This window comes from Carcharhinus amblyrhynchos, chromosome 11, assembly GCF_965287045.1.
Source record: "Carcharhinus amblyrhynchos chromosome 11, sCarAmb.v2.hapA, whole genome shotgun sequence".
In the NCBI taxonomy this organism is placed as follows: domain Eukaryota; kingdom Metazoa; phylum Chordata; class Chondrichthyes; order Carcharhiniformes; family Carcharhinidae; genus Carcharhinus; species Carcharhinus amblyrhynchos.
The window spans coordinates 15,994,731-16,112,051 of NC_137334.1; the positions used below are offsets into that span (position 1 = coordinate 15,994,731).

The 117,321-nt window shown below is 45.1% G+C and overlaps 3 protein-coding genes across 3 annotated transcripts in view; 2 read left to right on the plus strand and 1 right to left on the minus strand.

The window, feature by feature from the left end:
* The first annotated feature begins 420 nt into the window (after nucleotides 1-420).
* Nucleotides 421-43,683, plus strand: LOC145349797 (uncharacterized). Its single transcript, XM_080198342.1, has 10 exons — nucleotides 421-646; nucleotides 2,560-2,655; nucleotides 6,678-6,818; nucleotides 11,778-11,927; nucleotides 13,997-14,011; nucleotides 21,842-22,060; nucleotides 35,266-35,457; nucleotides 36,583-36,813; nucleotides 41,837-41,944; nucleotides 43,654-43,683. Exons 1-10 carry the CDS (start codon nucleotides 596-598, stop codon nucleotides 43,681-43,683), a joined length of 1,233 nt encoding a protein of 410 aa, XP_080054468.1. The 5' UTR covers nucleotides 421-595.
* An 86-nt stretch (nucleotides 43,684-43,769) lies between these two features.
* On the plus strand, nucleotides 43,770-85,501 carry LOC145349798 (uncharacterized). Its single transcript, XM_080198343.1, has 8 exons — nucleotides 43,770-43,950; nucleotides 56,843-56,923; nucleotides 63,858-63,980; nucleotides 66,408-66,488; nucleotides 68,672-68,794; nucleotides 80,481-80,630; nucleotides 84,556-84,796; nucleotides 85,398-85,501. Exons 1-8 carry the CDS (start codon nucleotides 43,783-43,785, stop codon nucleotides 85,499-85,501), a joined length of 1,071 nt encoding a protein of 356 aa, XP_080054469.1. The 5' UTR covers nucleotides 43,770-43,782.
* A 23,483-nt stretch (nucleotides 85,502-108,984) lies between these two features.
* Nucleotides 108,985-117,321, minus strand: part of LOC145349663 (uncharacterized) — a 50,763-nt gene continuing 42,426 nt past the window's right edge. Inside the window, exons 13-15 of the mRNA XM_080198187.1 lie at nucleotides 114,643-114,732; nucleotides 111,719-111,828; nucleotides 108,985-109,256 (exon numbers count right to left, since the gene is read on the minus strand). Coding sequence (XP_080054313.1) covers nucleotides 109,049-109,256; nucleotides 111,719-111,828; nucleotides 114,643-114,732 — 408 coding nt within the window. The 3' untranslated portion in view covers nucleotides 108,985-109,048. The remainder of the gene's footprint in view (nucleotides 109,257-111,718; nucleotides 111,829-114,642; nucleotides 114,733-117,321) is intronic.

Below are 117,321 nucleotides of genomic sequence, written 5' to 3' on the forward strand. Positions count from 1 at the left end.
CCCAGGCTCTCTCCCCCACTTTATCCCTGTAATCCCATACATTTACTATCCAGCAAGCCTATGCATCTTTGGATGTGAAGGGACAATTTACCATGGCCGATCCACTTAATCTACACATCTTTGGGCACTAAGAGGCAATTTAGTACGGCCAACCCACCGAACCTGCACACCTTTGGACACTAAGGGGCAATTTAGCATGGCTAATCCATCTAATCTACGCATTTTTCGGACTGCAGGAGAAAACCCATGCAGACACGGGGAGAATGTGCAAACTCCATACAGTCACCCAGTTCTCCACAGATCTCCAGCCATTCATGCTCCACCACTGCTACCAGCGAGGATGGAGAATTTGGTGTTCAGCCAAAATTCCATTCACTTTAGCGGAATGGGAGTATCTCAGCCACGGGCGAAGTAGGAGAATCCGGCCCCAGATTTTGCAAGAGCAAGATTCCAAGTTACTGCTAGAGTGTCAGGGTGTTTTTAAAGGTTTATCTGTGTTTCTAATTCTTCATTTCATTTTTCCTGTTGTTATTATTCTGATCTTTCCCACGTTGGCAAGCTTCAAGTGCCTTCAACATTTCAAGCCACCTCAAGAATGGATACTGACATAGAGAGCCATCCTCCAGATCTCGGACTGCAGACAAAAGTGAGTGTCACCCCGTAACGTGATCAATGTCAACTCTAAGTGTGGAGCCAACTCTTAAATGGAAAATCATTTTCCTGCGTACAAATAGGCTGCAGCATTTCCTCCATTATGGCAGTGGCTACATTTCACAAATATTTCTCAAGCTGGGAAGGACTTTGGGATATCCGGAGGTTCAGAGAGATGTGTAAAGTTACTGGGATAGGGCAAAGGGAAGGGCCAGAATGATTGCTCCTCCAGACAATCTCGATGGCCTCTTTCTGCTCTTTCTGTGGTTCAAAGTGAAAATTATTCATGTTTGCCTTGGATTGTTGAGGACTCTGTGGAATATCCTGAATTATTCATTCTCTAAAGTGAAAGAGAATTCCAGAAACAAAAACTTTAGAACAGCCCTTCACAAAGTTTTAACTGAATTAAACTAGGAATTCTCCTGTTCCATTATTACCGCTCTGTAGTTCAGTGTAAAACTCTTTCAGAATTAAAAAGAGATTGAAAGTCCTACAATGAACAGAGTTCTGTTATCCAGTATTCTGCAGTACAGTATGTGTGTTGTAGTGTTATACTGAGAGTGGAATATGCAGAATGTATTTAAAATCTCCAAGGACAAACTGGATTTTACCAGCCCCCTACAGATAGGTGAGGGTGAAACAGAGGAGACATGGCGAGGGAAGATGAGGGGAAGTGGCAGAGCTCCAGTTGCCTTTCCCATCCTCATTGTATTTTATCAGCTGCACATGTGCCCTGTACTGTGTCAGAGACCAGTTGGTGAATCCTGGCAACTTCCCTGGAGTATCAGTGGAGTGAGGAACCTTCTAATCCGACATTCTATAGATCGGGGAGGGGGGGCTCCCCCGCCCTAGTGGTAATGGCAGCCCATGTAGTTCCTGCCCTCACCAATACTTCCACAAGCTGTGGCCTGCCTGACCAATGCTGGCAACCCCAGATCCCACTCCTCTCATTGAAGGGGCAGTGTCCCCTCAATGAGAGCAAACAGCTTGTGGGGGTATTGGTGAGGGCAGGGACTACATAGTCCCTACTGTAGGGGACTGGTAAAATCCAGTTTGTCCTTGGAGACTTTAAATACATTCTGCATATTCCACCCTCACTATAACACCTGACATACTGTACTGGAGAACACTGGATAATAGAACTCTGTTCATCGTAGGACTTTCAATCTCTTTTTAATTCTGAAAGAGTTTTACACTGAACTACAGAGCGGTAATAATGGAACAGGAGAATTCCTAGTTTAATTCAGTTAAAACTTTGTGAAGGGTTGTTCTGAAGTTTTTGTTTCTGGAATTCTCTTTCACTTTAGAGATGTCAGCTGAGTGCAGTCCCAGCAGTGGCCACCACCCCTGAGGTGCTGCTGAGCTGGAAAGCTGTGAGGCCTTCAGCTCCTGGAGGCAACTCTAGTCTTTATAGGGACTAGATGACAAATAGCTTAATGCCAAATGGGCCACATATTTGGCTGGGTGTCCCATCAATGACTGAGGCAAGGTTGCTCCTGATCACCACTGGGACACTTGCCACCTGGACCGTATTCCAGCCTAAGAGTGAATTGGGACACCTTTCAGTGACACTACTGAACAGAATCTATGACGTAAAGTGAGCTGAAAGGTTCATAAAGTGCAGAATCTGTCCAACTAACACAATGCTAGCTGTTTCTGGCCCCTGTAAATGGGATGGCAATGAACAGTCTGTATAAGGATGGGGTCTCACCAAATTAAGCTTATTGGCACCACAGAAAGACTCAGAGAAAGGGTGTTATGGTAACGGTGGATATGCCAGCATGCTAGATTTTGTGAGTGAGAACTCCCTCTATTTGATTTCTACCAAGAAGGTGAAATGTCAGAAGATGACACCAAGTGAGCGTTCTAGGGAAGATTCTTATCCACATTTGACGCTTCCTATTGCAGCTTTCTTCTCCAGAGACGACAAAGCCGCTGGATGAAGAACATGGAAAGGCTGAAGAATTGGATGCAAAAGTGATCTCCAAAAGCATTCGAAGTGTGGTAAGTATGTAAGTATTGTAGACTGAACAATTGTTGTGATAGTGAAGAAATTTAGTTTCAAATTGTTGAATTCCTATAGAAATGATGAATGTGAATATTCGCATGTACAACACCTCACTGGGGAAAATTCACAATGTAACAGAGAGATACATCTGTTTCACATGATATTAACAAGCAGATCCATCCATTTAATTGAACTCTTGCTGTGCTGCTGATAAGCACATGGTTAAATTTGCAAAAAGTATCCTGAACACAATAGTGGAGAATTTCAACTCCTTCAATTAACTGGAATAGAATGAGTGTGAAAGCCACAGAGGGAGCAAAACTCTTCAAATTCATTCAGGAAAACCTTTTTACAGTCAGTATGTGACAAGTCCAAAAAGTGAGTGGGTGTTTCTTAATTTAATAGATGGGAGTGAAGCTGGGCAGATGGAAGGTGTATTGATTGGGGAGCACTTTGATACATCACAATTAGGTGTAGGGTAGTTCTGGTGACGCAGAAAGCTATTTGATTTGATTTATTATTGTCCCATGCATTGGGATACAGTGAAAAGTATTGTTTCTTGCGTACTAAACAGACAAAGCATACTGTTCATAAAGTACATAGGAGAGAAGGAAAGAAGGTGCAAAATGTATTGTTGCAGTCACAGCTAGGGTGCAGAGAAAGATCAACATAATGCGAGATAGGTCCATTCAAAAGTCTGATGGCAGCAAGGAAGAAGTTGTTCTTGAGTCGTTTGGTACATGACCTCAGACTTTTGTACCTTTTTCCCGATGGAAAAAGGTGGAAGAGAGAACGTCCAGGATGTGTGGGGTCCTTGATTATGCTGGCTGCTTTTCTGAGGCAATGGGAAGTATAGACGAAGTCAGTGGATGGGAGGCTGATTTGCGTGATGGATCATGCTACGTTCACCAACCTTTGTAGTTTCTTGCGGTCTTGGTCAGAGCAAGAGCCATACCAAGCTGTGATACATCTGGAAAGAATGCTTTCTATGGTGCATTTGTAAAAATTGGTCTGAGTCAAAGTGGATATGTCATATTTCCTTAGCCTCCGGGACCAGAAATTGATGTTCTCAATTATGGGCAGCATGGTACCACGATGGTTAGCACTGCTACCTCACAGCTCCAGAGACCTGGGTTTGATTCCTGGCTTGCATCACTGTGTGCAGTTTGCACGTTCTCTCACGTTCTTGCGTGAGTTTCCTCCGGGTGTTCTGGTTTCCTCCCACAGCCCAAAAATGTGCAGGTGAGGTCAATTGGCCATGCTAAAATGCCTCTTAGTGTCCCAGAATGCATAGGTTAGAGAGATTAGCGGGGTAAATGTGTGGGGTTACGGGGATAAGGCCAAGGTGGGATTGCTGTCGGTGGAGACTTGTTGGACCAAATGGCCGCCTCCTGCACTGGAGGAATTCTATTATTGCATTTTATAAGGGAAAAGATAATTTTACAAAACTGGAATGTGATTTAACTGAAGTGGACTGAATCAGCTACTTGTGAGAAATTCTAATGCCAGATCGGCGGGCGGCAGTCGAGGAATAAATAGTGAGGGTTCAGAACCAACATATTCCCTTAAAGAAAATGCATGTAACGGACAAATCCAAAGCCCCTGTGTGCCAGGGAATTTCAAGGAGAGAATAAAGGAAGTGGGTGAAGCTTATGATGAATACTGAGGTCTCAATGCAGAAAATGCTCAATGTAGAACAGCCAGAGGAGAATGAGAAGAGTAGGGGTGAAATTAAAAATAAAGAAGTTAGGAAAGCAAAGGGAGAGTACGGAAAAAGTATTGGCAACTAAAATGAAGGAAATGTTTGATAGGTAAAGAGCATGAGGTTAACTGAAGAAAGAATGAGGGAGGGCAGGAGGGCAACCTGAGTGTGGCGATAGAGGGTGTTGATATGGATCTGAATAAATATTTTGTTTATTAATACAAAAGAGAAGAAGGATATAGACTTTGGGTGGAATTTTCTGGTCGCACTCACCCCTAGACTGGAAAATCCCACCTGACATGAATGGAACTTTGCATGGTCCACCCCCCGCCCGCTACGATTTCTGTGTGGTGGCGGTGGCGGTGGCGGCAGCGGCCGTCATCGTCGTCGGCCAGGAAAACTCCTCCCATTGTATCAGAGGAATATGAAATATCAGGTTAAAATAGCACAGTGAGAGAGGAATTTTAACATCTTTGAAAGTAGGTACGACTCCAGATCCAGGTGACATGCATCCTCAGCTGTTGAGAGGAAACAATAGTGGAGGCACAGATCATCATTTACCAACCTCTGATCACAGAATCATAGAATCTACAATGCAGAAGGAGGCCATTTGGGCCATTGAGCCTACACTGACAACAATCCCACCCAGGTCCTATCCCCATAATACCACATATTTACCCTCCTAGTCCCCTGACACTAAGGGGCAATACATCATGGACAATCAACCTAACCTGCACATCTTTGGAGTGTGGTAGCAAACTGGAGCACCCAAAGGAAACCCACACAGACATGGGGAGAATATACAAACTCTACACAGCCAGTGACCCGAGACTGGAATCGAACGCGGGTCACTGGTGCTGTGAAGCAGCAATGCTACCGTGCCACCTAGGTATGGTGCCTCTAGACTAGAGTACAGTTAATGTGGTACCATTCTTGGGCAGTATGGTGGCACAGTGACTAGTATTGCTGCCCCTCAGCACCACGATCCTGGGTTCCTGCCTTGGATCACTGTGTGGGTTTCCTCCAGGTGTTCTGGTTTCTTCCCACATTCCAAAGATGTGCGGGTTAGGTTGATTGGCCATGCTAAATTGCCCCTTAGTGTCAGGAGGTTAGCAGAGTAAATAAGTGGTGTTAAGTGCCTGAATGGGATTGTGGTTAGTGCAGACTTGATGGGCCAAATGGCTTCCTTCTGCACTGTAGTGAATCCATGGTTCTTCAAAAAGGGAGAAAGTGATGGAGCAAATAGTTACAGGCCAATAGACTTTAGAATAAATGTTCACTAAATCTTAACTCCAAGTTAAATCAGGAATATGGCTGCATAGTGGTTAGCACTGCTGTCTCACAGCGTCAGGGACCTGGGTTCAATTCTGCCCTTGAGTGACTGGCTGTGTGGAGTCTGCACATTCTCTCCATGTCTGCATGGTGGTATATAAACACAGATCATGTAAGGGGTTGTAGTGAGGATGGAATGTACAGAATGTGTTGCAAACCAGCTTCCCATCCATTGACTCTGTCTACATTCCCAGCTGCCTCAGAAAAGCAGTCAACATAATCAAGGACCCCATGCACCCTGGACATAGTCTCCTCTGTCAGAAAAAACATACAAAAGTCTGTGAACATGTACCAACCAACTCAAGGACAGCTTCTTCCCTGTTGCCATCAGACTTTTGAATAGACCTATCTCGCATTAAGTTAATCTTTCTCTACACGCTAGCTATGACTAAAAACACTATATTCTGCATTCTCGCCTTTCTTTCTCTTTGAATGGTATACTTTGTCTGTATAGCTCACAAGAAATAATACTTTTTACTGTATGTTAATACATGTGACAATAATAAATCAAATTAAATCAAAACCCTCTAAGGAAAAGCTCCAAGTGTAAATTGAGGCACTTCCCAGGGACTCTGACTAGTAGAATCCATTGAGTGCAATGAGCTGGCAGGTCTGCAAAGTACAGAGTTTGACAGTTCTTCCTGGCAGTCAGTGTTGTCTCCAGTACACAGTCAGCTGTTCCTGGTCCCTATCAGGTGGGATAACAGTGAACAATCTGAGATAATTGTAGAAGGATAAAGTCTCACTAAACAAACCCTGGGATCACTAAAAGACTGGGAGGAAAGATATCAGGATAACATCTGGTACAGATTTCCCATCTGATGGTTGACCTGGCAACCTGGGTTTAACAAGAGGGAGTTACCCCTGTGTTGGTGTCCTGCCAGTAGGATGGCACTTATGGGGGAGCCCTGGATACATGGGAGATAGGTCTGCGTACAGATTTACCCAAATTTGAGACTTATCATTTGATTCTTTGTATTGCAGCATTCTGAGCCGACACTTGACCAATCTGAAACAACTCCAGACGCGCCCTGGTTCCCGAGGGTGGATGATGCCAGGCTTCACCAGAGCAGTGAAATTCCGGAATTGAGTAACAGCTTTCTAACAAGGAGTCAACCAGTCCCTGTAAGTCTGTATTATACTGTTAAATTATAAAGAGAAACACTGTAGTTAAATAATTTTATACAGAAAGGAAGTGTTAGAGTCCTGAGTTATTTACACATCTGGTGTTCTTTCTCAGTGATGAAAACAAACTTTGGTACCTTTTATAGAGTCATAGATGTTTACAGCATGGAAACAGGCCCTTCGGCCCAGCTTGTCCATGCCGCCTTTTTTTTAAAACCCCTAAACTAATCCCAATTGTCTACATTTGGCCCATAGCCCTCTATCTTACCCATGTAACTGTCTAAATGCTTTCTAAAAGATAAAATTGTACCCACCTCTACAACTACTTCTGACAGCTTATTCCAGGCACTTACCATCCTCTGTGTGAAAAAATGCCCTTCTGGACACTTTTGTATCTCTCCTCTCTCACCTTAAACGTATGCCCTCTAGTTTTAGACTCCTCTACTTTTGGGAAAAGATACTGGCTATCTAGCTGATCTGTGCCCCTCGTTATTTTATAGACCTCTATAAGGTAATCCCTCAGCCTTCTACGCTCCAGAGGAAAAAGGTCCCAGTCTATCCAGCTTCTCCTTATAACTCAAACCATAAAGTCCCAGTAGCATCCTACTAAATCTTTTCTGCACTCTTCCTACTTTAATAATATCCTTTCTATAATAGGGTGACAGAACGGCACACAGTATTCCAAGCGTGGCCTCACCAATGTCTTGTACAACTTCAATAAGATGTCCCAACCCCAGTATTCAATGTTCTGACCAATGAAACCAAGCATGCTTAATGCCCTCTTCACTACTCTGTCCACCTGTGACTCCACTTTCAAGGAGCTATGAACATGTACCCCTAAATCTCTTTGTTCTATAACTCTTCCCAACACCCTACCATTAACTGAGTAACTCCTGCCCTGGTTCAATCTACCAAAATGCATCACCTCGCATTTATCTAAAGTAAACTCCACCTGCCATTTGTCAGCTCACTGCCCCAACTGATCAAGATCCCATTGCAATTGGAGAAAACTTTTTTCACTATCCACTACACCACCAATCTTGGTGTCAACTGCAAACTTACCAACCATGCCTCCTACATTCTCATCTAAATCGTTAATATAAATGTCAAATAACAGTGGACCCAGCACTGATCCCTGAGGCACACTGCTGGTCACAGGCCTCTAGTTTGAAAAACAACCCTCTACAACCACCTTTTGTCAAGAAGCCAATTTTGTATCCATTTAGATAGCTCACCCTGGATCCCGTGAGATTTAATCTTATGCAACAAACTACCATGCGGTACCTTATTAAAGGCCTTGCTAAAGTCCATGTAGACAACATCAACTGCACTGCCCTCATCTACCTTCGCCTATTTAAAACAGAGATGGGGGTAAACTTTTTCTCTGAGTCCAGAATTTTAGAATTCTCTTCAAAAGGTGGTGGAAGCAAAATCTTTGAATATTTTTAAGGCAGAGGTGGATAGATTCTTGATAATCAAAGAAGTGATAGGTTATCAGGAATGCAAATTTGAGGTTATTACTGGATCAGCCATGATCTGGGGAGACGGTGGTACTTTCATTGGATTAGTAATTTAGCAGACCCAGGATAGTGCTCTGGGAACTTGGGTTCGATCCCACCCTTGGCAGATGGTGAAAAATGAATTCAATTTTTAAAAGCCTGGAATTAAAAGTCCGATGATGACCACAAAACCATTGCTGATGTAAAAACCCATCAGGTTCACTAATGTCCTTTAGGGAAGGAAATCTGCTGACCTTATCTAGTCTGGCCTGCATGAGATCCAGACCCACAGCAATGTGGTTCACTCTTGGATGCCCTCGGAAGTGGCCTAGCAAGCCATTCAGTTCAAGGGCAATTAAGGTTGGGCAATAATTATTAGCCCAGCCAGCAATGCCCACATCAAAGAGGGCATAGTTTTAGGAGTTTCAGAGGGGATTTGAGAAAAACAATTTCACTCAGTAGGTGGTGGGAATCTGAAATGCACTGCCTTGGAAGGTCAGAAATTTTACAGCCTTTAAAAAGTATTTGAATGAGCACTTGAAATATCGTAAATTCAAAAATATGGGACAAGTGCTGGAAAATGGGATTAGCGCGCCTTTAGTGATAGTTGCTGTTGGTGCAGCCTTGATGGGCCAAAGGGCCTTTGCTGTGCTATATGACTCTGACTGTTGATGTGTGCTCCAGTACTACAGTGGGTTTATACAAGAATGGCACAGTGGTTAGCACTGCTGCCTCACAGTGTCAGGGACCCAGGTTCAACCCCGGCCCCGGGTGACCTCCTGTGTGGAGTTTCCATGTTCTCCCTGTGTCTGCGTGGATTTGCTCTGGGTTTCTCCCACAGTGCAAAGATGTGTAGGCCAGGCAGATTGGCCATGCCAAATTACTCCTTAGTGTCAGGAGGATTAGCAGGGCAAATGTGCGGAGCATGGGAATAGGGCCTGGGTGGGATTGTTGTCAGTATGGGTTCGATGAGCCAAATGGCCTCCTTCTGCACTGAAGGATCTCTATGATTCTATGATACACAGCAAGATCCCACAAATAGCAATGAGGTAAAAGACTTCATTGACCTGTTGTAACCACTACTTACAATTGGCTGCCTGAATGTCACTATTTCATTTCTGGAATATTTTGTGCTGCCTCATTATGTCAACACTTTTTTTTTGACAAACGATTGAGGGAACAAAACATCATTATGGGATGACTCAGAGGCTTTTTGGAAAAAGAAATGAAAGATGAAATAATGTTGAGGCATCATACATTGCAATAAATGTAGCAGATTCAGGATTTTACCTAGAATATCAGACAGAACAGGGCAAGAGAAGGCCAATTAGCCTATTTGGCCCACGTCCCACAGCCTACCCACTCATTTAATATCCTTGCACAACCCAGGTACATTCTAGCCTTTCATGGACTCTATCCATCCATTTGATCTTCTCCCACATGAAGGAATCCAATAAATTAAATTGTTATTTTCTAATAAAATATTATTTATTATTTTTTATTTAAATTTTGTTTTATTTGTTCATAGGATATGGCCGTTGATGGCTGGACCAGCATTTATTGCCCATTTCTAATTGCCCTTGAGCTGGGTGGTTTGCTTGGCTGTTTCAGAGTGTAATTAAGAGTCAACCACATTGCAGTGGCTCTGCAGTCACATGTAGGCCAGACCAGGTTTGGGTGGCAGATTTACTTCTCTAAAGGACATTAGTGAACCATGACAACGGTCTCGTGGTCATCACTAGACTTTCAATTCCAGATTTGTATTGAATTCAAATTTCACCTTTGGATTTGAACCCGAGTCCACAGAGCATTGCCCTGGGTCTCAGGATTACTTGTCCAGTGACAATACCACTACGCCGCTGCCTCCCCTATAACTGACTGTACTTGTAAAAAAATTGCATTATTACGCTAAATGTTATAGTACGCTATGAAAAACAGCTGAGAGGTGATATGTTGGGAATGGTATTCTCGGCCTTCATTGATGAAGGTGTTAGAAGATAAACTCGAGTGGAAATCTAGCAGAGGATGCAAGTAAACCTGCTTCTCTGTGAGAAATATAAGATGAACGCCTTTGCAGAATTCCACACATCTATATAGAGGGCAGAGAAAACAATGGTGCCTTGAGTCCTAGACAAGACACCAGGGTGCTAAGGACACTGCATTTTGCTTGCTTTGACCAGATACTGGTATTGAAGTATTTATGATCTGATTGCAGTACGTGTGTTGGGAAACCAGAGATCTGTAGAGTTTGCCCTAGATCGACAAGCAAATAAGTAAATTACATCTATCTGAATGGGACCATTAGAACTGTGACAAGGTAGAATGATTGACTTGCGTCAGCCTCCTTGGCTGTAAAAGGAAAGTACAAGAAGAGACTCCCTGAGTACTGAGATTGCAGGTCTTTGATGTGTCACATTCTAGCTCTTGGGGTTAAAGGGATCAAGGGATATGGGCGGGGTGGGGGATTGGGCTCAGGGTATTGAATTTGATGACCAGCCATGGTCATAATGAATGGCGTAGCAAGCTCGAAGGGCCGAATGGCCTATTCCTGATTCTGTTTTCTATGACTGGGGCTCCTTCAGCGAGCAATAAAGTGGACGATGCATTTCCACCTAGGCCATAAGGTCTGGCAGCATCTGTGGAGAGAGAAACAGAGTTAATATTTCAAGTCCATCTTCAAAACTAAAGTGAGAGGTAGAAATGTGATGAACTATTTAGTAGGAGGAGGTGGGACAGAATGGAAGATCAGGAAGGAAAACATTGAAACTAGAAGCAGGAGGAGATCATATAGCTGTTCGAGGGGGCAGATGGTCCTGTGAGGAGGGATGGAGTTGTGTTGGGGCCTGGCGAGGGAGCCACAAAACAAAAAGTGGGGGAGGGGGCAAGATGTCACGATGGAGAGAAAAGTTCACAGTCTAAAGCTGTGAATGCTCTTTTACTTTGATAGTCCTGCTCAAGGGTGACAAGGCGGCACAGTCGTGAGCACTGCGACCTTGCCAGGGCAATTGGGTGTGATTCCCGGCTTGGTCACTGTCTGTGTGGGGACTGCACGTTCTCCCCATATCTGCGTGGGTTTACTCCAGGTGCTCTGGTTTCCTTCTATAGTTTGAAAGAGGTGCTGGTTAGTCACATTGACCATGTTAAATTCTCCCTCAGTGTATCCAAATAGGTGCCAGAGTGTGGTGACTTGGGGATTTCCATAGTAACTTCATTGCAGTGTTAGTGTAAGCCTTATTTGTGACACTAACAAATAAAGTTAAAACTGTTTCAGCAATGTGCACCAAGGCTCTGATAAGCACCAAGTTTTTTGATGTGATAGTTTCCTTTGTGTTTCAGTTGCAAAGGTAAAATAATACTATGTGAACAAGAGCCCCAGAGACATTTGGAGTGATGTAAGTTTGTGACTGTGTGTATGCGAAACTTCATCTCCAGTTAATTTCTGACATCCATTATGTTGCAGCTTCAATCTCTCAACTTTGAGGCATCTGATATGAACTTAAAGTTTCCTAAGATCGGGATACAGCAATCTGCAGAACAGGATGAAGCCAGAGGACATGGAAACTTGGTAGAGCTTGAAGAAAGCTCCATCTACCGCAGTGCCTCATATATAGTAAGTCTGAAGCCTACTGCGAAACTGGTAAACTTAAGCAATGGGCAAAATAGAAAGGGATGGAAATAACTGATGCATCAGCTAACTCTAAAGAGGATCAAACCCTTATTGTGAATTAATTGTTTTGTACACTGGTTTGTACACTGATAAATGGGGATGGCATGGTGACACAGTGGTTAATACTGCTGCCTTACAATGCCAGGGACACTAAGGAAATTTGACACGTCAGACATGACTCTCACCAACTTTTACAGATGCACCATTGAAAGCATTCTTTTTGGTTGTATCGCAGCTTGGTATGCCTCCTGCTGTGACCAAGACTGTGCAAGAAACTGTGTATTCATTAAGACAGAAACACAATTGGTGTTGTGGGAAAATTTGAAGGAGGCCAATTGTATCTTAACTTAGACAATTTAAAACTTGCAAGGCAAATATCTCTGTGCAAATTTTAACAAATCTCTAACAAATTTATTTTACGTAAAAACAAACCTAAAGCCGACCAGAGACTTCCAAAGGATTAAACAGCTCTGGGAGTAGAGTTACAGAACCACTCCCAGTGGAATGTCTGCAGAGGGATCTAGATAGGCTGAGCGAGTGGGCGAGGACCTGGCAGATGGAATACAATGTTGGCAAGTGTGATGTTATCCACTTTGGTGGGAATAATGGTAGGAAGGACTACTACTTACATGGCGAAAAGCTGCAGCATGCTACGGTGCAGAGGGACCTGGGGGTCCTTGTGCATGAGTTGCAAAAACCCAGCCTGCAGGTGCAGCAGGTGGTCAGGAAGGCAAATGGGATGCTGGCCTTCATAGCGAGGGGGATTGAATATAAAAGTAGGGAGGTCTTGCTGCAACTGTACAGGGCACTGGTGAGGCTGCAGCTGGAGTACTGTGTGCAGTTTTGGCCGCCGCACTTGCGCAAGGATATTTTGGCCTTGGAGGGAGTGCAGAGGAGGTTCACTAGGCTGATACCGGAATTGAGGGGGTTGAGCTTTGAGGAGAGGCTGAATAAACTGGGCTTGTACTCGTTAGAGTTTAGAAGGATGAGGGGAGATCTCATTGAGATGTATAAGATGATGAAAGGGATGGATAGGGTAGAGGTGGAGAGGTTCTTCCCACTCAGAAAGGACAGCAGGACTAGAGGGCACAGCCTCAATATAAGGGGGGGGGTGCAGTTTAGAACGGAGTTGAGGAGGAACTTCTTCACTCAAAGGGTGGTGAATCTCTGGAATTCTCTGCCCGTTGAAGTGGTTGAGGCTGCCTCGCTAAATATTTTTAAGACGCGGGTTGATGGGTTTTTGGTAGGCAAGGGGATTAAGGGTTATGGGGAGAAAGCGGGAAAGTGGAACTGAGCCACTTCAGATCAGCCATGATCTTATTGAATGGCGGGGCAGGCTCGAAGGGCCAGATTGCCTACTCCTGCTCCTATTTCTTATGTTCTTACTCTGAAAGATCTGCCATACGTAATCAAATACAGATCAATTATAATTTTTTTCTGATCAATAATTCTGTCTTTCATTAGCTTAAAATCAATTTCATTTAACAGTCATACATCAATACAAATTTCTGTCAAGTACCTCAGCCAACCATATGATACTTAATAGCATGGGGATATTTTATGAATCCAACAGACGTGGTCTCTTCTTGGTCTTAACTATATCCCTGTTGCCTGGTAATGGCAGACACTACCATAAGGTCAAAGTGAACATCCCACCACTCACTGCCAAGATGAATAGACATGTGTTCCTGCATCCAGGGACATAACTATCCTTGTGTCTGGGCAGTGAATGTACCTATTCATTAATGTTGCAAAATACATTCCTGATATGATTGCTGCTGACCAGCTGGTTCCTAGACCTCTGGATTTAAACTATTGACATTTACTACTACATTTACTATGGTAATTCTGCTTGGCTGAAGTAAACAATAAATTTAAAATATCGACATGTATGTTTTAAAAACATATCTACTTGTCCTGATTCACTTACTGCATTCATTTATGTGTAAACTGTTTGTGTTAGCTTGCCTAATGATCACTTAACTCTTTACTGATCCTTTGTTCTCTTAAAGACATTGGTAGTGGAGGTGAGTGGAGCGTAATCCCGGCTAAGAGACCAGTATTAGCACGCCAGTTCTCTAGTAGGGAGATTAACACGTGCATATTGATTTTCCAATTACCAGCCTCCCAATGGCTTCCCCAACCAATCGCCAGCCCTGACCTCCCCAGTGACCAGCCCAATGTCCCCATGGCTAGCCCTGATTACTCCCTACCACAACCAATCAGCCACCCCCAGAAGACCCCACCTCTTTGGCACTGTCCTGTGCCCAATGGGCAGTGCCAGAATGCCTGGTGGGCAGTGCCAGAGTACCAGGTTGACACTGCCCTCAGCGGCGAGGCCTTCACACCTAGTCCTGTTGCTTTAATCCCTGCTGTTGGAAACCTCCCACAGTGGCCTTGGAAACATTAGCGAGTCCAGATGATACTGTCCCGGGGTTGCTGACGAGATGCAAGTCACTCTTTGCATATTGTAATCAGCATTGTGCTGTTTCCTGGCATGAGGCTGATTATATCATAAAAAATAACCCTGTCAGCCCTCCCGCTGGTATTTCCCAGCCCACTGCGCTACTCAAGCAACTCTTTTCCTTCAGGTCCTTATCCAATTCCCCTTTTTAAAGCTGTGATTGACCCTTTCCCCACCACATTCTCAGATTGTGCATTCCGGATTGTAAATATTAGCACAAGTTTTTTTTTACATGTTTTTGGATCTTTTGCCAGTTACCTTAAATTAATGTGTCCCAGATCCCTCATGATTTTGAACATCTCTATCAAATATCCTCTTGACCTTCTCTTTTCCAGAGAGAACAATCTTGGCTTCTCCAGTGAAGTTCCTCACCCTTGGAAACTATTCCCATGCATCCTTCCTGCACTTAAAGCCTCCTCATGCTTCCTAGCAGGTGATGCCCAGAATCGGGCACAGTGCCCCAATTGAGATTGAACTGGTTTTATTAATGCTCATAATAATTTCCTCACTTTTGGAGTCTCTGTATGGCAAACAATGAGAGCTATGCTGCTGCTAAGACTATTATAGAATGCTTGAACAGCTTCCTAAGCAATGTTTCCATTGCTCGGAACCTTCTGGAGGATATTTGAAGTATTTGATTTATCGTATTTTAATTTGTGGTAATATGCTGCCTACTGCTAATAGTTGGCCATTACGAGGAGTAGGAAGGCAAGACACGGGCGGCACAGTGGTTAGTGCTGTTGCCTTTCTAAGTGCCAGAGTTCAGCAGATTGGAAAACCGCAAATATGACACCACTGTTTAGAAAAGGAGGTAGACAAAAGACGGATAACTAAAGGCCAGTTAGTTTAACTTCTGTAGTAGGGAAAATGCTTGAACTTATCAAGGAAGAAACAGCGAGACATCTGGATAGAAATTGTCCCATTGGGGAGACACAGCATGAAAGGCGGGTCATGTTTATCTAATTTAGTGGAGTTCTTTGAGAACATTACGAGCGCAGTGGATAATGGGGGATCAGTGGATAATGGTGAACCGGTGGATATGGTGTATCTGGATTTCCAGTAACTAACAGAAAGGAAAGAGTGGGGGTAAATGGGTGTTTTTCTGGTTGGCAATCAGTGATTAATGGTGTACCTCAGGGATCAGTGTTGGGACTGCAACTGTGTACAATTTACATAGATGATTTAGAGATGGGGACTGATTGTAATGTATCGAAGTTTGCAGATGACACTAAGATGAGTGGCACAGCAAAGTGTGCAGAGGATGCTGAAAGTCTGCAGAGAAATATAGGTAGTTCAAATGAGTGGGCAAAGGTCTGGCAGATGGAGTACAACGTTGGTAAATGTGAGGTCATCCATTTGGTAGGAATAACAGACTATTATTTGGTAGGAATAACAGGACTATTATTCAAAGGGTGAAAAATTGCAGAGGGATCTGGATGTTTTTGTGCATGAATCATAAAAAGTTGGTTTGCAGGTGCTGCAGGTAGTTAAGAAGGCAAATGGAATTTTGTCCTTCATTGCTAGAAGGATAGAGTTTAAAAACAGGAAGGTTATGTTGCAGCTGTATAAGGTGTTGGTGAGGCCACATCTGGAGTACTGTGTACAGTTTTGATCTCCTTAATTGAGAAAGGATGTACTGGCACTGGAGAGGGTGCAGAGGAGATTCACTAGGTTGATTCCGGAGTTGAGAGAGTTGGTTTATGAGGAGAGACTGATTAGACTGGGATTATACTCATTGGAATTTAGAAGAATGAAGGGGGAGCATATAGAAACAAATAAAACAATGAAGGAAATAGATAATATAGAAGCAGGGAGGTTGTTTCCACTGGCGGATGAAACTAGAACTCGGGGGCATGGCCTGAACATAAGGGGGAGCAGATTTAGGACCGAGGTGAGAAAGAACTTCTTCACCCAAATGGTTGTGAATCTGTGGAATTCCCTGCCCAATGAAGCGATTGAGGCTACCTCATTGAATGTTTTTAAGGCAAGGAGAGATAGATTTTTTAAACAGTAAAGGAATTGGGAGTTATGTTGAGCAGATGGGTAAGTAGAACTGAGTCTGAGTCTATGAAAAGATCAGCCATGATCTTATTGAATGGCAAAGCAGGCTCGAGGGGCCAAATGACCTACTCCTGTTCCAAGTTCTTGTGTTCAATTCAGGCCTCAGGTGACTATCTATGTGGGGTTTGCCCATTCTCCCCATGTCTGCGTGGGTTTCCTCTGGGTGCTTCGATTTCCCCCCACAGTCCAAAGATGTGCAGATTACATGGATTGACCGTGCTAAATTGATCTAGTGTCAGGGGGATTAGCAGGATTATGGAGACAGGACCTGGGTGGGATTGTTGTTGGTACAGGCTTGATGGGCCAAATGGCCTTGTCTGCTCTAGGGAATTATATGAAATAGAGAAAGAGGAAGTGTAACAAGGAATAGAGGATCAAGAAAAGGAAGTGTTACTAGAACAAACTTTATGTGATGTTATAATTAATGAGTAATACCAAAAATCTCAGCCACCCTTCTCCATTCATCAGTATTCCCATATCCCTTTCCTTTCTTCAGTTACTGACCATCACGTTATTTTCATTCTGGCAGAACAATCAACCATCTGAAAATACACATTCTAATCCACAATTACAAATGCAAACATGATTTATTGTGCTAAGTGCCTAGAAATAGGAGTAGGCCATCTGGCCCTTCGAGCCTGCCCCGCCATTCAATAAGATCATGGCTGATCTGTCGTGGCTCAGCTCCACATTCCCGCCCTCTCCCCATAACCCTTAATCCCCTCTCTTATCAAAAACCCATCAACCCTCTTCTTAAAAATATTTAGCGAGGCAGCCTCCACCACTTCAACAGGCAGAGAATTCCAGAGATTCACCACCCTTTGAGTGAAGAAGTTCTTCCTCAACTCCATCCTAAACCACCCCCCCTTTATCTTGAGGCTGTGCCCCCTAGTCCTACTGTCCTTTCTGAGCGGGAAGAGCCTCTCCACCTCTATCCTATCCATCCCATTCATCATCTTATATGTCTCAATGAGATCTCCCCTCATTCTTCATACAAAGTGCCCTCTGCATCTCTCATGGCCTCCCTGCACTGATATCTCAGTCACTGTTCATTCCTTTTCTCCACTTGAACTCTTCCCCTAGCCTGAATTCTTTGACTTCCCCCATTGTGTAAAAAAGAAACTTCTACCTCACTTCACAAAATCTGAGAATTCATAAAATTGTTACAGTGCAGGAGGAGACCGTTGGGCTCATCAGCTTTCTGAATAAGCAATTTAGTTAGCACCATTCCCCTGCACAATCTTCCTTTTTGGACTAATGCTCCGATTCCCTTTTGATTGGAGCAACTGTACCTTGCTTCCACCACATCCTCAGACAGTGCTTTCCAGACCCTAACCACTTGCTGCATGGAAACATTTTATCTCACCTCATTTTTGCTGTTTTCTCCAATTATTTTAAGTCTGTGCCCTCTCATTCTCGATCCTTTTACGAGTGAGAACAGTTTCTCTCAGTCAATTCCATGTACAGGATGCGGAGATTGGATATACCCAGGATACTGAAAATGAAATCAAACACATTTGTTCAACTGCTGTGGACCTGAGGAGGAGACCATTCAGTCCCTCCAACCTGAGCCCCCAGTCATTTCATAGCTGATCTATACTTGAACTCCACTTGAGTGACCAATCTCAGTTTAAATTTGTGAAGCAGTTTGCACAAGAGAACACTTGTCTTGGGGCAATGAAAAGTATGATTGCAATAATTTTCCAAAGTCCAAAGATGTACAAGTTAGGTAGATTGGCCATGCTAAATTGCCGATTAGTGTCCCAAAATGTGTAGGTTAGAGGGATTAATGGGGTAAATATGTGGGGTTATGGGAATCGGGTCTGGATAAGATGCTCTTTTGGAGAGTCAGTGCAGACTTGATGGGCCAAATGGCCTGGTCCTGCATTGTAAGGATTCTGTGATTCAAATCTACGCTGTCCAAACCCTTCATGATGTGGAATACCACTGTCAAATCACTTCTCGTAACAACAGTTCCAACTTATCCCATCTGTCTTATGTTCCTACCTCCAGAACCATTCTTGGGCAAATTTGTGCACCGACACAAATGGCTTCACATCCTTCCTAAAGTGCGGTACCCAGAACTGGGTACAGTTCTCTAGCTGAGACACAACTATTGTCTTTTACATGTTTTGTATTTGATTTGATTTATTTTTGTCACATATATTGGCATACAGTGAAAAGTGATGTTTCTTGTGCACTACACAGACAAAGCATACTGTTCATAGTAGGTTCATTCAAAAGTCTGATGGCAGCAGGGAAGAAGCTGTTCTTGAATCAGTTGGTACGTGACCTCAGACTTTAGTATCTTTTTCTCCATGGAAGAAGGTGGAAGAAAGTATGTCTGGGGTGCATGGGGTCTGTGATTATGCTGGCTGCTTTTCCAAGGCAGCAGGAAGTGTAGACAGAGTCAGTAGGTGGCAGGCTGGTTTGCATGGTGAACTGGGCTTCATTCATGACCCTTCATAGTTTCTTGTAGTCTGGGCAGAGTCATACCAAGTGAGACAACCAAAAAGGATGTGTTCTACAGTGCATCTGTAAAAGTTGGTGAGAGTTGTTGCAGACATGCCAAATTTCCTTATTGTGCGCAACATTATGTTCAACATAACCTCTTTTATCTTGTACTCTGTGCCCCTCTCAGAAGGCAAAGATGGGACAACCAATAGCCAGAGCTCTCTAGATAACATGAGCGATAAAGACGAAGAAAAAAAAGTATGCTAATGGTAGTTGTCAGGTGGTTCATACAATGGAGATGTGGGCTCAGTATAGGATGTTCAGAGAGGATGTGAAAAGGGTCAATAAGAGATGAATCCTTGCCATGAGATTTGTCAAGCTCCTTCCTCTTTGATGCTTAAACAAGGAGCTGAAATGCACCTAACTGCCAACGGGAATCACGCTAACTTTCCTGCCATCCACCATGCTTACAAAGGAATCAAATTGATTCCCACAGTGGGTTCCCATGTAGCGGAATGGATGAGCCATGTAAATTACCACTGACTTAGGCAGGACTGGAAGATCCCACCAGCGGCCAATGGCAAGCTGCCTCCCTCACGGGAATGCTGTCTTGGCGGGGGGAGGGAGAGAGGCTGGAAAACTCTGACCTCAGAACCCGAATGGAAAATTCCACCCATTACCATTGTCTTCAATGTCTTGCCATCCTTTCATCTAGTCTGGCATCATGTACTCACTCCTCGACAGGTTACCATAAGAAACAGGTGCAGGAGTTGGCCATTCGGCCCTTTGAGCTTGTCCTACTATTCAACAACAGCATGGCTAACCTATCTCAGTTCCACGTTCCGACACAAGCCACATATCATTTAATTCCCTAAACACCCAAAAATCTATCCACTCCTATCTTGACTATACACAACATTTGACTATCCATAACATTCCCAAGGAGAGAATTCCAAAGATTTACAATCCTTTGAGTGAAGAAATTTCTCCTCATCTCAGTGTGAAATGGTCTGTAATTCATTCTGAAGCTATAACCCCCATGTTGGTAATCTTTCAACCAAGGGAAAATTTTCTCACCATGACAACTATCATCAATCTTTGTAAAGACCAACCTGATGCACAAATGTCCTTTAGGGAAGGAAATCTGTCGTCCTTACTCGGTCTGGCCTATCCCTGACTCCAGAGCCACAACAATGTGGTTGATTGTTAACTGCCCTCTGATAATGGCCAGCTCAAACAAATGGGAAACAAATGTTGACCGTTCCCATGATCTCTATATCCATGGAATTTTTTTAAAAGACTGTGCCCTTGTCCTCTAACATAGCACTTAAGGCCAAAGTCCACTGAAGACAAGAACATCCTTTCCACATTTCTGAACATGATGTAGAAAATAACCCAATGATTGCTTGCCCTGTTTCAGTCCCCAGTCTTTCTTTCTCTCTCTCTCTCCATCCTATGTCTGTCCACTGTTGACACTGAGATTCACCTTCCTCTGAATTATCAGATTTATTTTCTTCTATATTGTAAATAAGCTTTCCCCTTACTGGTTCACCCTGTTAAAATCAGAACCCTCATTCCCACCCTACACCAGCCTAGTTACACAAAGTGCTTCCCTTAGTGCTTCCTTGCAACAATATTCACGTTTTAAAAGCCAAACTGAGTAACATTTAATTGTGCGTCACTCCCAGATTATTTCCACTCTTTCCATAGTTGATGACCAGACAGTAGCCATTTAGTCTCGATTAAAAAAAAATAGAAAATGTTGTTATTTACCACTGAAAACTGACTAAGCTCCAATATCATGCACAATTCAACAGAGGCAAGGTCTGAGCAAAGGAAGTAATTTATGAAATTATGCATTTATCTAGTTAGTATTCCCTGTACTGAAAATGGTGACTCCATCTCGCTATCTGGAGAATCAGATATTTCAATAAATGTCAGCCATGAATCAACTGCCACGGAGTCAAAAGTCTGTGGAGTCAGGTTCCAGGGGCTTGAGGCCTATCCAGGCTGACACTCCTGTGCAGTACTACTGGAATGCTGCATGGTCAGGGATGATATTAATGTGATGTTAATCTAAGAATCTCTTTACCCTCTTGGGTGAACATATAAGAACCCATGGTATCATTTGGAAGAAGAGCAGGGAGTTCTCTGGCTAACTTGGACAATATTCACCAAAATCAGTAAGCAGACTGTATGGTGATTATCACAATGCTGCTTGTGGGAGCTTGCTGTACACAAATTGGCTGCTGTGCCTCCTCCATTGTAGCAGTGACGACTACACACAAATTACTTGGGTGGCTAAGATGCATTTTGAGAAATCCTGAGGCTAAGAAAAGGCATGGTGGCACCGTGGTTAGCACTGCTGCCTCACGGCGCCCAGGACCCAGATTTGATTCCCAGCTTGGGTCGCTGTTTGTGAGGAGTCTGCACGTTCTCCCTGTGTCTGCAGGAGTTTCCTCCGGGTGCTCCGGTTTCCTCCCACAATCCGAAAAAGACGTGCTGGTTAGGTGCAATGGCCATGCTAAATACGTGCTCAGTGTACCCAAAAAGGTACTGGAGATTGGCGGCTAGGGGATTTTCACAGTAACTTCATTGCAGTGTTAATATAAGCCTACTTGTGACAAAAATAAATAAATTTATAACTGCAAACCTTTCTTGCTGTCATTTGCTGCCCCACCATCTTTTTCATATTTTTGTGTCGAAGATAGAAAGTTTTAATCCCTGACACACGATGTGTACTAGATTGCACTAGTCTGCTTTACTCAATGTGGAATATGGTGCAGGAATTGGAATTCCTGTATCTATCAAAGTAGAAATTCCAGCAATTTTCCTGAATTATCATCATTGAATCCTTTCACTCTCTCTTTAACTATAGGAAAATCATGAAGGAGCTCTGCATGATTTGGAAGATAGTTTTCCTCAAGCACATTTTACTGATCAAGAGAGTGATTCAGTATCAAAACCATCCACAATATATTCCAGATACCAGCCTTCAAGAGAAGACACAAAGGGGTCTCACGTTGATGAAAGAGAGTTCAGGGACGGTTGGGGTGAGAGAGTAGACTCCCAGTACAAACGTGCAGACGCCCACAAGGTAAGGGCTTCATTTTATATTATTGCATGTTGCTGTGGTGCCTGACAGCCGAGAAGTATAGATCAAAAAGAGGAATAAAACTTGAAGGTCACAGAATCCCCTCCAAAGCAATGATGGCCCAAATAGAGTCATTTTTAGCACAGGAGGAGGCCATTCGGCCCATCATGTCCATGGGCTCCCCGTGGAGTTATCCAATTGGTTCCAGTGTTCACAGGCAGAATACAACCATTGGCAGAAGCCTTTACTATAGAAAGCTGCGGTATCTCTGTGTTTATTGGCTTTTCTGGTGGTCACCTCCATCAATCCATGCTGCCATCTTGTCTAACTTGGTGCCATCCACTTAGCCCAGGGAAAGCCATTTAAAGCCAGAATCCATGGATAAATATGCAGCCAATTGAATTACAGTATATATTGATAACAGGTTGATATGTTCCATGAGGGAACATGAGGGGTGGGTTTTGGAGGGGTGGGTGCTTCACACACAGTCATGAACATGCGAGAAGTCAAGTGGTTCCTGCCAGGTTCCAGACACCCTGGTATTTTTAAATGTTTTAGCTTCCTGCATGCAGCAACACCTCTCTCCTCTGGCCAGTGAAAACTCTTCCCATTATCTCCAATGCGATCAGCAAGAGTTAGATGTGAAGGCAGGAGAAGCACATCACTTCTCAACATAACTTGATAAACAGTGTCAGCGCTGGCAAGCCTCCACTGACTGTATTCACAAGAAAGTTAATCCAATGACAGGATTCTGAGAAAATTTAGATGACTGTCTCTTCCATTGAGATGGATTTTGGCATTTCACATCAGACAGCTGAGTTCATAGCACAGAGGGATGGGATGGAAGTCTCCATCGTGTGTGGACTGTAAAGGTTTTATGTCCATTGTTCAACTCTATCTAGTGCCTAGTGGGTACAACACCAACTGTGCATTCTTGGTGACCCCCTTGAGAGAGACCACAGCAAGGCTGGTATGGGAAATGTAGGTGGTCTGAGGTTCATTATTAAATCAGTGTGGAGTGAATTCTACTGTGTCATACTGTGGACTCTGACCTGGGAGTTCCAGATTCTCGCATTAAACTTCCTCATGTTTGTGCACTTTCAGATAAAATCAATCTTTAACTACCTTTAATATCCCTTGCTCGATCAATAGTAAATCACACAATCAAGTTCTAATCCCCAACACACACTTTGTACCTGATTACACTTGACTGCTTCACTCAGTGTGGGGAAATGGTGCCAGGTTTGGATTTCCTGTATCTGATAGAATAGAAATTCCAATAATTATTATTCCTCCACTGAATCCATTCCTTCCCTCTGTAAATATGCAAAGATTGAGCAAGAACTCTGCTCACAATCGACTAAGGAGATAATATGTGTGGTGGCGTGGCACTTTTAAGGACTGGGTGTTTGTGGGTCACATAACCCTCCCTCCAAGGAGGAAGCACGTAAACCATCGCTTATTGGGCATAAGGGCATGGACCCTGGTAGGGGAGAACCTTCATTGTGAGCGTGAGAGTCAGTGAGACTAGACCTACATCTGTACTGAGCTTGTTTGTATATAGTTTTAACTTTTCTTTAGTTAATCACCATTGTGGTCCAAGGCTTCCTCATGGTGAAATCTCATGGTGGAATAATAGGATTCCCCAGACATCTATTTCTGGTCCAGGCAGAGAAATAGGCCAGGAGCCCCCGCCCCCGCCCGCGCCCAGGAGCCCCTGCCCGCGCCCAGGAGCCCCCGCCCGCGCCCAGGAGCCCCCGCCCGCGCCCAGGAGCCCCCGCCCGCGCCCAGGAGCCTCCGCCCTCGCCCTCGCCCGCGCCCAGGAGTCTCCGTCCTCGCCCTCGCCCGCGCCCCGGAGCCTCCGTCCTCGCCCGCGCCCAGGAGTCTCCGTCCTCGCCCTCGCCCAATATCCTAGCTACCATGGTAGCAGTACAATTTTTAGTAGGGAATGCTTCTACCCACCTGGTGAACTTGTCTATAATAGCCAGACAATAGGTTTTGCCATGGGATTGTGGTAGTGGCCCTGTAACATTCATTTGCATATGTTCCCAGGGTCCCTTTAGTCGGGGCTGGTGTCCCATCTTAATTTTTATAGGTCAACCAGGCTTGTGTTGTGCGCCCACCACGCATCAATGACAATGCTGGGCTATGCCCCTTCCCATTTCTTTCCATCACCGTTCCTTTCCTATACTAGTTGACATGGCCTCTCTTTCCGAATGTGAGAATCAACGGTGTAGTTCCAAGAGGTGTTTTGTATGCATTCTGGTACCATTAACTTATCAAATCGTCTCCAAACGTTATCAGTCCCTTTGCTCACTCCCTGCGCTTCCCATTTCCCCTTTTCCTCTTTCGAGCTATCCTCATGTAAGTCCCGAATATCTATTTCATCTCCTGACTGTCCTGTTACTGCTGTTGGCAGCTCGCCAACTGCCTCCTGCTCTAAGGCTAATTGTGTTGTTCTGTCTGCAGCTTGCTTGCCTTTGAAATTTAACCAGTCTAGGTTATCTCTTCCTGGTGTGCTTTAATTTTTATTACTGTGGCTTCTTGGGGTTTCTCGCTAGCTTTTAGCAGTGCCTCGATCCTTTGTTGGTGTTTAATAGGACTTCCTCCCATGGTTACGAACCCCCTTCTACCCCATGCTGTCATATAGCTGTGTATTACCCCAAATGCATACCGGCTATCTATATATGTTTGCCATTTTGCCTTCAGATAATTCTCGTGCCTTTGTGAGTGCTACTAGTTCTGCTAATTGCACGGAGAGACCTCCCTCAATGCTTTCTGACCTTACTGTTTCTAATTTGTCATTTACTACTGCCCACCCTGTCCATGGTGATCCTTCACATATTTGCATGAACCATCTACAAAAAGGGTCTCCTCAGCTGTCGTTAAAGGTATATCCTTTATCCTACCTTCTACGCTCATATCTATATTCCCACAATTGTGTGGCTCTCCTGTGTCTAAAATTCCTTCTGCTGGGTTATCCCCTGAGTCCCTTATTTTATACCTGATTTTCTTGGAGGTAGGAGGACAGCTTCCCATTTAGCCCTTCTCTTGTTTGAGACGGACCTTAACTTTCCTGTGTTCAGCATTTCCACCAAGGTGTGTTTGGTGTGGAATATTACCTTTCCTGTCACTGTTATTGGCTCGCTAACCTAACCAGGCGGCACAATCCAAGGCGGCTATGCACCTTGGCAGTCTGGTGACTACCGGCCCTGTTGCTGTTGAATAGTAACCTATGGATCTCCTTTTATTGTCATAATCCTGTGTTAACACTGCGGAATAGAACCCTCCTTCATTACTACAATGTATGTGAAAGTCTTTATTGGAATCTGGTAATCCTAGTCCAGGGGTTGATATCAGTTCTGTTTTTAATTTGTTATAAGCCTCTTCCTGCTCGGGTCTCCATTCTACAGGGTTTAAAGCTAGTTTTTTTCCCTTTGACTGGTCTTTGTATAGGTTCTGCCAATTTTGCAAATCCCAGGATAAAACTTCGGCTATAGTTAAACAGTCCCTCTTATGATGGTGGGTTGCGGCATTTGTTGTACCGCCTTCTTTGGGTCTGTTGGCATTATTTTAAGCCCTTGGGATATTACATGTCCTAGGTACAGGACTTGTGTTTTCCTGACTTGTGCCTTTTTGGGGCTCATCTTTAACCCTGCAGTTTTCAGTTTGTTTAATACTAGATATAGTGTTTTCTGATGTCCTGACTTAGATATCTTAATAGCTTCAGAATCTACATATTGTAGGATCGTGCTACCCTCTGGCAGTTCTACCCTGCGCAGGACGTCACTCATTACTCGATGGAAGATAGCGGGTCTACGGAGCTATTGTGGAATCCGTGCGGTAGGCAGGGAATCCAAATGTACTGTTTGTCTCCCACTGTAAAGGTGAATTTGTCTTGGGATTCGGGATCCAAGGCTAGGGACCAGAATCCATTGGCTATATCCAATACCGTAAATATTTTATGCTCTGGTCTTAGTCCATTCAGGATTGTCGAGGGGCTTGCTACAATGGGGTGCAACTTGGACCTGACTTTATTGAGTCCAGTGTAATCCATGGTGAGCCTATAGCTTCCTTCGGGTTTGCTCACCGGCCAAGTTGGGGAGTTAGTGGTACTCGTGGTTTCCCTCAGAATTCCTTTTTCCACTAACCCTTTAACTATCTCCATTACAGCTGCCTCTATTTCTGGTTTAATTGGGTATTGTCGGTGAGGCTTATGCTCCAGTCCAGGTACCTTTTCATTGGGTCCGTTTTAGTTAAGCCAGTACCTAATTTTGTCTCAGCCCATACTCGGGGAACGGAGGCACGGATGGCTCCGAACCCCCCCGTCTCTAATTCCCAATCTCTGGTGGTGGCTGTGGCCACCTTAATAGTTTCAAGGTGACTTGTGAGTTTCCCTATTCTAGTTTTCCAACTGTCCGTCTTGACCAGATTAATTCTCCCTTTCCACAGTCTATCAAAATCTCATATTCTTTCATTAAATCATTTTCCATTATTGTACCCTCGTTATTTTTGCACCCATAGAACCTCATCGGTATATATAAATTATTTATTTCTACTAACGTGGTCTCGCTCAGGTAGGCAGGTGTTTTGTTCCCTCCTATACCTGTTAGCTAAATCATCCTACTTGTAGTGGGTAAGGGTCGATTGGTGACAGATATGGATGCTTCTGTGTCCACCAGCATCTCACATTGCCTGCCCCGTACTAGTGCAGACACACAAATCCTTCCCTCCTTCTTACCCTTATGGGGGCTGCAGACCGTAAATCTTGCTGACCTCGGAGGTTCCTTGGTTCTTCCAAATCTGCTGTGGTCATGAATCAGGTCAGGGGTCTCCCATGTTTATCCCAACACACTGCTTCTGTGTCTTCATGTTTATTACAGTGATTACAATATTTCCCACTGCTTCCAAATTTGTTTGCTTTCCTTGGGACCCCGCAATCCCTTGCAAAGTGCCCTTGTCGGCCACAATTGTGACAAGTCAGTTTGGACTTAATCCCATTCCCGTTACTGTAAGCGGCTACTCTTTCTTGTCTTACTCTTGTCTGAGATTTCTCCTCTCCGCCTCCCAGTACACCACAAGCCCATTCCACTAGTTCATCATAATCTTGGGACATAATCACTCCCATTTTTAGGATGGTTTGGTGAGCAGTAGAGAGCCCATCGTTGAAAACCTGGATGAATGCTTAATCCCCATGGCCTGGGTTCCCTTGCCCTGAGCATTCCTGGTATACTTGGAACAGTTGTTCCCCGTATTCAGAAGCTCCTCCCCTCCTTTAATTGCTTGGTCATTGTAATTCTCCTCCAGTTAGTAGGAGCATTTCCTAAAACTCTCTGGACTTCTGTCTTAAACTGGGCGAGGGTGCCTATTGGGCATCTATCCCTGCTGTTAGGGTGACTACATGTGTCCAACGTCCCCCATTATAATCTTGTGCTGGAGGAGTGGTGGGTCCACCTGCTACCTGCCTTCACTTATTTGCTGGACATGCTGTCCTGACCAGTTGGTGTATGTCCCCCAGGTGTAGTTGGTGTCCTAACCAAACTGTATCTAATTCTTCCCAGAATTTAGTGTCTGCGCTTCTAGTTTGTAGTTTAGCCAGGGAAGCCATTATCTGCTGTCTTTTGCCTGGGGTGAATTGTTTATAATTTGCTGTTGGCTGCGCATCTGTTCCCCCTCAGGTTACTGGCGCCAAATTGTGTTCTAGTGCTTCCCATTTCTCTGGAGGCGCAGTTGATCCCTGCCATGTAGACTCATAAGGGGATAGAGGAACAGTTTCCCTTCCCCACTGATTCTCCTTTAACACTTGGTTTCATTTCTCCAGTTCCTTACTCTGGATTCCAACTCTCGAATCTTTTAATCTTCACTCTACTTTTTGGTGGAAGCGACTACTTTTTCAATTAGTCCCGCTAATTGATGTACTAATAATACTCCTGCCTTCTTCGTCTTGTCTCTCTTTTCCCAATCTATCCACTTTCTCTGCTGTTCTAAGGTCTGAGAAGCATCCCAGCCATCCCTTTGCATCCTCTTTATTAACGCGTGTCTGTCTGTCATGTACATTTCAATAAGAGATCCTGCAGGTCCTCTCTTAACTTCTTTATCTGCCATCTCGCAGACTTCACTACCCCCTGTCACTATTGCCTTCTTGGCAATGTGTTTCATACACCGTATGGCCACGATTACTTCCTAGCAATGTGTTTCTCCACCGTCAGGGACTTCACTACCCCACGCCCCCCTCCTCCCCACCCCCCCCACTACAATTACTACCCTAGCATCCTGTTTCTCTACCGTTTCAGGGTTTTTATTTATACTCACAGCCACTATTACACCTCGGCAATGTGTTTCTCCACTGGAGTCGAGCTCTAGGTCAGAGTTGATCAGCTCCTTTTCCGCACTGCTTAACAATATTGACAGTCCAGTACCCAACTATACAAACTTTCATGCAAACAGGTGGCAAACTCTGTGTTTGTTCGCCACTAATGTTACCTGACTTTTGCCACTTGTGCTTCACGATCCTAAGTGCCCTTGGTGCCTCTACGCCCACTTCAGGGTCTTGACCTTCACGTGGGTGATTTCCCCACTTAACAACCAGCCTAAGTTTGCACGTTTGAGACAGGCACTTCCTTGTCCTCTAGTCGGTCAGCACAAGTAATAGTCAATCAATACTTATCACTATACCATCAACAATCAGTACTTATCTCTATAATACCCCTTAATTTTACCCCTTTTAAACTGTATTGTTGATCCCATCTGACTCCCACAGATTCGATGATCTCTACCCCATTTGCCGATCCTGGCCAATCGATCGAACTTAACACCAGTAGTGAGATCTGTCCAACTACGCCAATTTGTTGTGGGAAATTCACCACTTCAGAGTCATACTTGGAGGTTTAACAAAACAGTTTTATTCAGACAAAGCTTTGGGAGAAGCGTTGGCACTCTGCAGTACTGGCAGCCACCTTCTCAACTACACAATGGCAGTTCAGCACCTCTTAAATGTTTTAGATAATAGACAGTACGAACATTAGCCGTTAGCACATCCTTACAAGTTGGGTAGACAGATACGGACATCGACAGTTAACACATTGTTATAAGCAGACAGATATGAACATTGACAGTTATCACATCATTGTACATAGAGTAGATACATTTATGTCCCCATCAGTGGCTGATCTCGTTATCAAACTCATTGTTCTGGGTCTGCTCTTATCTCAAGTTTTAAGGTACCTCAAGTTCTGACCAGTTTCCTGCAGCAATTTAAACACTACAGGTTTTAGCTCTTTGTGTAAATGTCTGTGCCCAAAGTCAGTGCCTCTTAATGTCCCTTCCCAGAGTCCATTTTATGTGCCAGATAACCATTTTGCGTCCATCACTTCGATTTCACCCTAACACCGGGATGTTTATCTCCCTTTGGCCATCACTCACCAACATTATTGGGACACATATCCACTTACTCATTGAGATTATCTCTCAGCCTCAGGATCCTTAGTCAAAGAATTATAGAATCATATAGTGCAGAAGAAGCTCTTCGGCCCATTGAGTCCGCACTGACACGCGAGAAACACATGACCTCCTACCCAATCCCATTTACCAGCACTTGGCTCATAGCCCTCAGTGTTATGATGTGTCAAGTGCTCATCCAGGGACTGTTTCAAGGATGTGAGGCAACCCGCCTCCACCACCTTCCCATTCCAGACCGTCATCACCCTCTAAGTAAAAACATTTTTCCTCACAACCCACTGATACCACAGTGCCATGATCATAAGAACATAACACAAGAACATAAGAAATAGGAGCAGGAGTAGGCCATCTAGCCCTTCGAGCCTGTCCCGCCATTCAGTAAGATCATGGCTGATCTGTCGTGGCTCAGTTCCACATTCCCGCCCTCTCCCCATAACCCTTAATCCCCTCTCTTATCAAAAACCCATCAACCCGCGTCTTAAAAATATTTAGCGAGGTAGCCTCCACCACTTCAACGGGCAGAGAATTCCAGAGATTCACCACCCTTTGAGTGAAGAACTTCTTCCTCAACTCCGTTCTAAACCGTCCCCCCTTTATCTTGAGGCTGTGCCCCCTAGTCCTACTATCCTTTCTGAGTGGGAAGAGTCTCTCCACCTCTATCCTATCCATCTCATTCATCATCTTATACGTCTCAATGAGATCTCCCCTCATTCTTCTAAACTCTAACGAGTACAAGCCTAATTTATTCAGCCTCTCCTCATAGCTCAACCCCATCAACTCCGGCATCAGCCTAGTAAACCTCCTCTGCACTCCCTCCAAGGCCAAAATATCCTTGCGTAAGTACGGCGCCCAAAACTGCACACAGTACTCCAGCTGCGGCCTCACCAATGCCCTAAACAGCCGCAGCAAGACCTCCCTACTTTTATATTCAATCCCCCTCGCTATGAAGGCCAGCATCCCATTCGCCTTCCTGACCACCTGCTGCACCTGCAAGCTGGGTTTTTGCGACTCATGCACAAGGACCCCGAGGTCCATCTGCACCGTCGCCTGCTGCAGTTTTTCGCCAATTAAGTAATAGTCCTTCCTACCATTATTCCTACCAAAGTGGACCACCTCACACTTGCCAACATTAAATTCCATTTGCCATTTCCTGGCCCATTCGCCCAGCCTATTTAGATCCTTCTGCAGACTCTCCACACCCTCTGCACAATTTGCCGTTCCACCAATCTTGGTGTCATCAGCAAATTTCGACACCCTACACTCGGTTCCCTCCTCCAGATCATCTATATAAATGGTAAGTAGCTGAGGCCCCAGCACCGACCCCTGGGGCACTCCACTAGTCACCATCCGCCAATCCGAATAGCACCCATTGACCCCCACTCTCTGCCTCCTATTTGACAACCAATCCTCTATCCATGCTAACACCCTACCCCCAACTCCATGTCCCCTGACCTTCTGCAATAACCTCTTGTGAGGTACCTTGTCAAACGCCTTCTGAAAATCCAGAAAGACCACATCCACCGGCTCTCCTCTATCCACCGCCCTAGACACATCCTCATAGAACTCCAGTAAATTTGTCAGACACGACTTCCCTTTAACGAAACCGTGCTGCGTCTGCTCTATCAAGCACTTTCTCTCAAGATGCCTCGCTATTTCCTCCTTGATGACGGATTCTAACATTTTACCCGCAACCGACGTTAAACTAACCGGCCTATAATTCCCTGCCTTTTGCCTGGCACCCTTCTTAAACAACGGCGTAACATTAGCCGTTTTCCAATCTTCCAGCACTTCCCCGGAATCCAGCGACGTCTGGAAAATAACCACCAAGGCATCCACTATCACCTCCGCCATTTCTTTCAGAACCCTCGGATGCATTCCATCTGGTCCTGGCGACTTGTCCACAATCAGCCCCTCCAGTCTGTCGAGCACTGCCTCTCTCGTAACAGTAATGTCATTAAGACCCTCCAGTCCTACCACCCTTCCATCTCTAACACCTGGCAAATTATTCACGTCCTCCTCTGTGAAGACAGAAACAGAAAAGTTATTCAAGACCTCAGCCATTTCCCCATCCCCTACCACTAAGCCCCCCTTCTCATCCTCTAAGGGACCAACGTTCACCCTAGCCAGCCTCTTCCTTTTTATATATTTATAAAAACTCCTGCTATCCTTTTTTATATTAAGCGCTAGCCCAGCTTCATAGTTTCTCCTGCCCTTCTTTATCAACTTCTTTGTTGACATTTAAACCTCTCCCAATCCTCTTCTCGCCCACTACTCTTAGCTACTCTAAACGCCTCCGCTTTTAATTTAACACTTTCCTTCACCTCCTTCGTTATCCACGGCTTATTACCTCTCCTCCTATGGTCCTTTTTGACCATCGGAATAAATTTCTGCTAAGCACCAAGAAAGATCTCCTTAAAGATCCTCCACTGCTCCTCAGCAGACCTACCTTCCAACACGCTCCCCCAGTCCACATTCGCCAATTCTTCTCTCATCCTACCGTACTCCCCTCTGTTCAAACAAAGGACGCGCGTCCGGGAACCCACTTTCTCCTCCTCCATCTGCACCAGAAACTCCTCCATACAATGATCGCTCTCCCCAAGAGGATCCTTCACCGCAAGGTCCCTAATTCTACCCGCCTCATTACATAGCACCAGATCCAAGATAGCTCGCTCCCTCATCGGCTCCAACACACACTGTTCAAGGAAACTATCCTGGCAGCATTCCAAGAACAACTCCTCGAGCCCACCACGTCCAACATGGGTCGACCAAACTATATGTAGATTGAAATCCCCCATAACTACGGCCGTCCTATTCCTGCACGCCGCACTTATTTGCGCGTTAACAGCCCGCCCCACCTCCAGATCATTATTCGGGGGCCTATAGACGACACCCACCAGCGTCTTCCTCCCTTTGCTGTTCCTAATCTCCACCCACAACAATTCCACTTTCTGCTCCTAGGCTCCAATATCATCCCTTGCTACCACCCTGATGCTATCCTTAATCAGCAGAGCTACACCCCCCCCTTTTCCCTCCTGTCTATCCTTCCTAAACACTTGATAGCCCTGTACATTCATCTCCCAGTCCCTGTCACCTTGCAGCCTCGTCTCTGTAATGGCCACCAGATCGTATCCATTTGTGTCGATCTGCGCCACCAGCTCATCCACTTTATTCCGAATGCTTCGTGCATTCAGATAAAGTGCCTTCATCCCAGCCTTCACCTGGACCCTATTTGCCGGAATGCCACCAACCATACTCACGCCCCCTACTCCTTCTATTATTGGGACATCCTCGGCCTCATCCCTTACCTGTACCCCCTCCTTAACTTTCGACCCCGTAATGTCACCTACCCTCGCACCCTCCCTCCCCCCCCCTAATTAGTTTAAAGCCCTGTCTACAGTCCTCTTTACACGATTTGCCAGGACTCTGGTCCCAGCACGATTCAGACCCAACCCATCCCGCCCGAACAGGTCCCACCTACCCCAATACTGATGCCAATGCCCCATAAATGCAAACCCATTCCTCCCACACCAATCCCTGAGCCACCCATTCACTTCCTTAATCCTATCAACCCTACACCCGTCTGCACTCGGTTCAGGCAGTAACCCAGAGATAACCACCTTGTCGGTTCTACTCTTTAATTCCGTTCCCAGCTTTTCATACTCCCTCCCCAGATCCTCAGTTCGCACTTTGCCTACGTCGTTGGCACCCACATGTACCACAACGACCGGATTCTCACCCTCCCACTCCAGGTTCCTCTGCAGCCCAGCTGCAACATCCCGGACCCGAGCACCAGGCAGACAACACACCCTTCTGTGCACTTTGTCATTGTGACAAAGGACAGTGTCAATACCCTTCACCCCACTATCCCCAATCACTACTACGTTCCTCTTCACCTTCTCCTTGCCCATGTCCTGCTGCATCACTGTACCGTGTGCAGTTTGCTCACCGACCTCACCTCCCTCGTCCTCGTCCACACTGGAAGCAAGAACCTCAAACCTGTTACGCAGATTGAGAGGCTGAGGCCTCCACTCCCCACCCCCCTTCCTCCTCTCCCCACCCCCCCCTTCCTCCTCTCCCCGCCCCCCCTTCCTCCTCTCCCCGCCCCCCCTTCCTCCTCTCCCCGCCCCCCCTTCCTCCTCTCCCCGCCCCCCCCTTCCTCCTCTCCCCGCCCCCCCCTTCCTCCTCTCCCCGCCCCCCCCTTCCTCCTCTCCCCGCCCCCCCCTTCCTCCTCTCCCCGCCCCCCCCTTCCTCCTCTCCCCGCCCCCCCCTTCCTCCTCTCCCCGCCCCCCCTTCCTCCTCTCCCCGCCCCCCCTTCCTCCTCTCCCCGCCCCCCCTTCCTCCTCTCCCCGCCCCCCCTTCCTCCTCTCCCCGCCCCCCCTTCCTCCTCTCCCCGCCCCCCCTTCCTCCTCTCCCCGCCCCCCCTTCCTCCTCTCCCCGCCCCCCCTTCCTCCTCTCCCCGCCCCCCCTTCCTCCTCTCCCCGCCCCCCCTTCCTCCTCTCCCCGCCCCCCCTTCCTCCTCTCCCCGCCCCCCCTTCCTCCTCTCCCCGCCCCCCCTTCCTCCTCTCCCCGCCCCCCCTTCCTCCTCTCCCCGCCCCCCCTTCCTCCTCTCCCCGCCCCCCCTTCCTCCTCTCCCCGCCCCCCCTTCCTCCTCTCCCCGCCCCCCCTTCCTCCTCTCCCCGCCCCCCCTTCCTCCTCTCCCCGCCCCCCCCTTCCTCCTCTCCCCGCCCCCCCTTCCTCCTCTCCCCGCCCCCCCTTCCTCCTCTCCCCGCCCCCCCTTCCTCCTCTCCCCGCCCCCCCTTCCTCCTCTCCCCGCCCCCCCCTTCCTCCTCTCCCCGCCCCCCTTCCTCCTCTCCCCGCCCCCCCCTTCCTCCTCTCCCCGCCCCCCCCTTCCTCCTCTCCCCGCCCCCCCTTCCTCCTCTCCCCGCCCCCCCTTCCTCCTCTCCCCGCCCCCCCTTCCTCCTCTCCCCGCCCCCCCTTCCTCCTCTCCCCGCCCCCCCTTCCTCCTCTCCCCGCCCCCCCTTCCTCCTCTCCCCGCCCCCCCTTCCTCCTCTCCCCGCCCCCCCTTCCTCCTCCCCCCGCCCCCCCCCCCCTTCCTCCTCTCAGCAGCCCCCTCTTGTTCCTGACCCTTAGAGTTAGCCAGTCTAGGGGGGGTGGATGTCTCTTGCACCCCATTGACGATGGCACCCTCTCTCCCCCTGATGAGCCTCAGTGTCTGTAGCTCAGAGGCCAGCTCATCTACCTTGAGCTGGAGCTCCTCCAGCAACCTGCACTTACTGCAGACATGATCACTGGGAAGAACCCTGGGGTCCACCAGTTCCCACATCATACAAAAACAACACATCACATGCCCCTCCATTATTCCCTGTAGTAGTATTGAAAATTTCCACACGAACTTACCTGGCCCTTTTTCTCCCCAGCCCTTTTGATATTAAGCCCTAGTAGCTCATTCTGCTTCCCGCTCCGACGCTGCCCGCTGTCTACACCAGGCCTACTTTAGGTCATCAATGATCTGGGACAGATTCCAAAGCCTGAAGTGTCTTAAGATATTCTTTCTATTCTCACTGTAGAATAGCAGTGGTGTGTGACCATGGCATTCTGCCTAGATTCTGTGTTTCTGAGGAATGAACTGATTGATATGTCGCTTCATCTCTTGCAATTTTATTGGCCCTGGAGTACTTGCATCTCAGCTGGTGGAAATTTCAGAAAAGTTAGAGCACAAATCAGCTACCTCTCTCTGTTTTTAAACACAGGTATATTTTGCAGGACCTAGTTACGCAGCGGATTTAGATAGCTTTTCCCAAACATCCGTGACAGATGTGAGTCGCCAAGTATCTACGATCCCTGTTTATGTGGTAGATTCAGACAAACCTGAGACCTGGGTCAAACCGCTCCAAGTGAAATCTTCAATGACGTATAATGTGACGGAGAGAGAATTGGAACAGGTGCAAAGCTATTTTCTTTTTTCAGCAATCTTTATACTGCCTCAGTTGATACATTTTCACCTCAGAGTCAGAAGGCTGTGGCTTCAAGTCCCACTCCGAGACTTAACACAAAACTCCAGTTTAGTACTCCAGTGCAGTGACGATTTGATTTGATTTATTGTTGTATCATGTATTGGGATACAGTGAAAAGTATTGTTTCCTGTGCACTATATAAACAAAACATGGAGAATATTGAGTACATAGGGGAGAAGGAAAAGAGAGAGTGCAGAATGTACTGTTACAGTCATAGCTAGGGTGTAGAGAAAGATCAACTTGATGAAAGGGAGGTCCATTCTGATAGCAGCAGGGAAGAAGCTGTTCTTGTGTCGGTTGGTACGTGACCTCAGACTTTTGTATCTCTTTTCTCGATGGAAGAAGATGGAAGAGAGAATGTCCAGGGTGCATGGGATCCTTAATTATGCTGGCTGCTTTCCCAAGGCAGCAGGAAGTGTGGATGGAGTCAATGGATGGGAGGTTGGTTTGCGTGATGGACTGGGCATCCTGCACTGTCAGGGATGAAAAGTTAAACTTGGATGCTGTTCACTTTCCCTTGGCAAGGTACAATAGATCCCAAGGCATCAGTTCCAGGAGGAGCAAGGGAGTTATCCCTGCCAATGCTTACCTCAATCCCCAAAACAAATACAAAACTGGAAAATTCTGGATAAGCTCAACGGTTCTCGTCACATCTGTGGAGAGAGAAACAGAGCTAAAGTTTCAGGTTTCATCAGAATCTTTAAGTGTAGTCACTGTTGGAATGTAGGAAATGCAGCAATTTGTGCACAGAAGGCTCCCAATGAATTGCATAAATACTCAACAAGGAAAAGAAAATGCAGGCTTATGGAGGAGGAGTAAGCAATTTAGACAAATTGGATAGCTCTGTCTGAACGTTAATATGGGTGTGATGGGCCAAATTGTTTCCCTTCGGTAATGTGTGAATATAATCCCAAAATGGGCTGTGGACCTCAATTATTTGTTCAGTTCAGTGTATACCACCACGTAAGGTTTAATCTGCATCTTGGGGAATGGAAATTTCAGAACAATATTACCACAGCTAAACTCTTTCTTCCTCTCTGTTCTTCAATGTAGGTGGGTTCTGAAAAAATTGAGAAAATGCTGGATTTAGAGAAAACTGCCCCCACACCTACTACAAGCTGGGACGGTGACAGAACATCAAAGACAACACCGAGAAAACCAGCGTACTTAATAGACACCAACTTTCCCGAGACATGGACCAAACCCCTACAAGTACAACCGGGGGAGGATCTCGAGGACATAAAAATGTTTCTACGTAACCGGCAAATGGCAGGTTTGGAAAAGGTGCAAAAAATGAATTACTTTCTTTTCCCCTCCTTTAGTTGCTATCCCATGCCTTCCCTGATGGCCTTAATGTTTGTGGGGAACTGGAACAGTGGTAACTGTTCATGTGAGCTTTTAGACAGTCAATAGGTCACTCAGTCACATGGACACCAGACCTGGGCCAATTTCTTCCCTGCCAGTGCCTACGTGCATGGCATCACATGATGGTGACCAGGAGGGTCAGCCATGCTGATATGTTCCTTTCTGTAAGCCACACCATCCAATATGATGCTGGAACCATCCCACACGGGACTGGCTGGGTCAGGAGGCTCCAAGCAAGATTCTTCAAGTTAAAATATGCTGGGACCAAACTCAAAACCTTCTTGGTTTGCGAGCTCAGTTCAATAAATCAATCCCATTAGTAGGTTTTCCAGCACAATACCGACATTTTTGCTGCACTTCATGTCATCAATATTATTAGAGGAATCAGGATATTTCAACCACTCTATTTAAGGAGGAAGCGAGAATAGTGGAAGAAAACAATAGTCCAGCTATTTAATTTCAGTCATGGGAAAATACTGGATAATATCATCAGGGACAGAGTGACAGAGCTCTTGGACAACATAGAAACATAGGGGAGGCAGTGGTATAGTGATATTGTCACTGAACTAGTAATCCAGACATCCAGGTCAAGATCTAGGGACCTGGGTTCAAATCCTATCATGGCAGATTAAAGAAATCTGTAATTGGGAATCTACTGGTGACCATGAAACCATTGTCGATTGTTGGAAAAACCCATCTGGTTCATTAATGTCCTTTAGGAAAGGAAATCTGTTATCCTTGCCCTGTCTGGTCTTCAGGTAGAAAGAATCCTGGCTAGATCCTGACCCTAGGTAGAAGGAGTAACAAGTCCTGCAATGGCGATTTAGGGAATTAGAAGATTGAAAAGCAAGCCCTCTAGGGTAGTAACTTCAGGATTACTCCCAGTGCCACATCCTATTAGGCTCCGGACAGGGAGATAGTGGAGCTGAACACGTGGCTAAAGAACTGGTGCAGGAGGGAAGGTTTCAGTTTTTTTGGATCACAGGGAAGGCGGGTCCTGTACAAGAAGGATGGATTACACCTAAACTGGAGAGACAGCAATATCCTGGCTGGGAAGTTTGCTAGTATGGTTCGGGTGGGTTTAAACTAATGTGGCAGAGGGGTGGGAATCAAAACAGAAGGTCAGCAAGTGTGGAGACTTGGGATGAGCATGGAACCAAAGTAGGCTAGCTAAGAGAAAGACCAAACTGGGGGAAGTCTGGAGTGCATCTGCTTCAATGCAAGGAGTATAACAGGTAAGAACTCAGAGCCTTGCTTCTGTGTGGAACTTGAATGTGGTTGCGATAACGGAGACTTGGATAAAGGAGGATTAGGACTGGCAGCTAAATATCCTGGGATATAAATTTTTAGGTAAGACAGGGGGAGGTAAAAAAGGTGGGGGAGTTGCAATACTGGTTAGGGAACATTTTACAGCTGTACAGAGGGAGGACACCTTGGAAGAGTCATGTAATGAGACACTGAGTAGAACTCAAAAACAGGAAGGGGGCAATCACTATGATGGGGGTGTACTACAGGCCTCCCAACAGCTATGGGAAGTTGAGGAAGGGATATATAAGCAGATTCTGGGCAGATGTAGAAATAATAGGGTTGTTATAGTGGGAGAATTTAATTTTCCTCATATTGACTGGAAAACCCTTAGGGCTGATGGTCCGGCTGGTGAGGAATTTGTGGAAGGCTTTTTGGAACTATGTGGATAGTCTGACTAGAGAGGGGGCTATACTGGACCTAGTACTAGGGAATGAGCCTGGCCAGGTCATCAAAGCTGCAATGGGGGAACATGTGGCAAACAGTAACCACAATTCCGTAAGCTTTTGGACTCTCGTGGAAAAGGACGAGTTGTCTTAGAGTTAAGGTGCTAAATTGGGGGAAGGCTAACTACAACCAGATTAGGCAGGATTTGGAGGCTGTTGTTTAGGAGAGGCTGTTTGAGGGTAAATCCACATCTGGCATGTGGCAATCTTTTAAGGAACAGTTGATAGGAGTGCAGGACAGGCATGTGCCTATGAAAAGGAAGGACAGGAAAGGCAGGATTCAGGAACCATGGATGACCAGAGTAATCGTTAGTCTGGTCTTAATAAAATTGATGCATTATTGAGATCTAGGCAATTAAAAACAGATGAAGCGTTTAAATACAGAAAAAGTAGAAAAACCTCAAGCAGGGAGTTAGGAGGACAAGAAAGGAAAACAAAATGTCCTTGGCAGACAGGATTAAGGAGAATCCCAAGGCATTTTATACATATATTAGGAACAAGAGGGTAGCCAGAGAAAGAATTGGCCCACTCAAGGACAAAGGAGGGAAATTATGTGTGAAACCAAAGTGGGTGAGATCCTTAATGAGTACTTTGCATTGGTATTCACAAAGGAGAGTGACACATTAATTTTTGGTGTCTTGGAGGGGTATGTAAACCCTTTAGAACGGGTCATCATTACGAGGGAGGACGTGTTAGGTGAATTAAAAAGCCTCAAGGTAGACAAATCTCCAGGGCCAGGTGGCTTCTATCCCAGATTACTGAGGGAGACATGAGATGAAATTGCTGGGCCTCTAACAGAAATCTTTGTTTCTTCTTTGACCGCTGGTGAGGTCCCAGAGGATTGGAGGCTAGCCAATGTTGTCCTATTATTTATGAAGGGTAGCAAGGATAACCCGGGTAACTATAGGCCAGTGATGGTGAAACTGTTGGAGAAGATTCTTAGGAATAGGATCTACACACATTTGGAACTGAATGATCTTGTTAGTGATGGACAAACATGGTGTTGTACGTGGGAGGCCATGTCTCAGTAATTTAATTGAGTTTTTTGAGGAGGTGACAAAAATGATTGACGAGGGAAGGGCTGTAGATGTTGTCTACATGGACTTTAAGACATTTGACAAGGTCCTCATGGCAGGCTGGTGCAAAAGATTAAATCTCATGGGATCGGGGTGAACTAGCTAGATGGATTCAGAACTGGCTTGGCCATAGAAGACAGAGGTTAGCAGTGGAAGGGTGTTTTTCCAAATGGAGGTCTGTAACTAGTGATGTTCCATAGGGATCAGTGCTGGAACCTCTGCTGTTTGTAATATATATAAACAACTTGGAAGAAAACGTAGTTGGTCTGATTTAGCAAGTTTGTGGATGAGACTAAGGCTGCTGGAGTTGAGGATAGTGATGAAGATTGTCAGAGAATACAGCAGATCTAGATAGGCTGGAAAATTGGACGGAGACATGGCAGATGGAATTTAATCTGGGCAAATGCAAGGTGATGCATTTTGGTAGATCCAATTCAGGTGGGAGCTATAAAACAAATGGTAGAAAAATCAGGAGCGTAGACTCTCAAATATCTGGGAGTACATGTCCACAGATCCTTAAAAATGGCATGCACAGGTGGGAAAGGTGGCGAAGAAAGCATATGGCACACTTGCCTTCATTCGACGGGGCATTGAGTACAAAAATTGGCAAATTATGTTACAGTTGTATAAAATGTTGGTTAGGCCACATTTGGAATATTGTGCCCAGTTCTGGTCACCACAATATCAGAAGAATGTGGAGGCTTTGGAGAGAGTGCAGAAAAGGTTTGCCAGGATGTTGCCTAGTGTGGAAGGTATTAGCTACGAAGAGAGATTGTATAAACTGGGGTTGTTCTCCCTGGAAAGATGGAGGCTGAGGAGTGATTTGATAGAAGTTTATAAAATTATGAGAGGCATAGATAGGGTGAACAGTTGGAAGCTTTTCCCAAGATAGAAGTGACAATTACAAGGGGGGCACAAGTTCAAGGTAAAGGGGGAAAAGCTCAGTGGAGATGAACGGGGGAAGTTTTTTTACACAGGCTGGTGATGGGGGCCTGGAATGCACTGCCAAGTGAGATGGTTGAGGCAGGTATGTTAGCACATATTTAGCTTGAAAGGCGTATAAACGAACGGGGAATGGAGAGATGTAAGCAGTTCGTTTAGATAGGACAGTGTGATCAGCACAGGCTTGGAGGGCTGAAGGACCTGTTCCTGTGCTGCATTGTTCTTTGTTCTTTATTCTCAGATAGATAAATTTCTGAAGAGTAAGGGAATTAAGGGTTATGGTGAGACAGTGGGTAAGTGAAGCTGAGTCCATGAAAAGATCAGTCATCGTTGTACTGAATGGCAGAGCAGGCTTGAGGGATTGGATGGCCTACGCTCCTGTGTTCGTATATTCATGTGACTCCAGAGTCACAGACTCTTGACTCTTAACTCTTAAACCCTGATTTAAAAGAAAGTAACTTTTACTGTTTCTTAATAAAATATGAAGAAACAGAATCACAGAATTGCTAATTAGTTTTAAGAGGAAGAAGAAATATTTATTAAACTTGGAAAATTTGGGTTATAATCTAATACCCTCCTTTACTCCCCCTATAATTTAACAAATATGCATAGATTTTAAGCCTGACAAGGATTATAAAGTCCATTTTAATGGTCTCATTAACACTACACTACCCCTTTTGAGCACACGGGATGACTTATCAAATACACAGGCTGCAATTTTATGACCTCACCCTGCTTGTCTTTCAGCAAGGCATGGTGCTAAGATTGCAGGCAAAGCGATATTTCAGAAACATGCCTGTTTTCAAGCCAGTTCCCATTTTACCAGCTGCTTCTTCCAGGCATGAACAGCATCGTGCTCACAATGTGCGAGATGTCAACTTGCCTGCATTTCAATATCATTAGCGTGGATGTACTGGAACAACTTGGTTTGAAGTGTGGTTAGTTCTGGAGCACAAATCCTCAACACTACATCAGGCCCATAGCCTCAGCGGTGTTCAGCCCATTCTGCCCTATCTGCCTATCATGTGGAGTGAATGGAATTGGCTCCACTGTTCATGTATCAGCCCAGATTTCGTGCTTCACTCACTACAGTATGGGAGAGGCTGGAGGTGAACAGAAATAATGCCTCCAGCTTTGGTACAAATGCTCATGCCTTTCTATTTTTTAACGCAGAGATTCTCAGACAGTCCAAAAATACCACCATCACCTACAGGGTCAACAGTGGACAAGCACGAGGAGGAGCTGTTTGCAGGACCCTCTACATCACTCTTTACTCCTCAGGTAATTACAGATATACACAAAACTAAAGTAATGCCTGACAAACTCAAATGTGTGAAGATATTGACTGGCAATAGTGGTATTCTCATTGGACTAGTGATCCAGAAACCAGGACCTGGTTTCAAATCCCACTGCAACCGATGGTGAAACTTGAATTCAACAAAAATCTGGAATTAAAAGCCGAATGGGTTCATAGACTGGAATCCCTATAGTGCAGAAGGAGACCATTTGGCCCATTGAGTCTGCAACACTCCCACCCAGCCCTTATCCCCTTAGTCCCATACATATTTGCCCTACTAGTCCCCCCGATACTAAAGGACAACTTAGCATGACCAATCAACCTAACCCACACATCCTTGGATTGTGGGGTGGGAGTACCTGGAGCAAACCCATGCAGACACAGGGAGATTGTGCAAACTCCACATAATTACCCAAGGCCAGAATGGAACCTGTGTCCCTAGTGCTGTGAGGCAGCAGTGTTAACCACTGTGCTACCCTCAATGATGACCACAAAACCATTGTTGATTGTCGTAAAAACCCATCTCGTTCACTAATGCCCATCAGGGAAGGAAATCTGCCATCCTTACCTATACTGGCCTACATTTGACTCCAGATCCACAGCAATGTGGTTGATGTGCGGGAATAAATGCCCTCTGAAGTGGAGGACAGTTAGAATCATGGAATCTATGCAGTGCAGAAGGAAGTCATTTAAGTCTGCACTAACAACAATCCCACCCAGTCCCTATCCCCATAAACCAAAGTATTTACCCTGCTGGACCACCTGACACTAAGGGACAATTTAGCACAGCCAATCCACCTAACCTGTACATCTCTGGACCGTGGGAGGAAACCCATGCATAGATGGGGGGAATGTGCAAACTCCACATCAATAGTACCCAAGGCCGGAATCGAACCTGTGTCCCTGGTGCTGTGAAGTAGCACTGCTGACCACCATGCCACCCTTAGGCACGGGCAATAAATGTTGACCCAGCCAGCTATGCCCACATCCTATGAACAAATCAAAAAAAAGGTCAGTCATGTGTATTAAAGGTTGCAGAGTTGGGACAGCTGGTGTAGTGATTTTTTACATACACCATACAATGCAGTTTACTTGTACCCTGGGAGTGATTTTGTATTCCTTCCTCTTTTGGTGAAGGTTGATTTATTAATGATGTGGCAAACTTCCAATCTTCGGGTAAGCTTTCTCCAAGACGGACTTCAAGACCTACAACAATGCAGGATTGCTGAGCAGAAGCTGATAGCCAAGTTCTGCAGTAGAAGGATGGTCTCAACTGGAATCTTGGGTTCATGTCACACTACATGCAACCTCAACCATTTGGTCTGGGTTTGCATAATCCTACTAACTGTCCAGGCTTGAGGCAATTCACACCTCTTTAACCTATGATTATCCCTCTCTCCACCTGCACTGCCTGTACCTGTAAAAACTTGATTATCTGTAAAGACTCGCATTCCAATCCGTAATTACCTTGCAGTTATGTTTCTTGTCTATATATGCTGTGTTTGTGAGCCTACCTCTCCACTCACCTGATAAAGGAGCAGTGCTCCAAAAGCTGGTAATTCCAAATAAATGCACTTTAATCTGGTGTTGTGAGACTTCTTTCTTGATTTGTTATGAATGTTTTGATCCTTGGGTCATCGAGTATTGTTAAAAGATCACCGGCCTAAAATGTTAATTCTCTTTCTCTCCACAGCATCCATATTACTTTACCCTTGGTCTGTAATTATCTTGGCTCCATATGCCATGATGCATGAATATGCCTGGGATCTCATTCTTCTGCCTTTTTCAGTAAAGGAGGCAGAACAAGGTAATAGATAAGTATATGCAGCATTGCAAAAAAGAATTGATCATATCCTTGTGTTTTTTAATACAGAAACATGCGGGCAGGGATCAGAAATCAGTTTACGTAAAGACTATATCTTCAGCCATGTCATCGCATAGTTCAGAGAGTGGCTCAGAGGATGATATGACACTGTTCTCAGGTTATCAGGTAATTATAGAACATTGCTATAAACCCCCAGATATTGAGAAGGAGATTGAAGGGAAAATCTCTTGGCAAATTTCAGAGAAATCTTTAAATAGTAGGGGACTTCAATTACTCCAATATAGACTGGGGAAAATGTAAAGGGCAATGTGGGTGAAGAAACCCTAAAACAAAACAGGAGAACTATTTTAGCCTAACAAGGAGCAATGGAGCATAGTTGGATTTAGGTCTAAGGATTGAATTAGGGTAACTATGGACTGGATTACACTGAGAGAGCATCTTTGTAATAGCGATCATGATATAATTAAACTTAAGTTATGGAAAAGGGGACGAAAGGTAGAATTGTTCTGGATGATGAGGTTTCCCATCATGCCATGAAAAGATTTGATGGGTGTTACAAAGCAGAGGTGGATCCCCTCTCTGAGAACTAACACCAAACCACTCAGAAGAGTACTTCGCCCTAAAGTCTGAAACAGTGAGTGTGAAGTGGTGCGATCTGCTCTTCAGCAACTTTTAATGGTTAAATCAAAATAACTCCCTGACACTCTAAAATCAACAAGTCACAATTTATTTATCTAACTAACAGTGAACAAGTTAACTATGCTATTAACAAACCAAATAAAAATTATTCTAATAGAATGGTGTTCAGATAAATATAATTTCCACTTATTACAAAGAAACAGAATTTTAGCCATTCTCTAAATTACAAGCAGGTTTTGTGTCTTCTGAAATATTCTGGGCCTTCTCTGTTGATTCTTCTTTCTTCTTTGGTAGCTTCACTATTGAGATGATGCTTTCTCTTAAGACGTAAATGGAGTTAAGAGTTGAACTAAAAGCTGTTACTCTGACAGTTGCTCTCTACTTTTTTCCCACTGCCACTTTTTTATACTTGTGATGACATATCAATAGCTGCACAATAGGATTGGTTTGCCTAAGCTGCCAAAATCATTAGATATAAATTTAATATGTTCTTGGTATCTAAGTGTCTAATTCAAATTGATTGGCTGAATTCAAAAAAATTCATCAGCCTGAAAGCCTGTTGCCTTGGTAACATTGCTGCTTGGCCTTTCGATATAAAAGTTTCATTTTGGATGTTTCATTTAGGTTATGCTATATATACTAGCACTTTTTTAAACTTGCAAACACAGAAAAAGCACCACCTTTTTAAAGGGACCACGCATGGCTTTTTCCCTCGTATTTTACAATATTACTAACATCAATCTACAATTACTCTACTCAATTTCACAACAATGTGGAATACATTCCCACCAATACTTGGCTGCATCACAGCCAATTACTCTCAGCAGGGCATTCATTGGTTAAAGGTGAGATTTCTACCTCCATCTGGGGAGGAAATCCCACCTTAAAAAAGCTGTTGCTGTTTGGATCGGCAAGGTTTGAGCAATCACCCCAGCTGGAACTGCAGGTAGTCCCTGAAGAAGAGCTAATGAGGACCTGCACTTCAAGTGTGCCTGCGATATCGGTAGGGCCTGGCTGGCAAACTCCATTGAGGGGGTTTGAGAGGCCAGGAGAATTGGGGTAAAGGGCTAAATGAGGAGGTGACATTTTTGGGGTGGGGGGTCCCTTCGATGAGCGCAGGGGACCCTAGAATAGAGGATCCTGTCTACACCTGACTCCTGCTCACCACCAGTGCCGGCTTCACCCTGCCAGGGTGAAATAGTGATTGGGGGTGGGATGTAGTACTTTAATGGTCGATTTCGAAGGCTGAATGGGCCTAAGGGTAGGCAGGCCACCTAATGCCTCAATCAGCTCTCATTAAAATGGGAGACTGGTCGGGGCAGGCAGGTAGACAACGGGCAAACGAGGTACTCCATTTGTCTTCAAACTCAACAGCAGCGCCTGTAAAATTCCACCAGAGGAAAATCAAAGCTGGGAACTCTGAAGTGGAGGAGAGACAACCTCATTGATTTGATAAAGTACTTTTTTATTATTCATTTGGGGGACATGGGTTTCACTGGCTGACCAGCATTTACTGCCCATCCCTAGTTGCCCTTTGAGAGTCAACCACAGTGCTGTGGCTCTACAGTCACCTGTAGGTCAGACCAGGTAAGCACAGCAGATTTCCTTTCCTAAAGAATGTTAGTGACTCAGATGGGTTTTTCTGACAATCGACAATGGTTTCACGGCCAACACTAAATTCTTAATTCCAGATGTTTTTTATTGAATTCAAGTTCCACCATCTGCCGTGGTGGGATTTGAACTCGGGTCCCTAGAACATTAGCTGAGTTTCTGGATTAATTGTCTGGCGACAATACCACAAGGCCATCACCTCCCCACTTTCGACTGTGAATAGTCAGGAGTACAGTAAAGGACTAATGACAAGTCTCAAGACAGATAGTTCAAGTGGAAAAAAAGCTCAATCCCAAAAGGGGAAAAGTTGGGTCATCAAACCTAGTGCTCCCAGAATGAAAAAGAAATAGAGGTTAATACAAAGAACAAAATCAGCCCGGGAAACAGGCCCTTCGGCCCAATGAGCCCGCACCGCCATCTCAACACCACCAGTCCCCCTCTCCACCCACGACCCCTGTCTAATGTTTTATGGCCATCCAGATTGAGGGAAACTGATTTAGGGACAATTTATTCCTGCCAATCAGCCTAACAGCACATCTTTGGGGTGTGGGAGGAAACCGGAGCACCCGGAGAAAACCCACGCAAGCACCGGGAGAATGCGCAAACTCCCACAGACACCGGCCCAAATCCGTGTGTCTGCACAGCAATCAGCGATAGTCACTGAGCTGTCGTCTTGCCCAGTATCTTGTCCAGTTTAGGCACACACTAACGACATGAAGCACTAGGCCAATCTCGAACAACCAAGAGCAGCCCCAGTACGACCCATCGCGTGTATGCCCCTCGTTGGACACGAGGTGGACCAACTTAAAACCTGTGAATGAAAAGAGAAAAAACATTATTATCATACCATACCCATTTACATTACCAGGGACGCCCCAATGCTAATGACCCTTATTTAAAACAATCTCCTATATCCACCCATCTCCATCCCAGTCATGTGCCTGTCTAAGTTACTCTTAAAGGACTCTAGCGTGTTTGCCTCCACCACCTTACTTGGCAGAGCATTCCATACCCCCACTACCCTCTGTGTGAAAAACCTCACTCTAATATCTGTGTTGTACCTCTCCCCCCCCTCACCTTAAGTCCATGGCCCCTTGTCCTACGTGTCTCTATCATAGGAAATAGCTTACCTCTGTTTACTCTATCTATACCCTTCATAATCTTATATACCTCTATTAGATCCCCCCCTCAGTCGGCGTGTTTCAAGGGAAAAGAGCCCCAATTTCTTCAATCTTTCCTCATACCCCAGTCCTTCCATACCAGGCAACATCCTGGTAAACCTCCTCTGCACTCTCTCCAGAGTCTCCACGTCCTTCCGGTAGTAAGGCGACCAGAACTGGATGCAGTACTCCAAATGCGGCCTAACCAACGTTCTGTACAACTGCAACATTAGACTCCAGCTCTTATATTCTATACCCCTTCCTATAAAGGCTAACATACCGTAGGCTTTCTTCACCACACTCTCCACTTGCACTGCCACCTTCAAAGACTTATGCACTTGCACCCCCAGGTCTCGCTGCGATTCTATACTCCTTACGGGCTTACCCTTTACCATATGACTTCCCCCTACATTATTCTGGCCAAAATGCATCACCTCACATTTATCCGGATTAAACTCCATTTGCCATGTATCTGCCCAATCAACCAGCCTATCAATATCCCGCTGTATTGCCAGACACTGCTCCTCACTGCCCGCCAATCCAGCCATCTTGGTGTCATCAGCAAATTTGCTGATCACACCACCTACTCCCTCTTCCAAATCATTTATATACACTACAAAGAGAAGAGGTCCCAGTACTGAGCCCTGCGGTACACCACTAGTGACAGACCTCCAGCTAGAAAAAGACCCCTCCACTACTGCTCTCTGACTCCTCTTTGCAAACACAGTAAAAAGTCTGACAACACCAGGTTTTAGTCCAAGCCAGTTCTCTACCCATCTAGATACCTGACCACATATCCCATGAGCTTTAATCTTCTGTACCAACCTACCACGAGGGACTTTGTCAAACGCCTTACTGAAATCCATACAGACGACATCAACGGCTTGTCCTTCGTCGACCGTTTTTGTCACGTCCTCAAAGAATTCTACTAGATTTGTAAGGCAAGACTTCCCCTTGACAAAGCCATGCTGCGTATCCTTAATCAGATCGCAACGTTCTAAGTGCGCATACATCCTATCCCTAAGAATCCTCTCCATCAACTTACCTACCACTGACGTTAAGCTCACCGGCCTATAGTTACCCGGGCTATCCCTCCTACCCTTTTTAAACAACGGTACCACATTCGCTATCCTCCAGTCCTCTGGGACCTCACCTGTGTCCAAAGGAGAGACAAAGATTCGCGTCAGAGGCCCAGCAATCTCATCCCTCGCCTCTCTAAGCAGCCTAGGATAAATGCAATTGGGCCCCGGAGATTTATCGGTTTTAATGCCATCTAAAAGCCCTAACACTTCTTCCCTCGTAATCGATAGATCTTTCAATTGGTCTACCGCTCCCTCAATGACCGTACCAGACATCAAGCCCCTCTCCTTCGTGAATACCGACGCAAAGTATTCATTCAGGATCTCCCCCATTCCCTCTGCCTCTAAGCACAATTCCCCACGTCTGTCCCTGAGAGGACCGATTTTACCCCTAGCCACCCTTTTGTTCTTAAGATAGGAGTAAAAAACGCCTTTGGATTCTCCTTAACCCTACCTGCCAAAGCCATCTCATGCCCCCTCTTTGCTCTCCTAACTCCCCGTTTGAGATCCCTCCTACTCTCTCTCTATTCCTCCAACGCTCTCTCCGTTCCCAGCTGCTTAGACCTGACATACGCCTCTCGTTTCTTCCTGGCCAGGTCTTCTATACCTCTAGTAATCCACGGTTCCCTAATCCTACCTTTCCCACCCTTTCTCCCAACCGGCACATGCCTTTCCTGCACCCTTTGCAGTTTTCCCTTGAAAGACTCCCACATGCCTAACATGGTCTTGCCCTCCAACAGCCTATCCCAGTCTGTATCCCTAAGCTCCTGCCTAATCCGGCTGTATCTAGCCTTCCCCCAATTTAGCACCCTCCTCTAATGTAACAGGAAAAAGGAGGGTCACTGCAAATGATGGCTATAGACTACAACTAAAAACTGGGTAGAGTGGAGGGAACACAATGGACAATTGATAAAACACAAAGTGCTAGAGAAAAGATTAATTGGTAATAAAATTCTTTAATCAACACCTAAAAAAAAGTAGAAAGTAAAGCCTTGAGGCTTTTGCAGGGAGCACAGTGGTTAGCACTGCTGTGTCACAGTGCCAGGGACCTGGATTCGATTCTGGCCTTGGATGATTGTTTGTGAGGAGTTTGCATGTTCTCCCTGTGTTTGCGTGGGTTTCCTCCAGGTGCTTCAGTTTCCCACACTGCAAAGATGTGAAGGTTAGGTGGATTGGCAATGCTAAATTGCCCCTTAAAGTTCCAAGATGTTTATGTTAGATGGATTAACCACAGTATATGGGAATCGGATGAGGAGAGAGCCTGGATAAGAAGCTCTGTCAGAGAGTTGGTGCAGATTTGATGGGCCGAATTGCCACCTCCTGCACTGTAGGGATTCTATGAGTGTTTAAAGGCTGCTGCAGTCAATGAAGGATAAGAAAGAAAATCTTCCTGTGGGGACACAGGGCATGACTGAGATGCTCAAATGGATATTCTGCAATTTTCTTCACACAAGTAGAAATAATTCAAATTAATGCAAAAGGAATTTTCACTTGGGTTAATAACTGACAGTCAACACCGATTTCTATCCATTAGACAAACCTCCCCTCACCATTCTCAAAATTAAATGGAAGGATTTATTGCTTGAAAAACATTGCTTGAAAAAAAGAGACAATGTGTAGAAGCTTTTTGTTTTACACTCATCAGGATAGATTGACAGGAATACCAAATCTCAATGGGCACAATAATTTATACTGTATGAGATGATGATGTTGATCGGTTGGCAAGTGAACTGTGGTTGGTAGAAGCGTTGCCATAGGGAATGCACCAGAGGACAGTTAACTACCAAGGCTATTCTTTTGAATCTGTCCTGATGAGTGCAAAACAAAAAGCTTCAACAGCTTGCCTACCTTTACAACAATAGTCACATTCTATACCACCAAGTGGCAATTTGTAAATAGTTCATACGTTTACATAGGCATTGCCATGGAAAGTGCACTGCGAATCAGTCAACAGTTTTGACAATTAAATTGTTCAGTATTTACCTTTGCTTCCTAATTTGCGAAGCAAAATTATGCTCCAGATCTGAGTGATCCATTTTGTTCACTGTTGGACCTGTTACAGAGCAACTGAAAAATGTAGGCACATTATTGAAAAAAAATATTTTTTTAAACACAGAGAAGCGTAGAAAAAAAGGTCAAAGGGAGGCACCCAAGAGGCTTCAATAGCCTCAACACTTTTCTCAGAGAGTGATTCAGAAGCAGATAAAGCTGACAACATCTCAACACTATCCTCACATCATCTGGTAATAACAGAACAGTATTTCTGATTGAACCTGAGTAATGAGTAGATGATAGATGATTGCAAATTTCAGAGAAATGGAATGATAAAGGAGCAGTAGCATTTGGTGACTTCAATTAGCCAAATATAGGCTGAGAAAAGGACAGGGGAAAGAGCAAGAGTAGAGTCCCTCAAACGTGGATAGAATATTCTTCAACCCTGAAGAATGGCATTGTGCTGGATCGAGTTTGGAGGAATATTTAAAGTAGCCGGCAAGGGTTTCAGTGAGGGAGCCTGTAATATTCATGCTGGCCAATCATCATTAATAGCAAAATAGCATTTCCCGTGCTCCTCATTGGTTGCACATTTGTGGTAGAGACTGACTTTGAGCAGCCTTCAAAGGGGACGTTCATTTTGACTGCATGGACAGTTAGGAAGGATAGATATACCTCACATAAGTTCCTGGAAGGTACCAGGATGTTTTGATTTTGCTATTGGAGCTGTTGATAGTAGGAGAGAAATGATTCACCCATTCAGAGACAGCTGCAAGCACTTGAAGAATTAACATCCCAGTCAATGGAAAGAGAATCATAGGATGCTGGCAGTGCAGAAGGAGGCCATTTGGCCCATCGAGTCTGCCCCAACAACAATCCCACCCAGGCCCCTGTCCCCGTAACCCCACATATTGACACTGCTAGTCTCCCTGACACTAAGGGGCAATTTATCATGGCCAATCAATCTGACCTGCACATTTGAGACACTCGGGCAATTTAACATGGCCAATCAACCTAACCTGCACATCTTGGAATACTAAAGGACAATTTAGCCTGGCCAATCCACATAACCTGCACACCTTTGGACTGTAGAAGGAAATCGGAGCACCTGGGGGAAATCTATGCAGACACAGGGAGAATGTGGAAAGTCCACATAGTGACCTGAGGTTGGAATCGAACCCAAGTCCTTGGCACTATGAGGCACCAGTGCTAACCACTGTGCCACCAAAGCAGTGTAGAGGATTCATCTAATAGGATCATTGAGATATGGAAAGGAATGGACAAGACAAGCATTGAGGGCCAACAGAAAGAGCATAAGATTTCAGAGCAGAATTAGGCCATTCAGCCCATCAAGTCTGCTCCACCATTCAATCATGGCTGATATGATTCTTATCCCCATTCTCCTGCCTTCTACCCATAACCAGAAAGCAGACTCCCCATCATCAATTAAAAGGGATAAAGCCAGGATTAGGCATCAACTCTGGCAGTATCTGTGGAAACAGAATTAAATATTTCAGGCCAATGAAACTTCATCAGAACTGAAGGATGTTGAAGATGAACAAGTATAGATGTGAGGAAAGTGAGTGTCAGAAAAGCAACAAAGGAAAAGCTCAGAGAAAGGGTGGAGGGAGACAATGAATAAATGCTGGAAGGGATGATGGTGCAAGGCAAAATGAGAGCATCAGACAAGTAAATAAACAGAAAGTGGATAAATTGTTACAGTAAAACAACAGAGAGGGAGGGAAAATGACAGTGCAGAGAGTTGCTGTAAGTTGGCAGTGTGATGGAAGCAAAGCAGAAAGACCTCAGGGCTGTGAGCCAGTGGCCTCACTGGGATTCCCTCTGTTCTTTTTGGATAACCTCAAACAATAGCAGTTAGCATCTTGTAGAACTTGAATTAAACTGGTTTGAATGTGTACTTTGTCCTGCATATTGAATAGTACTAGCCATTACCCTGCCTCAAGCTGGGTCTCAGCAACATGCATCACTTCAATCCTCTCACTTTCTCCTCTCTCAATACTTGTTTTCTGATCTGTTCATCAATGAAAACAACAGCTAGGTGATCTCAAAGCTGATCAGTTCTGGTCACAGGCCTCTGGTACTCCTGTACAACATATGGAATCTTTGTTACTCTGCATAACATAGCACCTGAGAGAAGCAGCTTTGTTGGCTTACGTTAACACTGCAATGAAATTACTGTGAAAATCCCCTAGTCACCACACTCCGGCGCCTGTTGGAGTACATTGAGGATCATCCTTTGCCAATTCCGTCATGATGCTACCACTCAACACATCCCCCCACTCCCCCTGTCAGCATCCTGCAGGGACACCTGGTCCTCTCCTCCATCACACCCAACACCTCACCCCCTGCCCATGCAATCGTAGCAGGTGCAACAATTGCTCCTTTATCTCCTCCCTGCTTGCCATCCCAGGGTCTAAACAGCCCTTTCAGGTGAAGCAGCACTTCACGTGCACCTCCTCCAATCTAGTCTATTGCATTCACTGCTCCCAGTACAGTCTACATTGGAGACACCAAACACAGGTTGGGTGGTTGCTGTGCTGAACACTTGCGGTCTGTCCGCAAACAGGACCCAGACCTTCCTGTTACTTGCCACTTCAACACACCACCCTGCTCTGCTGTCCATCTGTCCATCCTTGGCCTTTTGCAATGTTCCAGTGAAGCCCAGTGCAAACTGGAGGAACCGATTGGGCTCTTTACAGCCTTCCGAGCTGAAGATTGAGTTCAACAATCTCCCTTCCACCTTCACCCCATTTCCATTTGTTTCATTTCATTTCTTCGTTTCATTTCATTCTTCCGTTTTTATCACCCTTCATCCTCAGTTCCATCTTTCCATTTCTTCATTCTCGCAATCCACCTTGCCCCCAAACCACCCCCTTCAGGGCAATTGCCACATTCCCCAGCCAGTCCCTTATCAATCTGTACTGCTGTTCTACCATTCACAGATTCTGATCACTTAATGGACACTTTTAGCACTTTCCCCAGCCACCTTCATCATTATTTACATTCCCTTTGTCCAATTACAGTGCCCAGCCACCACCACCCCCCACCCCCCCCACCCCCACCCCACCCTTATAGGATAAATCCTGTCTGATTTTCTTTGCTCTTAGCTCTGATGAAGGGTCACTCCACACCCGAAGCGTTGGCTCTATTCTCTCTTCACAGATGCTGACAGACCTGCTGAGATTTTCCAGTATTTTCTCTTTTTGCCCTGTAAAGCAAAACTGGTTTTCCCATTGGAACAGTGGTTTAAGTGGGGCATTGACTCCCGAGCCAAGGTGCGATACGTTGCTTTCATAGAATAGTGAAAACACAACACTGTGTAAGGCAGTCCCTGGAAGCATGCAAAGTGGTCAAACCAACAAGCGTGGACCTCCTTGTGCGACAGTCCAGCAGTCACTTGCTCCAGGGGCTGGAATCCTGGGTCCCGCTCTATTGGGAAACCCCATGACTAATTTCAAGTCTGCAGTGACTGGCCAGAAATGTGCATCTTCCTTACACCTGCCTTCCCCTGAAGTGAGTCCAGATGGTGGCTACATGGGGCAGCACTCGCAGAACCTCGGTGGTCATTATGCTGATTCATATTACGAGAAAAAGAGGATATTTTGACTTTTTTGCTGTTATTTTTGCTGCGTTTTTTTGCCAAATGCTGGATAGTTCTTTTAAATGTGAAACTGCCTCTATCAATACATTAATGTTTAGAAAAACTGATTTTTAAAAAATATAAGTTTTAATGGTCTCCTTAAATTTGTATTTTGAAATAGTTTTGCCTTAGTGAATTGTATTTTTAATGCTATAGTAGTGTCTGCACTTTCAAAAACATGTCTGTACCATATCTGAGAAATGATTTGCCCTTCCTGAGGTTGGAATGTGGAACATTCAGGAGCATAACAATTGATAAAGACCAACAGTTTGCTGGCACAACATCGTAAAGTCTAAACCGGCGTTAAGTTGAAAAAGGGAGTCAATTTCTAACCGTTATCAGTGACATTCATTGTAATGGGAATGTTGTAAAGTTGAGGAGTGCCTGTAGAGGTTTGTGTAGCACAGGAAAAGGAAGTTTATCGACTGAATATCAGGCTGAAAACAGAGGGAAAATTGAAACATGATATGCAAAGGGCAAAGAGAGAGTATGAGAAGAAAGTAGTGGGTAACAGAAAAGAAAACCCCAAATTTTTACGGACAAATAAAAAGCAAAAGTAGAATTAAAAGGTCGGTGGGTCTACAGTTGATGGAGTTTAGAAGGATGAGAGGGGATCTTACTGAAACTTATGGAATACCGAAAGGCCTGGATAGAGGGGACATGAAGAAGATGTTCCCATTAGTAGGAGAAACTAGGATCCAAGGGCTGAGCCCACAGAGAAAAGGGATGACCCTTTAGAACTGAGATGAGGAGGAATCTCTTCAGTCAGAGGGTGATGAATCTGTGGAATTCATTGCCACAGAGGGCTGTGGAGACCAGGTCATTTTATTTAAGACAGAGATAGATAGGTTCTTGATTGGTAAGCGGGTCAAAGGTTATGGGGAAAAGGTGGGAGAATGGGGTTGAGAAACTTTTCAGCCATAAATGAATGGCAGAGCAGACTCGATGGGATGAATGGTCTAATTCTGCTCCTATATCTTATTGTGTTTTTATGACACAACAGAATGAGTATTTTGCAGCTGTCCTGTCAGAAATAGATTTTCAATTGAGTAGAGGAGAGAAATGGCCTCCTTCTGCACTGTAAGGTTTCTATGATGTCTATTCAAAGTTGAAGGGTCAGGACAGTTGTGTATTGTGATTTTCTACGTTCACGGTCAAATGGAGTTTATTGATATCCTGGGTAAGATTCCAGAGTTTTTCCCCTTTTGGTGAAGTTTGCTTGATTCAAGATGTCTCAACCTGCTGCCTCAAGTTATTAGGCAATATTAGTGTCACCAAAGACAACAAGACTGAGAAGTCTGAACGTCTGATTCCAGCCAGAACTGGGCAGCAGGGAGTGAGGCGCACACAGTGAGTGCATGCCTCTTGCAGTGGACTCAGGCAGCATGAATTTTACAATTGAAGTGTCTAAAGTTCAGGGTAGAAACTCCACACTGCTTTATGAAACCTGCCTGGGTCATCAGTTTTTCACTTTGAATTTGGCTAGGTTAAGCATGATATGGAAAATCTCTTTCCTCACTGCAAAAACTAATGCTCACGTGATACTGGGACTGAGTCCTGTGGTTGGAGAATTGAAATCCTTCCTTCCCAACCTTGTAACTGCTAGCAGCCCTCTGGATACCCAGAACTATTTGAAGTCAGAACAGCTTCCCAGAACACCAGGGAAAGATTCTGGTCAAGCCACCGACAAGAGATTCTCTGCTCCAGGGAGGCAAAAAGCCTTGCTTTCAGCTAACCAGCAGAATTTCCAAAGCCCAGGAAAAGAGAGAGAGAGAAAAACACTTCTTTTCAGCTTGATGTCCCTTCGAAAACTAACCAGCTGCCAAATAAAACAGAAAATGAAACCTTGAATTCATTAGAAAGAAAAAAAACTGTCCAGGACCCATGACCTGCCAACTAGCCCTCCCCCGAACAATGCCAGGTCAATAAACATTCCCAGAGTAAGAGTAAACAAATCCCATTTAAGCCACTGAAGGAGCAATAAAAGGACTGTTCCAAATAGCCCAGCAACAATGAGAACAAAAAAAACTGAAAAGGTCTGCTAACAACTGAGAAAACATGATTTAAGGAAGAAATCCGTTAAAAATACATTAACATCACAAGTGTGTAGCCCACATTATCCGAGCTGTTGATTGGCTTCAGGGCTTGAGGAGGATGTGATTTTGGGCAGCAATGGTGCCACGTAAAAATAGCCAGCACCACTTGAGGGGAGACTTAAACAATGTGAGAGTAGGAATAGATTAGCCATCAGTTGGTGGCTCTTTTCCCAGAGAACGGCCAGTCTCATAAACACATTACCGGCTGGAGGGCTAAATGCTCACTCTCTCTATACCTGCAAGAAGATGCTGAACCAATTCTAAATGTGGACAGGGATCACAGGGGATGGATGCTATGAACCAATGAGCTTCAATCTGAACCTCCTGCGAATGTGTTTTTTCTCTCCTGGTGATTACTGGCATGAATAGCCAGGTCATTTCAAAGCTGAGCACATTACAGCTGGTGAACCTCAGTATTTGTGAATGACAGAATCCAAATCACTTATAATAGTGTAACATGTTCCTGACCCGAGTCAATTAATCCTTTCAATACCTGAGATAAAACTCCAAGAGTGTCCAGTGTCAATTATGAGGGGATTCTATCCATTAAACAAAATGCCTCTCACTCATCATTGAATGGATGGAGGTACAAAAGGCTGAAATATTCACAGTTAACAATTCTTACCTGGTTAAAAGCAAATCTGCTTTCTTAATTGTAGAACTCAAAGCCTCAGAGTCGTCATCTTTTCTTCCTAATTGAATAAATGTGGTCTGAGTCTGACTGTTCTGCTGTTTTCAGTGACAGAGATGGTGCAAACTATTAGACAGGTCTCTGAAACATTACTAAAAAGAATCCAATTCTTCTGTATTTCAACACAGAAACCAAGAGAAAATGTTAAATCTATGGTCTGGCCAAGTCTTTCGTTGAAGTCATCGAATTGGGAAGCAGACCAAGTGAAAGTAAGTTCCCCTTCAAAATTCTCAGCTTATTAGATAATGATAGAATTGTCCAAAGCTGGGGCCATTCCTCATGAAGATAGCCACGGGGAGAGTGACCACTTGGAAGTAGTCAGTGATCCATGGGGATTAAATGTTGAGGGGTCCGGATAGTTGTGCGGTGAAACATTGTTTGAATAAGTCACAATTGTCTTTGTGAGACTGTTGTCGCTGCTTTGCAGGCAGTTTCCTGACACGTGAACATTGTTCACAGAAGTTGCTCCAGACTCTGAAAGTGATAGCAAACTTGGGCTCTGCCAACAGTGGGCAGGACCTAATTTGCCCAAAAGCCAGCTGATAGCAACAGAGGGTGCAATAATGCGTGTACAGCATCTCCAACAGCTCTCTGCCTTTCTCGCGTTGTTACGATACCAGTTGGTGTTACTTCTGGACAGAGAGGATCACGTACACAAAGGATCACAAATTTTATATTTTTCAGAAAATATGGAGGAACAGGCTCAAAAGAGAGCTAATTAATATTTTAACAACAAGAAAACGGTTTATTAAACATGAAAAGTTTGATTTTCACACAATACTGCTTTATGCCCCCTTAGCTTCATATGTTTCAAAGGTAACGCCTAACTCTGAAACCAAATGTCCAATGCCACTCAACCCATCTTCTGTGGATGTATGCTCACAATTCCCCCAGATGATTCTCACATGAGTGTTTCTAAACTCCACTCCCAAAAATACGCAGTTTAAATCTTCTTTCAAACAATGCTTTCTCTCAGCTGTTTTCATTAAGAATCCAGTTCCAGATTTTCCAGCTCTCATTCAGGCTTCCTTTGTCTTAAATGTCTTTCTTATAATGTGGCGACCAGAACTGTACGCAATACTCCAAGTGTGACCGCACCAGAGTTTTGCACAGTTGCAACATGATCTCACAGCTCTGTAATTCAATCCCTCTACCAATAAAAGCTAACACACCGTACGCCTCCTTAACAACCTTATTAACCTGGGTGCCAACTTTCAGGGATCTATGCACAAGTACACCGAGATCTCTCTGCTCGTTGACACTACCAAGAGCGAAGAACCTATCTTTCTCTGTCTTCAAGACACTCAGTGACGTGGCCTGCACAGCCTTCTGTGGCAAAGACTTCCACAGATTCACCACTCTCTGGCTGAAGAAATAATTCTTCTTCTCTGTTTTAAAGGATTGTCCCTTTAGACTGAGATTGAGATTTTCGTTTTTCCTACTAGGAGAAACATCCTCTCCACATCCACTTTCTCCAGGGTTCGCAGATCCTGTAAGTTTCAATAAGATCCCCCTCCCTCATCCTTGTAAACTCCAACGAGTACAAACCCAGAGTCCTACTGTTCCCCATACGACAAGCGCTTCATTCCAGAGATCATTCTTCTGAACCTCCTCTGAACCCTTTCCACGGCCAGTACATTCTTCCTTAGATACGGAGCCCAAAACTGCTCACAATACTCCAATTGGGATCTGACTAGGGACTTACACAGCCCTGCTCTTGTATACTAGCCCTTTTGACATGAATGCTAACATTTCATTTGCCTTGCTAACTGCTGACTGAAGCTGCACATTATGAGATATGGAGAACCTGGTTTTGTAATTAGGGATGTGCATTATCAGATTGCCACTTTGTGCAAACTTTTCCACATCCCACCACTGAATCATATTTCTTACTGACCCAAACCTGAGTCCTCTGGAAATGTGGAATGCAGTGTGTATTGGAAATGTCAATCGCACTGCTGTCACATTGGGTTGGGAGTTTTTGCATTCAGTAAAATGATCAGCAGCCATTATTCTTTGTTCTACAAAGCTTGCAATTATCTGATTATGCCTACAATATACAATACCACAAAGCCCCCCAAAGCACGCATCCGCAACACTAAAATAACCCCTTTACATCCTCAGTGGGATGCTATCCCAGATGGCTCAGCCTCATCTGATGGAGATACTTCAAGACAAAGGACATGGGGTCAGTTGGTGGCAATGTCAAGGGTTTGGGGGACGATGAACTGTCATGAGGATCTCGGAAATGCCCCCACCTGTCTTTGCCCACTCTCCCTTGTGGAAAGGAAACTTTGCCTATGGGGACATAAAGATGGCAGAGTGAGAGCATGGCTTGACTAGGCTGGGGGTTGATAGCTGGTGGCATGTGTGGGCATGGGGCCAGACCAATCAGGAGCATGTGTTGGAGGGGCAGAGGAGTTGGTTTTGATGGGGATTTTGTATGCCGGTGGGATCGAGGCGGTTTAAAGTGGGATGGCAGGGGATGGCAGGGGTTAGGGACATTTGTGATGCCAGAGGCAGGGAACTGGGCACTCACTCTTGCAGTTCGGAGGAGGTTGTTAATCTTATATGCCCACCGTCCTGGTGAAGCTTCTGACGCTTGCTGACTCAGCCACAATTCATCCACTACCTCGGCTGGTGCCAGCCTGCTGCCAACTTTTGGGAAGAGCGCGTGACCCTCCACTCCTCCACAGCTTCCAGCATCCTCTCCACCTCTGATTCCAGGAATTGGTGCCAGCCGTCTCCCTGCCATTTTGCTGGCTGAACCGAGAGTGCTGCTGAAGGGAATGCAGAAATACTGCGCCCACTTTCAGAGGGCTAACAGCTGATTCCTGACTGCAGTGAAACGTGTGCCAGGCATCGGGAAGTCAGCGAGAAACATGTGAGGGGGAAACTGCCCCATTAACATAATGTGAACAGTGTGTGCAGATCACTGTTAGTGCCAGCGGGGAAACGCTCTTTTCCTGCTGGTGTGGACACTTAGGTCAGAATTTTACCGGGACACCCACCCCGAAGATCGAATGTGTCAGTAGTTATCTCAGATTCCTAAGTTTATTATCTCTAATAAATATCTCTAGATCTTCATGAGCAATCTTCTTCACGAAGTGCAGAGAAATAGAAAGTGATTTGCAGATTGTTAAAAAGGACACCTCTCTCTATTTACAATCCAGATGCATGCAGGAAGACATCAAAGTCTGTTTTCAAAACCAAGCTCTTCAATTGCATCGTTTTTAAGTTTATCAACTGATTCCAATAATGAAAGAACTGTAGATGCTTCAGATTCTCAGTAAAAATAGAATTACCTAAAGCTCAGCAATGGTAACTCAACAAGTAATTGGGAGGCCTAGACCAATGACTTGAAGATACAAGCTCAAATTTCTCCGCAGCCATTCTAGAAATTAAGTTCAGTTACTGAATAAATCTGGAATAAAAAACTAGCACAACGAATGGCAATCATGCAACAAGCAGATATTTGTAAAAACCTATCTGATTCATGAGTGCCCATTGGAGATGGAGTCTACCAACCTCACTCAGGCTGGATCCACGTGACTTCAGATCAGCAGCATGATTAACTCTTACATCAAAACAGAAAATGCTGGAAAATCTCAGCAGGTCCGACAGCATCCATGGAGAGAGAATAGAACCAACGTGTCATGCCTGGGTGACCGTTCATCAGAGCTCTATCCTCTGTTCTCTCACCACAGAGGCTGTGAGACTTGCTGAGATTTTATCCTTTTCTGTTTTGGATTTAGATTCCAGCATCTGCAATAATTTGATCTCATTTGTGGTTGACCCTGAGATGAGCTTGCACACCATTCAATTGCATAGAGGTGGGCAAGAAACACTGGCCTTGAACAATGCCCACACATCCTAAATAAATTCAAAGAACATCCAGTGAAGTTAACCATGGAGAACATGACTGGCAGATGGGGGCCAGGTGGATAATCACACCTGGAAAAGTGCACAAGGGGAATGAGGTGCACACGTTGGTTGTAATTGACTCAGACAGCATGGATTATTCATGTTTCAGAGGCAATATCAGGAGTGCTTGTTAACAAAGTTCCACTCCTCTTCCTGGATTTACTTATTGGGGCCGGTCTTATCAAAAATATTCTAAGTGCTGAACAAGTGTGAAGACAGGAGAAATTGGTGCTGTTTTGATGGACGACTTAAAAATCCTGTCAAACATGGAATCCGCCAGCAGGAGAAGTGAGTGGGTCCTAAATTGTCGGAAAGCCGGCTGATTGCAGCAGATGGTGCAATTGTGCTTGTGCAAATTTCAGTGCTGTGAGAACAGAGAGACCTGTCACTGCCTCTCCCAGCTATAACAGGCCTTTGTGGCAGAGCACCCGCCCAACCCTGTTAATGCGGAGTTCCACAGCCAATCGTCACCGTTCTCCCTCCTTTCTCCCCTCCCCACCCAATCAACCTGATTGTCATTCCCCCCACTACACCCCCCAACCATCTGGACTAATCATGGCTGCAACCACAATCATCTTCCCCCCGCCCACTGATTGCTGTTGCAGAATGCACAGCAGCCCCTCCCATTGCCCACTGAATACTCCGCCCCAGTTTAGCTGCACCAGGCTGACAGTGCCAGGCTGCACTGCCAGGAGACCATACGTGATCCTTGCCAGAGAGAAACTCCTCCATTTAGCCCACAGAGGCAAGTGAGCCCGGACACTTCTGTCCTTGCCTCACTTGTAATATTAAAATGCTGTTTGAAATAGTACCTAAATATTACAATCAGCCTCATTCCCGATTGGGCACAAGGCTGATCTTGCCGGACATTCACTGCTGGTAAGTTCGCGAGAGGGGAGAAATGAAATTGGGCACAAGCCTGATTTCTCGACTCACTCTCCATCTTACTGGCTCACCCTGCCAGCTGATGGTAGGAATGCCATCATTTTCTCTTTTGTGAAATCTATACACTCTCAATAAAACTCCAAAACTGTCAACTGTTAGACAACTTTCCTCCTCTCACCATTCCCAGTAAATCTAATGAGGTGATTTATACAAGTGCCTTTTTTACATGATCAAACATTTGATTGTCCACAATGAGCATTCCTTGTCCAGTAAATGGTGAATCCCTCACACTGACATACGTGGAAACCACCTGGCTCAGAGTAATCTTAAGTTGCTATTTTGCCATGTGTGTGTGTATCAGCTTGTGATTTTCTTGTGGTGCCGACAATGGGGACACCAGAGTGTTTCCTGCTAACACTCGCAATGCCTCCCAGATGGGATTGATGGGATTGACCCACCTTTGCATGTAAAAATGATTTCTATAATGGGAGGCAGGCTGGCCACCCTGCCTTCACTGAGATCTCTGATCTTTGTGTTCAGAGAGAGGCAGGCCTGTCTCCCGCCACCACAGAAATGGTGTTCTCTCCCTGCCCCCACCCCCACCCCCCCACCGCCCTGCTGAAAAGGGGAGAACCACCAACCCCTAAGGCATTCTCCCACTGCCCCACCCCAACACACCATTAAAACAGGTTACCCTCCTTGCACCATGCAAGTGTTTTCACCCCCTCCCCACCCCACCCAGCAGTCTGCTGAAGCCAGCCCCCTCAGGTCACCGCTCCCCCCTCCCCTTCAGCTTGGCAGTATTCATGGTGCATTTCCCCTCAACAACACCCCCCTTCCCTGGCACCTGGCACTGGCACCCTGACTGTGACATCCTGACCTGGCACGTTGTACTTCAAGGGAATGTCAAAGAGTCAAGTGCAGTGCCTATGTGTCTTCTGCTGCTGCTGCGAGTCTGCAAAGGGAGGCTCCCCCAAGGATCCTCAGGATTGGGTGGTCTTGGGCAAGGGATTGAGTTCAGCATTCCCCTCCAGAATGGAGGTCTTGTGGCTGATCTGCCCCTTCTAGCCCTGGGAAACCTGAAGCTCACATCTTGCATGGTGATTTCAGCTATCCCTCCGATCAAAACCTTCATTCCGATCTGTCAACTGTGTAAACTCACTTGAACATCCATGTCCCTTGGACACCTGGCAGGTTTCCAGCAACACTTCATTCTTCTCTCTCTAAGAAGCTGCAGATGTGAGTAAACCCCTTTCAAGTTCTCTGATTGATAGAAGTCAGTCTCTTCCACTGGGGGGGATTCTTCCACAGCTGCTCACTCAGTCCTTTTTTTTAATACGGCTTTTAGTCCAAGTTTCTGATCCTTCATAGAAAGTTCAAAGCCTTTGAAATCCTTTCAAACCTTTGAAAACCTTTCAAACCTTTGAAAACCTTTGTTGCCGTTCAACTTTAATCCAGTCCTTTTAAATCTCCCTTGATTGACAGTTTAATGATTTTTAGACAGGGTGTGGTTAGCTTTGTTTGTTTATCCTTCCCTTCAGGACCCGAGGGGCTGACCAATCTGCATGGTGTGGGGATGGGGAGAGCGGGAATACGCTGTTACTTTAATGGTGGGGAGGGGAAAAATGCCCCTCTTTCCTGACGGGGTGAAGGTGCTCTAACGGGAAGGGTACATCTCAAGTAGCCCCTTGTTGTTCCCAACCTCAATTTTAATACAGAAGAGGAACTGAAAGCACTTAGCTGCTTTTCAAGTTGCCTGCAGCTGCTCACGGTCACAAGCTAGGGAGGGTGAGAGGAAGTGCCAAATTCAACCCTTTGTTCCCAGTCAGAGCCCAGCCAACCCCCCGAACACCTTTGGGGAACTGTCCCTCTGCAGCTTGGCAGTGACAGAGGGCACATAGGCACTGCACCCACCTCCTTGAATGCCCCCCCATGCCCCTTTGATGTCCAACACACCAGGTCCACAATAGTCAGGATAGTCAGGGAAAAAGCCACCCCTGCCCCCACTCCCCACCACGGTCCAGATCTCACTGGGGAGGCAGGTGAATGGCAGGGAGGTATTTGAATTGGGCTTCAAGCCTGCAAATTGCATTTAAAACAGGTCTTTTGAATAATTATTTGGTTCACACCTGATCTGGGCGGGCTGGTAGCCCATTCCTGCCGTCACCCGATTCTCCAGCTCATTGCGATTCCCACCGGGGGCTAGCCAGTCTACAAAATCCTCCCCCACCCCCTCCAATCTCAATACTCTCCCTTGTTCAGTGTAGGAGGCAGTGCAGAGTAATAGAAAAATATACACAGCATCGCTAATAATAATCATATCTTTCACTTTAGGAGCAGACAGAATCATCAACAACATCAACTTCAACAACATCAGATTCAACAACATCAGTTTCAACATCGGAGGATGAGCTTGATGTAAATGTTATGACATCCTTGGCCTTTTTACAAGATCAGGTAATTAGTGAACTTCCCTAATCTGGAGCAGCAGCTAATGAGGATAACACTGAAGGGAGTAATTAACAGGAAGAGGTCTGTTGTTCATGTTCGGGTGAACGGAGACACACTGGTTAGCACTGCTGCCTCACAGCGCCAGGGATCTGGGTTCGATTCTGACCTCGGGTCACTGTCTGTGTGGAATTTGTATGGTCTCCCTGTGTCTGCTTGGGTTCCCTCCAGGTGCTCCAGTTGCTCCCCCACTCCAAAGATGTGCGGGTTAGATTGATAGACAATGCAAAATTGCCCCTTATTGTCAGGATAGAGCAAATACATGAAGTTACAGGGATAGGGAATGGGCGGGATGTTGTCGGTACAGGTACAATGGGCCAAATGGCCTCATTCTGCACTGTAAGGTTTCTATGATGTCTATTCAAAGCTGAAGGGTCAGGACGGTTGTGTATTGTGATTTTCTACGTACACGGTCAAACAGAGTTTATTGATATCCTGGGTAAGATTCCAGAGTTTTTCCCCTTTTGGTGAAGTTTGCTTGATTCAAGATGTCTCAACCTGCTGCCTCAAGTTATTAGGCAATATTAGCCTAACAAGGCTCTTGTTAGAGAACAAGACTGAGAAGTCTGAACATCTGATTCCAGCCAGAACTGGGCAGCAGGGAGTGAGGCGCACACAGTGCATGCCTCTTGCAGTGGACTCGGGTAGCATGAATTTTACAATTGAAGTGTCTAAAGTTCAGGGTAGAAACTCCACACTGCTTTATGAAACCTGCCTGGGTCATCAGTTTTTCACTTTGAATTTGGCTAGGGTAAGCATGTTATTGTTCACCTCAAGTACAATTCAAAAGACTCACTAGGAAGCTTTTATCAAACAAAGTTTATTTTAGAGGATAGTTAACGTGAATGGAAAGAAAATTCGCACTAACTTTTATCAATTACAAACAAAAGAAAACAAAACAACCATGATAATATATATCCCTTACCAAATATATCTAAAATGTTCCAAACAAACAAAACCTCCCACAGACGAAATCCCTTTCCTCACTGCAAAAACTAATGCTCACGTGATACTGGGACTGAGTCCTATGGTTGGAGAATTGAAATCCTTCCTTCCCAGCCGTGTAACTGCTAGCAGCCCTCTGGATACCCAGAACTATTTGAAGTCAGAACAGCTTCCCAGAACACCAGGGAAAGATTCTGGTCGTTGCACCGACAACAAACTCTCTACTCCAGGAAGGCAAAATGCCTTGCTTTCAGCTAACCAGCAGAATTTCCAAAGCCCAAGGCAGGAGAGAGAGAGAGAAACATTTATTTTCAGTTTGATACCCCTTCTAAAACTAACCAGCTGCTAAATAAAACAGAAAATGACATCTTGAATTCATTAGGAAGAAAAAAAACTGTCCAGGACCCATGACCTGCCAACTAGCCCTCCCCCGAACAGTGCCAGGTCAATAAACATTCCCAGAGTAAAAGTAAACAAATCCCATTTAAGCCACTGAAGGAGCAATAAAAGGACTGCTCCAAATAGCCCAGCAACAATGAGAACAAAAAAACTGAAAAGGTCTGCTAACAACTGAGAAAACATGATTTAAGGAAGAAATCCGTTAAACATACATTAACATCACAAGCGTGTAGCCCACATTATCCGAGCTGTTGATTGGCTTCAGGCCTTGAAGAGGATGTGATTTTGGGCAGCGATGGTGCCACGTAAAGATAGCCAGCACCACTTGAGGGGAGACTTAAACAATGTGAGAGTAGGAATAGATTAGCCATCAGTTGGTGGCTCTTTTCCCAGAGAATGGCCAGTCTCATAAACACATTACCGGCTGGAGGGCTAAATGCTCACTCTCTCTATACCTGCAAGAAGATGCTGAACCAATTCTAAATGTGGACAGGGATCACAGGGGAATGGACACTATGAACCAATGAGCTTCAATCTGAACCTCCTGCGAATGTGTTTTTTCTCTCCTGGTGATTACTGGCATGAATAGCCAGGTCATTTCAAAGCTGAGCACATTACAGCTGGTGAACCTCAGTATTTGTGAATGACAGAATCCAAATCATTTATAATAGTGTAACATGTTCCTGACCCGAGTCAATTAATCCTTTCAATACCTGAGATAAAACTCCGAGAGTGTCCAGTGTCAATTATGAGGTGATTCTATCCATTAAACAAAATGCCTGTCACTAATCATTGAATGGATGGATGTATGAAAGGCTGAAATATTCACGGTTAACAATTTTTACCAGGTTAAAAGCAAATCTACTTTGTAGAACTCAAAGCCTCAGAGTCGTCATCTTTTCTTCCTAATTGAATAAATGTGGTCTGAGTCTGACTGTTCTGATGTTTTCAGTGACAGAGATGGTGCAAACTATTAGACAGGTCTCTGAAACATTACTAAAAAGAATCCAATCCTTCTGTATTTCAATGCAGAAACCAAGACAAAGACTTAAATCTCTGGCCTGGCCAAGTCCTTCATTGAATTCATTGAATTTGGAAGCAGACCAAGTGAAAGTAAGTTTCCCTTCAAAATTCTCAGCTTGTTAGATAATGACAGAATAGTCCAAAGTTGGGGCCATTCCTCATGAAGATAGCCATGGAGAGAGTGACCACTTGGAAGTTGTCGGTGATCCATGGGGATTAAATGTTGAGGGGTCAGGATAGTTGTGCAGTGAAACATTGTTTGAACAAGTCACAGTTCTCTTTGTGAGACTGTTGTTGTCGCTGCTTTGCAGTCAGTTTCCTGACACGTGAACATTGTTCACAGGAGTTGCTCTAGACTCTGAAAGTGATAGCAAACTTGGGCTCTGCCAACAGTGGGCAGGGCCTAATTTGCCCAAAAGCCAGCTGATAGCGACAGAGGGTGCAATTATGTGTGTATAGCATCTCCAACAGCTCTTTGCCTTTCTCGCGTTGTTACGATACCAGTTGGTGTTACTTCTGGACAGAGTGGATCACTTACACAAAGGATCGCAAATTTTATATTTTTAAGAAAATATGGAGGAACAGGCTCAAATGAGGGCTAATTAATATTTTAACAACAAGAAAACGGTTTATTAAACATGAAAAGTTTGATTATAACACCAGACTGCTTTATGCCCCCTTAGCTTCATATGTTTCAAAGGTAACGCCTAACTGTGAAACCAAATGCCCAATGCCATTCATTCCGTCTTCTGTGGATGTATGCTCACAATTCCCCCAGATGATTCTCACATGAGTGTTTCCAAACTCCACTCCCAAAAATACGCAGTTTAAATCTTCTTTCAAACAGTGCTTTCTCTCAGCTGTTTTCATTAAGAATCCAGTTCCAGATTTTCCAGCTCTCATTCCAGGCTTCCTTTGTCTTAAATGTCTTTACACATTCTTCAGGATACTAATTTCCACAATTATTTCAAATAATACCTCACAAACTGTGGTAAAATCTCACAAATCTTTAAACTATTTCAGATATCTATCTGGCCTCTCATGGGCCAACTTCTTTTCAGCTTTATCTGTTCCTTTAACTTTGGACTTATTGGAAAATTCTCTTCATTTCTCTAGTTTCTTTAAGTAGCTATTCCTTAGATTTCTGGCAATGTATTTCCTTCTCCATGGTATAGTTTTTCTTCTTGCAGAGCTGAGAGCAGAACACTGTCTTGCTTCCTAGTGCCAACTGCTTAAATTCAGCTTAAAATACACTCAAAATGCATAATTACCCTAAATGTGCTCCAGGTTGCTAAGCACCAACTTTGTTGTTCTCCCAGCTTCTCTACTTTTCATGTCATAACCCTCTCTTAGCACAATAGAAGCATAGTTTGAACTGACCAAGTCCCCAACACATGCAAGCACCTTCTACATGATTCAAACTGGAGTTTTACTGCTCTCCCACAGAACAATTAAAATAAATCCATTTAAATCTAAACCTTGTTACTAATGTTTAACAATTTTCAACACGGGCATAAGTTTGAAAAAACAGTAAGGAAGCACTTACCAATGGAGCAAGATTGGCAGGTAGTCTTCTCATCAGCGATTCCCTAGATCAAAAGGCTTTGTGCACACCGGCAGACCCTAGTTTTCCCATTAACCCAGTAAGTTGCTATTTGCGTTTTTCTCTGATCCATTGAACTTCAATTCCGTACTACTTTAGTCCAATTGTAACCATAATAAATGTAAGTAGGTGTGATGTTTATGAGCAACCAACTAAGCTGAAAAGAGCGGGTGTGCCATGAAATTGAAGTGTGCTGTTTTAGTGAAAAGGTTAGCAACACTGAGTCCAATTGCCTCCACTTTTGGGCCAAATGAAATGTAATGTTCTTATGTTCTTTCTTGTTTACTGATGAAACCTTTCTAAGTTATAAAAGCCCCTTAAACTCCCTTTTGAAATTTAGCAGTTGAAAAGAGAGGTCCCTATCTATTTATTTTCCAACATAAATTCTTAAAATGCAACCTATTTACTTGTCAATCCATCTCACCAAAGCCTCTCATTACAAATGCATGCATCAATTACTTTTTATTGTCTCATCTCTCACAGACAAGCTGTCTCTGTTAACCCCCACTTCTTTAACTGAATATCACCATATTCCCAAGCTGTTTTTAAAAAAAATCTTCATAAGAGTAATGAAAAAAAACTGCTGCAGCATTTAGAACACTACAGCACAAACAGGCCCTTCGGCCCACGATGATTATTAAAATAATCATCTTCCCTTGTTTCCATGCAGAAAGATGAAGTTAGACACAGTTACAGTCTGTCAGAAATTACGGATCGATTCGCAACACTTCGAGATGAAGAGACTGATTCCCCACTAGAAATCTTTGCACGCACCTTCCAAACTGGTTATAAGGTATGTACTTCTCTAAAATGAAATCACACTTGATGTAGTCAATCAGGAAGAGATCAACAGGCAGGAAGGAGTTAATTATCTACAAGTTTAAAAAATGACAGCATTGGCGATGATGCATCTGAATTTTCCTTGTTGCATGAAGCCTATTTAGTTTCATCTGTTGTACCTTGAATTATTCTTATTATTTTTTGAAAGGGGCCACTTTGTTTTGAACTTTTAAAATATTTTCTTGGGTGTTATTTCCTGTCTCTAATTTCTCTTAAGAAGGAGGTGGTGCGTTCCTTATTGAACCACTGCAATCTATGTGGCGTGGGTAGCCCCACAGTTCTGTGAAGATGTTGCCAGAGTGACGTGACTTCTTACAAGCTGTGCCCAGCATACCCTCTAATTATTTCTTTTACTTTTGTTCTATGCTTCACAGTGGTTCACACTGTTGTCTCACGCCGCCATGACCCAGTGTTGATTCTCAGCTTGGGTCACTGTCTGCGTGGAGTCTGCATGTTCTCCCCATGTGCGTGGGTTTCCTCTGGATGCTCCAGTTTAAGAACATAAGAAATAGGAGCAGGAGTAGGCCATCTAGCCCTTCGAGCCTGCCCCGCCATTCAATAAGATCATGGCTGATCTGTCGTGACTCAGTTCCACATTCCCGCCCTCTCCCCATAACCCTTAATCCCCTCGCTTATCAAAAACCCATCAACCTGCGTCTTAAAAATATTTAGCGAGGCAGCCTCCACCACTTCAACGGGCAAAGAATTCCAGAGATTCACCACCCTCTGAGTGAAGTTGTTCCTCCTCAACTCCGTTCCAAACCGCCCCCCCCTTTATCTTGAGGCTGTGCCCCCGAGTCCTACTGTCCTTTCTGAGCGGGAAGAGTCTCTCCACCTCTACCCTATCCATCCCATTCATCACCTTATACGTCTCAATGAGATCTCCCCTCATTCTTCTAAACTCTAACGAGTACAAGCCTAGTTTATTCAGCCTCTCCTCATAGCTCAACCCCCTCAACTCCGGTATCAGCCTAGTAAACCTCCTCTGCACTCCCTCCAAGGCCAAAATATCCTTGCGTAAGTACGGCGACCAAAACTGCACACAGTACTCCAGCTGCGTCCTCACCAATGCCCTATACAGCTGCAGCAAGACCTCCCTACTTTTATATTCAATCCCCCTCGCTATGAAGGCCAGCATCCCATTCGCCTTCCTGACCACCTGCTGCACCTGCAAGCTGGGTTTTTGCGACTTATGCACAAGGACCCCGAGGTCCCTCTGCACCGTCGCCTGCTGCAGTTTTTCGCCACGTAAGTAATAGTCCTTCCTGCCATTATTCCTACCAAAGTGGACCACCTCGCACTTGCCAACATTAAATTCCATTTGCCATTTCCTGGCCCATTCGCCCAGCCTATCTAGATCCTTCTGCAGACTCTCCACACCCTCCGCGCAATTTGCCATTCCACCAATCTTGGTGTCATCAGCAAATTTCGACACCATACACTCGGTTCCCTCCTCCAGATCATCTCTATAAATGGTAAATAGCTGAGGCCCCAGCACCGACCCCTGGGGCACTCCACTAGTCACCAACCACCAATCCGAATAGCACCCATTGACCCCCACTCTCTGCCTCCTATTTGACAGCTAATCCTCTATCCACGCTAACACCCTACCCCAACTCCATGCCCCCTTACCTTCTGCAATAACCTCTTGTGAGGTACCTTGTCAAACGCCTTCTGAAAATCAAGAAGATCAAAGGCTTCAAATGCAACCTAAGACGGTTTCAACAATTTCTGCTTGCTTGGAAGCCTCAGCAACTTCAAATCAAAGCTGTGTGCATACACTGGGGTTGAGTGCACAGCTGGGCAGACTGGAACCCCCACCCCAGTGAAATTGAAATCTCCCCTCCTCTGGTTTCACCTGCAGCTTCTGACAGGGAGAAAGGAAAATCTCTGCTGCAGAATGGAGTGCTGCAATGATTTAAATTCCTGCCAAGTGACCGGTGGGTGGTGCATGGAGGTTAAAGTGACCTGGCTGGTTCAGAATTTACACAGCTGACAGGCAGGAAATGCAGAAATTGATCACAGGGCTGCCTGGAATCACCATGCCATGGGTAATCTTCAGGTCTGCCAGGGCTAGATGAGGTAGTCCGGCTAGAAGAGGTAGTCCAGCCAGGACACTCCCATCCTGGCAGAGTGGGGGCATTTAGTGGGACTCATGACTGGTATCCAGCCAACTGCGAGTCTTCCAGGCTGTTTTTTGATGTAATCAGCCTTGTGCTGGAAATCAGTACAAAGCTGATTAAAATATGGAAATTCATATTTCTATATGATTAGTGAGCCCAGGACGGTAGTTGCAGGCTCGCCAATGTTTCCCCATCAGAGGGGATTAAAGCTGGCCCCGATCAAGAGACTAGGCGCGATCACCCTGCAGGTGGGGACAGAGGCTGTTGAGGCCATTGCCCTCCCCGCCCGTGAGGTCAGGGGCAGTGGGGGTGCCCATTGGGCAGTGCCAGCCTAACACCCAGGCAGTGTCCATCAGGCATCCTGGCATTGCCTTATCAGCCACTGGGCAGTGTAAAGGGGACGAGCCAATCGGTGCTGGTGGGGGGGAAGGGGGGGACCCACTGTGCACTCTGCATTAGGGTTTAATGCGAGAGAGAGGAACGAGGTGATAGGGAAGAAATCAAAATCTCCCATATTCCCACCCGCTGGGCACTTAGTTTATCTTGGGGAGAATCACCTCCAATACTTGTACGTCAACTTTTTTTCATACAGCTGTTTTTTGTGTGCTAATTTACCAGAGATGGGTAATTTTGGTTCGGACAGGGAAAATGTGAAGTGTCCAGGGACTTGGCATATGGCCTTGCTTGTGAAGCAGTGATGCTAAGTAAGTCAAAGATGCAGCATTGTGCAAAGGTAGATGTTGAGGGGAAGGATAGAGATTCATGTTAGGCGAGGCAGGGTTGCACATACAAGTAGATGCATGGTTGTAGGGCAGCTCATAGAAAGCAACACTTAAAGCCAAATCTGCTAGTAGTTTGATTGCTCTCTGTGACACTCCAGGAATTTATGACTCAGGGCTTGGGCCATTTGTGGGAAATAAAAAGGTGAAAAAAGATCAAACTACGAAAGAATTAAAAAAACGAGTAAAAATAAAAATTGTCCTCTTGCAGAATTAATGAGGGTGATTCTATGAGTGGCTTCTAATGACTACATGATCATGGGGTTAGCATGAATCATTTTGCAAAGGTGAAGGCCTCGTAATTACAGCACAGTACATTATTATAGGCATAAAACTTGCTACTACATAGATGCAGCAACTATAATATCATCCCAAATGTGATTATTAACTCAAAACTAAACAGCATGGCTTGGGTTACTTTGGTTAGACCATTTGTGGAGCATAGGCAAATTGAGATACACCAATTGAACTGATGCGCACACAGATTCTTTGCAGTTTATTTAAGTCATTGTTATCCATAACATTGCTTTGATCCAGTTTGAATCAATTCATCATCTTCATTCAGTTTACACTTCATTCTTTGATCTCTTGTTACTATGAACACAGATCCACTGGATCTGGGTATACAAATTTCTGGTTCTGGTGCAACTGGTCCTTTCAGGTATCAAATAGGCTCTTCTGGCAGTAAAGTGAAGCAGAGTCAAGGAGATAGAAGAATAAAGTAAAACGAAAGAATGAGCTACAGGCTTTGCTGTGGAAGAGTTCTTAGCTGAAATGCATTCGTTATCACAGCTCTGCCAGACGGAATGCTTCATTCCACGGACTCAGCTATTTCCAGTTTCCGGTCATGCAACACAGAGTGACAGGAGACAAGGCATGGCTGTGCCACAGACTTGACGCAAAAATGCAAGCGACAGAATATGGTGCAGAAACAGGGTTGTACGTACTGGTACAGCACGGCTGCACGCCAGCTCACAGAAACCAGTACTTACAGCCAGGTCATCTATTAGTTTATCCTCAAACGAATGCTCCTCGGTGTCAATCCAGGAATTTCTATAACTTTCGATGAAGAGGTTAGATGCACGGTGCCTGAGGAAGGGCAAGAGTGAAATAGGAGGGATTGGGAATAAAGACACGACTTTAGTGGTTACACTCTTATCGCACAACTGTTAGAGATTGCACTTGTACAATTTTGCTTGGCTGATGGGTCAGAGAGTACAGGAAGGTGGCAAGCAAAGACTGTCAATGTTTTTAGGCTTACCATCTCAACTCTGCATTGTTCCACAACAGATAAATGTGACTGTGTCCGGTCAGAGATGCCAACTGTATAAAAGTAGGTTACACCCAAAACTTGTAAAACACTAGTCATTTCTGTTAATCATTATGCAGTTCAATTGTGGCACTGATAAGAGATGGTCTTGAAGTTGCACATTGAGAATACAACCATTGAGCACTCAATGCGTTCATGTGAAATTCATTCAACCATCACCTTAAAGGTGGCATTAATACTTGCTAATATTCAATGTGCAATTTCAAGGTTGGAATATTTTACATGGTGGGTATACTTTGTCACCAGTTTATAAATTCACTATGACTTACCCAATTTTTCTTTTAGAATCCTTACTCATTTCAGTGTTTTTTTCAAAATTTAGGTCAGCATCTCTTTCCTGCTTGGTGGAATTCTGTCTTTCATTCACTCATGTTTTTCAAACCACATATTAACTGCAGTAACTCTGACTAAATGGATTGCCCACTAAGTTTGTCTTTACTGTGGGTGTTCCAGTTGAGAACCAAGGGATAATTTCTCTGACCAAAGACAGAGGAGGCTGGAAAAACTCAGCAGGTGGGGCAGCATCTGTAAGGAGAGAAAACAGTTAATGTTCCAAATTGAAGGGAGGTGATGGCCTGGTGATGTTATAGTTAGATTATTAATTCAGAAACTCAGCTAATGGGCTGGTGACCTGGGTTTGAAACCTGCCACGGCAGTTGGTGGAATTTGAATTTAACAAACAACATCCGCAATTAAGAATCTACTGATGGCCGTGAAACCATTGTCGATTGTTGGAAAAATCTACCTGGTTCCCTAATGTCCTTTAGGGAAGGAAATATGCCTGAGCGAGACACTCAGTTGCATTTCAAGAAGGCAGGTCGCCATCACCTTAACATAGAACATAGAACATAGAACATTACAGCGCAGAACAGGCCCTTCGGCCCACGATGTTGCGCCGACCAGTTACAAAAACAATGACCCACTAGCCTATACCAATCCCTTTTCGTCCATAAACCTATCCAGAGATCTCTTAAACGCCCCCAAACTAGACGCATTTACAACTGCAGCAGGCAGGGCATTCCAATCCCTCACCACCCGCTGGGTAAAGAACCTACCCCTGACATCCGTCCTGTAGCTACCCCCCCTTAATTTAAAGCCATGCCCCCTCGTGCTAGCTTTCTCCATCCGAGGAAAAAGGCTATCACTATCCACCCTATCTAAACCTCTAATCATCTTATATGTTTCAATAAGATCCCCTCTTAGCCGCCTTCTTTCCAACGAAAACAACCCTAGATCCCTCAGTCTCTCCTCATAGGACCTCCCCACCATACCAGGCAACATCCTAGTAAACCTCCTCTGCACCCTCTCCAACGCCTCCACATCCTTCTTGTAATGCGGGGACCAGAACTGCACACAGTACTCCAAGTGCGGCCGCACTAGAGTAGTGTACAGTTGCAACATTACACTGCGACTCCTAAATTCAATCCCCCTACCAATAAACGCCAAGACACCGTACGCCTTCTTGACAACCTTATCTACTTGATTCCCAACTTTCAGGGATCTATGTACACACACACCTAGATCCCTCTGTTCATCCACACTATTCAAAGTCCTCCCGTTAGCCCTATACTCGACACATCTGTTGCTCCTACCAAAGTGAATTACCTCACACTTCTCCGCATTAAATTCCATCCGCCACCTCTCGGCCCAGCTCTGCAACCTATCTAAGTCTCCCTGCAGACTATGACACCCTTCCTCACAATCTACCACACCTCCAACTTTGGTGTCATCAGCAAATTTACTAATCCACCCAACTATACCCTCATCCAGATCCTTCTCAAAGGAAATCAGAAAAGGGCAACAAACCCTGGTCAGCCAGTGACACCCATATCCCATGAATGAACAAAAAAAAGAGTCCTTTTGACCCTTCATCGATTGACTCTGTTTTCTCTCCCTACAGAAGCTGCTGAACCTGCTACGCTTTTCCAGCAGTCTCCGTTTCATATCAGATTCCTCCCACAGTCCGAAGATGTGCAGATTAGGTGCATTGGCCATGCTAAATTCTTCCTCAGTGTACCCGAACAGGTGTTGGGGTGTGGCGACTAGAGGATTTTCACAGTAATTTCATTGCAGAGTTAATGTTAGCCTACTTGTGACTAATAAATAAACTTTATTTTACTTTACCTCTTTTAAACTCTCTAATGTTATCCTGATCTTTCTCTGCACTCTACCTACAACAGTAACACGACATTCTTCACCTCTTTTCCTTCTGTTCTATGCACTCTACGAACAGAATGCTTTGTATAGCACTCAAGGACCAATACTTTTCACTGTACTCGCTTTCAGAAACATGTCTGCAACATATCTGAGAAATGATTTGCCCTTCCTGAGGTTCTGGGATGCAGAACATTCAGGAACATAATTGATAAAGACCAACAGTTCACTGGCACAACGTCGTAAAGTCGAAACCCAGCATCGTGAAGTCGAAAAAGGAGTCAATTTCTAACCCTTATCAGTGACATTCATTGTAACTGGAATGTTGTAAAGTTAAGGAGTGCCTGTAGAGTTTTGTGTAGCACAGGAAAAGGAAGTTTACCGACTGAATACCAGGCTAAAAACAGAGAGAAAATTGATTCATGATGTGCAAAGGGCAAAGAGAGAGTATGAGGAAAAAAAAGCAGGCAACAGAAAAGAAACCCCAAATTTTTATGGACAAATAAAAAGCAAAAGCAGAATTAAAAGGTCGGTGGGTCTATGGTCGATGGAGTTTAGAAGGATGAGGGGCGGGATGTCATTGAAACTTACGGAATATTGAAAGGCCTGGATAGAGTGGACATGGGGAAGATGTTTCCATTAGTAGGAGAGACTAGGATCCGAGGGCTCAGCCCACAAGGTAAAGGGACAACCCTTTAGAGCCAAGATGAGGAGGAATTTCTGCAGCCAGTGGGAGTTAAATCGTGGAATTGATTGCCGCAGAGGGCTGTAGAGGCCAGGTCATTTTTATTTAAGACAGAGATAGATAGGTTCTTGATTAGTAAGGGGGGGGTCAAAGCTTATGGGGAAAAGGCTGGAGAAAATAGGGTTTTCAACCATGATTGAATGGTGAAGCAGACTCAATGGGCTGAATGGCCTAATTCTGCTCCTATATCCTATGGTGTTTTTATGATACAACAGAATGAATGTTTTGCAGCTGTCACTTTCAATATAACTTTCTATTGGATGGAGGAGAGAAAGAAAAGATATTGGATTATATAAAAATAAATAGGAGGTCATAGATCATAGAACCCTACAGTGCAGAAAGAGGCCCTTCGGCCCTTTGAGTCTGTACTGACCAGAATCCCACCCAGGCCCTACCCCCAAAACCCTACATATTTTACCACTGATCCCTCTAACCTATGCATCTCAGGACACTAAGGGGCAAATTTTAGCATGGCTAACCAACCTAGCCCTCACATCTTTGGACTGTGGGAGGAAACCGGAGCACCCGGAGTAAACCCACGCAGACATGAGGAAAATGTGCAAACTCCACACAGACAGCGACCTGAGCTGGGAATCGAACCCAGGTCCCTGGAGCTGTGAAGCAGCAGTGCTAACCACTGTGCTACTGTACCAAATGAGGTGTCAAATATGTTGTCTTCATTCAACTTAACAAATCACCTAGACCTGATGGGATGGATCCTTGATCACTAGAGAACTAGGATGGAGGGAGCAGAAGGTCTGACCACAATCACTCAATCCTCCTTCAATATTGGAGGTGTGCCTGAGGCCTGAATGATTGATCCCTACAGTGCAATTGGAGTATATTCAGCCCATCGAGCCTGCATTGACAACAATCCCACCCAAGCCTTACCTGTATCACTCCACATATTCCCCCTGCTAATTCCCTTGACACTAAGGGGGCATTTAGCATGGCCAATCCATCTAATCTGCACATCTTTGGAATGTGGGAGGAAAAATTTAACGAGCAGAAAAATAACCAGATTATTTTATGTATCAGATTTACTTAATTCCTCAATCCCAAGCAGCAAAATGAGTAGCAGGAGTCCACCAGCATCCCCGGTCCAGCACAATTTCAATTGCTGACAGTCCTCAGTAAATGTATTTATCCAGATCATCTTTAACTGTCCCCATTGTCGTCTTCCATCGGATGGAGTCCATTCTACTGACACTCTGGGAAGGCATACATTCGGGAGGCAGAATATGTGTCATAGAATCCCTACAGTGCAGAAGGAGATCATTCAGCCCATCGGGTCTGCACCAGCTGCAATCCCACCCAGGCCTTATTCCCATAACCCACGTATTTATCCTGTTAATCCCCGACGCTCAAATCAATTTAACATGGCCCATCAACCTAACTTACACATCTTTGGACTGTGGGAGGGAACCCACGCAGACACGGGGAGAACTTGCAAATTCCACACAGACAGGGACCTGAGGCCAAATTGAACCCGGGTCCCTGGCATTGTGAGGCAGCAACACTAACCTCATTTTTATGGGCAGATCATGTCAGAATAAAGCCTTTGATTAGGTATCTCCTGAGAAATTTATTTGGAAAATAGAGCACATGGTGTTAAAGGGAGAGTGATAATTGAATAAGGAACAGAAGATATGAAGCAGTGGTGAATAGGTATTTTAGTGAGCGGGAGTATGCAGTTGTGTCACACAGGGAATGGGTATGAGGGTCGTTTTCTTTCATCGTAGATAAATGATTTGGAGTTAGGTATAGGGAGTACAATTTTGAAGTTTGAAGACAATACCAAACTTGACAACAAAGAAGGCAGTGAATGTGACAGTGGCAGACATCTTGGACGTAGACAGACTAGGGACCTGAGCAGGCGAATGCAATTAACTGTGAGCAAGTGTGAAATGGTGCATTGAGGGAGAACGTGGAGAGGCAGAATAACCTAAATGGTTGTGTTTTGACGGAGGTGAAAGAACTGAAGGACCAAGGGGGGAATATTCATAAAGTTGGCAGTGCACTTTGATTAGACAGTGAGGAAAGAATAGACCATAAAACATAGGAACAGAATTAGGCCACTGGGTCCATCCGGTCTGCTCTATCATTCAATCACGGCTGGTACTTTTCTCATCTCTATTCTCCTGCCTTTTCCCCTAATCCCTAATCCCCTTATTAATCAACATAGTACATAGAACATTACAGCACAGTACAGGCCCTTCGGCCCTCGATGTTGCACCGACCAGTGGAACGAATCTAATGACCCTCCAACCTAAACTATTCCAATATTATCCATATGCCTATCCAATGACCATTTGAACGCCCTTAAAGTTGGCGAGTTCATAACTGCTGCAGGCAGGGCATTCCACACCCTTACTACCCTCTGAGTAAAGAACCTACCGCTGACATTCATCCTATAATTATCACCTCTCTATTTAAAGCTATGTCGCCTCATGTTAGCCATCACCATCTAAGGAAAAGGCTCACTGTCCACCCTATCTAATCCTCTGATCATCTTGTATGCCTCAATTAGGTCACCTCTGAACCTTCTTCTCTCCAACGAAAACAGCCTCAAGTCCCTCAGCCTTTCCTCATAAGACCTTCCCACCATACCAGGCAACATCCTGGTAAACCTCCTCTGCACCTTTTCCAATCCTTCCACATCTTTCTTATAATGTGGCGAACAGAACTGTACGCAATACTCCAAGTGCGGCTGCACCAGAGTTTTGCACAGTTGCAACATGATCTCACGGCTCCGAAATTCAATCCCTCTACCAATAAAAGCTAACACACCGTACGCCTCCTTAACAACCTTATCAACCTGGGTGCCAACTTTCAGGGATCTATGCACAAGTACACCGAGATCTCTCTGCTCGTTGACACTGCCAAGAGCCAAGAACCTATCTTTCTCTGTCTTCAAGACACTCAATGACGTGGCCTGCACAGCCTTCTGTGGCAAAGACTTCCACAGATTCACGACTCTCTGGCTGAAGAAATTCTTCTTCTTCTCTGTTTTAAAGGATCGTCCCTTTAGACTGAGATTGAGATTTTCGTTTTTCCTACTAGGAGAAACATCCTCTCCACGTCCACTCTCTCCAGGGTTCGCAGATCCTGTAAGTTTCGATAAGATCCCCCCTCCCTCATCCTTGTAAACTCCAACGAGTACAAACCCAGAGTCCTACTGTTCCCCATACGACAAGCGCTTCATTCCAGAGATCATTCTTCTGAACCTCCTCTGAACCCTTTCCAAGGCCAGCACATTCGTCCTTAGATACAGAGCCCAAAACTGCTCACAGTACTCCAATTTGGATCTGACTAGGGACTTACACAGCCCTGCGCTTGTATTCTAGCCCTCTCGACATGAATGCTAACATTGCATTTGCCTACCTAACTGCTGACTGAAGCTGCACGTTATGAAATATGGAGAACCTGGTTTTGTAATTAGGGATGTGCATCATCAGATTGCCACTTTGTGCAAACTTTTCCACATCCCACCACTGAATCATATTTCTTACTGACCCAAACCTGAGTCCTCTGGAAATGTGGAATGCAGTGTGTATTGGAAATGTCAATCGCACTGCTGTCGCATTGGCTTGGGAGTTTTTGATTTGATTTATTATTGGCACATGTAGTGGGATGCAGTGAAAAGCATTGTTTCTTGCGTGCTGTACAGACAAAGCATACCATTCACAGGGTATATCATGGAGAAGGAAAGGAGCGGGTACAAAAGGAATATAGCAGTGACTGCCATATGGCAAGTTTAAATGTTTACATTTGTGAATGGATGAATGAATGAGTGGATGAATGCTTGAATAGGTCTTGGGGAGGAGTGGGGGGCGGGGAGCGGGACGTAGGTGAGTGAGTGGGGACGTACATGCCACTAATGTAAAGGTGCTCAGCAGAGCAAAAGGGTTAATGTGGAACTAGAGAATTGCATCTCCCATGGTATGATGTACAGAGTCACATGGTAAGAGACTGTTACAATCCCAATTTATGTTACTACTGGCCAAGTCATAACCCAACTTGATAGAGAACCAGTATGTGTTTAATCTTTCATATACGGAAGTGTCATAGTGTGTTATAGTATCTCTTGTTGTGTGTTTTTCTTCTTTACTTTTACTTTAAGAGACACTCTTTATTAATTGACTTGATAGTTTACTCACTGGGTTGTATATGGCTCTTCTCATTAATCCAGACAAATATACACCCCTACAATCCAGTGTTTCAAGTTTGACACTTTTTCATATAAGATCAGCAGAGTTTGTAATTCTGTTCACAGGAAATCTAACAAATGAATTGAAAGGAGTTTTATTCATTCACAGTCAACACTCTTTGCCCAGTAAATGGTGAAACACCCTCTGGCAATCAAGAAAATCGTATTGCTCAGATTTATCTTTGTTTCTTATTTTGCATTGTTGTGCCTTGTTTGGTGTAGGAGGCGGTTTGGAGCAATGGAAAAAATTCTGCAGCATTATTAACAATAACGGTGACCGATTCAATTTTTATTACAGAAAGACAAAGAAAAAGAGGAGAATAAGAATCTTCTAAAGACTGAAGTTGCACCTTCAATTCAATTGAGTGACCCAGAGCAAGCAAGAGAAAAGGAACATTCTACATCATTGGAATCTTATCAGGTCATTATTGAACTGGCCAAGGCTAGGGTATACTTACTGAAACCAACAATGAAACGTATGGCAGGAATTAGGGAGCATAAGATGAGAACAGAAACTGTCAGGTATGGGCACAAATGAAAAGTGGAGCTTTTTCAAGGAACAAATACTGTGTGTCCCTGATAGGTGTGTCCCTGGCAGTCAGAGAGGAAATGGCCAAGTGAGGGAACCATGGTTCACAAAGGAAGTTGAATGTCTTGTCAAGAGGGAAAAGGAAGCGTATGTGAGGTTGGAAAAACAAGGTTCAGTTGGGTTAAGGTTTACAAGGTAGCCAGGATGAGTTTTAAAAAAAAGGGCTTAGGGGAGCTAGGAGGGGGCATGAGAAGTCCTTGGCGGGTTGGATAAAGGAAAACCCCAAGGCTTTTTACTCTTATGTGAGAAATAAAAGAATGACCAGAGTGAGGTTAGGGCCAGTCATGGATAGTATTGGGAACTTGTGCATGGAGTCAGAGGAGATAGGTGAGGCATTGAATGAATACTTTTCTTCAGTGCTCACTAAGGAGAGGGGCCATGTTTTTTGAGGATGAGTGTATGATACAGGCTGATTGGATGGAAGAGGTAGATGTTGTGAGGGAAGATGTATTAACAATTTTGAAAAACCTGAGCGTCGATAAGTTCCCTGGGCCAGATGGGATACATCCTAGGATACTTTGGGAGGCAAGAGATGAGATTGCAGAGCCTTTAGCTTTGATCTTTGGGTCCATACTGTCACGGGGGTTGTGCCAGAGGACTGGAGAGTGGGGAATGTTCCTCTCTTCAAGAAAGAAAATAGGGATGACCCTGGTAATTATAGGCCAGTTAGTCTTACTTTGGTGGTCAGTAAGTTAATGGAAAGGATCCTGAGAGATAGGATTTATGACCATTTGGAAAGATGCAGTTTAATCCAGGATAGTCAACATGGTTTCGTGAGGGGTAAGGCCTGCCTCGCAAATTTGATTGAATTCTTTGAAGAGGTAACTAAGTGTGTAGACAAAAGTAGAACAGTTGATGTCGTATACATGGATTTTAGTAAGGCATTTGATAAGGTTCCCCATGGTAGGCTCATGAAGAAAGTAAGGAGGTGTGAGATAGAAGGAAATTTGGCCAATTGGATAAGTAACTGGCTATCTCATAGAAGACAGAGGGTGGTGGTGGAGGGAAAATTTTCAGACTGGAGGCGTTACCAGCGGTGTACCACAGGGATCAGTGCTGGGTCCTCTGCTATATGTGATTTTTATCAATGACTTGGAAGAGGGGGCTGAAGGATGGGTTAGTAAATTTGCTGATGACGCCAAGATAGGTAGAGTAGTGGATGAGGTGGAGGGCTCTTGTAGGCTGCAAAGAGACATTGATAGGATGCAGAGCTGGGCAGAAAAGTGGCAGATGGAGTTTAACCCTGATAAGTGCGAGGTGATTCATTTTGGTAGGACAAACTTGAATGAGGATTATAGGGTCAACGGCAGGGTTCTGAGGAATGTGGAGGAACAGAGAGACCTTGTGGTTGATATCCACAGATGTCTGAAGGTTGCCACTCAAGTAGATAGAGCCGTGAAGAAGGCTTATAATGTGTTAGCGTTTATTAACATGGGGTTTGAGTTTAAGAGCTGTGGGGTTATGCCTGGACATAACTGTACCGGACGTTGGTGAGACCATATTTGGAATATTGTGTGCAGTTCTGGTCACCTCACTATAAAAAGGATGTGGAAGCATTGGAGAGAGTGCAGAGGAGATTTACTGCCTGGTTTGGAGGGTAGGTCTTTTGAGGAAAGGTTGAGGGAGCTGGGGCTTTTCTCTTTGGAGCGAAGGAGGATGAGAGGCAACTTAATAGAGGTTTATAAGATGATGAGGGGGATAGATAGAGTGGACGTGCAGAGATTATTTCCTCGGGTGGATGAAGCTGTTACTAGGGGGCATAACTGTAAGATTCATGGTGGGAGATATAGGGGGGATGTCCGAGGAAGATTCTTTACTGAGAGAGTGGTTGGGCTGTGGAATACACTTCCTGCTGTGATACTGGAGTTGGACTCTTTAGGAACTTTCAAGCAGTTATTGGATAGGCACATGGAGCACACCAGAATGATAGGGAGTGGGAGAGCTTGATCTTGGGTTTGGACATAGCTCGACACAACATCGAGGGTTGAAGGGAGTGTACTGTTCTGCGTTCTGTGTTCTATATGTGGCTAATGGGTGGCACGGTGATATAAAGGGACAGTACGGCAGCACAGTGGCGAGCACTGCTCCCTGACAGCTCGAGGAACCAGAGTTCAATTCCAGCCTCACGTCACTGTGTGGAGTTTGCATGTTCTTCCCCCGTATCTGTATGTGTTTCCTCCCTCAATCCAAAGACATGCAGGTTAGGTGGATTGGCCTTGCTACTTTGCTCCTTAGTGTCGGAAGTGGTCCACTTTGGTAGGAATAATGGTAGGAAGGACTATTACTTACGTGGCGAAAAGCTGCAGCATGTGACAGTGCAGAGGGACCTCGGGGTCCTTGTGCATGAGTCGCAAAAACCCAGCCTGCAGGTGCAGCAGGTGGTCAGGAAGGCTAATGGGATGCTGGCCTTCATAGCGAGGGGGATTGAATATAAAAGTAGGGAGGTCTTGCTGCAGCTGTATAGGGCATTGGTGAGGCTGCAGCTGGAGTGCTGTGTGCAGTTTTGGGCACCGCACTTACGCAAGGGTATTTTGGCCTTGGAGGGAGTGCAGAGGAGGTTTACTAGGCTGATACTGGAGTTGAGGGGGTTGAGCTATGAGGAGAGGCTGAATAAACTAGGCTTGTACTCATTAGAGTTTAGAAGAATGAGGGGAGATCTCATTGAGACATATAAGATGATGAATGGGATGGATAGAATAGAGGTGGAGAGACTCTTCCCGCTCAGAAAGGACAGTAGGACTAGGGGGCACAGCCTCAAGATAAAGGGGGGTGCGGTTTAGAACGGAGTTGAGGAGGAACTTCTTCACTCAAAGGGTGGTAAATCTCTGGGATTCTCTGCCAGTTGAAGTGGTGGAGGCTGCCTCGCTAAATATTTTTAAGACGCGGGTTGATGGGTTTTTGATAAGCGAGGGGATTAAGGGTTATGGGGAGAGGGCGGGAATGTGGAACTGAGCCACGACAGATCAGCCATGATCTTATTGAATGGCGGGGCGGGCTTGAAGGGCTAGATGGCCTACTCCTCCTATTTCTTATGTTCTTATGTAAGATGAGTACGTTAGGGGAATTAGCAGGGTAAATATGTGGGGTTATGAAGAAAATAGGCCTGGGTAAGATGCCTGTCAGAGATTCAGTGCAGACTTGATGGGTCAAATGGCCTCCTTCTGCATTTATAGGGATTCTATTCAATGAAAGGCTCAGTGATATTGAAGGGTGGGGATTAGTGTGTTCATATTTTGTACACGTACGCTGCATTGGAATTTATTTGGACAGGAGGAGGGAAACACTGCAGAAGGAGTCACAAGCTGGGAAAAGGCTTGCAGATGTCTATTATTTATGTTCTACAACTTCACTTGATCATTTGTATCTCTGAGGAGGTGATCTTATCACAAAAATGTTAAATGCCAAATGAGCGTGCAAACGGAAGAGAATTGCTTCCGTTTTTTCAGCGAGCTTTCCGAAACAATCTAATGCTGCTTGTTGCAAAAGTGGCAATGTCTGCTTTGTACCAGTAGGTGGAGTGCGTGGACTGTATTCTCACCAGAAAGCCAGCTGCTGGCAGCTATAGGGTGCCACGCAAATCTGTGTTCTCTGTAAAGTACACATAGAACACTGAAGATCTGACACTCCCACCCCCACCCCAATGGCTGGTCCCCCTGGTTAATTGCCCCTCCCCAACCGATGATCGTCCCCTTCCCTGCACCCCACCCGAAAGCACCCTTCTGCCCTGTCTGATCGCCCCCTTGAGATCTGAGGTGCTGTATGTTGGCATATTGACCATTGCCAGGATGAATGTTTCCAGAGACCCGACGTGTATCTCGGGGCCAGAAGTTCTCTGGGAGCTGTCAGGTCTCCACTGGCAGCTCCCTTGGACATTCCAGTCTCCAACCGATGTGCAATAGCAGCAGGGCAGTGCTCACTAGAGAGTACCCCAGAAGCCTGTCAACTAACATTTCCCACTGAAGTGAATGTCTCTGCGCTGGTGTTTGATATTGATGAATGCAGTGACAGAACTGTGGCCCAGAGAGGTTGGATAGTGGGATGCTACCTCAGATGGTTCAGCCTCATCCAGAGGAGACACTTCAAGACAAAGGACATGGGGTCGGCTGGTGGCAAAGTCAAGAGTTTGGGGGACGATAGACTGTCATGAGGATCTCGGAAATGCCCCCACCTGTCTTTGCCCACTCTCCCTTCTGGAAGGGAAACTTTGCCCATGGAGACACAAAATGACAGAGTGAGAGCATGACTTGACTAGGCTGGGGGTTGATAGCTGGTGGCATGTGTGGGCATGGGGCCAGACCAATCAGGAGCATGTGTTGGAGGGGCAGAGGGGTTGGTTTTGATGGGGATTTTGTATGCCGGTGGGATCGAGGCGGTTTAAAGTGGGATGGCAGGGGTTAGGGACATTTGTGATGCCAGAGGCAGGGAAGTGGGCACTCACTCTTGCAGTTCGGAGGAGGTTGTTAATCTTATATGCCCACCGTCCTGGTGAAGCTTCTGACGCTTGCTGACTGGGCCACAATTCATCCACTACCTCGGCTGGTGCCAGCCTGCTGCCAACTTTTGGGAAGAGCGCGTGACCCTCCATTCCTCCACAGCTTCCAGCATCCTCTCCACCTCTGATTCCAGGAATTGGTGCCAGCCGTCTCCCTGCCATGTTGCTGGCTGAACCGAGAGTGCTGCTGAAGGGAATGCAGAAATACTGCGCCCACTTTCAGAGGGCTAACAGCTGATTCCTGACTGCAGTGAAACGTGTGCCAGGCATCGGGAAGTCAGCGAGAAACATGTGAGGGGGAAACTGCCCCATTAACATAATGTGAACAGTGTGTGCAGATCACTGTTAGTGCCAGCGGGGAAACACTCTTTTCCTGCTGGTGTGGACACTTAGGTCAGAATTTTACCGGGACTGCGATTCCAGGGGCAGGTTCGGAGAACGGCATTCTCCGTTGGCCTCAGGCAGAATCGTGCGACCCTCGGGTAAAATTCCGTTTAGTCCCGATTCAGGAGAATGTCAGCCTCTGTATTTTTGTCCTGGCCGTTAGTGGCATCAGTAACCAGCTGATCTCAAAGCTGACCGTATTATAGTCACTGGACCCCTATAATTCTGAATGACTAATGAATCTTCACTTCTTATATTTAGTGTCTCTGAGTCTTCTGAGGGAAGTAGATAGAGCCACCCAATCTCCAAAGTTCTGAGGTTTCCCAAACTAACAAGTCATTCTCTCCATTAACAAACCTACTCTCCCATTCTCAAGAAGCCTAATGAAGTGATTTATCAAAAGGTTCATTTGGAGCGGCACGGTGGCACAGTGGTTAGCACTGCTGCCTCACAGCGCCAGGGACCCGGGCTCAATTCCGACTCAGGTCACTGTCTGTGTGGACTTTGCACATTTTCCCTGTATCTACGTGGGTTTCCTCCAGTTGATCCGGTTTCCTCCTACAGTCCAAAGATATGCGGGTTGGGTTGAATGGCCATGCTAAATTTGGTGACTAGTGGAGTGCCCCAGGGATCGGTTCTGGGGCTACAGCTATTTGCCATTTATATAGATGATCTGGAGGAGGGAACCGAGTGTAAGGTGTCCAGATTTGCTGATGACACAAAGATTGGTGGAAAGGCAAATTGTGCAGAGGGTGTGGAAAGTCTACAGAGGGATCTAGATAGGCTGGGCGAATGGGCCAGGAACTGGCAAATGGAATTTAATGTTGGCAAGTGCGAGGTTGTCCACTTTGGTAGGAATAATGGTAGGAAGGGCTACTACTTACATGGCGAAAGGCTGCAGCATGCTACGGTGCAGAGGGACCTTGGGGTCCTTGTGCATGAGTCGCAAAAACCCAGCCTGCAGGTGCAGCAGGTGGTCAGGAAGGCGAATGGGATGCTGGCCTTCATAGCGAGGGGGATTGAATATAAAAGTAGGGAGGTCTTGCTGCAACTGTACAGGGCACTGGTGAAGCCGCAGCTGGAGTACTGTGTGCAGTTTTGGCCACCGCACTTACGCAAGGATATTTTGGCCTTGGAGGGAATGCAGAGGACGTTTACTAGGCTGATACCGGAGTTGAGGGGGTTGAGCTATGAGGAGAGGCTGAATAAACTGGGCTTGTACTCGTTGGAGTTTAGAAGGATGAGGGGAGATCTCATTGAGACGTACAAGATGATGAATGGGATGGATAGGATAGAGGTGGAGAGGCTCTTCCCACTCAGAAAGGACAGTAGGACTAGGGGGCACAGCCTCAAGATAAAGGGGGGGCGGTTTAGAACAGAGTTGAGGAGGAACTTCTTCACTCAAAGGGTGGTGAATCTCTGGAATTCTCTGCCCGTTGAAGTGGTGGAGGCTGCCTCGCTAAATATATTTAAGTTGCGGGTAGATAGGTTTTTGATAGGCAAGGGGATTGAGGGTTATGGGGAGAAGGCGGGAAAGTGGAACTGAGCCACTTCAGATCAGCCATGATCTTATTGAATGGCGGGGCAGGCTCGAAGGGCTAGATGGCCTACTCCTGCTCCTATTTCTTATGTTCTTATGACCCCAGAGTCTGGGGGAGTTAGCCAGACAAATGTGTGGTGTTATGGGTATTGGGTCTGGATGGGATTGTTGTTGGTGCAGACTGAATGGGCCGAATGGCCTCCTGTTGCACTGCAGGGATTTTATTCTACTCTTTCGCATTCCTTACCCAGTGAATGGTAACTTATGCAGACATGAAGATCGAATGTGTCAGTAGTTATCTCAGATTCCAAAGTTTATTATCTCTAATAAATATCTCTAGATCTTCATGAGCAATCTTCTTCAGGAAGTGCAGAGGAATAGAAAATGATTTGCAGATTGTTAAAAAGGACACCTCTCTCTATTTACAATCCAGATGCATGCAGGAAGACATCAAAGTCTGTTTTCAAAACCAAGCACTTCAATTGCATCATTTTTAAGTTTATCAACCGATTCCAATAACGAAAAAACTGTAGATGCTTCAGATTCTCAAGTATATACAGAATTACCTGTTATAGTCACTGGACCCCTATACTTCTGTATGACTAATGAATCTTCATATGTAACTATAACCTTCAGGTACATGTTACACTATTGTAAGTGATTTGGATTCTGTCATTCACAGAATGCCCACACACCCGAAATAAATTCAAAGAACATCCAGTGAAGTTAACCATGGAGAACATGACTGGCAGATGGGGGCCAGGTGGATAATCACACCTGGAAAAGTGCACAAGGGGAATGAGGTGCACACGTTGGTTGTAATTGACTCAGACAGCATGGATTATTCATGTTTCAGAGGCAATATCAGGAGTGCTTGTTAACAAAGTTCCACTCCTCTTCCTGGATTTACTTATTGGGGCCGGTCTTATCAAAAATATTCTAAGTGCTGAACAAGTGTGAAGACAGGAGAAATTGGTGCTGTTTTGATGGACGACTTAAAAATCCTGTCAAACATGGAATCCGCCAGCAGGAGAAGTGAGTGGGTCCTAAATTGTCGGAAAGCCGGCTGATTGCAACAGATGGTGCAATTGTGCTTGTGCAAATTTCAGTGCTGTGAGAACAGAGAGACCTGTCACTGCCTCTCCCAGCTATAACAGGCCTTTGTGGCAGAGCACCCGCCCAACCCTGTTAATGCGGAGTTCCACAGCCAATCATCACCGTTCTCCCTCCTTTCTCCCCTCCCCACCCAATCAACCTGATTGTCATTCCCCCCACTACACCCCCCAACCATCTGGACTAATCATGGCTGTAACCACAATCATCTTCCCCCCGCCCACTGATTGCTGTTGCAGAATGCACAGCAGCCCCTCCCATTGCCCACTGAATACTCCGCCCCAGTTTAGCTGCACCAGGCTGACAGTGCCAGGCTGCACTGCCAGGAGACCATACGCGATCCTTGCCAGAGAGAAACTCCACCGTTTAGCCCACAGAGGCAAGTGAGCCCGGACACTTCTGTCCTTGCCTCACTTGTAATATTAAAATGCTGTTTGAAATAGTACTTAAATATTACAATCAGCCTCATTCCCGATTGGGCACAAGGCTGATCTTGCCGGATATTCACTGCTGGTAAGTTCGCGAGAGGGGAGAAATGAAATTGGGCACAAGCCTGATTTCTCGACTCACTCTCCATCTTACTGGCTCACCCTGCCAGCTGATGGTAGGAATGCCATCATTTTCTCTTTTGTGAAATCTATACACTCTCAATAAAACTCCAAAACTGTCAACTGTTAGACAACTTTCCTCCTCTCACCATTCCCAGTAAATCTAATGAGGAGATTTATACAAGTGCCTTTTTTACATGATCAAACATTTGATTGTCCACAATGAGCATTCCTTGTCCAGTAAATGGTGAATCCCTCACACTGACATACGTGGAAACCACCTGGCTCAGAGTAATCTTAAGTTGCTGTTTTGCCATGTGTGTGTGTATCAGCTTGTGATTTTCTTGTGGTGCCGACAATGGGGACACCAGAGTGTTTCCTGCTAACACTCGCAATGCCTCCCAGATGGGATTGATGGGATTGACCCACCTTTGCATGTAAAAATGATTTCTATAATGGGAGGCAGGCTGGCCACCCTGCCTTCACTGAGATCTCTGATCTTTGTGTTCAGAGAGAGGCAGGCCTGTCTCCCGCCACCACAGAAATGGTGTTCTCTCCCTGCCCCCACCCCCACCCCCCCACCGCCCTGCTGAAAAGGGGAGAACCACCAACCCCTAAGGCATTCTCCCACTGCCCCACCCCAACACACCATTAAAACAGGTTACCCTCCTTGCACCATGCAAGTGTTTTCACCCCCTCCCCACCCCACCCAGCAGTCTGCTGAAGCCAGCCCCCTCAGGTCACCGCTCCCCCCTCCCCTTCAGCTTGGCAGTATTCATGGTGCATTTCCCCTCAACAACACCCCCCTTCCCTGGCACCTGGCACTGGCACCCTGATTGTGACATCCTGACCTGGCACGTTGTACTTCAAGGGAATGTCAAAGAGTCAAGTGCAGTGCCTATGTGTCTTCTGCTGCTGCTGCGAGTCTGCAAAGGGAGGCTCCCCCAAGGATCCTCAGGATTGGGTGGTCTTGGGCAAGGGATTGAGTTCAGCATTCCCCTCCAGAATGGAGGTCTTGTGGCTGATCTGCCCCTTCTAGCCCTGGGAAACCTGAAGCTCACATCTTGCATGGTGATTTCAGCTATCCCTCCGATCAAAACCTTCATTCCGATCTGTCAACTGTGTAAACTCACTTGAACATCCATGTCCCTTGGACACCTGGCAGGTTTCCAGCAACACTTCATTCTTCTCTCTCTAAGAAGCTGCAGATGTGAGTAAACCCCTTTCAAGTTCTCTGATTGATAGAAGTCAGTCTCTTCCACTGGGGGGATTCTTCCACAGCTGCTCACTCAGTCCTTTTTTTTAATACGGCTTTTAGTCCAAGTTTCTGATCCTTCATAGAAAGTTCAAAGCCTTTGAAATCCTTTCAAACCTTTGAAAACCTTTGTTTCCGTTCAACTTTAATCCAGTCCTTTTAAATCTCCCTTGATTGACAGTTTAATGATTTTTAGACAGGGTGTGGTTCGCTTTGTTTGTTTATCCTTCCCTTCAGGACCCGAGGGGCAGACCAATCTGCATGGTGTGGGGATGGGGAGAGCGGGAATACGCTGTTACTTTAATGGTGGGGAGGGGAAAATGCCCCTCTTTCTTGACGGGGTTAAAGAACAAAGAACAAAATCAGCCCGGGAAACAGGCCCTTCGGCCCAATGAGCCCGCGCCGCCATCTCAACACCACCAGTCCCCCTGTCTACCCATGACCCCTGTCTAATGTTTTATGGCCATCCAGATTGAGGGAAACTGATTTAGGGACAATTTATTCCTGCCAATCAGCCTAACAGCACATCTTTGGGGTGTGGGAGGAAACCGGAGCACCCGGAGAAAACCCACACAAGCACGGGGAGAATGCGCAAACGCCCACAGACACCGGCCCAAATCCATGTGTCTGCACAGCAATCAGTGATAGTCACTGAGCTGTCGTCTTGCCCAGTATCTTGTCCAGTTTAGGCACACACTAATGACATGAAGCACTAGGCCAATCTCGAACAACCAAGAGCAGCCCCAGTATGACCCATCGCGTGTATGCCCCTCGTTGGACATGAGGTGGATCGACTTAAAACCTGTGAATGAAAGAGGAAAGAAAAAACATTATTATCATACCATACCCATTTACATTACCAGGGACGCCCCAATGCTAATGACCCTTATTTAGAAGGTTCTCCTATATCCACCCATCTCCAACTCAGTCATGTGCCTGTCTAAGTTACTCTTAAAGGACTCTAGCGTGTTTGCCTCCACCACCTTACTTGGCAGAGCATTCCATACCCCCACTACCCTCTGTGTGAAAAACCTCACTCTAATATCTGTGTTGTACCTCTCCCCCCCTCACCTTAAGTCCATGGCCCCTTGTCCTACGTGTCTCTATTATAGGAAATAGCTTACCTCTGTTTACTCTATCTATACCCTTCATAATCTTATACACCTCTATTAGATCCCCCCTCAGTCAGCGTCTTCCAAGGGAAAAGAGCCCCAATTTCTTCAATCTTTCCTCATACCCCAGTCCTTCCATACCAGGCAACATCCTAGTAAACCTCCTCTGCACTCTCTCCAGAGTCTCCACGTCCTTCCAGAACGGTACGCAGTACTCCAAATGCGGCCTAACCAACGTTCTGTACAACTGCAACATTAGACTCCAGCTCTTATATTCTATACCCCTTCCTATAAAGGCTAACATACCATAGGGTTTCTTCACCACACTCTCCACTTGCACTGCCACCTTCAAAGACTTGTGCACATGCACCCCCAGGTCTCACTGCGACTCTATACTCCTTACGGGCTTACCCTTTATCATATAACTTCCCCCTACGTTATTCCGGCCAAAATGCATCACCTCACATTTATCCGGATTGAACTCCATTTGCCATGTATCTGCCCAATATACCAGCCTATCAATATCCTGCTGTATTGCCAGACACTGCTCTTCACTGCCCGCCAATCCAGCCATCTTGGTGTCATCAGCAAATTTGCTGATCACACCACCTCTTCCAAATCATTTATATACACTACAAAGAGAAGAGGTCCCAGTACTGAGCCCTGCGGTACACCACTAGTGACAGACCTCCAGCTAGAAAAAGACCCCTCCACAACTACTCTCTGACTCCTCTTTGCAAGCCAGTTCTCTACCCATCTAGATACCTGACCACATATCCCATGAGCTTTAATCTTCTGTACCAACCTACCATGAGGGACTTTGTCAAACGCCTTACTGAAATCCTTGGGCTGAAGGGCCTGTTTCCCGTGCTGTGTTGTTCTTTGTATATAACGGAAGGATATATCTCAAGTAGCCCCCTGTTGTTCCCAACTGCAATTTTAATACAGAAGTGGAACTGAAAGCACTTAGCTGCTTTTCAAGTTGCCTGCAGCTGCTCACGGTCACAAGCTGGGTTGGGGGGGGAGAGGAAGTGCCAAATTCAACCCTTTGTTCCCAGTCAGAGCCCAACCAACCCCCCCCAACACCCTTGGGGGACTGTTCCTCTGCAGCTTAGAAGTGGCAGAGGGCATATGGGCTCTACACCCACCTCCTTGACCCACCCCCATGCCCCTTTGATGTCCAACACACCACGTCCACAACAGTCAGAGACAAAGCAACCCCCACTCCCCACCATGGTCCAGATCTCACTGGGGACGCAGGTGAATGGCAGGGAGGTATTTGAATTGGGCTTCAACCCTGCATATTGCATTTAAAACAGGCCTTTTGAATAATTATTGGGTTCACACCTGATCTGGGTGGGCTGGTAGCCCATTCCTGCCGTCACCCGATTCTCCAGCTCATTGCGATTCCCACCGGGGGCTAGCCAGTCTACAAAATCCTCCCCCACCCCCTCCAATCTCAATACTCTCCCTTGTTCAGTGTAGGAGGCAGTGCAGAGTAATAGAAAAATATACACAGCATCGCTAATAATAATCATATCTTTCACTTTAGGAGCAGACAGAATCATCAACAACATCAACAACATCAGATTCAACAACATCAGATTCAACATCGGAGGATGAGCTTGATGTAAAAGCTGTGACATCTTTGGCCTTTGTACAAGATCAGGTAATTAGTGAACTTCCCTAATCTGGAGCAGCAGCTAATGAGGATAACACTGAAGGGAGTAATTAACAGGAAGAGGTCTGTTGTTCATGTTCGGGTGAACGGAGACACACTGGTTAGCACTGCTGCCTCACAGCGCCAGGGATCTGGGTTCGATTCTGACCTCGGGTCACTGTCTGTGTGGAATTTGTATGGTCTCCCTGTGTCTGCTTGGGTTCCCTCCAGGTGCCCCAGTTGCTCCCACACTCCAAAGATGTGTGGGTTAGATTGATAGACAATGCGAAATTGCCCCTTATTGTCAGGATAGAACAAATACATGAAGTTACAGGGATAGGGAATGGGCGGGATGTTGTTGGTGCAGGTACAATGGGCCAAATGGCCTCATTCTGCACTGTAAGGTTTCTATGATGTCTATTCAAAGCTGAAGGGTCGGGACGGTTGTGTATTGTGATTTTCTACGTACACGGTCAAACGGAATTTATTGATATCCTGGGTGAGATTCCAGAGTTTTTCCCCTTTTGGTGAAGTTTGCTTGATTCAAGATGTCTCAACCTGCTGCCTCAAGTTATTAGGCAATATCAGTGTCACCAAAGAGAACAAGACTGAGAAGTCTGAACATCTGATTCCAGCCAGAACTGGGCAGCAGGGAGTGAGGCGCACACAGTGCATGCCTCTTGCAGTGGACTCAGGCAGCATGAATTTTACAATTGAAGTGTCTAAAGTTCAGGGTAGAAACTCCACACTGCTTTATGAAACCTGCCTGGGTCATCAGTTTTTCACTTTGAATTTGGCTAGGGTAAGCATGTTATTGTTCACCTCAGGTACAATTCAAATGACCCACTAGGAAGCTTTTATCAAACAGTTTATTTTAGAGGATAGTTAACGTGAATGGAAAGAAAATTCACAATAACTTCTATCAGTTACAAACAAAAGAAAACAAAACAACCATGATAATGTATGTCCCTTACCAAATATATCTAAAATGTTCCAATCAAACAAAACCTCCCACAGACGAAATCCCTTTCCTCACAGCAAAAACTAATGCTCACGTGATACTGGGACTGAGTCCTGTGGTTGGAGAATTGAAATCCTTCCTTCCCAGCCGTGTAACTGCTAGCAGCCCTCTGGATACCCAGAACTATTCGAAGTCAGAACAGCTTCCCAGAACACCAGGGAGAGATTCTGGTCGATGCACCGACAACAAACTCTCTACTCCAGGAAGACTAAAAGCCTTGCTTTCAGCTAACCAGAATTTCCAAAGCCCAGGGGGAGAGAGAGAGAACCATTTATTTTCAGCTTGATGTCCCTTCTAAAACTAATCTGCTGCCAAATAAAACAGAAAATGGAACCTTGAATTCGTTAGGAAGAAAAAAAACTGTCCAGGACCCATGACCTGCCAACTAGCCCTCCCCCGAACAGTGCCAGGTCAATAAACATTCCCAGAGTAAAAGTAAACAAATCCCATTCAAGCCACTGAAGGAGCAATAAAAGGACTGCTCCAAATAGCCCAGCAACAATGAGAACAAAAAAACTGAAAAGGTCTGCTAACAACTGAGAAAACATGATTTAAGGAAGAAATCCATTAAAAATACATTAACATCACAAGTGTGTAGCCCACATTATCCGAGCTGTTGATTGGCTTCAGGGCTTGAAGAGGATGTGATTTTGGGCAGCGATGGTGCCACGTAAAGATAGCCAGCACCACTTGAGGGGAGACTTAAACAATGTGAGAGTAGGAATAGATTAGCCATCAGTTGGTGGCTCTTTTCCCAGAGAACGGCCAGTCTCAAACACATTACCGGCTGGAGGGCTAAATGCTCACTCTCTCTACACCTGCAAGAAGATGCTGAACCAATTCTAAATGTGGACAGGGATCACAGGGGAATGGACACTATGAACCAATGAGCTTCAATCTGAACCTCCTGCGAATGTGTTTTTTCTCTCCTGGTGATTACTGGCATGAATAGCCAGGTCATTTCAAAGCTGAGCACATTACAGCTGGTGAACCTCAGTATTTGTGAATGACAGAATCCAAATCACTTATAATAGTGTAACATGTTCCTGACCCGAGTCAATTAATCCTTTCAATACCTGAGATAAAACTCCGAGAGTGTCCAGTGTCAATTATGAGGGGATTCTATCCATTAAACAAAATGCCTCTCACTAATCATTGAATGGATGGTGGTACAAAAGGCTGAAATATTCACAGTTAACAATTCTTACCTGGTTAAAAGCAAATCTGCTTTCTTAATTGTAGAACTCAAAGCCTCAGAGTCGTCATCTTTTCTTCCTAATTGAATAAATGTGGTCTGAGTCTGACTGTTCTGCTGTTTTCAGTGACAGAGATGGTGCAAACTATTAGACAAGTCTCTGAAACATTATTAAAAAAAATCCAATTCTTCTGTATTTCAATGCAGAAACCAAGACAAAGACTTAAATCTTTGGTCTGGCCAAGTCCTTCATTGAATTCATTGAATTTGGAAGCAGACCAAGTGAAAGTAAGTTTCCCTTCACCATTCTCAGTTTATTAGATAATGACAGAATAGTCCAACCAGGGGCCATTCCTCATGAAGATAGCCATGGAGAGAGTGACCACTTGGAAGTTGTCGGTGATCCATGGGGATTAAATGTTGAGGGGTCAGGATAGTTGTGCAGTGAAACATTGTTTGAACAAGTCACAGTTCTCTTTGTGAGACTGTTGTTGTCGCTGCTTTGCAGTCAGTTTCCTGACACGTGAACATTGTTCACAGGAGTTGCTCCAGACTCTGAAAGTGATAGCAAACTTGGGCTCTGCCAACAGTGGGCAGGGCCTAATTTGCCCAAAAGCCAGGTGATAGCGACAGAGGGTGCAATTATGTGTGTATAGCATCTCCAACAGCTCTCTGCCTTTCTCGCGTTGTTACGATACCAGTTGGTGTTACTTCTGGACAGAGAGGATCGCTTACACAAAGGTTCATAAATTTTATATTTTTAAGAAAATATGGAGGAACAGGCTCAAAAGAGAGCTAATTAATATTTTAACAACAAGAAAACTGTTTACTAAACATGAAAAGTTTGATTATAACACAATACTCCTTTTTGCTCCCTTAGCTTCACAGGTTTCAAAATTATCACCCAACTCTGAAACCAAATGTCCAATGCCATTCAATCCGTCTTCTGTGGATGTATGCTTACAATTCCCCCAGATGATTCTCACATGAGCATTTCCAAACTCTACTCCCAAAAAGACACACTTTAAATCTTCTTTCAAACAATGCTTTCTCTCAGCTGTTTTCATTAAGAATCCAGTTCCAGATTTTCCAGCTCTCATTCCAGGCTTCTTTTGTCTTAAATGTCTCTACACATTCTTCAAGATACCAATTTTCACAAATATTTCAAATCATGCCTCACAAACTGTAATAAAATCACACAAACCTTTTATACTATTTCAGATATCTATCTGGCCTCTCATGAGCCAACTTTTTTTCAGCTTTATCTGTTCCCTCAACTTTGGACTTATTGAAAAATTCTCTTCATTTCTCTAGTTTATTGAAGTAGCTGTTCTTTAGATTTCTGGCATTTTTTTTCCTTCTCCATGGTATAGTTTTACTTCTAGCAGAGCTAAGAGCTGGACACTTGCTTCCTAGCCCCAACTGCTTAAGTTCAGCTTAAACTACACTCAAAATGCGTAATCCTAAATGTGCCCCTGGTTTCTCAGCACCAACTTAAGCTATTTTACTTTTCATGCCATAACCCTCTCTTAGCACAATAGAAGCATAGTTTGAGCTGACCAAGTCCCCAACACATGCAAACACCTTTGACTAGCATGATTCAAACTAGAGTTTTACTGCTTTTCCGCAGAACAATTAAAATAAATCCATTTAAATCTAAACTTTGTTACTAATATTTAACAATTTTCAACATGGGCATAAGTTAAAAACAAAAAAAAACAGGAAGGGAGCACTTAGCAATGGAGCACAATTGGCAGGTAGTCTTCTCATCAACGATTCCCTAGATCAAAAGGCTTTGTGCACACCGGCAGACCCTAGTTTTCCCATTAACCCAGTAAGTTGCTATTTGCTTTTTTCTCTGATCCATTGAACTTTAATTGTGTACCGCTTTAGTACGAATATGACCATAATAAATGTAAGTAAATGTGATGTTTATGAGCAACCGACTAAGCTGAAAAGCGTGGGTGTGCCATGAAATTGAAGTGTGCTGTTTTACTGAAAAGGTTAGCAATTACTGAGTCCATTTGCCTCCACTTTTGGGTCAAATGAAATGTAATAACCCTCCCTTGTTTACTGATGAATTCTTTCTAAGTTATAAAAGCCCCTTAAACTCCCTTTTGAAATTCAGCAGCTGAAAAGAGAGGTCCCTATCTATTTATTTTCCAACGTAAATTCTTAAAACCCAACTATTTGTTTGTTAATCCACCTTACCGTAGCCTCTCATTGGAAATGCATGCATCCAGTACCTTTATCTCTTTATTCTCTCATCTCTCACAGACAAGCTGTCTCTGTTAACCCCCCCCTTCTTTAACTGAATATCACCATATTTCCAAGCTGTTTAAAAAAAATCTTCATCAGAGTAATGAAAAAAAAACTGCTGCAGCATTTCTTAAAATAATCATCTTCCCTTGTTTCAATGCAGAAAGATGAAGTTAGACACAGTTACAGTCTGTCAGAAATTATGGATCGATCTGCAACACTTCAAGATGAAGAGGCTGACTCCCCACAAGAAAACTTTGCACACACCTTCCAAACTGGTTATAAGGTATGTACTTCTCTAAAATGAAATCACGTCTGGTGAAGTCAATCAGGAAGAGATCAACAGGCAGGAAGGAGTTAATGATCTACAAGTTTAAAAAATGGAAGCATTGGCGATGATGCATCTGAATTTTCCTTGTTGCATGAAGCCTATTTAGTTTAATCTGTTGTACCTTTAACTTTTCTTATTATTTTTTGAAAGGGGCCACTTTGTTTTGAACTTTTAAAATATTTTCTTGGATGTTCTTTCCTGTCTCTAATTTCTCTTGAGGAGGAGGTGGCGTGCTGCTTATCGAACTACTGCAATCTATGTGGTGTAGGTAGCCCCACAGTTCTGTGAAGATGGTGCCAGAGTGACGCAACTTCTTACAAGCTGTCCCCAGCACACCCTCTAATTATTTCTTTTACTTTTGTTCTATGCTTCACAATGGTTCACACTGTTGTCTCACACCGCCAGGACCCGGTTTTGATTCCGGGCTTGGATCACCATCTGCATGTTCTCCACGTGTCTGCATGGGTTTCCTCCGGGTGTTCAAGTTTCCTCCCACAGTCCAAAGATGTGCAGGTTAGGTGCATTGGCTATGCTAAATTCTTCCTCAGTGTACCCAAACAGGTGTCAGGGTGTGGCAATTCACAGTAACTTCATTGCAGAGTTAATGTAAGCCTATTTGTGACTAATAAATAAACTTTACCTCTTTTAAATTCTCTAATGTTATCCTGATCTTTCTCTGCATTCTAGCTATGAGAGTAACACTGCATCCTGCACCCTTTCCTTCCCTTCTGCCCTATGTACTCTATGAACAAAATGTTTTATCTGTATAACACACAAGAAACAATATTTTTCACTGTATTCCAATACATGTTACAACAGTAAATCAAATCAAATCGAGTGACAGGTTTATGACCTAGATACACTGAAGGAATTCCAAGTCAGGATGGTGTGTAGCTTGGAGATTCGAGCTACACTTAGGAGGTTTGTTACCACAGACCAGACCTCAGAGCAGGAGCAATATGAGCAACAGCATCAGTAAAAGCTTCTGACCACAAAAGTGCAGCTGCACAGAATGGAGGGCAACACCACACACTGCGGCTCACAAACACAGGTGGGCATGTGGGTCTTTCAGTGATAGTAATATCATTGAAAGCCCAGGCAAGATAGTTAGGTTCTGTCTTGTTGGAACTGGTCGTTGTCTTTCGCTTGTGTGGTGCCAATGTTCCTCATCACTTATTAACTCAAGCTTGAACATTATCTTGCTGCATACAGCCTACAATTGATTATCTAATGAGAAGTCACGAATGGCACTAAACACTGCCCAGTCATCAACAAACATCCAGATTCTGATCTTATGATAGAGGGAAGCAGTGGAGGTTGATTGACCAAATGTGGGTGTGCAATTTTCATAGAACCTAGAACAGCACAGGAACACACCCTTTGGCCCACAATGTTGTGCCAAACATGACGCCAAATCAAACTAATCCCTTCTGCCTAGCTTTGTTCCATATTCTTCTATTCCTTGCATATTCATGTGCTTATCTAAAAAACCCCTAAATGCCCCTATCATATCTGCCTGCACCACCATCACATTACTGTCACTGAAAGGGCCAGCATCAATAACCTGTGGGTTGCCACTGGTCAGCAGTTTAACTGACCAAGCCATATAAATACCTTAGCAACAGGAGCAAGTCAGAGCTTGGGAATTCTGCACTGTAACTCCCTAAAGCTTGTCCACCATGCACAAGGTACAAGTTAGAAGTGTGATGGAATACTCGCCACTTGCCTGGAGAAGTGCACCTCCAACAATCCTCAAGTACTTGATGCCATCTGGTACAAAGCAGACCTGCTTCATTGACATTATATGGGATTGAGGGTAATCTAGGAAATTGGATCAGGAATTGGCTAGCAGATAGGAGACAGAGGGTGGTGGTTGATGGTAAATATTCGTCATGGAGTTCGGTTATGAGTGGTGTGCCTCAGGGATCTGTTTTGGGGCCACTGCTGTTTGTAATTTTTATTAATGATCTGGATGAGGGTATAGTTGGGTGGATTAGTAAATTTGCTGATGACACCAAAGTCGGAGGTGTGGTAGATTGTGAGGAAGGGTGTCATAGTTTGCAGGAGGATTGGACAGGTTGCAGCGCTGGGCCGAGAGGTGGTGGATGGAGTTTAATGCGGAGAAGTGTGAGGTAATTCACTTTGGTAGGAATAACAGATGTGTTGAGTATAGGGCTAACGGGAGAACTCTGAATAGTGTGGAATGACCATAAACCTATCCACAGATCTCTTAAACGCCCCCAAACTAGGCGCATTTACAACCTCAGCTGGCAGGGCATTCCAATCCCTCACCACCCTCTGGGTAAAGACCTGCCCCTGACATCCGTCCTATAACTACCCCCCCTTAATTTAAAGCCATGCCCCCTCGTGCTAGCTTTCTCCATCCGAGGAAAAAGGCTATCACTGTCCACCCTATCTAAACCTCTAATCATTTTATATGTTTCAATAAGATCCCCTCTTAGCCGCCTTCTTTCCAGCGAAAACAACCCCAAATCCCTCAGTCTCTCCTCATAGGACCTCAGGTCCATACCAGGCAACATCCTGGTAAACCTCCTCTGCACCGTAATGTTCTATGTTCTATTCCATTCATGACCTTCAAAATGACACCCTCCACTATCAACGCACAATGGCAACGGTGTGCGTCCTTCGCAAGGTACACTGCAGTAACTCACAAAGTCTCCTGTGACAGCACCTTCCAAATCATAGATCTGTATCAATTAGAAAGGCAAGGACAACAAAACACTGCCACCTGATATTCTCCAAGCCACACGTCACCCAGACTTGGAACTGTATTCCTGTTCCTTCCCTGTTGTTGGGTAAAAATCCTGGAAATCCTTTCCCAATTGCACCCTGGACATACGTACAACAACTGGCCTGCAGCAGTCCAAGAATGTGGCTCATCAACAACTTCTCATGGGCAATCAGAGATGGTTAACAAATGTTCAGAGATGCATGCACCCCATGAAAGAATAAGAAAATGATCATATTTTTCTATTTATCAATACAGCAAGAAGTCAAAATTTGAATTTGACGAAGGTTAGCGCTGGGATGACAGTATTACAAAGAACAACACAGCATGGGAAACAGGCCCTTCAGCCCAACGAGCCCATTTCAACATTGTGAATCCCTCTTCCACCCATGACTCTTGCCTACGCTAATGGCACTCCTCTTTGGAAACCAGATTGAGGGGATATTAATTTAGGGACAAATTGTTACACCAATTAACCTAACAGCACATCTTTGGCGTGTGGGAGGAAACCAGAGCACCCAGAGAAAACCCACACAAGCACGGGGAAAATGTGCAAAGTCCCACAGACACAGGCCCAAATCCATGTACCTGCACAGCAAACAGTGATAGTCACTGAGCTGTCGTATTGCCTGTTAGCTGGTCCATTTTAAGAGTTCACTAACGACGTGAAGCACTAGGCTACTCTTGAAACATCCAAGAGCAGCCCTCGCACGACCCACCACGTGTATGCCCCTTGTTGGACAACAAGGCGGACCAAAGTACATGTAGATTGAAAGAAAAACATCAATACATGCACATCCTTATGCAAACCTTCAGGGGAATCCTTGAACAAGTGAGCCAGGCGCTTGATCCTTTTTATAACAATCTCCTATACCCCTCCATCGCTGTCCCACTCAAGTGCCTATCTAAGTATCCCTTAAACAACTCCAGCGTGCCTGCCTCCACCGCCTTACTTGGCAGCGCATTCCATACCCCCATAACCGTCTGTGTGAAAAACCTCCCTCTAACATCTGAATTGTACTTCGCCCCCCCCCCTCCCCCCCACCGCCCCCCCCCCCCCCCCCCCCCCACCCCCACCCTAAACCCCTCATACTATTTATTTCCAATCGAGGAAAAAGCTTACCACTGTTTACTCTATCTATACCCTTCATAATCTTGTACACCTCTATTAGATCTCCCCTCATTCTCCGTCTTTCTAAGGAAAACAGCCCCAATTTATCCAATCTTTCTTCATATTGTCGTATGAGAAGAGATTGAGGAAACTGAGTCTATGCGAGTAGTGTGGGAAAGTGGTGTTGAAATTGATGATCAGACATGATTGAATTGAATGGTGGAGCAAGGTCCAAACGTTGAAAGGCCTGCCCCTGTTCCTACCCCCTCTCTCTGGACAGGAATGGAAGACCTCCAAGACTGCCATCAAAGAGAGGAAATTTCAGAATATGTGAACAGCAGAAACCTAGCAGCCAGGTCTTGTTTGCAATGCAGTAAGAAGTTCAATAATCTGACTGGCGATATTATCATAAGAACATTTGTTTGTTAAATTCTGATCATAATGAGCAGTTGTAACCTCAATAAATGCACATCAGACAGAGTGTGTGGGCTTTGAACACTTGTGAGGCTGCTTAAACTGTGCAAACACCTTTAAAAGCAGAGGTGCATTGTGATTGAATGCACCCAATAAACATTCCTAAGAACGGACATATGACTAATGAATGCAGTGAGATGGCATTGATATGTTCTAATGGTGAAACAGAGAGAGAGAGAAGGACAGCAGATGACAGTGAGGGAGGTCCTTTCTCCTGTCTGGTGCTGGGTGGAAAGACCTCCCTCCACACCACTATCAGTGATAAGAAATTTCAGGATGTGTGAAGGAAGCAACTTTACTTTCTAGCTTATGACTATTCCAGTTCCAAATAAGCCCCATTCATGCATAAATCAAAACCACTTTTAAGTGAATACAGTTAGCAAACCCAAGCTTACTTGCTATAAATTGTTGACGGTCTTGAATCTTTCAGAGAGATTTTGTGGAGAGCACCTACACGTGCCTCTGACTTTAGCAGACCTCCAACAGCAACTACCCAGATTTTCCATGTTATAGACCTAGCTCTACCTATCACCACAGTAGCTGTTCGTCCATTGTCATCGATGAAGACCTCGACAAGATTAGTCATTTTGAGGCTGGTTGCGGTGTGTCCAAAGATGACTGATCAGGCCAATTCGGGCACGGAATGTCCTGGCGCATATTGGACAGACTTGTGTAGACACTAATTGTTGCGCTGGTGGCTCTGGACTTGCGCAGCTCACGTTTAAGTTGTACTTCAGCAATACACCTTGCTTCGTGAGCTTGACAGCCTTTGTGGATGAGGCAGCGCCAGGTAGGGCGGTTTTGTGCCCGTGTTTCCCAGGTGGTCGTGTCAATGTCAGGCAACTTCAGGGAGGCCTTGAGTGTGTCTTTGAAACGTTTCTTCTGCCCTCCATGTGAGTGTTTTCCAGCAGAGTTCCCCAAAAAGGAGCTGCTTGGGTATGCGCTCGTTTGGCAAACGGATGACATGACCTGCCCACCAGGTCTGTGCTCTCATCAGCAGTATGTGGACTGATGGTAGACTTGCTCTAGAGAGTGGGTTTTCTTCGGTGCTCCGGTTTCCTCCCACCCTCCAAAGATGTGCGCTTAGGCTGATTGGTGTAACAAATTGTCCCTAAATTAGTCTCCCCTCAATCTGGTTTCCAGTGTGGAGTGCCATAAGCGTAGACAAAGGTCATGGGTGGAAGAGGGAACTCACAATGTTAAAATGGTGGTGCGGGCTCGTTGGGCCTGTTTCCCATGCTGTGTTGTTCTTTGTAATCAGGGATGGGTAATAAATGTTTATTTTGTCTACAGCACTCAGATCCCATGAACACATTGAAATAATCATATCTTTCTATTTATCAATACAGAAATATTCAGCAAAACATCCAACTAAGGTTCTGTTAAAGATTAGCTCATCATTGGAAGCATTCATGAATCCAGAGAATGACCCAGAGCAAGAGGAAATGGAAGGCAATATTGCTGCTCCAACACCTGGACGCCCCACTTGATATTTCTCTGCCACGATTTTTTAAATACTGGATTCGGAATGACTGAGGAGCAGTTGCAAACACCTCTTCCCAGATTTTACTGTTCCACTGCAGCAATGTTAACCTTCTGTTTACGAATGACCATCCTGGAGACAGAGTTTGCAAGTGCCTCTTAAAGCCATCAGCGAACCCCCAGTGCAACCAATTACCCTCACCTCTTTATATCTAAAAACTACACCTTAACTTCAACGTTGCCCTCCATTGAGAGATTTTAGCAAGGCTTGATCACATTGTGAGCAGAAATCTCACAAGCAAAGAACAAGGTGAAATGTTCCTATTGATTGATTATTAAAGGTTGGGAACTGAGAAATACTGCCAGTTTCAGAAACAAGCAAGCTTTTTAAAACAAAATATAAGTCTGGCACTTCCTTTGTGGTATAATTACGATATTTAACCTTTAGCACACTGTAATCTCACAATTAATTATTGACATTCAGGTAAGATCCAGAGTACCCTTTCTTTTCTTCTAAGTTGATATTGGAAGCAGGCTTCACTGAGCTGTCCTTTGAGTGGGATTTGGAGCGAAAGTTTAACCTATTAACTGCTATGTTACAGCTGCAAGTTTCCATATCCTGTATGTACACTTACTTGCGAGGGGTTGGAGATTGAAAAGAAGTCTCAGCGTGATTGCTGAATGGCCTGGTCACCGCCTGTGCACAGTTCAATTAACACATGCACCGAGTTAAAAATAAATCTCTTACGCACAACAGCTGGATGTTTTTAAGTTCTTTCAATGCACGCATTCAGTTTATGCCTAGTCTTCTATATGCCAATAAATATGTTAGCAATGAGTTTCCTGCAAACTTTCTTTTCTTTCAGCTGTTGTGCTTAAATATTGTATATATCAGGCCCGATGTACCAAATGGCCTAATTCTGCTTCTATAGTTTATGGTGTTACATTGGAAATTCATTTTCTTCTTCAACTCTGCTGATTTAAATGCCCCACTTGATCTTTCTTTCCATTGATCTCAAATAACTCTGATAAAGGAAGGACCATTACCCTCATGTCACAATAGGAACACTTCTGGCAGCATGGTGGCTCAGTGGTTAGCACTGCTGCCTCATAGCGCCAAGGAACCGGGTTCGATTCTGGCTTTAGGTGATTGTCTGGGTGGAGTTTGCATGTTCTCCCCAGGTTTACGTGGGTTTCCTCCGGGTGCCCCAGTTTCCTCCCACTGTCCAAAGATATGCGGGTTAGGTGGATTGGCCAGGCTACATTGCCCCTGAGTGTCTAAAGATGTGTAGATTACGGGGATTAGCAGGGTAAGTACATGGGGTCTGGGGGAGTGCTGTTTCGGAGAGTCAGTGTAAACTCAATGGGCCAAATGGCCTGCTTCCGCAATGTAGGGTTTCTACGAATCTGACTTCAGATTTACATGAAGGAGGCTACCAGGCACGTTGAGAGTAAGATCTGATACAGGTTGTATTTGACAGTATTATGAGTTGCAATTGATAGATACTGATGATGCATTGGCTTAATTTGAGTAGCGTGTTTGAGGTGAAGTATGGTGTGGGTTGATTCTTTGGTAGTGGATTATGTTGTTGACTTTAGACTTTATTGCATGGCAGTTGCATAGTTATTAGTGTGCTGGACCAGAAAGTAAAACTACGTTAGGAAGCTAGACTAGACCCTACCAATTTTTCTATTTTAGCATAAATGTGAGGAAAGGATATTTCCTCCCATGAATGATTTCAATGACAAATTAGGGATCTTTTATATTAAAACAAATTTTATTTAATAAGTTTAAATATGTGTAATAAATGACACAGTTTAACTATTAGCAGTCAAATAGTATTTAAAAATGAAAGGAAGCAACTATACTTTTTAGCTTAGTGCTCTTTCAGCTCCAAATGACCAACATTCCTCTTAGAGACTTAAAAGCCACTTTAAAGACGGTTAGCAGCCATAAATATACTTGCTATAAATTGTGTTAACAGTCTTGAAGCTTTCAGAGAGATTTTGTGGAGGGAGAGTTCTCAGGAATCACCTATACATGTTTCTGACTTTCACAAAGTCCACATACTACATTTTGCAAATGCAAAGATATACGTTTACACAGTGAGGAACAATGAGAATAATATATTATGTCAGGGTGAAGCAGAAGGTATAATTTCTATCTTGGGATATCCTGGGACTGCATTTTACATTCCCCCACTTAATTAAAGGTCACATAAGAACCATTTTGCACCAACTTCAATTTTTAGATGGGGAGACCCAAAAAAAAAAGGTAGATCTTGGGTGGGAAGTTGGGGATGGAAGTCTCATCAAAGCCCCATTCTGACTGGGAGTGTCCTCCTTAAAGGCCCTATGATCTCTGGACTTCCCTGCCCTCCAAGCCTTGGGACCCCTTACCCTTACCTGGATGTCTGGCTGTTGGGACTTAGTCTTTAGCAATTTCATGCAGTTCGTCTTCCGCCCACTGCAGTGCTGTTGCTGCCAAATTGGACATTGCTGGCCAACCTTCAGGATGGCACTACCACCCAAGTGAAGGGCAGAAGTCCTGCCTAATGACGGTCAACACAGGTTAGAGTGTAAATTTGTAGCAGAGCAGTGGGAGCCAACAGGAATGCGTCCAGCACCCCCAACATCCTAAAAACTCAAGTCCAGAGTAGTCTTCTGTACACTTCTGGGTGACAGAAAGTTAATAATATTCAAGGCCATTTTATGTGCCCTGCATAGACATCTCAGCTTTCTATTTTTTCCCCTTATAATGGCAATGTACAGATCCAATAAACAGTTGTGTGTGTGTGTCAGAATCCAGTGAATAGAAACACTTCATGATAAGTGAGTTTCACGGACTGATGTATTTGATCCATTCAATTATAGTTTTGTAAAAGTTCAGGAAAATAAGGATTTGAAAGACACAGAGAAGTAATTGTGATACATCCTCTTGTCTCTCAGTCAATAAATAAAGGCCAACTCAAGGATTCCTAAAGCGCTCTGAGATGGATGAATCACAATAATCATACATACAGAGACCCCAAATAAATGCAGGGGAGGCAATTAATTGTCCCTTTCCCCCAAAAGTAACTGTTAGGGACCAGGAACTCCAAGGTATATTAAGCAGTTAATCTAGACCCCAACTTTTGCATTTGATTGATTGCAGGAGTTCAAAAAGGAACTGGATAATTATCTAAAGAGAATGCTCTCTCTCGCACAAACTCAGCCCAATCTCTCTCTCGCACAAACTCAGCCCAATCTCTCTCTCGCACAAACTCAGCCCAATCTCTCTCTCTCGCACAAACTCAGCCCAATCTCTCTCTCTCGCACAAATGCCAGCAGAGGGAGTCTGTCGGGTTGTGGGGGAATTGCCACTGCTAGGTGGCGGGGATGGATATTTGGGGCACTCCAGGAAGTGGGGGGGGGTGGGGGTGGTCAGGGCTGCCTGAGACTGCTTGTGTGGGCTGTGGAGAGGGTAGCAGTTTGAGGGTCCCAGGCTGACTAACAATCCGGGGCATGTTCCGGAGCTGTCAAACTCCAACATGAATAAGGTCCACGCCCCAAGCTTTTAATGATATTGATGATTGTGACCTCTGCATTGCAGAGCATGGGGGATTGCGGTCTCAAGCTGCACTGAAAAAAAAAGTGGTGATTTACTCCAGTTTTCTTGCCAATTCAGCACTTTTGGGAGACTCACCCCCATAATCATCCTACTCTCACACACACAAACTTCCCCCACTCTCACACATGCCTGTCTGAGGCCCAAAACTACCCTGCCAGTTAGGATTGTGTCCAGGCATATTTGTATATCTCCCTTGTATGTGCTATAATGCAGGTACAATACAAGGATTACAGCTAGGTCCAGCACATAAACCAGCCTCCCATCCACTGACTCTGTCCACACTGCTTGCTGCCTTGGCAAAAGCAGCCAGCATAATCAAGAACCCCACACACCCCAGACATTCTCATTTCCACCTTTTACTGTTGGAAAGGTGGTACAAAAGTCTGAGGTCGTATACCAACAAACTCAAGAACAGCTTCTTCCCTGCTGCCATCAACCTTTTGAATAGATCTACCTTACATTAAGTTGATCGTTCTCTCCCCGCTAGCTGTTACACTATAGCCTGTACTGTCTCCTTCTCGTCTCCCCTATGTACTCTATGAACAGTAAGTTTTATCTTTATAATGCACAACAAACAATACTTTTCACTGTATCCCAATATATAGAATCCTTGCAGTGCAGAAAGAGGTCAATCAGCCCATCAAGTCTGCACCAACAACAATCCCACCCAGGCCCTAGCCTCATAACCCTTCGTATTTATCCTGCTAATCCCCCTGACAATAATAGGCCAGTCAACCTAACATGCATATCTTTGGACTGTGGGCGGAAACTGAAGCACTCGGAAGAAATCCACGCAGACACGGGGAGAATGTGCAAACTCCACACAGACAGTGGCCTGAAGCTAGAATTGAACCTAGGTTCTTGGTGTTGTGAGAGAGAGCAGTGCTAACCACTGTGCCACCGTGCTTCCCCACGTGACACTAATAACTCAAAACAAAAACCCGAAGTAAGAAGAGGAACATGTTTGACCTATGAAATTCCCTAGCGTCAGAATAGTAGGCACTGTCAACTTTTGTATCGGACTATAATTTTTTTAAATATGGAACGTGGGCGTCACTGGGACAGCATGTATTGCCCAATCCTAACTGTCCTCCATTTCAGAGGGCATTTGAGAATCGACCACATTGCTGTGGATTTGGAATCACATGTAGGTCAGACTAGGTAAGGACGGCAGATTTCCTTCCCTAAAGGACATTAGTGACCCACGTGGGTTTTTACAACAATTGATAATGATCTCAGGCTCGCCAGTATATTCTTCATAGAATCCCTACAGTGCAGGAGACCATTTGGCCCATCGAGCCTGCACTAACAATAATCCCACCCAAGCCCCATCCTGGTAGCCCCCTCCCTCCCCATATTTACCCTGCTAGTCCCCCTGATGCTAAGAGGCAATTTAGCATGGCCAATCAACCTACCCTGCACATCTTTTGGATTCTGGGAGGAAACCGGAGCAAACCCACACAGACACGAGGAGAACATGCAAACTCCAAACAGACAGTAACTGGAGGGCTGGAATTGAACCCAGATCCCTGGGGCTGTGAGGCAACAGTGCTAACCACTATGCCCACCATGCCACCCAATTTCAATTTTTTGATTGAATTCAAATTTCACCATCTGCCATGGTGGGGTTCAAACTCATGTCCCCAAAGCATTGCCCCTGGGTCTTTGGATTACTAGTCTAGTGTCAATACCACTACACCACCCCCTCCCACCCCTGAATAATGGACAGGTCTGGAGATGTTGTACACAGACACGTTTCAAGTGACAAGATCCAAAATTCAGATTTATTCTGTTGGCCAAACAGGGGCCCCAATCAGCATCAATACATTTAAGCTCATTTATTGTTGTATAGAAAAGTGTCAAGGAGGAACCTTTCTGCTCCACAGCCAAGTCTTTGTCCTCAATCCCATCTCCTCCCTGCAGGATACACTTGAACAAGTTCTAACCTTCTTGTGAGTCGGTGTCTGATTCAGAAGTTACAGGAGTTTCTTCTTGTTTTATTTCAGGTAAGGGTGGAGTGATCGCTTCATAGGCTCGGCCAAACTCTCGCTGGAGACTTTTTCTCCTTGCGATGTCATCTTGTCTTTCCCTCTCTTCAATTGCAGCCTTCAGGGCACACAGCTCTTCAGCTTTAATAGCAAACAGTTGCCTGAAGAAAGGGGAGGGAAGGAAATCATAGGTATTTTTTCATGGGGTTCCTCCAGGTGCCCTAATTTCATGCCATCTTTTCCTCCAGATCATTTATATACACTACAAACAACACAGGTCCCAGCACTGCAGAACACCACCAGCTACAGATCTCCATTCTGAAAAACATCCTTCCACCACTACTCTCTATAACCTAGTCAGTTCTGTATCCATCTAACTAGCCCATCCTGATCCCATGTGATTTTAGTTTTTATACCAATCTGTCATGTGGGACCTTGTCAAAAACCTTAGTAAATAAAGTCCACATAAACCACATCCGCAGCCCTTATCTCATCAATTATCTTGGTCAGTTCTGCAAAAAACTCAATCAAGTTGGTGAGACGTGACCATCCCCATACAAAACCATGCTGCCTGTCACTGACTAGTCCATTTTCTTCCAAATGTGCATATATTCAGTTCCTCAGTATCTTCTCCAAAGGCTTCCCCACCCAAATGTCAGGCTTACTGGTTTAAAATTTCCTGAATTATCCTTGCCTCCTTTCGGTTAGGGAACAGCAGTGGCCATTCTCCAGTTTTCCTGTAAAAATGTGAGCGGTCTATGTTTGTAAGTTTGTAGATGACACAAAGATTGGTGGCATTACTGATAGTGCTGGGGATTGTCAGAGGATACTGCTGGATATAGACAGATTGGAGACTTGGGCTGATGGACAAATGTAAGGTAATGCATTTTGGAGGATCAAATTTAGGGTTTGAATAATACTGTAAATGGCAGAACCCTTAGGAATTATAACATCCAGAGGGATCTAGACATGCAGATCCACAGTTCCTTAAAAATGGCAACACAGGTGGCCAAGGTGATTAAGGAGGCATATGGCATGAGTATAAAATGCAAGAGTGGGAAATTACGTTGCAGCTATATAAAACCTTGGTTCGGCTGCATTTAGAGTATTGCATGCAGTTCTGGTCACCACACTACCAGAAGGGTATGAAAACCTTGGAGACAGTGTGAAGAAAGTTCACCAGGATGTTGCCTGGCCTTGAGGGTGTTGGCTATGAGGAGAGGCTGGATAAACTCGGAATGTTTTCAATGAAAAGATGGAGGCTGAGGGGAGACCTGATAGAGGTCGACAAAATTATAAGAGGCATAGACAAGGTGGAGGTGTCAGTAACAAGGGGGCACAGGTTCAAGGTGAAAGGGGGATGTTTTTCACACGGAGAGTGGTGGGTCCCTGGAACGCACTGCCGGAGTAGGTGGTGGAAGCAGGCACATTAGCAACATTTAAGAGGCAGCTGAATGGATCCATGAATAGAGAGGGAATAGAGGAGTACAGACCGAGTAAGGGCAGGAAGTTTTATTTAGTTTAGTTAGGGCTTTTCATGATTGACACGGGCTTGGAGGGCCAAGGGCCTTTCCTGTGCTGTACTTTTCTATGTTCTTTTAACTTTCAGGAAAGAATGGGCAATCTCGGGCCCTCTATTGTAGCAAAGTGGCTTAATAGAGTCTTTAATATCATGAAGAGGTTTGAAAGGGGAGGTATAGCAATGTTTGTACTTATGGAGAGTCCAGAATAAAACGCTGTAAACATAAGTGTGTTACTAATAAGCCCAATAAGAAATTCAGGAGAAACCTCTTTATCCAGAGAGTGGTTAGAATGCAGAACTTGCTACTGTGATGAGTGGGAGGGGACTTGCAATCATCCTCTCTCTTTAAAAACAGCCGCCCACTAGTTGTGTTCTGGGGAGGGGGGTGGGGCAGAACAGGCGGGGGTAGAAACCAGGCTGGAGTTAGGCTGCTGGGTGCTGAGACCTTCTCATAGAATCATAGAACCCTACAGTGCAGATAGGCCCTTCAGCCCATCAAGTCTGCACCAAACACAATCCCACCCAGGCCCTATCCCCGTAACCCTACACATTATACCCACTAATCCCTAACCTAATCATCCCTGGACACTAAGGGGCATTTTTTTTAGCACGGCCAATCAAACTAACCTGCACATCTTTGGACTGTGGGAGGAAACCAGAGCATCCGGAGGAAACCCACGCAGACACGAGGAGAATGCGCAAACTCCACACAGACAGTGACCTGAGCCAGGAATCGAACACAGGACCCTGGAGCTGTGAAGCAGCAGCGCTAACCACTGTGCTACCGTGCCAAGACGGACTGGGCCAGAAAGTCTGCCTTTTTGTACCCGCACTTTGGATAAATTCATTTAAAAAAAAATTAAAACAGAAATTAAATTCTCCCCTGCCCTGCACACCCTACAGGCCCCAGCCACGTGCTTCCTAATACACCCCCCCTCACGTCCCATGCTCCCTCTTAGTCCTGTGCTGACAAAGGAACGTAACAAGCAAAACAAAACTTGCACTAAAATACAACATGCAAAGTGAATATTGAGATGACTGAGTGCTTTCATTGCAATCATTAATGTTTTCTTAGCAGAGAGATGCTGATTTGATTCTTACTTGAGGTCAAGGTTTTGATCTTCCAAAGTTTTCATGGAGACCACAAATTGCGTCTTCATCGCGTTGATATTTGTCTTATAGGTTCCTTCGATTTCAGCCAGTTTTGCTCTCTGAAATAAAGATTGTGTGACTTGAAGATAAACCAATCACCAGACATTTTTCATCAACAAAAGGAGATGATATTTAAAAGAGGCTAAAAGCAAATTACTGTGGAGACTGGAATTGGAAACCAAAAGAGAAAATGCTGGAAAATCTCAGCAGGTCTGGCAGCATCTGTAAAGAGAGAAAAGCTTTGACAAAGGACTCGAAACGTCAGCTCTTTTCTCTCCTTACAGATGCTGCCAGACCTGCTGAGATTTTCCAGCATTTTCTCTTTTGCTTTCAGATTTAAAAAGGCTGTGAATATAATGGTTGACCACAGTTCTGTGCAGAAGAATTGCAGAATCCCAACAGCGCATGAGGCCATTCGGTCCATCGAGCCTGCACCGACAACAATTCCACCCAGGTCCTATCCCCGTAATCCCATAGATTTACCTTGCTAATCCCTCTTGGCACTAACGGGCAATTTAGTATGGCCAATCAGCCTAACTCGCACTGCTTCGGAAACCGGAGCACCTGGAGGAAACCCATGCAGACACGAGGAGAATGTGCAGACTCTACACAGACAGTGATCCAAGCTGGGAATTGAACCTGTGTTCCCGGTGCTGTGAGGCAGCAGTGCTATCCACTGTGCCACCCAAATTCTATCCAGTTCTGAATCTGAGTGGTACTGAGCAGAACCTCCCTTGTCTTCCAGTATCTCCCAGCACCAGGTGGGGGGTAGTGGGGGAGGGGAGGGGCCAGGAGGCCAGAGAGGGACACAGGAGGAGTTGGAGTGGCAGGACATGCTGAAGCCAATGTGGGAACATCTTCTTGATCAACTGCAGCTTATGAAATTATTGTCTTAACTCAACAAACTTGCTATGTGAAGCAGCTGGTGGGTGTGGTACTGCATCCCAGCAGGATAACCATCATTCCCTAAAGGTAGCACAGTGACATAGTGGTTAGCATTGCTGCCTGTCAGCAGCAGGGACCTGGGTTTGATTCAGGCTTGGGTCACTGTCTGTGTAGAGTCTGCACGCTCTCCCCGTGTCTGCGTGGGTTTCCTCTGGGTGCTCTGGTTTCCTCCCACAGTCTGAAAGACGTGCCGGTTAGGTGCATTGGCCGAGCAAAATTCTCCCTCTGTGTACCCAAACAGGCGCCGGAGTGTGGAGACTCGGGGATTTTCACAGTAACTTCATTGTGTAAGCCTACCTATGGCACTAATAAATAAACTTTAAGACTTTAAACTCTATCCTCCCTTCCATCTCATCCCTCCAGTTTTAAAATTTCCCACCACGTTTCCTGGAGGATTTCTCCAATCCCACTGCCTTTTCTCTTTTCAACCAACTTTCAGTCCTTTCTGCTATCTCTCCTCCTGTACCACGTATCTGAATTTTTGCTGCAGTTTCCTGTTAGCAATCCTATTGAAGATGCTCTGAAAATCTATCCACGCCACACAGACTCCTTTCTATCTATTTAATTGGTCACCTTTTCCCATCATTTTACTGGCTTCTCAAACATTAGTAGCCATCAACAAATCCATGCTGCCTACAATGGAGTAACTCATTCATGTCTGCATGAGCACCCAAATGTGGACTTGAACTCTGAAGCTAGCCCAGTGGCGCAGTGGGCAGCTTTCATACCTCTGGAGCAGAAGTTGCGGGTTCAAATCCCACTTCAGGGGTTGACGGCTATGGGAGGCACATTCATAAAGTGGTCGAACCTTCCAATATATCCGCATACAGGGCGTAAAAGGGAGAGTTTACTGTCAGCCATTCTGCAGAAGGCAATGATAAGGTACTTTATCAAGTTTAGTCACAGACAAGTTGAGGCAGTACGATGGCACGGTGGTTAACACTGCAGCTTCACAGCGCCAGGAACCCGGGTTCAATTCCGGCATTGGGTCACTGTCTGTGTGGAGTTTGCACATTCTCCCCATGTCTGTGTGTTTTTCCCTGGGTGCTCCAGTTTTCTCCCACAGTTGAAAGATGTGGGATTGATTGTGCTAAATTGCCCCTTAGTGTCCAAAGGTGTGCAGGTTATGTGGATTGGCCATGCTAAATTGCCCCTTAGTATCCAAAGATGTGCTGGTTAGGTGGATTGGCCATGCTAAATTGCCCCTTAGTATCCAAAGATGTGCTGGTTAGGTGGATTGGCCATGCTAAATTGCCCCTTAGTATCCAAAGATGTGCTGGTTAGGTGGATTGGCCATGCTAAATTGCCCCTTAGTATCCAAAGATGTGCTGGTTAGGTGGATTGGCCATGCTAAATTGCCCCTTAGTATCCAAAGATGTGCTGGTTAGGTGGATTGGCCATGCTAAATTGCCCCTTAGTATCCAAAGATGTGCTGGTTAGGTGGATTGGCCATGCTAAATCGCACCTTAGTGTCCTAAAATGTGTAGATTGGTGGGATAAATGTGTGGGATAATGAAGCTAGAGCCTGGGTGAAATACGCTATTGGAGAGTCAGTGCAGACCTGATGGGCCGCATGGCCTCCCTCTGCACTGTAGGGATTCTAATAATCCCATTATGCAGACACGTTAGCAACATTTCAGAATTACCTGGATAGGCATATGAACAGACGGGGAATAGGGGGATATAAGTGGCTGGTTTAGAGAGGTAAACATGACCAGCACAGGCTGGGAGGAATGAAGGGCCTGTTCCTATGCTGCACTGTTCTTTGTACTTGCACATAAACTATTTTGTCCAGCATGCTAACAACCTACTGCCGTTTCTGTGTCCAGCTTTTAACAAACATATTTCCGAAATCCCTTCAAGGTAAACCAGCCGCACGATCCCAGACCGAGGACCTTTTACCAAAAGGTGATAGAATGTCAAATTACATCAGCTGCCAACTGAGTTTCAAGATATTCTAAATATTGTGTCTGTTTCTTCAGTTCTTCAATCTTCTGGTCCAGCTGTTCTTGCAGAATCTATATATAAAAAAACAGGCCAAACGTTACTTCCAGCTACTATGTTTAGCAGTGTAAATTATCTCCCTTTTTGTAGTTTCCCCTCTGCAACATGCTGCCTGAATATTTGGAGCTCCCAGCCCCACAAGAACACCTTGGGCGACGTGGTGGCACGGTGGTTAGCACTGCTGCCTCACAACTCCAGGGACCCAGGTTCAATTCCCAGCTTGGGTCACTGTCTGTGTGGAGTTGGCACATTCTCCCCGTGTCTGTGTGGGTTTCCTCCGGGGTGCTCCGATTTCCTCCCACGGTCTGAAAGATGTACGGGTTAGGTGGATTGGCCATGCTAAATTGACCGTTAGTGTCTCAGGATGCGATAGGTTAGAGGGATTTGCAGGGTAGCTAAGCGAGGATAGGAGATGGGTGGGATTGGTGTTGGTGCAGACTTGATGGGCCAAATGGCCTCTTTCTGCACTGTAGGGGTCCTATGATCCTATATCTCTCTTAAGACAATCAATTAATTGTGAAAAATACAACTTTGGGACATTTTCCTGCAATTCAATTTGTTCAAATGTTCAAAAATTTGTCCATGGGATGTGAGTCGCTGGCAAGGCCAGTACTTGTTATCAATCTCTAACTTGTGTGGAGAGTCAACCACAAGACTTATTTCTTTAATGACTGTCTCCACAAAAAATTATTTAAAGATTTTGGTGGTATAATAGCACAGTGGTTAGCTTTGCTGCCTCACAGCGCCAGAGACCCGGGTTCAATTCCAGCCTCAGGTCACTATCTGTGTAGAGTTTGCACATTCTCCCTGAACCTGTGTGGGTTTCCTCTGGGTGCTCTAGTTTCCACCCACAGTCCGAAGATGTGTGGGTTAGGTGGATAGAGTCATAGAGGTTTACAGCAGGGAAACAGGCCCTTCGGCTCAACTTGTCCATGGTGCTGCCCTTTTTTTAAAAACCCCTGAGTTAATCCCAATTGCCCACATTTGGCTCATATCCCTCTATACCTATTGTGCCCATGTAACTATCTAAATGCTTTTTAAAAGATAAAATTGTACCTGCCCTTATTACTACCTCTGGCAGCTTGTTCCAGACACTCATCACCCTGTGTGTGAAAAAACTGCCCCTCTGGACACTTTTGTATCTCTCCCCTCTCACCTTAAACCTATGTCCTCTAGTTTTAGACCCCCCTACCTTTGGGAAAAGATATTGACTATCTACCTTGTCTATGCTCCTCATTATTTTATAGGCCTCTACAAGGTCACCCCCTCAGCCTCCTACACTCCAGAGAAAAAAGTCCCAGTCTATCCAGCCTCTCCTTATATGCAATCCATCAAATCCCAGTAGCATCCTAGTAAATCTTTTCTGCACTCTTCCCAGTTTAATAATATCCTTTCTGTAATAGGGTGACCAGAATTGCACACAGTATTCCAAGTGTGGCCATACCAATGTCTTGTACAGCTTCAACAAGACGTCCCAACCCCTGTATTCAATGTTCTGGCCAATGAAACCAAGCGTGCCAAATGCCTTCTTCACCACTCTGTCCACCTGTGACTCCACTTTCAAGGAGCTATGAACATGTACCCCTAGATCTCTTTGTTCTATAACTCTCCCAATGTCCTACCATTAACTGAATAAATCCTGCCCTGGGTTCAATCTACCAAAATGCATCACCTCGCATTTGTCTAAATTAAACTCCATCTGCCATTTATCAGCCCACTTTGGCCATGGTAAATTGACCCTATTGTCAGGGGAATTAGCAGGGTAAATTCTTGTGGTTATGGGAATAGGGCCTGGATGGGATTATGGTCAGTGCAGACTCAATGGGCCAAAGTACTCTTCTGTACAGTGGGGATTCTATGATGATAACATACTGTTGTGAAGTTGATCTTGTAAACCTATAAAGAATTTTTGTAAAGATATAAACAAATTGTAAACCACGCTGGAGGAAAATAAAACCATGTGTGGTCCTTTTAAGAGTGGTTTTTGAATTCTGTGCTAAAATGCAGAATACACAGACTCCAGGTGGCAACATTTGTTCAAAAGGACCAAGTATCAGGGTTGCTTTGGTAACCAGCTCTGCAGGCTTTTGCATTTTGTTAGCCTATGAGTTTAAAGAAAACACTCAGTTAAAGAGGGCCTGTCAGATTTGAATTTGCTGTCATTGTCAACCTCAGGCCAATCTAAGGACAGTAATGTTGATAGGTCAGGAGGATTATACAAGAAAGAACTCAACTGCCTTGAGTTATGAGGGGACCTCCCACCCCCCCAACACCCTCCCCCGCTCCAACCACCACCCCGCCCCAACCCCCTCCCCCGCTCCTACCCCCCCACCCTCTCCCCCGCTCCTACCCCCCCACCCTCTCCCCCGCTCCTACCCCCCCCCACCCTCTCCCCCGCTCCTACCCCCCCACCCTCTCCCCCGCTCCTACCCCCCCCACCCTCTCCCCCGCTCCTACCCCCCCCACCCTCTCCCCCGCTCCTACCCCCCCCACCCTCTCCCCCGCTCCTACCCCCCCCACCCTCTCCCCCGCTCCTACCCCCCCCACCCTCTCCCCCGCTCCTACCCCCCCCACCCCTCTCCCCGCTCCTACCCCCCCCCACC

Bases quoted from the DNA above. Each gene is read 5' to 3' on its own strand.
- LOC145349798 (XM_080198343.1), top strand. From the start codon at position 43,783: ATGCAGCATTGCAAAAAAGAATTGATCATATCCTTGTGTTTTTTAATA. The intron at 66,489-68,671 runs GTAAGTTTCCCT...GTTTCCATGCAG, and splicing joins TGGAAGCAGACCAAGTGAAA to AAAGATGAAGTTAGACACAG. The intron at 80,631-84,555 runs GTATACTTACTG...GACCATTGCCAG, and splicing joins TTGAACTGGCCAAGGCTAGG to GATGAATGTTTCCAGAGACC.
- LOC145349797 (XM_080198342.1), top strand. From the start codon at position 596: ATGGATACTGACATAGAGAGCCATCCTCCAGATCTCGGACTGCAGACA. The intron at 2,656-6,677 runs GTAAGTATGTAA...TTTGTATTGCAG, and splicing joins CCAAAAGCATTCGAAGTGTG to CATTCTGAGCCGACACTTGA. The intron at 22,061-35,265 runs GTAAGGGCTTCA...TTTTAAACACAG, and splicing joins AACGTGCAGACGCCCACAAG to GTATATTTTGCAGGACCTAG.